Source organism: Musca domestica, unplaced genomic scaffold (genome assembly GCF_030504385.1).
Source record: "Musca domestica strain aabys unplaced genomic scaffold, Musca_domestica.polishedcontigs.V.1.1 222, whole genome shotgun sequence".
Lineage (NCBI taxonomy): Eukaryota > Metazoa > Arthropoda > Insecta > Diptera > Muscidae > Musca > Musca domestica.
The window spans coordinates 26,856-150,936 of record NW_026712264.1 but is presented as its reverse complement, the minus strand read 5'-3'; the positions used below and the strand labels follow the sequence as shown (position 1 = coordinate 150,936).

The 124,081-nt window shown below is 35.6% G+C and overlaps 3 protein-coding genes across 5 annotated transcripts; all 3 read left to right on the top strand.

The window, feature by feature from the left end:
* The first annotated feature begins 44,290 nt into the window (after positions 1 to 44,290).
* On the top strand, positions 44,291 to 49,411 carry LOC131802694 (uncharacterized). Its single transcript, XM_059123107.1, has 4 exons — positions 44,291 to 44,604; positions 44,664 to 44,856; positions 47,817 to 47,912; positions 48,427 to 49,411. Exons 1-4 carry the CDS (start codon positions 44,380 to 44,382, stop codon positions 49,128 to 49,130), a joined length of 1,218 nt encoding a protein of 405 aa, XP_058979090.1. The 5' UTR covers positions 44,291 to 44,379; the 3' UTR covers positions 49,131 to 49,411.
* Positions 49,412 to 49,579: 168 nt separating this feature from the next.
* On the top strand, positions 49,580 to 110,122 carry LOC101889471 (facilitated trehalose transporter Tret1). Of its 3 annotated transcripts, XM_059123106.1 has the most exons (9): positions 49,580 to 49,829; positions 49,889 to 50,102; positions 50,176 to 50,375; positions 99,960 to 100,074; positions 100,149 to 100,301; positions 107,417 to 107,473; positions 107,532 to 107,660; positions 107,722 to 107,966; positions 108,393 to 110,122. In XM_059123106.1, exons 4-9 carry the CDS (start codon positions 100,002 to 100,004, stop codon positions 109,161 to 109,163), a joined length of 1,428 nt encoding a protein of 475 aa, XP_058979089.1. In that variant the 5' UTR covers positions 49,580 to 49,829; positions 49,889 to 50,102; positions 50,176 to 50,375; positions 99,960 to 100,001; the 3' UTR covers positions 109,164 to 110,122. The 3 variants fall into 3 exon arrangements, with proteins under 3 accessions (XP_058979089.1, XP_058979088.1, XP_058979087.1); XM_059123105.1 differs by lacking the exons at positions 49,580 to 49,829; positions 49,889 to 50,102; positions 50,176 to 50,375 and adding an exon at positions 55,404 to 55,599; XM_059123104.1 differs by lacking the exons at positions 49,580 to 49,829; positions 49,889 to 50,102; positions 50,176 to 50,375 and adding an exon at positions 83,833 to 84,305.
* On the top strand, positions 49,669 to 50,346 carry LOC101890360 (uncharacterized). Its single transcript, XM_005180088.3, has 3 exons — positions 49,669 to 49,829; positions 49,889 to 50,102; positions 50,176 to 50,346. Exons 1-3 carry the CDS (start codon positions 49,669 to 49,671, stop codon positions 50,344 to 50,346), a joined length of 546 nt encoding a protein of 181 aa, XP_005180145.2.
* Positions 110,123 to 124,081: the final 13,959 nt, after the last annotated feature.

Genomic DNA, 124,081 nt, shown 5'->3' with positions numbered 1-124,081 from the left:
CCTTTATGTCTTCTCATCGTAGACCCTAATGTCTTCACTTAGATGGTAATAAGGCCTTATCATAGAAGACCATGAGATCTTTTCATAAATCCTGAGATCTTGTCATAGAAGACTCTAAGGTTTTCTTATAGAGGGCCCGGACGTCTTCTCAGAGAAGACTCGGAGCTCTTTTCACAGAAGACATGAATGTCTTCTCATAGAAAATTTGCAGGTCTTCTTCTTGAAGACCCAAAGGCCTTCTCCTTGAAGACCGTAAGCTATTCACATAGACCTTGCGATCTTCTTCAGAGGTCTTCTCATATAAAATCATGAGATCCGATTGAAGGAGCAAAAAGATCCAAGGTCTTCTTACAGAAGACCCGAAAGTCATAGAAGACCTGGAGGTCTTTTCATACAAAACCCGGATGACTTTTCTCATGGAAGAACCTGAGCTATTCGCCTTGAAGACCCTGAGCTATTCTGATAGACCCTACAGTCTTCTTCTGGGATATTCTCAAGAAGACCGTGAGATCCGACTAAGGACGTAAGATGTTCTCACAGAAGACCCTGGGGTCTTCGCCTACAAGACTCTGAGATCTTCTCATGGAAGACCCGAAGGTCATCTAATAGAAGAGCTTGAAATATTCTCATAGAAGACCCTAAGGTCTGCTTATAGAAGACCCTTAGATCGTTCTCATAGTAGAAGCTGAGGTCTTTACATTGGAAGGTTTCATATAAAAGACCCTGAAAAATCGTTATCTACTCCTGAAATCCCAACTTCTTTCATCCGTTTATTTTCCAACCTTCTTCTCGGAACGCAAACCAAGAAAATTCGACAGGCAACTGGGGCAGAATTAGGACACAATTAAACTGTCGTAACAAACCATTAAATTTAAATATTCGGAGACATCAAGAACAAAAAAATATTGACACTTTTAGGTTTCTTTGCTGCGCCGAAATAAGGAAAATTATTCAATTCCAGTTGTGTTCGAAATTTAAATTAGCCAAAAAAGAAACATGTTTGGAATCCAAAAAAAAAAAAAAAAAACACACCAGAGACCAACTCATCCAACATTATCGAAGAATGGGTCATTATCAGAGATGACCTCAATTAAAACAGGAAAATATCTACCAACCAATGTAAACGACAACGTCGACCAATAAAACACAAAAGAACACTCAATTCGGTTGCTGTTGTTGTATTACAACAAATTGAGTGGAAACAACTAAAAATCGAAGAAAATGTGGAAAAACAAAACAAAAAAAAAAAAAAAAACAAAACTGTCTTACAACATGCAGGCAAGCAGGCCTAGCGACCGACCAAACGACCTATGGACTGACAACAAACAGTTTGACGTGATGTATGGCTGGAATACGTGCAGTGCAGCAAATCATCACCACCATGTGGTTGCATCCGAGGCTGATGCGGTCGTGCTGGTTGTGGTGGCTATTGGAAAAACCAGACAAGAAATTTATAAAGAAACTGTAGGCGATACCCGAACGACAACGTCGTGTAAGTGTGACACCCCAGACTCAATACCAGCGCGTATACCTTTGACGCCCCAGTAGTCAGTTAGTCAGTCATCTGGTCAGACTGCCCAACAAAATACACACCTATTACGAAAATAAAAAAAAAAACAATGACCAAGCTAAGCTCGAATGTCGACAAAGGGAGAAACAAACGTAAAACGTAAAGGTAACTGAGGCACAGTGGGTTAGAAGTTCAAAGTAAACCACTCAAAGGCGCCAGAGAAAATAGGTCCATAAGGATGGCCCACATTCAGATGTGATTACCGTTTAGAAAACTTAATGTCGATCGTCGAGATAGGTTATTTGGCACCTGTAGAAGTGAGTATTTACAGAGGCCTAGGGAAAGGAAGTTTCTATAAGCTTTCAGATGTCCACAGATGGGAGTATGCATAAGCGTGCATAGAAGGAAGTACAGGGTGAGATAAAAAAAAACTGCAACAAAGTCAAACTCCATAATTTTTACATTTTTTTTTTAAATTTTATTGAATAAAAGCAAAAATATGTCGGAAACAGTATCAAATTGTAGAACAAGTTTAGATTTGTTCAAATTGGTCACCTTGGGCTCGAATTATGGCCTTCAAATGTTGCTCTGCGGTATTTTGGCCCATTCCCGGCGAAGCGCTTGCTTGAGGTGATCGACACTTTGGTATTTTTTAGTGCCAACCTTGCTTTCCAAAATACTCCAGACACAATAGTCCAAGGGATTGGTATCCAGAGATTTTGGTGGCCATTGAAGCGAGGAACCTCATTTTACAACCATTCTTGGGAGGCGCATGCTGAGTGCGATAGTGCTGAGTGCGATAGTGCTGAGTCCTTTAGGAATGTCCAAGGTCTGCGACCAAAATATTTCCGCGATAATATTCGGCATTTATTCTGATACCTCTGTCGATTAATACGAGCGGGGAGTTCTGGTTGCCAACCAAAGGTGCACATTTTCAGCTGACCTCTTTGGCAAGTAAACACGGTCATTTTGTTTGTTTGCAAACTGATGGACAGTAATGTTTTCTCATCGAAGAAAACCAAATTCGGCAGTTCACCACTCTCAGCCAAACGAAGAAACTCTTCAGCTCTTTTGGGTTTATTTTCTTTCTGTTGCGGTGTAAGTTCTTGCACTCTTTGGAATTTCAATGGCTTTACCCCGAACTCATTTTTCAATATTTGCCGAATGGAATATTGCGATATGTTCAGCTCACGAGACATTTTCTATAACAAATCTCACTATCACGCTTGAATTCCATCATGAATTTTTTTGTTCTTGAAAATTCTCACCAACTGGAATAATTTTAACAGCTGTCACACGAGTGGTTTAGACATGACAGCAGTCTGAAGTTGGATGCAGTTTTTTCATCTCGCCCTGTATATGTATAGGTATATCGGATAGAAGTTTCTTAGACGAACAGAAAAGAAAGTGCTTACATATAGACATTCTTTAGGTTATTGTTCCTCTATTCATGATCCACTGTGTTGAAGATTTTATGAAAAATAAAGTACCGTACAATAAGAATATGGGTATTTCTTTTAATTCACATTATTTACTACCACTGCAGCAAAGAAAAAAAAACACACAAACGATATGAAGAAGCAACGCCAACAATAACAGCATAGTTTCGAGCAACCACGATTGTCATCCCGCCGTCGCGTCGTCTTCTTCAGCGTTTTAAGATATTGAAATGGAAAAGAATCAAAGAAATTACACGACAAAAACAAACCAACCGCATAGAAATTTTGTTGAGATATAAACCGAAGGAGAAAACAAAAACAACAAACCAAACTATGAAAATAAAAACAACAATAAATGGTTTAAAAAAAAAGAAAATTAATGCATAAACCACAATGCAAATGTATAGTGTGGATATAGAGAAAAATACACGAAAAGGGGGACACACTCAAATATGAAATGCATTTCCGAAAGGGAGAGAGAGAGAGAGAGAGCGAGCGAGCTTAATGGGGGCTATGAGAACATATATCCAAAGAGAGGCTTATTATTTGCGTCGTATTTTTGTACGTGTGGTAGATTTCAACAATGAGTACTGCATTGTGTTGAAGAGAGAAAATGAAAGGTGGAGAGGGAGAGAGGTTTCTTTATCTAATGCTCTGGGGGGAAATTAAGACGAAATAAAAATTATGCGTAGTATTTTTTAATGACAATGCTAATACCAAGACACAAAGGCAACTGCGACGAAACATTTCAACTGCTGCTGCTGCTACTCGTGGTGATGATGAAATAAAAACTGCGCGTAGACAGAAGACAAACAAATGTCACTAAATCCACCACAACAACAATGTGACAGCATGTGACTCAATGAATTAATAACAACCACACAACCAATCCTACATGATAAAGAAAATCAACAGAACTTATCAGGAAATGAAAAAAAAAAACAGAAGAAGAAGAAGACGAGTGGAACAAAAACAAAACATATTTTAATAGATTTTGACTGATAGCAGCAACACCAACCATACATTGCTAGCTCGCTTGCCAAACAAATGACAATGAAAGAGGAGCAAACAAAGAAAACAAGAGCATCGCAATATCCAAACATCAACGAACTACTGTTGTCGCATCATAGACAAAGAAAGGAAGATACCTACCATAGATTGGTGGAAAAAATAACTAAGATGAAATAAAAAATGAAACATATTTCTCTTCAAAGGACATTTAACGTTTCATCACATAAGATTTATTATATTTTTCTGTTTTCTGACTTATTTACTCTGAATTGCCAAAGAATTATTTACTTCTGGCTGCAGCTCCAAATCAGTCATTGTTGTTGACACCGTCATTGCCTTCGCTGTCGTCGTACATTGACGTCGTCGTCGTCTTCTCTGATGGATGGCGAATGTAATCACCATTATTTATTATTAGCCATAAATTAAAAAGCAAACACAAAACAGAATCAAATACAAAAAAAAAATTAAAAATTAAAATTCCAAAGGTATAGCGACACATTAACAAAAGCAAAATGCGTTTCAAATTGAGTGCTGAATGAAGATTTGGGATTTAGTGCAATTTATAGATAAGTATTTGTTATTAGAACTAGCTCTAATCGGGTCTGAAATTTCCTAGAATTCTGGAAATTCAATAGAGACCAAACAATCAGATGACAGAAATGAGAGTCGTTAGAGATCACGAGCAGGGATTATTTGACTGTTTTTGGCAAGCACAAGTAAGGAGTCATCAAATATGGCATGAGAAATCTCAGGACCTAGCCGACCCAAAAAAGAAAATATAATGTAATTTTATAGTTGTCCAGGCAGTCAAGTCTTAAATGAAAAAGCTCTTAACGACATTCCGATAATTAGTTTATAAACGATTCTTTATGAAGAATCCTTTTGGCTATAGAACGCGTCCATATGTCTTGATAAAGGGCCATAGAAAGGATATAGAATCCAAAAATGTGATCTGGAATTTTAGAGATGATTTATACTGAGTCCACAAGAAATTATTAATGTATGGAAAACCATATACAGGGTGAGATGAAAAAATTGCAACCAACTGAGTCTCGTACCATCACTCGTTACCGTTCCTCGCTTTATTTCCAGCGCACAATGGCCATGAAAATTTCCGGATACCAAACCGTTGGACTATTGTGTCTGGAGTATTTTGGAAAGCAAGGTTAGCACTAAAAAATACCAAAGTGTCGATCAACTCAAGCAAGTGAGGCCAAAATATCGCAGATCAACATTCGGACAGCGCGTGATTGTTTCACTGGCCGTTTCAAGGCCGTAATTCGCGCCAAATGTGACCAATTCGAACAAATCTAAACTTATTCTAAAATTTTTGCTGTTTCCGACATTTTTTGCTTTCATTCAATAACATTAAAAAAAAACGTAAAAATTACGGCGTTGGATTTTGTTACAGTTTTTTATCTCACCCTGTATATGGTTCTTCAATAAAAACGTCCCAATTCCGCTCTTCCCTAGCACCGAGGTATTTGTGATAGGAATCGAGTCTCTGGTAGGAAATATTGTTTCGCATGAAGCAGCTACAATTGTTTCGGGTATCCGTAAAATTGTTTGATGGTATGCTACCTGGCGTTTATCCACTCGTCCGTCGCTTTGAGATTTGTGGCTGCAATGTACTTGTTAGACTTTCTGTAATATTTTAGTTTTACATATTTTATCCATGGCTGTCTACCGCACCACTGATGCGTAGGTTGGAACAGGTCTAATTACGTGTTTGAATAGCCAGCGTGTCATCTTTGGATTGTAACAACATTTTGAGCCCATATCCTTTTTTGCCCAGTATCTGTAAGCTTTATTACCTCATTCCTGGATGTGGTCTCTCGAAATAAGTTTATTATAGAATCACAACCAGACATTTAATCCTATTGGAGAAGTCAATTGTCCTGTTCAGGAAGACTAGTTCATCGAAGTACTCCAATTTTATTTTCCTAGTGATAAGACGTATTTCTGTTTTTAGTCTAGGTATGCTGTAAGTTTCAGAGCCGACTCGGTCCTTCTACACAACAAATTAGGGTTCTTTCCCCTCAGAAATTTATAACGTCTGCGTAGCAACAACAACAAGTCAATCCTTCGCGGGTTCAAGTCCTTAATAGCAATATTTTATGGCAATAACCCACATGATAGGTGATAAAACATTGATATTTCCTACAGGGCACCTATCCCTGGTATGCTGTCGCTTCTGAAATATCAACATCCTCCCCTTATTATGTTAGGGAAAATATTGAAACAATGTAAACAACATTTATGTTCAGTCAAAAGACATTGTTAATCGCGTTGTAGTACAGCATAAAATAATTGTACCCACATGAATACACAAACACACGTATCCCCCTACTACATACTAAAAACAACTACTACAATAGGCAGGGAGGGAGGTAAGGCAAACAAACAAAAAATAACGCGCCAGCCGAATTAAATGAACTGTCATTAACATTTGCTTTATATTTCTCAGTTTCTTTGCTGTTGTTGTGTCGTTGTCTTCTTCTTTTGCAATGCAGCGAAACGACGACGTAAAAATAATTTCTGTTGCGAAATGAAAAAAAAAAAATGAAATCAAATCAAAATCCCCCCTTTATTATTTTGTGAGCAGTGTGTAGCAACAGCAACAACAATGGCGGCAGCAGGTTTACTTTGCTTTGTTTGGCAGACTTTAAATGTTGAGGAAATAAATGGAATAAATGGTGATGTTGAAAAATATCCAAGGAGGGTTTTTTTTGGGGGGAAATGTCTACATAATTCACCACATATCAAACGTAGGGAGAGAGAGAGAGAGAGCAAGAGTTTTGGAGCTTATTTTGCCAACACAACGCAGGGAGAGCAACACTTCAATGTGAAATAAAAAATTGAAGAAGCAAATGAAAAACAAAATCGAAAGCAAACGAACAAAATACAAAATTTCATTAGAATGTTGACAATGAAATAAAAAACCAACAATGGATTGCTTTAACTTGCCAGAAAAATAAACATCTCTCAAATTAAAATGAAAAGACAAATTTACCTTTGTTCATAAAGAAATCAAAAACACGCATAGGAGGCTCCCCAAAAGCAAGGCAGCAATAACAGTTTTTCACTCAATGACTCTCTCTCTCTTTCTCTCGCCCAGAGAGTAGAGGTATTTCTGTACAATGAATAGCCCCAAACATCAAAAACACAAACCCATACACAGATAGATATCAACTTCAATCAACCAAAAAACGCCATATTTTCAAGTAAAACGCCAAACGAACATTAAACAAACAGACCAAGGAACGGACGTCGGACGAACATGCGATACAAAATAAAAAAAGAAGTGAAAAACAATAAATAAAACTCCAAAAATATATTGCAAGTGCCACCGAGCGGCAGTAGGAGCACTTTGTTTTGGCAGACCATATTTTTGTGTACTCCCATATGGTTACTGCGAAGCGCGTCGTATGCAACTTGAAGGAAAATAAAAAACAAAAAAAAAAAAAAAAAAAAAAAACAGCAACAAAAAGAAAAATTATATTATTTTGTTGTTTATACTCCTCACTAACACACAACATATGAAATATGCAACCTCACCTCTGTTCCCCACCAATCAGTCAGTCATCAGATGATAATATAAAGACGTAATCTGGCGAATTAGTTATGTGATATTACATACAGAGAAAAATGATGCGTTTATTTTGGTGTATGCAATAAGTAAAAACTAGCGTTCAATATTTAGTGTTGTCGTTTATTATTAGGTCCGAACATACCATAGGTGTTGAGTACGAAATAGGTACCAAAATGTAGAGCGATGCGACAAATTTTTAATGCAAGGACATTAAGATCGCAAATGGTGAGAACATGTTCCAAATTTAATATTTATAGCTATGTCCGCCACTCTGTCTGTCTGCTGGCTGGTGCTCGCGATGATTCTCGAAGGGAGTATCCGATATGGTCCACACTTGGTACATCGTAAAATTATTATCAAACTTAGATCGAGTTCGGAGATGGACAATATCGGTTCACTCCTTCCGGCACCTCCCCCTCAAAAGGTAAAAAAATTTCTAAAAAAGGATAATCGGATTTTGCCCCAACTTTGCAAATCCCAATTTTGGCATTAGTGCCAGATCAGGTGCGAAAAAAAGGGTCAACATTTTAAATAATTATAACTCTCTACACACATCACAATGTTTTTATAAACCCGAAGTCTGAAATGAAGATGTAATACAGGGTGAGATAAAAAAACTGCAAACGCCATAATTTTTACATTTTTTTAAATTTTATTGAATAAAAGCAAAAAATTGGGAAACAGCATCAAATTTTAGAATAAGTTTTGATTTGTTCGAATTGGTTACCTTTGACACGAATTATGGTCAATGGAACCGTCACACGCTGCCAGAATGTTGCTCTGCGGTATTTTGGCCCGTTCCCGGCGAAGCGTTTGCTTGAGTGATCGACACTTTGGTATTTTTTAGTGCCAACCTTGTTTTCCAAACTACTCCAGACACAATAGTCCAACGGATTGGTATCCGGAGATTTTGGTGGCCATTGTGCGCTGGAAATGAAGCGAGGAACCTCATTCTGTAACCATTCTTGGGTGGCGTGTGCAGAGTGCGATTGTGCTGTTGGAATGTCCAAGGTGGCCAAAATGTTTGCGTGCCCAAGGCTTTAATATACCCTCCAGAATATTTTCGCGATAATATTCGGCATGGTTGATGCCACGGTTGATTAATACGAGCGGAGAGTGACCATCGGCTCATCCCACAACATCACCATGGCCGGCGCTTGAGTTCTGGTGGCCAACCGAAGGTGCACATTTTCAGCTGACCTCTTTGGCAAGTAAACACGATAATTTTGTTTGTTTACAAACTGCTGGACAACGAATGTTTTCTCATCGAAGAAAACCAAATTCGGCAGTTCACCACTTTCGGCAAAGCGAAGCAACTCTTCACATTTATATGCTGAAGTGCTTTAACGATATCCACTTGTGGTTTTCCTATCAAATATAAAAAAATCAGACTATCACGCTTGAATTACATCACGAATAACTATTTTTCTGGAAAATTCTCATTAAAATGCTTTTGTACTCTCGTTAAAAAAATATAATGAACTGTCACTGGAATAATTTTAACAGCTGTCGGACGATTGGCTTAGAAATGATAACAGTCTGAAGTTGTTTGCAGTTTTTTCATCTCCCCCTGTATACCCTCTGTAGCCATATGGCTGAGGGTATAAAAAACGGCTACACCGAAAATTGGACATATTGAAAATTGTCTGCACGGAGGGCCTTTTTAACAATCAAATTAGGTACGTACGATAAATTTTCCAGTAAAAATTACCTAACAACTTGTACTTTATCTCTCAAAAAATATCTCAAATCTGCAAATAAATATTGAACAGCATTAAGTAAAATCTAGTGGGAAAGCAGGTTGAGGATATTGAATGATAGTTTTATAATACAATATTAAATGAAAATTATCTCAAAAGTTATAACTTTCCTCAATATGAGATTGTCCAAGCTTTTCATTCTAAAACGACAAAACTTAGAACCTTTAGGACACAATCATTATTGTCAGAGTTACAAGATAAGTTGGGCGCCACTTATTAAAAACGTACCTCTACCACCTATAACCAAACTATACTTTGGTCCAGAAAGTTCGTAATATGTATTTATTTCCTCGGTACAGTATCTGCTTTTTACCTTCCAATGACAATGCGAATAATTACAATAATCAAAACCACAAAAAAAAAAAAAAACAACAATAAAACGAGAAATCGTTACTAATGAATTGAACGAAATGCCAACAAATAAATAAATAAAAAACAAATATGAACAACAGCTACAATAATAAACTTTAGTTTAGTATTTTACGTAAAAATACGATCAATGTCGATGACGTTGTTGGCCAAGCTGACGACGACAACAACGGCTACGATCGTTTTCGTTCGTATTTGAGTTTGCATTTGTACGTACATACGTATATCGCGTGTGGCGTTTCGTATTTTGAGATTAAAACAAAAAAGCAAACAAACCAAAAAAAAAAACATAAATTTCAAAAATAAAAATCAACTTAAAATATATTTATTTTTATGTAGATACTGATATATTTTTATACATATCTACAAACACGACCACGATACCACATAGGTATCTACATACATATATGCTAACATATGTTCGAGTCTGTCTGTATGGATATACTCTCTATACGTTTAAAGTCACAAGGTCGTTATCTGTCGCTGCTGCTTTAGTAGGCACACGTATTTAGGTTTGTCTGTCTGTCTGTCGGAAATGTTGGGTTATGTTGTTTATATTTAGGTTCGATTCGTGGGACAAACAAAACGAATAAATGATAGCTAAAGTACGAAGAACCACAAAAAATAGCAACAATCAAAACAAAAAACCAAAAAGAGATACAGAATATGCCAACTAGACAGACAGACAGACAATCGAGAGTCCACTGAGAGTATTCATATATGAGTGACGGAGTCAGGCAGGGGTTTAACTTGACTGCAAAGATGTTTAATGCAATAAAATACAACGGCGTAAAATTTACGTAGAAATATCGGAACTATCGACTTTAATGGGTGATTGGATGTTTAAGGGAAATTTTACTGGTTTATTGTTCTTTGTTACTGCAACTGAATGAAGCGACGTCGGAAAGATAGTAACAGCGATTCGATATCAATAAAATACGTGGAAAGAATGAGTAAGAACTGGCTTAAGTTTGTCGAACCAGAACAAAAGTCATGCAACTATGGAAGACCAATATAACAGAGGACATTATCTTCAGAAGATCGACTCAAGAAGTGTTCTCATAGGAGAACGGCAGACCTTCTTGCTAAAACTAAAAGTTCTCTTGACGAAAGGCCAGGCTTCTCATGGAAGACCCAGAAGATATTCTTCTGATAGAAGACCAGGAGATCTTATTATACCCTCCACCATACATAGCATTGTTTTTTATTTATTTTTTTTTTTTAATTTAACTAATTCGTCCCAAATGGTGGTATTTAAAGTTCGACCCGGACGAACTTACTGCTTTTTTTACTTGTTTTTCATTTAAGACAAGAAGGTCAGGTCTTCTCCTCTCATTGACAACATGATGGTCTTCTCTTTAATTGAAGACAAGATTGAAGAGCAGAAGTTCTTCTTCTCATCGAAGCTTAAAGGTCATGTTCTTGTAGAAGAGCAAAAGGTCTTCTTCTCGTAGAAGAACAAAAGGTTTTCTTCTCATTAAAGAACAGAAGGTCTTCTTCTCATAGAAGACTAGACGCTCGCCTCATAGAAGACTACAAGGTCATCTCATAGAAGACCAGGAGGACTTCTTCTCTTAGAAGACTAGAAGATCTTCTTATCCTAGAAGACTAGAAGGTATTTTCATGGATAACCAGGAGGTATTCTTCGCATAAAAGACCAGATATTTCTCTCATAGAACCCCAAGGCAAGAAGGTTTTCTTACCAGAAGGTCTTCTTATAGAACAGACCAGAAGGTCTTCTCATCAAAGAAAATAAGGTCTTATTCTCATCGAAGACCAGAAGGTCTTCCTATAGAAGACCAGGGGGTCTTTCCTTAGAAGACCGGAGGCTCTTCTCATAGAAGACCAGAGTGTCTTCCGGAGGCTCTTCTCATAGAATACCAGAAGGCCTTATCATAGAAGACCAGAAGGCCTCATAGAACACTAGAAGGCCTTCTCATAGAACACCAGAAGGACTTCTCATGGAAGACTAGAAGGCCTTCTCATAGAAGACCAGAAGGACTTCTCATAGAAGAACAGAAGGCCTTCTCATAGAACATAAGAAGGCCTTCTCATATAAGACAAGAACGTATTCTTATAAAATATTAGGAGGTCTTCTCATAAAAGAGACCAGGAGGTCTTCATAAGAACAGATCAAAAACTATCCTCATAAAATACCACAAGGTCTTCTCATATCAGACCAGAATGTCATCTCACAGAAGAGCAGAGATTCGACCACAGAGTTTTCGCGTAAAAGACCGCAGGTTTTTCTTATTGAAGACTGCGGTGTCTTCTCCTGATCTTGCATAAAAATGTACGTTGGGTTATTTTCTTTAAAAAGATTCTGTATTTCGAGACCACAAAAGAAAACTTTCTACACACAGATTAATGTTTGCATTTTCCGCTTAAAATTATTTCATAGAACACTCAAAATTTATCGATTTTCAAATGACTTCAAACATAGCAACTTCCCCAAACCAGAATCATTTATTTATATCTGCCCGCATATCATTAAACCTTGTCTCGTATCGATTCGTCTGAATTTCCTATTAATGTAAATCACGTTTTCAAATTGCCTTCATTTTCTATGAACAATTACAATTGAAAATGTTTTATTCAAATCCATTTAAAAAGAAAACACCCGATTTGGAACGATCTGTGATCTGTTTCCCCCGATGAAATGCAGATGACGAGAACGATAAACTCGTTGGAATATTTATTTCGAAAGCATACGGGCGACACTTGGCGGCGATTGTCATGTAAGTCTCATGTCTGCGAAATCAAATGATGAATGATTTACAAATCTTGTGACCCCAATGGAATTAAGATCATTGAGCAAATGTCGGAAATCGAATAGATTGCGAGGGTAGCTATTTTTATTTCTATGGTTATTTCAAAGAGGAAAACTTCTTACATACAATGCAATGTGAGTTTTCGTTTCGAAATCCTTATCCATGGCTTTGCCTTATTGTTAATTGCCAAACCTCAATCAGTAATTAGATTTTTTTTAAAGAAAGTTATTTTCTTTGTTTCCCCTCCAATTGATAGCACCCTTAACCGCACATTTTATCTTTTTCCCGTGGAAGAGTTATGAAGAAACTTTTTCGTTTGATAATGGAATATCACTCAAGTGGTAATAAATACAAAAGTCCCCAAGCATATCAATCATAATTTCCGCGGAAAATGTTGCCACTAGATGTGATTTTTTGATATTTCATATACCCAAATTAGGGGAACTATCGGATTTGGAGACTGAAAACCATCGGCCCAGAAAAAATGTCATTAAAATTAATGGGTATATTAAAAATATATTATCATCAGTAGCAACTTGCAAAACTGCTTACTTATTACTTACTTATTTTCTAATGGACACGTCAAACTGCCAACAAGAGTCAATAAATTATTTTAAAAAATATTATTTCTACTTTTTAAAATACTGGGCATGATTTTGTACTCAAATTCACCACACTTTATTTTTTTATATTTGCTGAGGAAGGGATTGAACTTGCTATCTTTTGATACATATTTTAGCACCGAATACACTCAGTCACTGTTGCGGAAGACATTCCCAGGGGAAAGTGTGTCATCTCAAACGTCCAATGAAACCGTCACACGCTGCCCGAATGTTGCTCTGCGGTATTTTGGCCCACTCCCGGCGAAGCGCTTGCTTGAGGTGATCGACACTTTGGTATTTTTTAGTGTCAACCTGCTTTCCAAAATACTCCAGACACAATAGTCCAACGGATTGGTATCCGGAGATTTTGGTGGCCATTGTGCGCTGGAAATGAAGCGAGGAACCTCATTTTGTAACCATTCTTGGGTGGCGCGTGCTGAGTGCGATGGTGCTGAGTCCCGTTGGAATGTCCAAGGTCTGCGGCCAAAATGTTTGCGTGCCCAAGGTTTTAATACACCCTCCAGAATATTTTCGCGAAAATATTCGGCATTTATTCTGATGACACAGTCGATTAATACGAGCGGAGAACGATCTTCGGCTGTTATGGCCGCCCAAACACCATCACCATGGCCGGCGCTTGAGTTCTGGTGGACAACCGAAGGTGCATATTTTCAGCTGACCTCTTTGGCAAGTAAACACGATAATTTTACAAACTGCTGGACAACGAATGTTTTCTCAGCGGAGAAACGCAAATTCGGCAGTTCATCACTTTTGGCCAAGCGAAGTAACTCTTTAGATCTTTTGAGTCCATTTTCTTTCTGTTGCGGTGTAAGTTCTTGCATTTTTTATACCCTCCACCATATTATGGAGGGTATATTAATTTTGTTATTCCGTTTGTAACTCCTCGAAATACTCATGTCAGACCCAACAAAGTATATATATTCTTGATCAGCGTAAAATTCTAAGACGATTTAGCCACGTCTGTCTGTCTGTCCGTCTAAACGTCTGTCTGTTGTAATCACGCTATCTTTCGAACAAATTGAGATAGAAGGCTAAAATTTTGCACACATGTATATTTTGCCAGTAGGCAGGTTAAGTTCATAAATGGGCCATATAGGTCCAAGTTATCATATAGCCCCCATATAACGGTGCCTCCCGATATTCGGTATTTGGCTCATACCCCGAGCTCATTTTTCAAAATTTGCCGAATGGAATATTGCGATATGTTTAGCTCACGAAACATTTCTGCTGATGTTGGTGTTTTCTTCGGCCCACTTCCTTGACGTCGTGCTACGCTACCAGTATCACGATAACGAGCGATGGTACGAGACACAAAAGATTTATTCACATTTAAATGCTGGAGTGCTCTAACGATAGCCACTTGTGGTTTTCCAGCCAAATATGAAGAAATCACATTTTCACGCTCGAATTCTTTCACGAATAACTTTTTTTCTGGAAAGTTCTCACCAAAATGCTTTTGTACGCTTGTAAACATTATAATGAGCTGTCACTGGAATAATTTTAACACCTGTCAGACGAGTGGCTTAGAAATGACAGCAGTCTGAAGTTGTTTGCAGTTTTTTTACTTCACCCTGTATATAGATAATTTTCTATCTAAGAATAAAGTACCTATTATGAACACCAACTTCAAAACAATTCTGTTGAAAACTGTCGCTAAAGTTGCAGAATATAGGGAGGTACTCTTAAATGGGGGCTGCTTCATGCCTTCCCTTGTGTCGTAGAAGGAACCACACATTACGATCTCCAAGTAACAAATTTGAAGAAATTGATAATGTGGCTGAAAAGTCTTCAGCAGATAAAAAGATCTTCGACTTGGTTTTCTCACAATCTGGCAACTACCAAATACTTCTGAAAACAAAACATTTCTGACCGCACAAATAAGTCACAAATATGTGTAAATGTTTGAGTGTGTGTGCGTGAGTCCATTCTCATAGATATGCAGCAGACCAACGCATCAAACAATTTACCTTTGTTTTTATCGCTGACGAAGAAGAAGCTATAACATAACAAAGAACAACAAAGCGGACATATTTGACAGACAGTTATAACAAGGAACAGGACAAAAGAGCAAAGAACCTTGGACGACTGAATGGCACAAGAACCAAGGCAATTGGAATTGGAAATATCAAAACAAGAAAATGAGATTGCTGCCCAAATGGAAATCTCTGTGGAAAATGAAATGCATAGAACAACAAAAGGCAGCAAACAAAGAACGCCGTGGAGGAACAAAGAAAGGTACAAAAAGAACGGGAAATAGAGATAGAGTTAATGAACTTTAAAAAAAGAAGAACAAATTTGTACACTACCGAAAACAACAAAAACAAGAAAACGGAGATGACAGTCACCGAGTGGCAGCAGCATACGGATGGTTGGATGGATGGATAGGTGGATAATAAACAGTAAACAGCAGACAGCAACAAGAACAACAATGATACAGAGGTAAACTCGTAGTACAACTGCCAACCATCAGCAGAAGCAGCGATTTGGTAAACAGGAAAACGAATGCAAAATGTTAGCGAGAGAATAAACTGAAAAGGGCAATGGAATAATAGCGTTAACCACAAGGTTAAGTGCAAAAAATAACAACAACAGAACATATGTTAACTTTTTCAACAGAAACAACAGTCAAGTGTTTAATTATTATTATTTTTTTTTTTAATTTTCAACTTAAAATTTCCGGTATTTAATTTTGAATGGATTTTCATAGATCTTCTCTGAAAGCTTTTAACAAAATAAGGAAATGAAATGCTTGAATTGCACCTGTTTTTTTTTTAATATTTATTTTTTAAAGTGGAAATGACCAAGCCGTTTGTTTTTCTATTTCTATTCATAGACACAGGCGAAGCAGAAGCAGAAGAAATAAACAACAAACTGTTAAATCGAGAAAGCGGCATAAATCAAAAAGCAAGAAAACGAAAACAAATCAAATCAAATAACAAAAACATGTGTCTAGCTGCCGAGTATCGGCAAGTCCACACAAAAAAAAAGAGAAAAAAGGGAAGTGCCAAAATTTACAACAATTTACGAAATTTTTCATTACAACCAAACATGTTGAGCCTGAAGTCGATAGAAATCCCAACACGACGCATTCACCACACGATCAGCAAACCAAAACAACAACGAACCAACAAAGCCACAGAGCATAAACAAGTAGTACACACATATACTCTCCCCACACACCCATTGACAAACAAAGAGGAAAAGTGATTCTTGGCGTTTCAATGGAAAAATGAGGTTGAATTGCGAGGTGAACCAATTTAACGAACGAACGAGAAAACAGACAGACAGACAATCAACAACGACGCAAAAAAAAACTACACAAAATAAACGAGTCATTCGAATGAGATATCTACCAAATGTATCTCTATTAGTTTGTTTCAGTAATGCATGAAATTCACCACGGGTGAGTGGTGTTGAGTTTTAGCTGCACCCAAAAGTAGGAGAAACTATTCGTGTAGTTAGGGGAAAATAAGGGGTAGATTTTGTAAAAAAGAAAAACTCGACATTTGTTACAAAGCACAGTGGATTTAATTTCATATTCAGCTGCGGTAGAAAAATTAGCCCAAAACCTTGGGCGAAGACAACTCCTTGAAAATAGACAAATAGATGACAAAGAACTTTAAGCGAAAAGCTCAGAATTTTTTTTTAAGGAAAAATTTTAAGATTTTTTTGCTTACAACACTATGCGTTGGGGGTATTATAAGTTTGATTGGGCCAAAAATTATGTAACATCTTGAAATATTGGTTTCCCACATAGGAAAGTATACAGGGTGAGATGAAAAAAACTGTGACCAACTTCAGACTGCTGTCATTTCTAAGCCACTCCTCTGACAGCTGTTAAAGTTATTCCAGTGACAGCTCATTATATTGTTTACAAGCGTACAAAAGCATTTTGGTGAGAATTTTCCAGAAAAAAAGTTATTCGTGATGGAATTCAAGCGTGATAGTGCGATTTCTTTATATATTTGGCTGGAAAACCACAAGTGGCTATCGTTAGGCAACTCCAGCATTTAAATGTGAATAAATCTTTTGTGTCTCGTACCATCGCTCGTAACCGTGATACTGGAAGCGTAGCCCGACGTCAAGGAATTGGACGGGAGAAAACATCAACATCAGCAGAAATGCTTCGAAAAGTAAAGAAGCGACTTGATCGAAACCCGCGTCGCAGTGGCCGAAAAGTGGCTCTTGAGCTGAACATATCGCAATATTCCATTCGGCAAATATTGAAAAATGAGCTCGGGGTAAAGCCATTGCATTTCCAAAAAGTACAAGAACTTACACCGCAGCAGAAAGAAAATAGACTCAAAAGAGCTAAAGAGTTGCTTCGCTTGGCCGGAAATGGTGAACTACCGAATTTGGTTTTCTCCGATGAGAAAACATTCGTTGTCCAGCAGTTTGTAAACAAACAAAATGATCGTGATTTCTTGCCAAAGAGGTCAGCTGAAAATGTGCACCTTCGGTTGGCCACCAGAACTTAAGCGCCGGCCATGGTGATGGTGTGGGCCGCCATAACAGCCGATGGTCGCTCTCTGCTCATATAAATCGACCGTGGCATCAGAATAAATGCCGAATATTATCGCGAAAATATTCTGGTGGGTGTATTAAAGCCTTGGACACGCAAACATTTTGGCCGCACACCTTGGACATTCCAATAGGACTCAGTACCTTTGCACTCTGCAAGTGCCAACGTGCCTTGGACACGCAAACATTTTGGCCGCACACCTTGGACATTCCAATAGGACTCAGCACCTTTGCACTCTGCAAGTGTCAAGAATAAAAATTCTTCGCTTCATTTCCAGCGCAAAATGGCCACCAAAATCTCCGTATACCAATCCCTTGGACTATTGTGTCTGGAGTATTTTGGAAAGCAAGGTTGGTACTAAAAAATACCAAAGTGTTGATCACCTCAAGCAAGCGCTTCACCGGGAGTGGTCCAAAATACCGCAGAGCAACATTCGGGCAGCGTGTGACGGTTTCATTGGCCGTTTGAAGGCCATAATTTGTGACCAATTCGAACAAATCTAAACTTATTCGAAAATTTGATGCTATTTCCGACATTTGTTGCTTTCGTTTAATAAAATTAAAAAAAAATGTGAAAAATTATGGCGTTCGACTTTGTTGCAGTTTTTTTATACCACCCTGTATATGGGGACAATACCAATTTACGGCGAATTGGGTACAAAAACACCCAAAACCCTTAAATCGGGCGTTACTATTGTTTGGGGGCTATATTAAAACGTGGAACTACAAAAGATGTCGTCACAATTTTTTACAAATCAATCCACTGTGCATTACAAAATACGTGGAACTTTTTGGACCATTTTAATACCAAAATGATATCCAAAACCCTTAAATCTGGCGAAACTGTTATTTTGTGGCTATATCACAACGTGGAACTTTTTGGACGATTTTAAAACAAAAATGTTTGATTTTCAACGACTGATAGACAAACAAGGCTAAACATTGCTATGTTGATCAAGAATATATGACAAATGAATGACAAACATAATATACTCTCCAAACTACGATGTGGAGTTTAGAGGACCTCGAAGGGTTTTCTGTTCTCCAAAAATACAAAATATGCCGTAAAATTTTTTTACAAATCTATCCACTGTGCATTACAACATATCCTCAATGGTAGTTGAAATTGAGACAAACCACCGTTTCTCCTTCAGCAGTCATTGTAATCCCAACAAAAAAGGTGGTGTCAGAACATTTTCTCAAATAGCTACAGCAAAAATTGAGAGATTGAGTGAGCAATAAAAACTCAACAGGAAAAACGAAAAATAAATACAACGTAAAATAAGAAACTTGTTTCTTTGCTATGATTTCATTTCAAGCCATAAAAATAAGAAGAAAAACATATGAGAAAACGCACTACAAAATGCAACGTAAAAAATATAGTGCCACAAAAAAACGAGTGGAAACGTGAAGGAAAATGAGAAGAAAAAACAGCAGCCAAATGCAAGGTAAACTGGTTCATGTTGTTGCTGATAAACAAAAAACTGTAAAAATAACAATAAAACAACTGACAACAAAACTACACACAGCTGGAATATGGAACTATAAACCAAAAAAAATATATTTTTCCGATAACCGATTGGGGAGAGTGTATTTTATTGTATCGAAGAGAAGTTAGATTTGTTCGAATGGTTGCATGGTCTTCGTGCATCCGACACGTACACACATGTATTAAAATACTAGCCACGAAAATTAAAAGGAGATTTTTTTTTCGAAATAGGAAAACCAAACAAATTGACAACATATTGCTTGCTGTAGAGACGGCAGACCCACCGACCGACGGATTTCTTCCATCTCCAACGCCACAGTGCACCAACAATAACAACAACAACCAATAGATAACAAACACAAACAACATGTTGTAATGAGTTGAACGGTATTGGTGGTGTTTTTTTTTTTTGTTTCAATCGTAAAGATAAAAATAAACTTGTCCGACAAATAGACGAAACCGAAGAAGAGATCATAGACCACGAATAGCAAACAAAAACAACAAAAAATAAACAAATTTCAATTCATCAGACACAGTGACTCTCTTCACAGTTGCACGTTGCAGTTGTCCCCTATGCGTCGTGACACAAACCTACCAACGTTTGCTGGTTAGTGTCAGGTAGGTGGTACGTGCATCATTGGATGTAGTATTCTTTTAAACCCTCCACCATACTATGGAGGGTATATTAACTTTGTCATTCCGTTTGTAACTCCTCGAAATACTCCTGTCAGACCCAACAAAGTATATATGTATATTCTTGATCGGCGTACAATTCTAAGTCGATTTAGCCATGTCCGTATGTCTGTCTGTCTTTCTCTCTGTTGTAATAAAAGGCTAAAATTTTGCACACCTGTTTATTTTTCCAGAAGGCAGGTTAAGTTCGTCAATGGGCCATGTAGGTCCACGTTTTCATATAACCCCCATATAACGGTACCTCCCTATATTCGGTATTTTGACGATTTTAGCGACATTATTAACCGGAATTGTTTCAAATTTGGTGTTTAAAGTTCAAAATGGATACTACAGCCTAAGACAGAATATTGTCTGTGCAGGTCGACGTCTTCGTATAGCCCCCTTATAACGGTACCTCGCTTTATTCGGTATTTTGATGATTTTAGCGACATTATTCACCGGAATTGTTTCAAATGTCTATGCAGGTCCAGGTCTTCGTATAAGCCCCATATATCAGTACCTCCCTATATTCGGTATTTTGACGAGTTTAGGTACAATACCCACCGAAATTGTTTGAGATATCGTATTTGACGTTAGTAATGAATGCTATAGCCTGTGACAGGAAATTGTCTATGCTGATCCAGGTCTTCGCACAGCTCCGATATCATGGTACCTCCCTATATACGATATTTTGATGATTTTAGCTACATTATTCACCGTTTATTTTATGTTTCGAATTTGAATATGGTAATGGCTAATGGCAAACAATGTCTATGTAGGTCCACGTCGTATAGACCCAATATTCGGTATTTTTAAAATTTAACAGAATTTTTTAAGGAATTTATTTTTTTTAAATTTCCAAATTCGTTTCAAATGGTGGAGGGTATTCAAAATTCGGCCCGGCCGAACTTACTGCTTTTCAACTTGTTTTTATACGCTACCTCCCAATATTCGGTATTTTTACGATTTAAGCGTCATTATTCACCGGAGTAGTTTCAAATTACGTATTTGAGTTCGTAAAGGGAACTACAGTCTGTGACAGAAAATTGTCTATGCAGGTCCAGGCATTCGTGTAGCTCCGATATAACAATACCTCCCTATATACGCTATTTTGATGATTTTAGCTACATCATTTTATTTCAAGTTTCGAATTTGAATCTGGTAATGGCTTATAACAAACAATGCCTATGTAGGTCCACTTCGTATAGATCCCAAAATATCAGCTACATTCGGTATTTTTAAAATTTTAACAGAATTTTTTTACGGATTTTACTTTTTTGAAAATTTTCAAATTCGTTCCAAATGGTGGAGGGTTATGCTTCGAGTGAGTTTCTTTGAGTTGGCAGTTAGACATTACCGTCCAAAATAAATTTTAGGAAATTCTGCTTTTTCACCCAACTCAAGTACCGTTACAGTCATGACATTTGATTCAAAAGCTTCATAAACCTAGTTCAATGTTTTGTATGTAGATTTTGTCGAATGTAGGTCATAAGAATTGTCCACGGGATTTATCCTTTCAAATTTGTGAAAATAGATTCCCGTTATAGTAATGGACCCCACAAAGATTTTGATTTTGCAAAGTTTGAGAATAGTGGACCTTTTTACTTTGGATTTTGTTAGATATGAATATTGAATTTTACCCTGCAAAAAAATCTACGGGGAGGATTACATCTACAATGAACCTTGACAGGTATTCAACATTTAGAAGAAAGTTCAATTAGTGGAAATCAATGTGAATGATATACAGGGTGAGATGAAAAAACTGCAACCAACATCAGACTGCTGTCATTTCTAAGCCACTCGTCCGACAGCTGTTAAAATTATTCCAGTGACAGCTCATTATATTGTTTACAAGCGTACCTAATCATTTTAGTGAGAAAGTTATTCGTGTTGGAATTCAAGCGTGATAGTGTGATTTCTTTGTATTTGGCTGGAAAACCACAAGTGGCTATCCTTAGAGCACTCGAGCATTTAAATGTGAAAAAAACCTTGTAGCCGAAAAATGGCTCGTGAGCTGAACATATCGCCGTATTCCATTCGGCAAATATTGAAAAATGAGCTCGGAGTAAAGCCATTGAAATTTCAAAAAGTGCAAGATCTTACACCGCAACAACAACAGAAAGAAAATAGACTCAAAAGAGCTGAGGACTTGCATCGCTTGGCAGAAAGTGGTGAACTGCCGAATTTGGTTTTCTCTAATGCGAAAACATAAGTTGTCCAGCGTTTTGTAAACAAACAAAATGATCGTGTTTACTTGCCAAAGAGGTCAGCTGAAAATGTGCACCTTCGGTTGGCTACCAGAACTCAAGCGCCGGCCATGGTGATGGTGTGGGCCGCTATAACAGTTTATGGTCGCTCTCCGCTCGTCTTAATCGAACGTGGCATCAGAATAAATGCCGAATATTATCGCGAAAATATTCTGGAGGTTGTACTAATGCCTTGGGCACGCAAACATTTTGGCCGCAGACCTTGGCCATTGCAACAGGACTCAGCACCATCGCACTCAGAACGCGCCACCCAAGAATGGTTACAAAATGAGGTTCCTCGCTTCATTTCCAGCGCACAATGGCCACCAAAATCTCCGCATACCAATCCGTTGGACAATTGTGTCTGGAGTATTTTGGAAAGGAAGGGTGGCACTAAAAAATGCCAAAGTGTCGATCACCTCAAGCAAGCGCTTCGAGGGGAATAGGCCAAAATACCGCAGAGCAACATTTGGGCCAGCGTGTGACGGTTTCATTGGCCGTTTGAATGTCATAATTCGTGCCAAAGGTGACCAATTCGAACAAATCTAAACTTATTTTTAATTTTTATTTTATGCTATTCCCGACATTTATTGCCTTCGTTCAATAAAATTTAGAAACAAAACAAATAAAAATTTAGGCGTTTGATTTTGTTGCAGTTTTTTATCTTACCCTGTATATTGATTTAGTATGATCTCATTTAAATGGAGTGTCTAACCATTAATAAAAAAGTACGGAAAATACCTCTTTGTTGACCCACTCCAGGGTTAACATGGTCCACCAAAATAATCCTCGTCATATTGCCGACGGATTTGAAGGAATCTTAAATTTAAAAAAAATGTGGAAAAGTGTGGAACTTACCCTATCTATTTAGGTTGCTTTGCGATATGAACTTTCAAAACGCAAATGCACGTGCCATCTTTTTTAGCTCTAGTTTCATAATCTGCTGGATTTTTCCTATAATTACTTTTTTATGGTACAGTGTAATAATAACTAATAGTTTTTGTACTTGATCTATGTTCGATAGCTAAGACAACATCAGGCACTCCTTTCGCTTGTTTTGTGGTTAGATTTTTTTATTATATTTTCAAAATTAGGTCTGTTTGTATAGAAGGCATAAGAAAGATTGGACCGACATATCCCAGTTCTATACTGTATCCACTATTGATTTAAATATTAAGATGTACGAATTGTAACTTTTAGAATATAAAAAGCCAAATGCCTAATTGTATGCCAATATTCTAAACCATATTATTTAAATTAGAAGTTTTGTTCTGACAAATTACATTGTGCTATAAATCGTTCATTAAAATAATCTATTGGGAATTATTTTCTCCGTCGAATTTGGGATATTCATCCCTAGTTATGTCTCTCTATTGTTCCGTAAAAATATTACAACTGAATGCCACTTCAAATATCTTCGAGCGCACACACTCAGCTTGTATGAGACTTTTCTTCATATCCCAACCAGCTGCCTCTCCATGATGGGAATTATTACTCCGGAAAACCAAATGCATTAAATAAATACCAAATTGAAATCTTCGCTTGTGGTCCGTCCGACAAAATTTGTCGCCAGACCAGGGGTGGCTGAGAGAGGCACCCCCTACATGGATCATTTAGGCAAAGTAACCGACACTTGCTCATGCCATACCACCAGCAGAGAGTTTGGAATGATAGACACATATAAACGCCCTAATATTCTTCCGTCTATCAAATTTACACTCTATCACTCTGTGACACTTTGTTTTGTGCATTTCAAGAGGGATGGAAATTTGTTTAAACGATGTTAATTTACTCGAATATGTTCCAAAGAATCATGGAGCGATGTTTAGGTCTTTTTTTCTCTCCTTTAATTCTATTGACCGAATTGCAACAGAATCTTCAAGTGCAACAATATTTTTCATTAGATCTTGTTAAGCGTAAAAATGAAAAAAAAAAACACGTAAAAAAGCTGTAAGTTCGGCCGGGTCGAACTTTGAATACCCTCCACTATTTGGAACGAATTCTCAAAACAATAAAATTCTTTAAAAATTCTGTTAAAATCTTAAAAAATACCAAATGTAGTCTATACGACGACATGGGCCGGTATATATATTCAAATGCGAAACTTAAAAAAATCGGTGAGTAATGTAGCTAAAATCACCAAAATACCGAATATCGGGAGGTACCATTATATGGGGGCTATACGAAGACGTAGATCTGCACAGACAATTTACTGTCTTAGGTTGTAGTATACATTGCGAACTTCAACTACGAAATTTGAAACAATTCCGGTGAATAATGTCGCTAAAATCATCAAAATACCAAATATTGGGAGGTACCGTTTTATTTTCTGTCTTAGGCTATAGTATCCATTACGAACTTCAAATACCAAAAAAATCATTAAAATACCGAATATCGGGAGGTATCGCTATATGTGGCTATACGAAGACGTGGACCAGCACAGATAATTTTCTTTCTTAGGCTGTAGTATCCATTACGAACTTCAAATACTAAATTTGAAACAATTCCGGTGATTCATGTGGCAAAAATCATCAAAATACCGAATATCGGGAGGTAACGTTATATGAGGGCTATACGAAGACGTAGGCCTGCACAGACAATTTTCTGTCATAGGCCGTAGTGTTCATTACGAACTTCAAATACCAAATTTGAAACAATGCCGGTGAATAATGTCGCTAAAATCGTTAAAATACCGAATATCGGGAGGTAACGTTATATGAGGGCTATACGAAGACGTACCCCTGCAGAGACAATTTTCTGTGAGGTACATTATTACCCATTTTCAATACCAAAAGTCCTGCAGACATAAGTAAAATTGAGTTTTTTTTTTAATTTCGCTCGGAAGCTAGAGTGATTTCCACAGACGGACGACATATCGACATAGAATTTTATGCTGATCAAGAATATATTTGTTCTAAAATGTATATTTCGAGGTGTTGCAAACCGAATGACAAACTTAATATACACTCCATACTATGGTGTATCGGCCGTTTTGCCGACAGATGTATGCATGCATACATTTAGCCGATACCATTTTTATACCCTCAGCCATATTGCTAGAGAGAGTATATATCATTTGATACGGGCCTCTTTGGACAGAATCCGTTTCAGGACATTTGGAATCTGTCCATCTGTCTGTCTCAGCCATATGGCAAAAGAGGGTGAAACCAAAACGTGCCTCATCGAAATAACGGTGTTAGACCCTGGGTCTATTTGGAACAAATCCGTTTCTGAACATTTGGTGTCGATTTAGCGATGTCCGACCGTCCATCTATCTGTCTGGCTGGTGCGCATAATAAATCTCGAAGTAAGTATCCAATTTGGTCCAAACTTGGTACATTGTAATATTATTATCTAATTTAGATCGATGTTATAGAATCCTTTTGAGGACATTTCATGCCCCATCAATTATGTTAAAGAGTTCATCCGAATGTCTGAAACACGGCAAGTCTTAAAAAGAGTTTCCATTTTGGGCCACAATTACAATTTCTTAAACAAATTTTGTAATTAACAAGTAAGCAAAGGCTACAGTCGAGCGGGGCCGACCGTTGAATACCCTACAACACTATAATAAACCATACAGTTTATATAGGCGAAATACTCGACAGAATTCCACAAGATATTGTGACAAATAATAAAAGAAAACCATCAGGTTTCGTTCTCTAATTTTCGAATAATAGCAACTTAAACTAATTTGCTCATTTCCAATTTATTGGTAGATGTTGCACGTAAATGGTCTTCCTATATATGGAACCAATATTACCCAAAGACCTATAATATTTCAGAAGTGGCAAAAGATTAACATTTATTATTGGTTTTTGACTGAAACGCATCTATATGAGATACAGACATTTGACTATAATCTTCAACGAAATCAGCGTTAACGAAATAGTCAGAAGTGCGTCTTTTCTGTATTTGTGAATTCTCCAAAAAGTCACTGGAATGTACATTTTCGTATTTTGTCTACAAAAGTTGGCAAACTATTTCACACATTGAATATTTTTGGATGGCCATCCGAAACTGCTTGGCTTTTGCAATGTGCGGGAACCCCCATTCAAATGTGCGTGAGGATCGGGCGATAATTACGACCTACCGACAATTTTGCAGTTTTTTGGTCCATTTCAACCCCTAAATATATGGCGATCATCTCCAAAAAGAGTAGGCTTCTATTCTGACCCTCATCTTATCGCCATGCAAAATTTCGTAAGGATCGGGCCATAAATGCGATCTGTATATGATATGCTGATATCCTAACTACTTAGTTTTGTTAGCTGTAGAAATATTACCAAATGTTTAATTCAAAATGAAAATATGCCAAAAATATGACAAAATTGAAAAAAATATGAGCAAATGTTACAAAATCAATATTTTCATCTTTGGAGAGATATTTTTATGCGATTTTTTAGACGTTTTTTCTTTCCTGCCAAGAGGCCATTCTGAATTAATGAGAACTGTCGAAATCAGTTCAGCCGTTCTCGACATATAAGAGATCTTTTAAACATATCTTCTTTGATAGACATATATATCGCACCTATTTTGCTATATATCCGATTTGTTGGATGTTAAGATCAATGTAAAGATCAGAAGTAACCTTGTGATGGCTTTGTGATTTCGCCGGGATTTAAAATATTCACGGTTTAATGAAAAATTTTGAATTTTTTCAACACAAAAGATATGGCCTATTTTACCCGCTAAATACTATCCGATGACCACCCAAATTGGTAGGCTTCTTCCCCGCCCTAAACTCTAGCTACATGCGAAATTCCGCGTCGATTGATCTATAATTGCGACCTGTATAGCTACTGCAAAATCCGACATTTTTTCAGTATTTGGTCCATTTCAACCCCTAAACATTTGGCGATCATCTCCAAAAGAAATAGGCTTCTATTCTGACCCTAACCCCACCTTCGTCCAAAATTTCGTAAGGATCGAGCCATAATTGCGACCTGTAGCGTGATTACAAATTAACATGGATAGACGGACGGACGGACATACATAGCTAGATCGACTCAGCTCGGCGAGCTAGGAAGATCCATATATACTTTCCTATATGGGAAACCAATATTTCGAGGTGTTACATACATTCTGGCCCAATCAAACTTATAATACCCCCAACACATAGTGTTGTAGGGTAAAAAAATTCATGGAATTTTTAAAAAATTTCATTAATATAAAAACTCCCTAAAGACTTATTTATTATTTCCTTAACAAAAAAGAGTCCAAACCAATTTTTAACCTTAACACTGAACACATCCGGTTTTATTGCTGAGTGCATGTCGACCCACATCTCTGTATTTTATTTATGCCAACAGAAAAACAACAAGATTTGACAGGCGTAACAAACAATTTAGAATGAAAAAAAACACATTTTCATCCTTTCAAACAGATGTTATTTGAGCTCCCATTCTGGGGGATGGAAATTCAGGAAAATTCGGTTTCACATTAAAACAAGTTATCACACTTCATTGATCTCAATGGTCGAACGTTGTGGTGGTGAAAGGATCAAGTGATTTTTTTTTTAAAGGGAAATAGGAAGTATGTGTGTGTTTGGAATAATCTATTTTTAAGGGAGAATATTTACTGGGTTGATTTCCCGAAAATAAAAAAATTACCTTTCCTTCTTTTTTATTATTTTTCATGATTTTCAATGGTTAATCAGAGCATTTATTTATAATTGCTATTTTGATTGGCAGGAAAAAAAGAAGAAAGAATTTTGTAGTTTATTGGCTCTTTACATTGTTGCAGTAATGGTGTCAAAAGTAGTAGTGAATAGTCAACTCCTTTTCGGTATCATCCTGTTTGCAGGAGTTTTCGTGTTTCTTTTTCATTAGTTTTATGACCAATGTGAAAAGGTAGTAAAGGCGAATGTAAAATATAATGGCGGCTATAGAGCAATGAAAGCAAACTTTATTTATGGCTTTCTTTCCTTGTGTTTGTGGAACCAGAGGAATCGATAGAATGTGGCAATAATGTTGCACTTCTCCTTTAAATATGCAACTCCATACCAGAGACTGTGGAAATGAATCTATAAAATATTTTAAATCTTTTTTTTGTGAATGTAAACATTTGCTGCTGATCAGAAGAAACGAAAAGAGTCTTATGTTCAGCTAAGTTCATTCCTTCCCTCACAAAGGTATTTAACTGAATTGGGAATCTTGCAAATGGTTTGCTAATAGATAATTAGAAAACCACTAAATTGAAGATACAGCTAAATATTCATCATTTTACAGCTAAATATACATTAATCAGAGCTCAGAAATGCCCGTTTGAATTCGAGTGACATTGAAGCTGGCTCAAATTTGAGATGGTTCAATTCCAGCAAGAGGAAAAAATATATATTATTTATCATTCGATTCCACTCCTGGTGTAAATTCTTACTATATTTCTTATTTTCCAGTATATAGTGGAGAGTAAACTTTTAGAAAAACGTGTGCTCCTCGAGCACTCCCGTTCGCGAGATATTTTTACTCCAGTATCTTCTTACCAAACAGCCTTCTAAGTCTTTATCTTGATATTATATATAAAATGACACTGAAGGCCGTTATTGTTTATAGGTGCAGTGATGGTATAGAACCCATATAACGGTGATATTAGCCAAATTTTCACAGAATTATTCTGAAGTTGGTATTTAGAATTTACGATAGGTACCACAATATATGACAGATATTTTTTTTATAAAGGATCCGGTTTTCGTATAGCACCACAACACATTCGGTATTTTTATACCCTCCACCTTGGAAACGAGGGTATATTAACTTTGTCATTCCATTTGTAACATCCTTAAATATTCGTCGTAGACCCCATAAATTACATATATTCATAATCAGCATAAAATTCTAAGTCGATTTAACGATGTCCGTCTGTCTATCTGTCTGTCTGTCCGTCTGTCTGTCTGTCTCTTCGTCTGTCTGTTGAAATCACGATACAGCCCACATTATTTGACGTAGATCGCCAAATTTTAGCAGAGCTATTTGTAGTGTGTCTAGGATAGTTGGTATTGAAAATGAGATATATCGGTCCACGTTCTGGTACAGTCCCCATATAACGGTACCTCCCGATATTCGGTATTTTGATTATTTATGCCACATTTTTTCACGGATTTGTCTGAAAATTGGTACTTGTAGGTCATAATGGGTCCCTCTGCGTGTGGCAAAACATTGCATGTATGGGTCCACGTTTTGGTATAGCCACCATATAAAGGTACCTCCCGATATTCAGTACTTTATTTTTTTTTTTTTGACACATTTTTTCACGGATTTGTCTAAAAATCATGATTTGTTGGTCGTAATGGGTTCCAGCTCCGGTGGCAAAACATTGCAAGTATGGGTCCATGATTTGGTATAGCCCCCATATAACGGTACCTCCCAATATTTGGTATTTTGATGGTTTTTGCCACATTTTTTCACTGATTTGTCTAAAAATTGGTATTTGTGGGTCATAATGGGTTCTAGTTCGTGTGGCGGAATATTGCATGTATAGGTCCACGTTTTGGTATAGCCCCCATATAACGGTACCTCCCAATATTCGGTATTTTGATCATTTTTGACACATTTTTTCAAGAATTACTCTGAAAATAGGTAGTTGTAGATCATAATGGGTCCCAGTTCGTCATTGTAATTATAGGTCCACGTTTTGGTGTAGCCCCCATATAACGGTATCTCCCGACATTCGGTAATTTGATGATTTTTGCCACATGTTTTCACGGATTTGTCTGAAAATTGGTATTTGTAGTCATAATGGGTTCTATCTCCGTTGGCGAAACATTGTATGTATAGGTCCATGATTTGATATAGCCCCCATATAACGGTACCTCCCGATATTCGGTATTTTAATGGTTTTTGCCACAATTCTTCTAATGTTTCTTTTACCCTAAGGTGGAGGGTATTAAAAGTTTGGCCCGGCCGAACTTAATGTTTTTTTACTTGTTATATTTTTCATATTATTTTTTTTTTCAAGGAGTTTGAGAAAAAAAATTAAAAATTAGTCTTTCTATGGAAAAAGTTCTTCAGAAATATTTTAAACAAAAATAAAAAAATCCACACTTTAGTTTCTGATAGTCTTTTAGAATTAATATTTAAAAAAACCCGCGTTTGGGGCTCTGATAGTCCTTTAGATTTTATCTAATCCTCGATTGTGGCTCTGAGAGTATTTTAGAAAAATTCTTTAAATAATCTTATTTTGTGTATAAAAAATCCAAGTTTTTGGCTCTGATAATCTTTTAGAAAAATTATCCTAGATCGGACTCTGATAGTCCCTGTGAAAAATTCTGTAAAGAAATCCACGCTTATGTCTCTGATAGTCCATTAAAACATTTAGAAAAATTCTTTAAAAAAACACGTTTGTAGATCTGATAGACCTTTTAAAAATTTTGTAAAAAAATCTACGTTTGTGGTTCTGATAGTCATTTTAAAAATTCATTAAAAAATCCATGTTTGAGGGACTCTCCGAGCCACATACGTCGATTTTTTCAAGGATTTTTCAAAGGTCATTCGGAGCCTCAAACGCGGATTTTGTAAAAAAATTTGCTTTTTGCTCTGATAGTCTTTTAGAAAAATTTTCCTAAATGAGGCTCTGATAGTCCTTGTGAACACTTCTGTAAAGAAATCCACGCTTATGACCCTGATAGTCCAATAAAACATTTAGGAAAATTCTTTAAAACAACACGTTTGTGGATCTGATAGACTTTTTAAAAAATCTTTAAAAAATCTATGTTCGTGGTTCGGATAGTCCTTTTAAAAATTCTTTAAAAAAATCCACGTTAGTGGTTCTGATAGTCCTTTCGAAAATTCATTAAAAAATCCACGTTTGTAGTTCTAATAGTCCTTTAAAAATTCTTTAAAAAATCCAAGTTTGTGGTTCGGATAGTCCTTTTAAAAATGCTTTAAAAAATATTGTGGTTCGTTTTGTCCTATAAATTAAAATAAAATTGCTTTTAAAATCCATGTTTGTGCCACTGATAGTCCTTTCGAAAATTCACTTATAAACATATTTTCAAAAGTGCTAGTTTTCAAATAATGAAGAGTAAAAAAAGTTCCACCCGATCGAACTTTACAGATTTTTTGGATGTTTCTATCGCCGCAGAGGTCAAAATGCTGGCTATGCAAAATATCTAAAAGTTCAATATATCACGCCAACAATGACGAAATTTACATCACCAGAGAACGTGCCGTAAACAGCGACACGTGTATTTCTGTGACGTGACGGAATGAGACACCAATGAATGTCGAAGGTTTGCGTACGAAACTAATACGTTGACAAGTCTCTTTAGAGTGTGCCAAAGTCAAGAAAAAAGCGAAAAAATTGCAAGGTATTTAAACTAAAAGTGCATGCGTACAAAGTGACGTACACCAATGTGTCACTATTGATTTACTAATAATAAGAACTAACAGATCTACAACCCCTTTTGGGGGCCGTCAATAAGTATAAATATATGGAAAGCCTTTTAAAATATAGCTTTCTTAAGAGCTTCGATTGATAGAAGTCATTTGGGAGGTCTTCTATAGATATAAGTCTTTTTAGATTTTTAGATTATCAAACATTGTAGGTTTTCTAGGGATAAAAATCCCTATTAATTTCTGCTAAATATAGTGGACCACGTTCAGGGTTTCATTCCATTGGAGCCTTAATGCAGGCTTGTCTATGTTCAGAACACATTTTTCGGATATTCTATGAAACGAAGACCTCTTACTGGTCTTCTATAAAATAAGGCTTTTCAAGGTTTTAATTTTTTTAATATTAAAGTAATTTTAATATTTTAATATTTAATATATTTTTAATATTAAAGTATTATTTTTGGAGATCTTCTAGTAATAAACATAAGTACCGAATTGGTACTCTTCATAGTTCGCCTTCCGGATGGGTACCTTCCGAGATAATTATCAACAAAGCCAAGAGAGAAATCGATATCAAATGTATTGAAACCCCACATACACATGTGAACATATAAACAAACACACATTCTTGTCAAGTGTAAAATGTAAATGCCGTAGCGTTATAAAGTTTTATGCAATTTCAGCTGCACTCGACGTCGTCGCCATCATCGTCATCCGACAATGCGGCTATAGTTTAAGAGAAATTATGAATAATTGTAAATAACAATTAAAAATGGATAAATGAATAATCAGAAGAAAAAAAAAAAAACGAACAGAAACAAAGATACTTGAGAATCAGCAAACGGGAAGACACAATGAGCAACAAATTAAGAAAAGCAAGAATATGCATATTGTCAGCGTTCAATGCTCGGACATACATATGTGGGCGATAACCAGGCACAGTGGGAGTAGGGGTGAAAAAAGTACGTTTAAGGAAAAAAATAATAGTTCCTATGAAATGTGTAATAGGTATTGTTGATATGCAACTGTTTTCAATGTAAACTATTGAAGGAGACTGATTTCGATCTTGAAAATTATTATTTAAAAATTTTAGGTACCTAACTTTGTTAATTACCTTCCATCATCCGGTTTGAGATATAAAATGTACACATAATATGGGTACACAATATCTTGTTGAGGAACATTCTTTAATTGTAGCTCGCCAGATATAACAATTTTGGTTCTTGTTTGATGAATCCCTGAAATCCGACGGCTTGACAAACTAGTGTGATGAGCTTTATCGCTACGAATCCCGAAGACGCAATGGTCAGGGAACTTACTGTGAAAATCGAAAGGTTAGCAGCCAAAAATAAGCGATTCGAGGAGGTACGAGTGTATTTTTTACCTAGTCGTAAGGTGTGTCGGACGAAACGTGTCCCAGCCGAGAAGGCCGAAGATACAGACGTGGATTTTTAAAAGGACTAATAGAGCCACAGGCGTGGATTTTTTAAAGACTTTTTAAAGGATTATTACAGCCACAGACGTGAATTTTTTTTTAAATTTCTTTTAAAGGATTATTAGAGCCACAGACGTAGACTTGTTAAAGATTTTATTAACAGGGCTATTAGAGCCACAGGCGTGGATTTTTTAAAGATTTTATTAACAGGACTTTTAGAGCCATAGACGTGGATTTTTTAATGATATTATTAACAGGACTATTAAAGCCACAGGCGTGGATTTTTTAATGATATTATTAACAGGACTATTAAAGCCACAGGCGTGGATTTTTTAATGATATTATTAACAGGACTATTAGAGATACAGGCGTAGATTTTTTTAAAGAATTATAAGAGCCACAGACGTAAATTTTTTAAAGATTTTTTAAAAGGAACATTAGTGCTACAGGCGTGGATTTTTTAAAAGGAATATTAGAGCTACAGGTGTAGATTTTTTAAGAATTTCAAGAACCACCAGAGCCACAGACGTAAATTTTTTAAAGATTTTTTAAAAGGAACATTAGTGCTACAGGCTTGGATTTTTTAAAAGGAATATTAGAGCTACAGATGTAGATTTTTTAAGAATTTCAAGAACCATCAGAGCCACAGACGTAAATTTTTTAAAGATTTTTTAAAAGGAACATTAGTGCTACAGGCGTGGATTTTTTAAAAGGAATATTAGAGCTACAGATGTAGATTTTTTAAGAATTTCAAGAACCATCAGAGCCACAAAAGTGGACTTTTAAAAGAATTTTAGAACCACAAACTTGGAGTTTTTAAAGAATTTTTTAAAAGGACCGTCGGAGCCACAAACGTTCATTTAAAAATGTATAAGGATTATCGGAGCCACAAACATGGATTAAAAAAAATAAACTATCAGAGCCATAAACTTGGATTTATTAAAGAATTATTTAAAAAGACTATCAAAGCCTCAAACCTTGTGGATTTGTGAAGATTTTTTTAAAAGGACTATCTAAGCCACCAACGTGCATTTTAACAAATAAAAAGCTGTAAGTTCGGCCGGGCCGATCTTTGAATACTCTCCACAATTTGGAACGATTTTGGCAATTCTCAAAAACAATAAAATCCGTTAACAATTCTGTTAAAATTTTAAAAATACCGAATGTAGCTGTTATTTTAGGGTCTATATGACGACGTCGACCTGCATGAGCAACTTTTGTCATAAACCATTAGAAAATTCAAATGCGAAACTTGAGTGAAAAACATTCGGTGAATAATGTCGATAAAATCATCAAAATTCCGAATATAGGGAGGTACCGTTATATTGGTCGTGGACCTGCACAGACAATTTTCTGTCACGGGCTGTAGTATCCATTATGAATTTCAAACGGCAAATTTGAATCAATTCCGGTAAAAAATGTCGCCAAAATTAACAAAATACCGAATATCGGGAGGTACCGTTATATGTGAGCCATACTATGTTGGAGGGTATAAAAATAAAAGGACTATTTGAGCCTCACACGAGTATTTTTTAAAGGACTATCAGAACCACAAACATCCATTTTTAAAAGAATTTTAGAGCCACAAACTTGCAGTTTTTAAAGAATTTTTAAAAACGACTGTCAGAACCACAAGCTTGGATTTTTTAAGAACCTTTTAAAGAATAATAGAGCCACAAATTTGGATTTAAAAAAAAAAAAAAATAAAATAACTATCAAAGCTACAAGCCTATTTTTTTAAGAATTTTAAAGACATAAACGTGGATTTTTAAAATTTGGATTTTTAATTTTTTTAATAACTGTCAGAGCCATAGACCTGGATTTTTTAAATGATTTATTTAAAGGACTATCGGAGCCACAAATTTGGATTTTTAAAATAACTGTCAAAGCCACAACCCGGTTTTTTTAAAGACATAAACGTGGATTTTTAAATGATTTTTTTAAAGGACTTACAGAGCCACAAATTTGGATTTTTAAAATAACTGTCAAAGCCACAATCCCGGATTTTTTTTAAAGACATAAACGTGGATTTTTATACAATTTTTTTAAAGGACTATCAGAGACACAACCTCAAATTTTTTTAAGGAATTTTAGAGACAAAAACGTGGATATTTTAACAGTTTTCTTAAATGACTATCAGAGCCCAAACTCGGATTTAATAAATAAAAATAGCGACATAAGGGTGTATCTTTTAAATGATTTATCTAAAGGACTATCAGACCCAACATTTGTACCTTTTACAGAATCATCTAAAAGGCCTATTAGAGCCAAAAACGTGGATTTTTTAAGAATTGCAAAGCCACAAACGTTTTTTAGGCTTATGCGTGGATTACCGCGGATTCTAAAAACAAAAAAACAATCAACTACAGAGCCATTCATCATGATTTTTAGTTTTTTTGATAGGTCTATCAATGCCTAAAACGTAGATTTTTAGGAATTTTCCTGAGGTATAGCTAAAGAACAATATTTGGAATTTTGGAAAGCTGTAGACGGGAATACAATTTTTTATGATTTTTTTCCTAAAAAAAAAAGAGTTTTAAAATCTTTTTTCGGAAGGAAAATTTGGATCGAAATATTCGATTGTTTAAAGATTTGTTTGCTTTTTTTTTTTTTTTTTTTGAAAGAGAAAAAAGGCGAATTTGTTTGAAAAATTATTCGAGATCGAAATTCACAATGAGATACTTAATAATAAATATATTCATATTTTACATTTATTGTAAAAATTTAAATATCGGTCCATTTTTTCCTTATGCTTCTTCAAAAATGTCAAATGTTTAAAAAACAACTACATTAAATTAATATTTGTCTTTGGTTTTCCTTGCATGATTGCTTCTTCTTTCCTTATTGACTTCAAGTCAATAAAATTTCAATTAAATTGTCTTCCTCGTATCATCAATTCATTTAAATTTCCATTTAATTCTATTGTTTTACAAGTCCTACCAACGCGAACGCCTACAAAATATGAATCCTCATCAGTATACAGCTTCCTTGTGACGGTGACATGGTTGGTGGTAGCCTTCATCAGAGGGCGGCACTGATGAGTTTATGTTTGAATAGCTGCTGTTGTTACTGGTGATTGTCTGTCGTGTCTGACATGATGGCATATATTTTTTGTGTGTCATTCTTTCACTTGAAGGTGGGCATGGGAGGTAAAATAAAATTGGAGTAAGGTCATCTTATGTACTTCCTCAATGCATATACACACATACATATGTAACCCACACATTTGCTGTTTATTATGGAAATCCATGTATATAACAAGCACATATGACATGTTACTACAAAGGCTTGTGTTTGGGTAGGATGCACTGGTGTCGTTTTTTTCTGTCACTTATTTTGCGAGTATGTGTGTGTGTGTGAGAGAACGAGAGTACATCGACACATCTGACCTACTTTCGTTTGCATGCAGAGTATGTCAGTTGTTCAGAAATGTAGGTCATATTGATGTTTGCATCGAAATGCATTGTGTCTCCACTTCGTACTGCTCCAACAAAAGGACACAGTCCACACAGTGATGATACCTACCTACAATGGCAAATATTTGATTTGCTATTCTGTTTAGAAATATGAAAATACATACATACAGACATTTCAAGGAGGTAATTGAAATAAGTAGCGAGCGCATTGATGGAATTATAAATTAAAAGATATTGAGAGGTAATGGCAATTATAATGTAAATTTATTTAAGGTACACAATTGAACATTTTTCAGATTTTTTTAACAAAAGGCTTAATTTTCATCGGCATAGAATTACATACATACGTAAATGAAGAGACAATTGGTCCCAAAAGGCATTAGAGGAAGTAATCATTGGTTTTTATACCCTCCACCATTCTACGGAGGGTATATTAACTTTGTCATTCTGTTTGTAACTCCTCGAAATATTCATGTCAGACCAAACAAAGTATATATATTCTTGATCATCGTAAAATTCTTAGTCGATTTAGCGATGTCCGTCTTTCGAACGAATTGAGATAGAAGGCTAAAATTTTACACACATGTTTATTTTGCCAGTAGGCAGGTTAAGTCGTAAATGGGTCATGTAGATCCACGTTTTCATATAGTACCCATATAACAGTACCTCCCGATATTCGGTATTTTCATGATTTTAGCGACATTATTCACCGGGATTGTATCAAATTTGGTATTTGAAGTTCGAAACCTAGGACAGAAAATTGTATGTGCAAGTCCACGTCTTCGTATAGCCCCCATATAACGGCACATCCCTATATTCGGTATTTTGATGATTTTAGCGACATTATTCATCGGAATTGTTTCAAATTTGGCATTTCAAGTTCATAATGGGAACTATAATCGGTGACAGAAATAATTTTCTGTCATAGGCTGTAGTATCCATTTTGAATTTCAAATACCAAATTTGAAACAATTCCGGTGAATAATGTTGTTAAAATCATCAAAATACCGAATATAGGGAGATGCCATGAGGGCTATACAAAAACGTGGACCTGCACAGACAATCTTCTGTCATAGGCTATAGTATCCATTACGAACTTCAAATACCAAATTTGAAATAATTTCGGTGATTAATGTCGCTTAAATCACCAAAATACCCAATATCGGGAGGTGCCGTTATATGGGGCTATACGAAGGCGTTGATCTGCACGGACAATTTTCTTTCATAGACTGTAATATCCATTACAAACTTTAAATATCAAATTTGAAACAATTCCAGTGAATAAAGTCTCTAAAATCATCAAAATACCCAATATCGGGAGGTGCCGTTATATGGGGGCTATACGAAGGCGTGGATCTGCATGGACAATTTTCTGTCATATGCTGTAGTATCTATTTTGAACTTCAAATACGAAATTTGAAATAATTCCTGCTAAATGTCGCTAAAATCATTAAAATATCGAATATCGGGAGGTACCGTTATATGAGGGCTATACGAAGACGTGGACCTGCATACAAAAATGTTTGTCATAGACTGTAGTACCCATTACGAACTTTAAATATGAAATGTGAAATAATTCCGGTAAATACTGTCTCTAAAATCATGAAAATACCGAATATCGGGATGTACCATTATATGGGGGCTAAACGAAAACTGGGACCGACAAGGCCCATTTACGAACTTAACCTACTGGTAAACAATGCATCTATGCAAAATTTTAGCCTTCTATCTCAACTATCAAATGATTACAACATACAGACCAGAATATACCCTCCATAGAATGGTGGAGGGTATAAAAATCGTTGAAAATGTGGTTAAAATCATAAGAATACCAGATATAGGGAGGTACTGTTCCATAGGGGCCCAGAGGAAAACTTTATGCTATATAAACACTTTTCTATCACCGATTTTTAAACAAATCAGAACACAATCAATAGTCGAAAGACGAATATCAGGAGTTATACAAAAACATGGACGAACACGAGTGCAACGCAATGGAAAAGTATTCAGACGTGTTAGAATGTCAAATGAACTTCAACAGAGTACCTACTCATAACTCCCGTGGACCATTTTATGCTGAACAGAGCACCCTAACCAGGCGTGTCAGAAAGGACCTGTATGATCTAGAGGGAGAGAAACGTCTGCCCGGCGAGTAATACAGACCCTCTTTAATTGGTCTTTCAAACCTACCATACTGACTAAAGTAGGCCTCTGGTTACAGCCCTTAAAAATAACCGAATTTTTAAACCTGCGACCAAAGGTATTGTACTGTCTACTCATCCTTTTTGCTGTTTATGTTACATTTTAGAACATCAGTTTTACGGGAATCACTCTATTTCTAACGACTTATTGAAAACAATATTAAAAACAAAAAAAAACAAAATAAAACTGTCATCTAAAAAAAATTAGAAATTGCATTCTTTGAACTGCATTTCAAAATTTCGCTACACAACGTCATTGTATATACGATATGCGATAACGTCATTTCGTTCAATATTGTAAACATTTTTAAATGAATTTGAAGACAATGAACTGCAATTCGTTTTTTTACGTATTGCTTTGTACGTGTTTTTTAAGTTTTTTTACGTTTCTTTTTGTTTATCAAAATTTATATGTTTATTTAACTTTTCAACGTTTGTTGCTTTTTTTTTATTTTCAAAGTATAAAAACGCGAAAAGAGCTCAATTAGCATGGGATATGAAAACGCAAAAGAAGAAAACAAAAATAATCACTTAAAAAAGTTAATTATATTATAATTGGCAAAAATAGCAAATTGCAATTATTTTGTTTGCTTGCACTGTTTATTTGAGTGGATGCATAAAATATTTACGAACACATGTGAAGTTTGCAATTGTTATACATCTTTCTAGAATCAACCATCGACCGTCCAGGATGCGGTACAGGTGCGTACACAAAAGATACATGCTAAATCTCACAGCTCAATCCTGAAAATAATGGTAACATCCTATGGAAGCAGGCGATTTTAAAACATGGGAGCCAAACTCAGTTTTGCCCAAAAAGAAAATTCCTCAACATAAGCTGCTAACAAAACTAAGCTCACGACCCTTGTAATGCTCTTCTAGGACATAAAGTGAGTTTAAAGTAAACGTGATTATTTTATCTTTTATTCCTCATGAAATGTATTTTATTCGTTCCTTGTTTGGTGTTCAACGCCTGTACTGCCTCTTTTCTTTATATCTATAAAAGCCCCGCTGAAGGAAGTAGCAGTAACTGCCTCTAAATGGAACCTGCACAACATATCTAAATAAGAAATAGCTCATTTTTAATTGCAACGCAATTATATATCTTAAAAAATATACAGGGTGAGATGAAAAAACAGCAACCAAGTTCAGACAGCTGTCATTTCTAAGCCACTCCTCCGACAGCTGTTAAAGTTATTCCAGTGACAGCTCATTGCATTGTTTACATGCGTACAAAAGCATTTCGGTGAGAATTTTCCAGAAAAAAGTTATTCGTGATGTTATTCAAGCGTGATCGTGTCAATTCTTTATATTTGGCTGGAGAACCACAGGTGGCATTAGAGCACTCCAGCATTTAAATGTGAAAAAATCTTTTGTGTCTCGTACCATCGCTCGTTACCGTGATACTGGTAATGTAGCCCGACGTCAAGGAAGTGGATGGAAGAAAACAGCAACATCAGCAGAAAACATGGTTCGAAAGCAAAGTAAAGAAGCGACTTGATCGAAACCCGCGTCGCAGTGGTCGAAAAATGGCTCGTGAGCTGAACATATCGCAATATTCCATTCGGCAAATATTAAAAAATGTGGTCGGGGTAAAGCCATTGAAATTCCAAAAAGTGCAAGAACTTTCACCGCAACAGAAAGAAAATAGACTCAAAAGAGCTAAAGAGTTTTTTCGCTTGACCGAAAGTGGTGAACAGTCGAATTTGGGTTTCTCCGATGAGAGAACATTTGTTGTCCAGCAGTTTGTATATAAACAAATTGATCGTGTTTACTTGCCACCAGAACTCAAGCGCCGGCCATGGTGATGGTGTGGGCCGCCATAACAGCCGATGGTCGTTCTTAGCTCGTCTTAATCGACCGTGGCATCCGAATAAATGCCGAATATTATCGCGAAAATATTCTGGAGGGTATATTAAAGCCTTGGGTACGCAAACATTTTGGCCGCAGACCTTGGACATTCCAACAGGACTCAACACCACCGCACGCAGCACGCGCCACCCAAGAATGGTTATAAAATGAGGTTCCTCGCTTCATTTCCAGCGCACAATGGCCACCAAAATCTTCGGATACCAATCCGTTGGACTACTGTGTCTAGAGAATTTTGGAAAGCAAGTCTGGCACTAAAAAATACCAAATTGTCGATCACCTCAAGCAAGTGCTTGGCCGAGAATGGGCCAAAATAACGCAGTGCAACATACGGGCAGCGTGCGACGCTTTTATTGGCCGTCTAAAGGTAATAGTTCGTGCAAAAGTGACTAATTCGAACAAATCTAAACTTATTCTAAGATTTGATGCTATTTCCGATATTTTTTGCTTCCATTCAATAAAATTAAAATTATGTTGTGTCGACTTTGTTGCAGTTTTTTATCTTACCCTGTATTTAATTCGTTCCTTGTTTAAAGTTCAAGGCCCGCTGAAGGAAGTAGAAGAAAAAAACCTCATTTTTTATTGCAACGCAATTTAAATGTATATCTTAAATAATATGTATCAGTTTTTACATTTAAAATATTATAATTTTTATCTTATTTCTTCTAATATTAAAAACTCTTCGTAAAATAATATTTCCTTAAACATTCAGCCATGACTTTTTTTCAAGTACATTGGCCCTCATCATTGGCGGTTAATCTTATTATCGCCATAAGAAGCTTCGATCAAAAAATGGGTCATTGACTGGCCTGCTTCCATTCACGATGAAAAACACACAACATTTTCGTATGGACGATTTTTTTAACAAACCCTCAAACACACACACACAAACTCTCTGTTTACAAAAAATTAATAAAAAAACATTGTTCAAGCAATATACTCATCATCATCATCGTCAATGTCCGCCGCGGCAACAGAATCTCAGGTAGCAGCAAAAATAAATAAATTTTGGTCATTCACCTGCCGTTTTGGCAATTGAAAATAAAATAAAAGCACAATTTACAGATTTGGCTCTTTTCGTTTTGCCGTGTGCGACGTTAAATGGAAATTAAATTTATTTTGGATACTCTCCTGCCATTCAATAGTCTAAATGGACGTTGTTCTGCTGCCGCCAAGCGTTGCCTGTATTTGGTGTTGTGGTGCTATAAATCATTAACCTTTTGCTGTTATCCATGGCTAGTCGATCGTTGTTGATATTCTAAAATTTCAATTATTTTGTTAACGTATGCGTTACTTCGTTGTTGTTTTTGGTAATAAGCTCAATAATAACTTAATTATTTTATCGTACTTCGTTTTTTGTGTTGTTGGCATTACCTTCAAATTAATACGTTTAAGCGTTTCACTGCTTTGTCTGTTACGCCAAGCTTTTGTATGTTTTTGTTGGCGGTATTGTTCTTTTTAATAAACCCTGTATGGGTATGGAAAAAAGTTCAAGGTCATTTGTTATATTTTTTTGGGTAGTTACATTTTTGTGGTGGTCGTTTTTGAGACGTTTCATAATATTTATTTGTGTATTTTACTAGAAAATTACTTGCAGGGTGTAGTGAATGGATATTAATGGAATTATTGCTATCCGACATACCTTTTTTAATGTGTCCAACATCATAGGAACTGTGTCGTTTCTTTTTGTCAGAAAACTGATTTCCGATAGTCCAGCGTTGGTGATTGGGTGTTGGGCTGAAAATAGGATATTTATTTTACACCATGTAATGAACATTTAATACACAAATATTGCTATTTTCTTATTAAATATCACCAACTTATTTTTTCCTTACTTTACAAAAGACCAAAAACTCTACTTTTGTGCTATCAAGGAGTATTATATCAAAGAGGGTATACAAGCGCCATAATTTTTTAATTTTATTGAATGAAAGCAAAAATCGTCGGAAATAGCTTCAAATGTTAGAATAAGTTTAGATTGGTTTGAATTGGTCACCTTTGACACGAATCATGGCCTTTAATCGTGAGTGAAACTTTCAAACTTTGCCCAAATGTTGCTCTGTGGTATTTTAGCCCATTCCTGGCGAAGGGCTTCTAAGTCTGCACATATCCTAAGAATGAAATTTTAACCTAATCTTTTGCACAACACATTCACCCAACCATTGGCGCGGCATTTGGTTTGATATCTTCACCAAACCTTTGGGATGTAATTTTTACAGGACTCGTATCAATGTGACCAAATATTTGGCGAGACAAATCATTTTTTCGGTATTTAAAGATGTCGTTTTTCATATTGTCTTCAAACTCATTTTACAAGACAAAGGAAACAAGCTGCTCGGATCCAAAAAATAAATTCCTTTTCTTTAATGCTAACACGCATTAGTTAGCATTCAATGAATTGGTTTAAATCTAAAAGAAAAGATTTGAAGTTTCATGACTTCATCAGAACCAAGGCAAACGATCTAAATACATTGAACCACTTTCTTTAAATTATGCTGGGCTAATAACATTGGCTTAACTCTATTTTAGTAAAAACTCTTCATTTTTTTTTAATTTTTTCCAGAGGTAGGTATTTTTACCCTAATCCCGGGAAACAAGAAAAAAAAATAGGTTCCCGGGATCAGGGTAAAAATAACTACCTCTGGGACATTTTTCGAAAACATCGAAGAGTTTTTACTAAACCAGAGTTCTTTCATAATATTTTTACTACTCCCAAAAACATAAAACTATAAAGATTGGCCAAAATGCATATTGTTGTTAAATGTTTCGATCAGGCAATAGATTGCCGAAGACATGACGAAAATACATAAGAAACGTTACAGAAAATATTCTGATATCACCAATAAATGGCTAAAACTCACAATAAAAACCATCGGAATATATAGATTCCAGACCATTTCCCTGTGGACCAGATTACAACATAATGATATGTTTTTCTATCAACGCCGTCTATTGGTTCAAACATCAATCTTTTTAATATTATATGTCTTTGCTGTTCCCCTTCTGGTAAAAATTACCAACATTTTAAAAATTAAATAACTCCGACAACTTCAAACTTTACCTCTCTATGTATGTCAATGTTCCAAAAGCGGGTCAAAGTAAAGTAAAAACTTTGCAAAAAACCTTTGCGCATAGAATTTGTTTTCCATTTATTCAAAATGTGTGGTCTGTTCCACAACTGTCTTATTAACTTTCACAGATTGTCGACATCTTCCTTTTCTTTTCACTTTGTTCTTTTATTAAATATATATTATCCATGTTCTTTATTTAAATAAATTAAACTAAATAACAGCACGAAATTTCACCATATTGGGGTGAATTATTGGTAACGGAACGATAACAAAGCGGAAATCGATTACAAACAGCTGTACCCACTTGTTGATAATTTCAACCCACAAAAATTGCGTGCTGATTTAGGAATATGCGCAATTTCAGAACTGCAAGAATTGCTCAATTCCAAGGCTGCAAGAATGAAAAACATTTTTCAATCAAAATGCAAGCAAGAGTGTGCACTTTTCATTAAACTGTAACACTCAATTTTAGCTCATTCAAAGGAGTGCTTTTTTGTAAAATGAAAGCAAGCAAATTACTCGATACCATGGTAGAAGAATACAGGTAGATGCAACAACGCTTGGGAACATTAATTAATCAAAATTTATTTTTTTCAAAAGTAAATAGATTTTTATAAGTTTTCTTAAGCGACGCCAATCGGAGGTTGTTATTGTATGCATTTTCAAGAATTTGAATATTTTTTCATTCAAAGTTGGTTTGACAGTTCATTGTAACAGCAGCAGTGTCAATGAGACTACCTGTATTCTTCTACAATGTTTGATACTCCCTGGGTATGTTGTTTTTCGGGTAAAAATATACATGTTAAATGGTTCAATGTTCGTATACTGATTAGTCCTTCATTAATTTATAATCGGTAGTGAAATCAAAATGTTATCTGTTCCTCTACTTTCCACACTAATAAACCAACATCAAATATCTAATGGATCAGAATTCGAGTAAAAGGTAACTACAGTTGAATGTTCATGCACGTACATGAACAGAGCTTCTATTTTCAGCTATATTATCGATAGCAAACAAACTCATCGATACTGAGACAAAACACCTACCGATTATGCCATCGATAGTTCGTCATATCAATGACCGCCTCAAACGTTTCTGTTTGGTATGGCACAGCACCATTTGTTTGCCATTTTTGCCATTGCTTTTTTATAACTGTAAAATTGCTTCCAAGTTACATCAAGCAAAAAAGAAGAAACAATACATCTGGAAGAGCAAACATCGAGACGCAGACATGTCGTTGACAGAAAAACACAGCAATTCTCCGGCACCAACAACTGTAAGTGTAACAAATATCAATTATTCTGATCCTATTGTCCATGTCTTTTTTGCATTTAGGGTTCGGTCGATGATTTGCTGAGCAATGTAACCAGTTTTATTGACAGTGTCCTGAGTTCTTTGTCTCCTGAACTTCCTGTCAGGAATGACACAACATCATCCATATCGCCAACAACTCCTACGTCACCCACACCTTTTGCTCGAAGGAATGGACGGCAGACGCGTCGTAACATAGATGAGGATATTGAAAGAAGTAAGTTGGTAAAATACAATTTTCAGATATATTTCTAAATCACGATGTTTTTAATGTACCTTAAGTGATTTTAGTCATTGAGCTGTTCCTTGCACCGATTTTGTATTAGATTTCGTGTTTAGTAAAAAAGGGATGAAAGTGATTTATATCAAGAGGAAATGCCGATACACATTAAAATGGAGCCAGTGAACGTGTTGCAGAAGTGTTTCAATTGCAAGCCGATGTTTAGCTTTTTTGTTTCCTACGATCAAACTACTCATTTGGTACCCATTATATTGTATACTTGCATATATTTTATATAGCGACGTATAAAACCTGCTACTTCATATAGAAACAAAGAGAAGAAAGCATAAATTTATCGTCCTAGAAAAGGATGATAGATTACAGGATAGACCAATTTCGCCATATTTGATATCCACATGGGCCTGGTAACGGGGGTGGTGCGTATAACTAGAGCTTTAGTCAGATACTCATACATCAAGATACTATTTTCTTTATAATCTATACTGCAATACTATATACTGTCTAGATAGGTATCCTCCATGAAATTCAAAGCTGTTTGACATTTTAAATCAGCCGTGCCATATTTTTTTGCGAGTCGCGACATTGCAATAATATGGCTAAAAAGACATCAGTGGTCTCAACTCGCCAAGAATTCGAGATTTCTACCGAGAAAAAGCTACGAAGATTTTGGGCGAAGAATCTACTTGCATTGAATCCTCACTTTCCTTAAGAAAAAAATCGAGTTAAAAACTGCTGTAGGGGTGTTACTGGCCATCGATCGATGTGGCTTGAAACTGGCAAGAAGAAGATAATTATTGTTGTAGGTTGTGGAGATTGTGGAATATGTTTAAAAGCCTTAAGAGCCTGGACTGTTTTTTTTTTTTCTAATTATTTTGTCAGGATGAAGACAATGAACAGATAACGTCTCGACTATAATCCAACCATTTCTTTTCAACGTGATTATTTAAGGCTTTACTCTTCACATTATAAATTCATTATGAAATGAGAGGCCTCTGATCGTTGAAGCACACTTGTTTCGGATATCAGAACGCTCATTATATATTAAATAACCGGTCGCGGACAGCTCAGCGGTATCCAGGGAGGGGTTCTGGGACCAAGTGGCCGTAATCCTTGGTCTTGACGAGGCGAATTTATTAGCGACCTTAAAATGCCTGCAATAGGTATAAGTCTACCACCTCAAAAGACTGAGGTGTCGATTTGCAGATTCGCCTCTCCCCACATTCTTTGCAGAGACGCAAGTGGTTTCATCAATCTAAAGAGAGTATAAATTAATATATTTACCAGTCCCGTCTCAGAAAACGAATAGGTTTATTATCCCGATTAAAATGTACCTGAAAGGAAAAAAAAATCCGGCAGGTGGAAAGACAGAGTCAACTGTCACAATAACTGCGGAATCAAGCATTGTCCACGCGGAGATTATAACTCTGGCCAAAAAAGCAGAAGGCGCGAGACGAAGAAAACGGACTCGGAGATGATCACTGCATCGGCTGTTCCAGAGTAGCTTGTATCCTCTTCATCACGTGCAACAATAAAGAAGAGCAAGAAGAGTGAAACCAGACTGTAACCCCAACGAAATATATGATTTATTAGTTGCAACAAAATGCTCACAATATTGATCTATACGTGGTAATACTCCCACCACAATTTTTGATAATGAAGTTATAACCCTTAAATTAAATAGAATGTGTAAAATGAATAGAATTGGGTACCGTAGACTAATGGTATATACTGGGTGAGATGAAAAAACTGCAACGAAGTCAAACGCCAAAATTTTTACATTTTTTTAAATTTTATTGAAAGAAAGTCGGAAATAGTATTTGTTCGAATTGGTCATCTTTGGCACGAATTATGGCCTTCAAACGGCCAATGAAACCGTGACCGTGCTCGAATGTTGCTCTGCGGTTTTTTGGCCCATTCCCGGCGAAGCGCTTGCTGGGGTGATCAACACTTTGGGGTATTTTTTGGTGCCAACCTTGCTTTCCAAAATACTCCAGACACAATAGTCCAACGGATTGGTATCCATTGTACGCTGGAAATGAAGCGGGAAACCTCATTTTGTAACGATTCTTGGTTGGCGCTTGCTGAGTGCAATGGTTCTGAGTCCCGTTGGAATGGCCAAGGTCTGCGGCCAAAATGTTTGCGTGCCCAAGGCTTTAATACATTCTCCAGAATATTTTCGCGATAATATTCGTCATTTATTCTGATGTCACGGTCGATTAATACGAGCGGAGAGTGACCATCGGTTGTTATGGCGGTGCACACCATCACCATGCCCAGCGCTTGAGTTTTTTGGCCAACCGAAGGTGCACATTTTCAGCTGACCTCTTTGGCAAGTAAACACGATCATTTTGGTTGTTTACAAACTACTTGACAACGAATGTTTTCTCATCGGAGAAAACCAAATTCGGGAGTTCACCACTTTCGGCCAAGCGAAGCAACTCTTTAGCTTTTTTGAGTCTATTTTCTTTCTTCAATGGCCTTACCCCGAGCTCATTTTTTATTATTTGCCGAATGGAATATTGCGATATGTTCAGCTCACGAGCCATTTTTTGGCCACTGCGACGCGGGTTTCGATCAAGTCGCTTCTTTACTTTTCGAACCATTTCTGGTGATGTTGGTGTTTTCTTTCGTCCACTTCCTTGATGTCGGGCTACGCTACCAGTATCACGGTAACGAGCGATGGCACGAGACACAAACGAGTGCTCTAGCGATGCACAAATAACTTTTTTATGGAAAATTCTCACCAAAATGTTTTGTACGCTTGTAAACAATATAATGAGCTGTCACTGGAATGATTTTATCAGCTGTCGGACGAGTGGCTTAGAGATGACAGCAGTCTGAAGTTGGTTGAACTCTCACCCTGTACTTATTCTATTTATTACAAAAAATAATTAAAAGCGTTTTATTATTAATAGTATTTTTCTCTCTTCTTACAGTTAATAGAATATGTGATACCGTTGATCGGGATTTGCGTTCGGTAAACATTTTCATTAATCCAGAAACAGATACTCGTCAACGTAACACAGTCAGAGGTAAGACTTTAAATACAATTTATATTTTGCGCATATTTTTTCCCCTTTTCCAATACAAATATTTAATTTTTGTTTACTTTGAGTTTGAAGGTAATAGTAACTGGCTTTATATTAATAGAAAGATTCTAAAGCATTTGCAATAAAATGTTTAATTTCATTTACATTGTTGTGCTTCAACCCTAAAGAACTCCATCTATTACAAATTTTTCTCCGTCCATCAAATTCCATCAGTTGAACCAAACCTGCAGATTGAAAAGCTACATGTGATTTGATTAATTGCATTTTTTTTAAATATTTTGAAAATGATATATAACCTCTTTAGTCATATGGCTGAAGGTATTACAATTTCGATAATAATACCAGTAAGATTAGAAATCACTCATAATTTTTTGGTGGGAATAATACAAAATTATATGCAATGGTGGCTATTTAGTAGTCAATTGATGGAACGTGTTATCTAATAAAATAGTTATATTGTACTAATTGAAAACATCTTATTTGTTTCCTTTCATAGCCATTTCCAATTCAAGCACAACTACAGATAATAATGAAGCTTCTCGAGGTGGATTGAATCCTAGACGTCGCCGATGTTCCAACCGTAGATCCGCAACACCGACAGATTTAAATGAGGCACTCATTGACACCACCTATGACGATCCGCCACCATCTGTTATACCAATTGATGATGAACCCGTTAGTAATCACCAGTTTTCTACACCTACCTCCACCGGCACCAGGACTGAGGAAATTGTGCTAGCCGACGATGATGACGAAGTGGTTGTTGTATCATCAAATTTACCAACCGTTATAGATTTATGTACACCCAACAATGATGTGCCAATTGTTCGAAATACAACTATAAATCGAAATGAATTGACACGTAGAAATTTAGAACGCCATCATGCGTTAGAAGATGTTAATGAAGTTTCGGTGCCACCAGTTCGCAGACGACGTGTCAGTAGTGGCCTATCGAAACAAAAGGATAAACAATCCCCAAATAAGGGCACAACACCTGACAACGAATCTGAATCCTCAAATCACACACCATTCATGTGTCCTGTTTGTATGGAATCGTGTTTGAAACGCCGTCCTACCTCTACAAAATGTGGTCATGTCTTTTGTGAAGAATGTATTAAAATGTCCATACGTCTGACCCACAAATGTCCCATGTGTAAAACCAGAATCAATTGTTCACAACTTATACGAATATATGTGTGATTTTTTTTAAAGAAAGACTTAAGTATTTGTTAAATTGCATTGTGATAGGCATAGTTTTTTTATACCTTATTATTATTAATACATACGGAATATTCAATTTTTTGTTAAGTAAATTATTTTGTTGCTGATGTTTCCAAATCCTTTTCAACAAATTTAAATAGGTTTGGCACATTTCCTCCTCATCCTTTTGATTTATAAGTAATTACCATTTTATTGTTTGAATCCTTTTCTGTTTTCGTCTTAGTTTATACTAATAAATATTTCATCTGAACAAAAACAAAGTGGTGATTTTTATTATAAATTGTTGAAGGAGAAATGTATTCTCAATGAAGATCCTAATTCGTAGTTCTCAAGAATGCAAAACAAGAAATTACCAACTACTTAATCAAAAAGTATTATTTTAATCGAGAAGTACTATTTTTCTTTTCAAACATAGTTGCAAGGGACACTCTTCATATGTGTAGTTTGATTCAATATAACTTTTGGCCATTTTTAAAATTTGTTTTTACAAAATTCGCTTTGCCGTAAAAAATCCCTCATGTCTTTTCACATTCTGTATCCAAAACCACTGCCGCCGCGGGACAATCAATCACTGCCAAATGAAAATGGTTTTACTGCCACAGAAATTGCATCCTTGCGCAATGGATGGCGTCATTTTAAACGTCGCTTTGGCTATCATTCTAAACAAATATTCATGAAGTATGTTTTAATTGTCAGGAAATTTTCTTTAAAAATTAATGTTTCATATATTTGCATAGATTTTATCAAGAACATGAACAAATGTTGGAGAAATTTCGCAATCGAATGGGCAAATTCAATATGCAACAGCTGCATCGACATCCACAAGAACTATTGCAAGTCTATGGTAATCTGATAGAACAAGGACTGGATAATATGACTTATATGCATGTTTTAATGACCGCAATAAGTCAACGGCATAGAATGTTCGGTGTTACAGGTTATGAAATAAAGGTAAGTCAATTTTTTCATATACCTTGCTGCATTGTGTGGAGTGTTGTCAATTTATTAATGTCTTCCACTGCAGCTACAAACCGACCACATAACTCTCTACATACTTGCCTTATTGGAGAAAATAATTTCGCCCACATTTGTTTCGGGACTGGAAAAACTAAGACGCTTGATAAACGCATATCATTGTGAAGATGCATGCGACGAGCTGTTGGAAGAGAGCTCAAATGAGGCATTACATAATTAAGAAAATAAAACTGTAATTAAGAGTAAAAGGTAATTTAACTTAATTTTTTTCTACAGTGCGCAGAGTTAGAGTTTTCTCAAAATGTTCTAAACTCAGAAGAAGAGAAGAAATATTAAAGCCGTAGTAGAATTTTCGAGATGTGTCTACATAATAGTTTGGCGGAAAGCTTTATTCGATTAGTTAAAGATAGACATAATGACTTGAGTATACCATGAGGTTTCTGATGTTAGCTACAATAACAATGCCGATAGGTTAGTACCCTGAGCCTATTACATATGGGGCCAAAAGTTTTGATTTCTTATTTCCAATATTAAAAAATCAAGGCTAATGCATCAATACACTACCAAATGATAGCACTTCTTCAATTCTAGACTTCGAAAGTTCATTTAAATTCGTACCAAATTGAAGACTTATATGTATTATACGAGATTCAGGATTTTTAAAATTCAAAGATGTAAATGTTTATAAGTGCGGTTGTAAGATTTATTTTTATTTATTTATTTTATTTATTTTCAATTTGTATACATGACTACTCTAAATTAATTATAATATCCTTAATTCTAAAAGAATTACTTAAAATTAAACACTAAAACAAATTAACAAAAAATGAATAAAATTAACAATTGATTGATGGTTCCAAGAACTCCTATACATGACTACTCAAAATTTAAAAGATTTTCCAAAATAATTTTAGTTTTATTTAATTCTTTGGGTCCTATTCTATTGAGCTTATGATCTCGTCACTTGGGCAAAAAATGTTTTTTGTCATAGAAGTTATTTTTAAAGTAACTTCTGGGAAGAATATCCCAGACAAAAACAAGGGAACTGTGAGGATTGGCAGCTCTTTCCGCCTTTCCTGCCTTACCCCCGTAAACATTGCCATCGTTCTCCACTAATAAGCAAACGTTGTTTTTTTTTTATAAAAACAACAATAAAGAGATTAAGCCTGACCATTTTGCAACAACAAAATTGTAGTGAGTGTAGAAACGGAAACGCTCCTGTGTTTCCTATTGGGACACCTGACCTAAATTGTATTCAAATCGGCTCAGTTGGCTCTCTTTTTTTCTATTCTTTTGTTGGGAAACGCAGTAGATGATATGATATACAGGGTGAGATGAAACAACTTCAACCAACTTCAGACTGCTGTCATTTCTTAGCCACTCGTCCGACAGGTCTTAAAATTATTCCAGTGACAACTCATTATGTTGTTTGGAAATCAAGCGTGATTGTGTGATTTCTTTATGTTTGGCTGGAAAACCACAAGTCGCTTTCGTTAGAGCACTCCAGCATTTATCATCGCTCGTTACCGTGATACTGGTAGCATGGCCCAACGAGGAAGTGAAAACAGCAACATCAGCAGAAATTGTTCGAAAAGTAAAGAAGCGACTTGATTGAAACCCGCGTCGTAGTGGCTGAATAATGGCTCGTGAGCTGAACATATCGCAATATTCTATTCGGCAAATATTGAGTAATGAGCTCGGGGTAAAGCCATTGAAATTCCAAAAAGTGCAAGAACTTACACCGCAACGGAGAGAAAATAGACTCAAAAAAGCTAAAGAAAATCTCCGGATACCAATCAGTTGGACTATTGTGTTTAGAGTATTTTGGAAAGCAAGATTGGCTCTAAAAAAAACTAAAGTGTCGATCACCTCAAGCAAGCGCTTCACCGGAAAGGGACCAAAATACCTCAGAGCAATATTCGGGCAGCTTGTGACCGTTTGAAGGCCATAATTCGTGCCAAAGTTGATAAATTCGAACAAATCTAAACATATTCTAAAAGTTGATGCTATTTCCGACATTATTTGTTTTCATTCAATAAAATTAAAAAAAAATGTAAAAATTATGGCGTTTGACTATGTTGCAGTTTTTTAATCTCACCCTGTATAGGCAATGTATCCTTAAAGATCTCAGGTCATGAACTATTAATTAAATATTTATTCTGAACTGTTATTAAAAATTATTCCAAACTAATGAAATTATTATTATGCTCATCCACCACAAACCTTCTACGACAAGTTGGTAGTGTGCGAGTAAGCGGCCAATTAAGCCTGTGAGAGGGAGAGCCAATAGATCGCCTCATGTACTCATCATCAATTGCAATTGGAGAAATTCGTCGTCCAAGACAATTCAGAATAGTACGGACCCATCTACGTTCAGGATTGGGCAGTCGTCTTAATACGCCCTTGCATTGGCTTTGTGAGCAGAACAAACGCGTCAAAATAAGCTGTTTCAACAAAAACCACAAACTTTCCTGAGCCACTCAATTTTAATGTCTTTAAAATTGCTGGGATTTCCGCTTGGAAGACGCCATATTCCAGATTCAACAAATATGAGTGCTAGCCATTCATCTCCCTACAAATATAACCGGGATTCAATTCCATCATCCCTATTTGATCCATCTGTGTTAAATTTTGTGGAAACAGTTTCCATAGGAAACCTTCTATATCGGATGCAGATCTTAGTCGTTCTGAAGTTGAGCATTGGTGAGAAGTAGTCACTGTTCACCAGAGTGGTCTGACAACCTTTCTTTGTGAATGATCAGACAGAGTCCTTTCTTGAATGCAACCAAAGCAATGATTATGTTCTAATAGCAACCCAACTGTTGCACAGAATGTTTTGTGGTTTTGGGATTGGGCCATTCCATTGTGGGAACGAGTAATGTTTACTATCACTACCCCTTCCCCCCAACCTCTGCATTTTTTTTTGTAAATAAATGACGACATTCGTTCTTTGTTCTTTATATGTCTCACGAACACGAACCCATCTGGAATTTGGCATGCTAACATGATGACCGGTTGGTTATCTTCAAAATTGCTAAGTGTGATTATATTTTAACTTGATTTCGTTTTTCCTAATAGAGTGCGCTAATCTTTGAGATGTCTAAAATATTTTTTAATATATGGATACTTAAGGTACGAATAACGTCTCCCCATACACACAGCGTTCACGTGAAAATTAAGAAATTTTCTTAACATTTCTCAATATTTTAAGAGGGCCACCCTTAAAAAAGCTTTGTGTCATGAAATTTATGGTCTCGTTCCTAAGCAATAAAAACGATAAGCTATAATTTCATTAACGATTGCTGTTAGCTTATCAGTAAAGCAGGCTTCTCGGGGGAAATCTATGTTAAACAATTAAGATTAAGCTACCACATATTACATAGATTTCCGAATATTAATCGATTTGGTTTTGGTTTTATCGCTGATATGCTAACGATAGTAGGCCATTAAAAATAAATGTGTCAGTCTGGCCGGAGTGAAAATCTTAATTGAGTGAAAAATATTTTAGATATGTTTTAGAAGACCAGATGGCCGTATAAATGACCATATACGGCCATCTGGTATGCTAAGTTTTTGCATAACTCAACTACAGGGTGAGATGAAAAAAACTGCAACCAACTTCAGACTGTTGTCATTTCTAAGCCACTCGTCCGACAGCTGTTGAAATTGTTTCTGTGATTGCTCATTATATTGCTTACAAGCGTACAAAAGCATTTTGGTGAGAATTTTCCAAAAAAAGGTTATTCGTAATGGAGACCAAGCGTGATAGTGTGATTTCTTTATATTTGGCTAGAAAACGACAAGTGGCTATCGTTAGAGCACTCCAGCATTTAAATGCGAATAAATCGTTTGTGTCTCGTACCATCGCTCGTTACCGTGATACTGGCAGAGTAGCCCAACGTCAATGGTTCGAAAAGTAAAAAAGGCAACTTTATCTAAACCCGCGTCGCAATGGCCGAAAAATGGCTCGTGAGCAGAACATATCGCAATATTCCATTCGGCAAATATTGAAAAATGAGCTCAGGGTAAACCATTGAAATTCCAAAAAGTACAAGAATTTATACCGTAACAGAAAGAAAATAGACTCAAAAGAGGTAAAGAGTTTCTCCACTAGGCCGAAAGAGGTGAACTGCCGAATTTGGTTTTCTCCGATCAGAAAACATTCGTTGTCCAGCAGTTTGTAAACAAACAAAATAATCGTGTTTACTTGTCAAAGAGGTCAGCTAAGAATGTGCACCTTCGGTTGGCCACCAGAACTCAAGCGGCGATGGTGATGGTGTGGGCCGCCATAACAGCCGATGGTCGCTCTCGGCTTATATTAATGCCAAATATTATCGCGAAAATATTCTGAAGGGTGTATTAAAGCCTTGGGTAAGCAAACATTTTGGCCGCAGACCTTGGACAACAGGACTCAGCACCATCGCACTCAGCACGCGCCACCCAAGAATGATTACAAAATGAGGTTCCTCGCTTCATTTCCAGCACACAATGGCCACCAAAATCTCCGGATACCAATCCGTTGGACGATTGTGTCTGCAGTATTTTGGAAAGGAAGGGTGGCACTAAAAAATACCAAAGTGTTGATCACCTCAAGCAAGCGCTTCACCGGGAATGGGCCAAAATACCGCAGAGCAACATTTGGATCAGCGTGTGACGGTTTCATTGGCCGTTTGAAGGCCATAATTCGTGCCAAAGGCGACCAATTCGAACAAATCTAAACTTATTCTAAAATTAGATTCTATTTCCGACATTTTTTGCCTTCAATCAATAAAATTTAAAAAAAAAATGTTAAAATTATGGCGTTTGACTTTGTTGCTGTTTTTTATCTCACCCTGTATATTAAAATAAACTTTTACGGGTCTCATGTAAATAGAAGGGATATTAAAAATTCAAAGTACCTTTCAGAACTAATTCAGTGACCTGTTGCTGTAAAGAACTGTTCAAGCTACATATCTCTTTTTGATAATCGCCACGTATCTACTTGACTGCAACTGCTAACTCAGTCAGTCAGCCAGCCAGCCAGTTAGTTTTGTTGTTGCCAATGACATTACCATACGGTGGGGATACTGCTACTAAATCCAACTTTCAAGTATAATTGTGTGCGTAGCGTGGCTCTGGTGTGTGAGCTACTATGGTGCCTGGTCGTTTAGCCTGTATTGGTCGCATGCTCGTGTTAGCCGTTGTTTCATATCTTCTCACTTTATCCCAAATGGATGGAAGCAAGTAACTGCTGTTGACTTTAGCCGGCATTTTTGAGACAATTTCCTTAAGAAGTGTTTTAGTTGTGTTGTGACTATCGTCTTGAACGCAGTGGATTAAGAAAACAATTCAAAATAATAATTAGAACATATTGAACTGAAATTGGTGCATGTGCGCTGAATGGACTATTTAGAAAATTATTTTGATTTTTGATCGGTGAACTAGACGGAAAGAATACTTTTGAATAATGGTGGCTGTTACTGACCCAGAAAAGGTACACAAATGGACAAATTAAAGAAAAATAAATGAAAACTTTGTTCAATGTGGAATTTAAATTCTGAGTAAATAAACAAAATTACAAGAATATCTATTAACCTGATATGTGCACATAAAGCCTAAATTCGTTTAACAACAATAAACCAATATGATAAAAATATCACCCAAAATCGAAGATTGTCAACGACTATCTGTGAAGATTTTTTCACTGGTAATTCTGAAATATAATTATTGCAGTCGCTAAGAGGCAATGTTATGGGTTATTATAATTTAAATAATTAGATTTTGTAAGTAGCGTTCTTAAAGATCATCGCAAATGAGCGTATATGGGGAAGATAATCTTTTACCTCTTCCTCATTTTCTTGAAATATGTGGATCCAGATTTCTTGGCATTTTTATACCCTCCACCTTGGAAATATTATTTGTCATTCCGTTTTTAACATCCCTAAATATTCGTCGTAGACCCCATAAAGTATATATATTCATAAATTCTAAGACGATTTAACGATGTCCGTCTGTCTGTCCGTCTGCCTGTCTGTTGAAATCACCATACAGCCCACATTATTTGACGTAGATCTCCAAAATTTAGCAGAACAATTTGTATTGTGTCTTGGATGGATGGCATCGAAAGTGAGATAGGTAGATCGGCCCACGTTTTGGTAGCCCCAATATAACGGTACCTACCGATATTGGGTATTTTCATAGTTTTAGCCACATATTTCCGGTTTGTCTAAAAATTGGTATTTGTTGATTATAATGGGTTCTAGCTCATGTGGCGGAACATTGTATATGTAGGTTCACGTTCTGGTATAGCCCCCATATAACGGTACCTCCCGATATTCGGTATTTTGATGGTTTTTGTCACATTTTTTCACGGATTTGTCTAAAAATTGTTATTTGGAGGTAATAATGGGTTTTAGCACATTTGGCGGAACATTATTCATTATATTATGTTTTCGTATAGCCCCCATATAACGGTACCTCCCGATATACGATATTTTGATGGTTTTTGCCACATTTTTTTTTCACGGATTCGTCTAAAAATTGGTATTTGTAGGGTATAGTGGGTTCTAGATAGTGTGGCGAAACATTCTATATATAGGTCTACGTTGTGGTATAGCCCCCATATAACGGTACCTCTCGATATTCGGATGTATTGATTTGTGTGAAATTTGGTATTTGTACTTTATAATGGCTTCTACAACTGGCGTCCAAATATTTTCCACATTGGTCTTAGTCATCCTAGTCACATTTACCCACGAAATTAGGTAAAATTTGGTATTAAAACTCGCAATAGATTACAATCGTTGTGATATAAAATTGTCAGTATAGGCTCCCGTTTTAGAATGGCCCCATATAACGGCTCCAACTACTACTACTTTTTACTCGGTAAGTATTATTTTGGTCAACAATTCTAGCCCTCAAGCGATTCACCAAAAAGGTCTTTTTGATCTTTTGATTTTGAAAATATGGTTAGGAACTCACTTTAAACTGGATCTTAGCAAGTCAAAATATTCTTCAAAATTATTTGTCATAAAATTCTACTCTAGTTCCCAGAATACAACAAAACTATGAAGGTATGAGTACATAAAAAGTATGGCCTATTTGCCTCAAATCCTGCCGTCTTTCCCCTTATAATTTGACACCGTCTCCTTAAATGTTTTCTAAACGCCTGGAAATATTAAAAACTATATTAAATGTTGAGAAACACATTTCAAAATATAGGGGTCTTTCTGTATATGGTGACGACTATATAAGGCTTTATAAGGTTTGGCCTGAGAATCCGTTATTCTTTTGGTATTTTGATCTACAAGTCGAGTACTATCACATCTATTTGGTAGGTACAAGCTTGTCATTGTACAAGAAGAGCATTAGCTTTAAAATTTGGCATAATAAGCTTGATAATTCTGAAGTTTGAAATTCCAAAATTTCATATATACCAAAGAATTTTTGGAATTTCATAATTTATGACCCGAAAAATACTAAATGGAGCAGTATATCAGAAAATTTATGAAAAAATTAAATTACTTTTTTGCATCTGAAAAGTACCGAAAGATACACAATTGTATAACTTTTTTTATTGAGCTTATAAATCTGTATAGGAGCCACTTTTGTTAAGTTAAGATAAGGCGTTTATTTTGAAAATTCGAACTTTAAGATAGTGTGAAAATATGAAAATTTGTTCTATCGTTGGGGTATGAAAAGTTCTAAAAGGTATACAATTGTACAACATTGCAATGATGTGATCGATAAGAACTAGACTTTTGAATAGGTACTTCAAACGTACGAAAAACGCTAAAAGGTACAACCTAGCCGTGAGTGATCAAGAAGAGCCATAACCATCCATTTGCAAGAGAAATGTCTAGAATTGTACATGTTAGAATTTTGAAAATAAATATTTGCATTGAAGTCCCTCATAAAAAGACGTGATTTTTGGAAACTCTGACGTTAGTTGTATGAAAAGTATTCATAGATAAAAAATGGTATCACATTATGATTAAGTTCATCCACTCCACCTTTGGTGTACAGCCTTAATATAATGCCGAGTTTAAAAAAAAAAATCGTAATTCAAGGTAGTCTCAATATTATTTAGTTTTATGACGTATAAACGCAACAATTTATATACATATGTATATATATGTGTGTGGGCAATTGTGTAAAATTATTTATTATTTGCAAACAATATTATCAGGGAGCAGTGTACTGACCGGTGTTGACTTTTCTTCCTAATTAGGTGAAATTCACAATTCAGGCAGATGACTGATGCGGTGACAATAATTGATCACATTTGTTTTGCTTTGATTCGTTTGTTTACTATTTTACGAAGCTTGTGATATTTTTAGTTGGATTATTGCAACGAGTTTACCCAAGCAATTGTGGGATGGAGTGTTAGAAAATTTTTAAGTCAGATTTAACCGGTAGCTTACTATAAATGGAAATCTTGAATAGATTCACGTGAATGCTAATTTCATAGTTATAATCTACACATCACACAATGTTCGAGCTTGTTTAAAGACAAGTGAAAACTAAACCAAGTAAGCAAATGCTACAGTCGAGCGGGGCCGACCGTTGAATACCCTACAACACTATAATAAACTATACAGATTATATAGGCGGAATACTCGAAAGAATTCCACAAGATATTGTGACAAATAATAAAAGAAAACCATCAGGTTTCAAATAATAGCAACTTAAACTAATTTGCTCATTTCCAATTTATTGGTAGATCTTGCACGTAAATAGTCTTCCTAGATCTGAAACCAATATTTCCCAAAGACCTATAATCTCTCAGAAGTGGCAAAAGATTAACATTTATTATTGGTTTTTGACTGAAACGCATCTATATGAGATACAGACATTTGACAATATTCTTCAACGAAATAGTCAGAAGTGCGTCTTTCCTGTATTTGTGAATTCTCTAAAAAGTCACTGGAATGGACATTTTCGTATTTTGTCTACAAAAGTTGGCAAACTATTTCACACATTGAATAATTTTGGATGGCCATCCAAAAATGCTTGGCTTTTGCATTGTCCGGTAACCTCCATTCAAATGTGCGTGAGGATCGGGCGATAATTACGACCTGCCGACAATTTTGCAGTTTTTTGGTCCATTTCAACCCCTAAATATATTGCGATCATCTCCAAAAAGAGTAGGCTTCTATTCTGACCCTCATCTTATACCCATGCAAAATTTCGTAAGGATCGGGCCATAAATGAGATCTGTATATGATATCCTCATATCCTAACTACTTAGTTTTGTTAGCTGTAGAAATATTACCAAATGTTTAATTCAAAATGAAAATATGCCAAAAATGTGACAAAATTGAAAAAAATATGAGAAAATTTTACAAAATCAAAATTTTCATCTTTAGAGAGATATTTTTAGGCGAATTTTTAGACGTTTTTTCTTTCCTGCCAAGAGACCATTCTGAATTAATGAGAACTGTCGAAATCAGTTCAGCCGTTCTCGACATATAAGAGATCTTTCAAGCATATCTTCTTTGATAGACATATATATCGCACATATTTTGCTATATATCCGATTTGTTGAATGTTAACATCAATGTAAAGGTCAGAGGTAACATTGTCATGGCTTTGTGAGTTCGCCGGGATGTAAAATATTCGCGGTTTAATGAAAAATTTTGCATTTTTTCAACAAAAAATATAAGGTCTATTTTACCCGCTAAATATTATCCGATGACCACCCCGCCCTAAACTCTACCTACATGCGAAGTTCCGCGTCGATTGGTCTATAATTGCGACCTGTATAGCTACTGCAAAATCCGACATTTTTCAGATTTTGGTCCATTTCGACCCCTAAATATTATACGATCATCTTCAAAAGAAATGGGGTTCTATTCTGACCCTAGCCCCACCTCCATTCTAAATTTCGTGAAGATCGGGCCATAATTGCGACCTGTAGAGTGATTACAAATTAACATGGACAGACGGACGGACATAAATAGCTAGATCGACTCAACTCGGCGAGATAGGAAGATCCATATATACTTCCCTATGTGGGAAATCAATATTTCGAGGTGTTACATAATTTTTGGCCCAATCAAGCTTATAATACCCCCAACACATATTGTTGTAGGGTATAAATATCGAAATTGAAAACAACATGCAGTACATGCTATTCAAAATACAAATAAATGGTAAACAAAACAATAATAAATTGATATATATCTTTACAATAAAATATTGCAAGGATGTTGTTAGATTTTTACTTTACTTACTTGATTTGAAAAACATATTTTATTAATTGTTCATTTACTCAAAATGTTTATAACTTTGATTGGGCCAGAAAGCTTGTAACACATCTAATTGTTGTTGTATAACATAGAATGTTATAAATGGATCTTCCTATCACGCCGAGCTATGAGTGTCCTTTTTATTATACCCTTCGTCATTCTATGGAGGGTATATTAACTTTATCATTCCTTTTGTAACTCCTCGAAATATATGCATAATAGACCCTACAAAGTATATATATTTGGATCAGCGTAAAATTCTAAGATGATCTAGCGATGTCTGGCTGTTGTAATCACGCTATTGAGTTAAAAGACTAAAATTTTGCATACATATATAGTTTAACTGTAGGCAGGTTAAGTTCGTAAATTTGCCATATTTGTCCACGTTTTCATATAGCCCCATGTAACGGTACCTCACGATATTCGGTATTTTCATGATTTTAGCGACATTATTTACCGTAATAGTTTCAAATTTGGTATTTGAAGTTCGTAACGGGTACCACAGCCTATGACAAAAAATGTTGTATGCAGGCCCAAGTTTTCGTCTATCCCCCATATAACGGTAGCTCCCGATATTCGGTATTTTGATGATTTCAGCGACATTATTCACCGTCATGGTTTCAAATTCCGTACTAGAAGATACCAATGGGTACTACAGCCTATGGCAAACATTTTTGTATGCAGGTTCAGATCTTCGTATAGCCCTTATATAACGGTACCTCCCGATATTCGGTATTTTCATGATTTTAGCGACATTATTTACCGGAATTATTTTGAATTTCGTATTTGAAGTTCGTAACGGGTACTACAGCCTATGACAATAATTTTTATATGCAGGTTCACGTCTTCGTATAGCTCCCATATAACGGTACCTCCCGATAGTCGGTATTTTGGCGATTTCAGCAACATTCTTCACCGGAATCGTTTCAAATTTCGTACTGGAAGATCCTAATGGGTACTACAACCTATGGCAAAAAATTTCGTATGCAGATCCACGTCTTCGTATAGCCTCCATATGACGGTTTTCATTTAAGTGGTAGTTTTCGGTTTTTTTTTAATTCTTCAAGTTCCTTCGAAATGGTGGAGGGTATTAAAAGTTTGACCCGGCCGAACTTATCGGCTTTTTACTTGTTTTTTATACCCTACACCACAAGGTGGTCAGGGTATTATGTCTTTGTGCATTTGCTTGTAACAGGCAAAAGAAAACGAGATAGACCCATAGTTCCTTTCTGAGTCGATTTATGCATGTCCGTCCGTCCGTCTGTCCGTCTGTCCATGTATTTTTGTAAACAAAGTACAGATCGCATTTATTGCCCTATCCAGATGAAATTTTGCACAAATCATTTGTTTGGCCCAAGGACGAACCCTATTGATATTGGAGATAATCGGTCAAAATTTAGATATAGCTCCCATATATATCTTCGTCCGATTTGCTTTTTATTGTGCACCAAACGTGTAATATCAGTCCGAATAGTATGGAATTTTGCACGTACGATCAGATTGGACCTGAAAATAAGTTTGCCAAACTTGATCGAAATCGGTTCAGATATAGCAATAGCTCTCACATATATATTTTTCATCCGATTTGTTATTTTTGTCCTTCGCAGCCGTAATATGCACTCTGTAACAACGATATTTGAGGAAATATATCAAATACAGCTCAGAAATACATTTGCTAAATTTTATCGAGATCGGTTCAGATTTGGATATAGCTCCCATATATAACTTCGTCCGATTTACCTTTGATTGTGCACCAAACGTCTAATATTTGCCCAAATTGAATGAAATTTGGCACTTAAGACCGAATTACGACTAGAAGCTAGTATGTCAAATTTGGTGAAGATCGGTTCAGATATAGCTATAGCACCCATATATACTGTTCATCCGATTTGTCATATTTGTTACCCACAGCCGTAATATGCACTCCAACGAGTGCATACCCACGATATTCAGGGGAAATTTATCAAATGCAGCTCAGAAATATCTTTGCCAAATTTTATCGAGATCGGTTCCGATTTGGATATAGCTCCCATATATATTTTTATCCGATTTTAAATTAATTGTGCACCAAATGGGCAATACAAATGCTTCGGTATATTTAGTTCTTTGAACTTTAAATTATAATTATAATCATAGGGTGTATGATTGAATTCTCCCATAAAAACTTTTAATTGTTATGCGCAGCTCTACTAAATTTGGAAAGTGGTGTCGGCCCCGGCCGACTTTAAGACTTTCTTTACTGGTTTTTATTTAAGTTGTAGTTTTAGATTTTTTTTAAATTCTTCAAATTCCTTCGAAATGGTGGAGGGTATTAAAAGTTTGACCCGGCCGAACTTATTTGCTTTTACTTGTTTTTTTTTCTTAATTTAGTGATGCTAAATTCATCCCAAATTCAGCTTGAGCAATTATGTACACCAAAGAATTCTAAACCTAAGTTTAATATTACCAGATATGAACCACATCACGTCTTCTTCTTCTTTTTTAGTTATGACATTATTTCATTACAACTTTAAAATGCGATTTCTGCAAAATAAAGTTTTGTTTTTGAATTATTTAACTTTTTGAGCAAAATAGGCTGAGATGAAATTAATAAGTACACCGTGACGTATAAAAACTATTTACACTCCCATCAATCATACGCAATGCTGTTTTGTGTTGTGAAATTAATTTTTAATTCATTCATTTATCAGAGAACATTGTTTTAAAGGCGTGTTTCATTATCAGCAAAACAATGAAACGTGAGCCCAATTTCTAAACCAGAAAGTATTTTAAACGGGTGTCAATATTATTTTTATCGAGTTGTGTTTTCTTGTTGTTTGGTCTTGTCTAAACGCCAGCACTTAGCCTTACGATTGCCTTCAGCATATCTGATAGAATAAAATGCAAATGGGCTCGAAGATGAGAAAGTGACAGCATTATTAATATTAATCAGTTGCTTTGGAGACGATTTAAGAATTTCCTTGTCTATGTGTAATGATGTAATAATAATGGAGAAAATTAAAATAGAATTATTTTGCATATGAATTTGATGAATTTTTAAAACGATTTAAGAACTTTTTTTTTTTGAAAAATTACAATAACAAAAGAAAATTAAATTTTCAAACTGAGACATTAAAAAAGGAGAAAATGAATGGATATTTGTTATCGGAGTATAAAAAATTAGGAAGTTTTTATGTCAAAATTTAAGAGTTATAAAGAAATTCTATCTTAGTCATATGTATACCGGAGCGGATTCACCGAATTTCGTATTTACTTCCAGGATAAATTCAATTGAATGTGCAAAAACTCCATCCGATTTGGGGTGAATATATGCATGGAAGCTATATCGAAATCTGAACCGATATTGATAAAATTTGGCAGAGACAGAGCTGTATCTGATGTCTGGTACCAATTATTTTTGTAGAGTGCATATTACGTGAGGGTTTAAGTCCCTCAAATCGGATGAAACATATATATGGTAGCTTTATCAATATCTAAACCGATTTTCACCAACTTTGAAATATTTGATTCTACGCGGAATTCGGTCGTATGTGCAAACATCCACTCAATTTGGGCTAATAATAACAATTTGGTGGACAGTAACGTCAAATCTGATAAATATACATATGGAAGCTATATTCAAATCTGAACCGATCTTGATGAAATTTGGCAGAGGAATATCTGGCGTGATTTTAAAATCGGGTTCAAAATATCAATACGATTGTAAGCGACTTAAACCTTAAATCGAATATAGCATATATATGGGTCTATTTCTGAATCGATTTTCACCAAACTTTGAGTAATTAATTCTGGACTAAATCTGCGAAATCCATCCCATTTGGAGGAATATTACAAATATGACGCACAATTAAATTGAAATTGAACGAAAATATAAAGGGTGTCCCAAATAAACGCAATTTTTAAATTTGGCGCCATTAGAAATGTCATTGATTGACATTTGAATAGTTATTACTGTTTGTTAGTAGAAGGTATGAGGTTAGTTACTCGAATGAATGAGTTCGTTTATTGGATATTGGAGAGACAGCATGAGAATGCTGATTTTGAATTTCGGAATTTTCAAATTTCACATTTTGGGGTGAGGAAAATTCTCGAACGATGTGGTTTTTTGGGTTGGAGGAGTCATTGGACCTTTTTTATGAAAATGAGGCAGGTCAAGCGCAAACAGTCGTGATAGCCAGTTTTTTCTTGTCTAGAATTGAAGAAATGAATGTGGAGCGAATGGAATTTCAATAAGACGGCGCTACATGTCATATATCCGGAGAAACAATTAAATTTCTGCAGCAGTCATTTCCGGTCGTGTTATTTCTCGTTTTGAAGACCAGCATTGGCCGCCTAGAACCTATGATTTAACACCTTTTGATATTTATATAGGGCATATTCCGTTTGTAACACCTCGACATTTAAAACCCCACAAAGTGTATAAATTTTTTGTTCAGCATACAATTCTATGTTGATTTATTTATATAGGGCATATTCCGTTTGTAACACCTCCGCATTTTGGACCCCACAAAGTGTATAAATTTTTTGTTCAGCATACAATTCTATGTTGACCATCCGTCTGTCTTTCCATCTGTTCGTCCGTTCGTCCTTCTGTGGAAATCACTCTAGCTTCCGTAGGAATTGAAGAAGATTGATAAAATTTTACTCAATTGTGTTTTTGCTCTGCAGGACTTTTGGTATGGAAAATGGGATCCACGTTTAGGTATAGTTCCCATATAACTGTACCTCCCTATATTCGATATTTTGATGATTTAAGCGATATTGTTCACTGGAATTGTTTCAAATTTCGTTATGATTGTTCGTAATGGGTACTACAGCCTGTGACAGAAAATTGGCTATGTAGGTCCACGTCTTCGTATAGTTCCCATATAACTGTACCTCCCTATATTCGATATTTTGATGATTTTAGCGACATTTTTTACCCGAATTGTTCTATATTTCGTGTTTGAATTTCCTAATAGGTAAAATAGTCTATGACAGAAAATACAAGTCTTAAAAGATTAAATTGTACACTGAATTAATGAAATGCAGCATTAAACGGCCATCAACATTTCATTAGAAGATCGTGTGTTCGTCAGCTAAGCCGCGCGGCCATCTGCACGAAATCTTCTTCCATACATAACCTCACTCTGTCTACTTTACAATATAATAAAGTTTCACTATTTTTATACCCTACACCACAAGGTGGTCAGGGTATTATGTCTTTGTGCATTTGTTTGTAACAGGCAAAAGGAAACGAGATAGACCCATAGTTCGCTTTGATGATCTGCATAGAATCACATTCTGAGTCGATTTATCCATGTCCGTCTGTCCATGTATTTTTGTAAACAAAATACAGTTCGCATTTATTGCCCTATACATATGAAATTTTGCACAAATCATTTGTTTGGCCCAAGGACGAACCCTATTGAAATTGGATAATCGGTCAAATTTTAGATATAGCTCCCATATATATCTTAGTCCGATTTGCCTTTTATTGTGAACCAAACGTGTAATATCACTCCGAATAGTATGGAATTTTGCACGTACGATCAGATTGGACCTGAAAATAAGTATGAAAGTTTTGATCGAAATCGGTTCAGATATAGCTATAGCTCCCATATATATTGTTCATCCGATTTGTTATTTTTGTCCTCCGTAGCTGTAATATGCACTCTGTAACAACAATATTTGGGGAAATATATCAAGTACAGCTCAGAAATACATTTGCTAAATTTTACCGAGATCGTTTCAGGTGTGGATATAGCTCCCATATATAACTTCGTCCGATTTACCTTTGATTGTGCACCAAACGTCTAATATCAGCCCAAATGGGATGAAATTTGGCAATTACGACCGAATTGAGTCTAGAAGCTAGTATGTCAAATTTGGTGAAGATATTCAGGGAAATATATCAAATACAGCTCAGAAATATCTTTGCCAAATTTTATCGAGGTCGGTTCCAATTTGGATATAGCTCCCATATATATTTTTATCCGATTTCAAATTAATTGTGCACCAAATGGGCAATACAAGTCCGAATTTAAAAGATACAAATGCTTCGGCATATTTAGTCCTTTGAACTTTAAATTATAATTATAATCATGGCGTGTATGATTGAATTCTCCCATTAAAACGTTTAATTGTTATGCGGAGTTCTACTAAATTAGCAAAGTGGTGTAGGGTATCATAAAGTCGGCCCACCCGACTTTAAGGCTGCAAATACATAAAGAGCATATTTGGCTGACTTAAGTCATCGGCTTGCTTCTTCGTAGATGAACAAAGTAGTTTTAGGTTGACATAGTTCGATTTTGGCCCTAGGCTCCTTTGTTCCAGTCAGATAAGCGCTTTATGTATTTCCACCCTAAGACTTTCTTTACTGGTTTTAAATATCCGTGTTTTATTTAAAATTTAAAAATTGCATTCTAGTTGGGACACCCTTTATATGGAAGGTTTATCTAAATCTGAACCGATATTCAGAAAAATTGCCAGTCATAATCTTGATCATGTGTGCTAAAATTTCTTTGATTCGGACTGATACTTCGAATTTGGTGCGAATACTTATGAAATCATTATCACCGAACATATAATTTGTGGAAATTTTCTCTTAATCGGACAAGACATACAAAAATCGACATAGAATGTGATGAAGCTCCACAAAAAGCAAACAAATGCACAACTACATAATATCCTGTACCACAGTGTGGCGTAGGGTATAAAATATGGTTTCTGATAAAAAAAATGGAAAAATCTTTCATCTAAATTTTTAACTAATCAAACATTTTTTGATCAATAAAAATGACGTCACTAGAACTGCTTATCGGAATTTCAAATAACTCTCTTTCTTTTACTATCAAATAAGCTGAAGCTAAGTGAAATTCAATAAACGTAATTAAGCCATCCGCATGAATTTGATTGATGTTCAACTGTGTGGCCGATACAAAGGAGTGCTTCCACAACAACAAATATAACCCCACAACGATGTTCAACAAGCGACATTCATTGCCTGTTGCGGACGGGTTGCGGACGGCAGTTAATTCTGAATGGCACGCGACAGACTTTAGTTGAATATTTCCTTATTTTCTGTTTTCATTGGATGAAAAACTATAACGTGGTTGATAGTGATGATGAGTTTTCATTGCACACGTCGACATAATAACGATAAAAACCCTTTGACGTCGAATTACATTGAACAAAATGGTGGTTATAAAATGTTACAGTTATTTTCAACAATTATTATTAATTTTTTAATTTGATAGTGGAATGACAAAATGAAAAAAAAAATTACTTATATCTAGAGCGATGATGTTATCTTACACATATTATATTTATACCCTCAGCCATATGGCTACAGAGGTTATATATCATTTGATACGTGCCTAGTCGAAATAACGGTTTTAGACCCTAGGTCTCTTTGGATCAAATCCGTTTCAGAACATTTGGAGTCGATCTAGCGGTGTCCGTCCGTCCGTCTGTCTGTCTGGCTGGTGCGCACGATAACTCTCGAAGGTAGTTTCCGGTTTGGTCCAAACTGGGTATATCGTAATATTTTTGTCAAACTTAGATCGAGTTCGAAGATGGGCGATGTTGGTCCACTCCTTCTGGTACCTTCCCCACAAAAGGTCAAAATTTTCAAAAAATATATTTTTTGCAAGGAAAGCGAAAGGTTAATCCGATTCTGCTCCAACTTTGCAAATACTAATATTTGCGTCAGTGCTAGGTCAGGTTTGAAAATGGGCAACATAGGTCCACCACATCAAGTACCTCCCCCACAAATAGTCAAAATTTTGAATAATTACAAATCTCATAAAATGTGATGTAAGAGTCCGAATGTCTTCAAATTTCACACATTCTAATATATATATTAACCCAAGGTCTGGTGTTAAGATGGGCAATATCGGTCCACTCCTTCTGGTACCTACCCCACAAAAGGTAAAAATTTTCAAAAAATATATTTTCTGCAAGGAAAGCGAAAGGTTAATCCGATTCTGCTCCAACTTTGCAAATACTAATATTTGCGTCAGTGCTAGGTCAGGTTTGAAAATGGGCAACATAGGTCCACCACATCAAGTACCTCCCCCACAAATAGTCAAAATTTTGAATAATTACAAATCTCATAAAATGTGATGTCTTCAAATTTCACACATTTCAATATTTATATTAACCCAAGGTCTGGTCCTAAGATGGGCAATACGGTCCACTCCTTCTGGTACCTACCCCACAAAAGGTCGAAATTTGCAAAAAATATATTTTTTGGGCAGAAAGAGAAAGGATAATACGATTTTGCTCCAACTTTGCAAATCCTAATATTTACGCCAGTACTAAGTCAGGTGTGAAAATGGATGATATCGGTCCACTCCATCAAGTACCTCCCCCACAAATGGTCGAAATTTTGAATAATTACAACCCTCATAAAATGCGATGTAAAAGTCCGATTGACTTACAATTTCACACATCCCAATATTTATGTTAACCTAAGGTCTGATGTTAAGATGAAGTATATTTGTCCACTCATTTTGGTACCTCCCCCACAAATGGTAGAAATTTTCACAAAATATATATTTTCTACACAGAAAGAGGTACGATAATCCGATTTTGCACCAACTTTGCAAAGACTAATATTTGCGTCAGTGCTAGGTCAGGTGCAAAAATGGGCAATATCGGTCCACTCTATCAAGTACCTCCCCCACAAAAGGTCAAAATTTTGAATAATTACAATTCTCATAAAATATGATGTGAGAGCCCGATTGTCTTCAAAGTTCACAAATCCTAATATTTTTATTAAGCCAAGTTCTGGTACCAATGTGGAATACATCGGTCCACTCCTTTTGTGTACATCCCCCACACAAGATCGAAATTAAAAAAAAAACAACCAAAAAATATTTTCTGCAAAGAGAGACAACCCATAATGTCGCTTCAACTTTGCAAATACTTATATTTGCGTCAGTTCTAGGTCAGGTGCAAAAATGGATAATATCGGTCAACTCCATCAAGTGCCTTCCCCACAAAGGGTAAACATTTTGGAATAATTATAACCCTTATCAAATGTGATGTAAGAATCCGATTGTCTTAAAATGTCACACATATATTAAAATATTTTTATAAACCCAAGATCTGGTATTAAGAAGAAATATATCGGTCTACTCCTTCTGATACCTCCCCTACAAAAGGTCAAAATTTTCAATATTCATTAAGGTCATAAAAAGCGAAATTACCATCCGATTCCATTTAGACTTGGCACATCTGAATATTTCCTTCAACCCAAGATGTGTTTTAATGATGGTAGAGATCGGAATACCTCTTTCTGGCACTTCCCCCACAAAGGGTTAAAGTTTTGAATAACTAAAACGATGATAAAATCCGAAAAAAGCATCAAGTTCTCTTCAAATTAGACATACCACTATATTTTTATTAGCCCACGGTCTGGCGTGAAGATGATATATATTGGTCTACTCCTTCTGGTACCTCCCCCACAAAGGGTTCAAAACACGAAATGAACATCTGATTCCATTCAGACATGGTACATCTCAATATTTCCATCAACACAAGATATATTAAAACCAGTAAAGAAAGTCCTAAGTCCTACACCACTTAGCTAATTTAGTAGAGCTGCGCATAACAATTAAAAGTTTTGATGGGAGAATTCAATCATACACGCTATGATTATAATTATAATTTAAAGTTCAAAGGACTAAATATGCCGAAGCATTTGTATCTTTTAAATTCGGAATTGTATTGCCCATTTGGTGCACAATTAATTTGAAATCGGATAAAAATATATATGGGAGCTATATCCAAATCGGAATCGATCTCGATAAAATTTGGCAAAGATATTTCTGATCTCAATTCGGTTGTAAGTGGCAAATTTCATCCAATTTGGGTAAATATTAGACGTTTGGTGCACAATCAAAGGTAAATCGGACGAAGTTATATATGGGAGCTATATCCAAATCTGAACCAATCTCGACAAAACTTAGCAAAGGTAATCCTGAGCTGTATTTGATATATTTCCCCAAATATTGTTGTTACAGAGTGCATATTACGGCTGCGGAGGACAAAAATAACAAATCGGATGAACAATATATATGGGAGCTATAGCTATATCTGAACCGATTTCGATAAAATTTGACATACTTATTGTCAGGTCCAATGTGATCATACGTGCAAAATTCCATACTATTCGGACTGATATTATATGTTTAGTTCACAATAAAAGGCAAATCGGACGAATATATAAATGGGAGCTATATCTAAATTTTGACCGATTATCTCCAATTTCAATAGGGTTCGTCCTTGGGCCAAACAAATGATTTGCGCAAAATTTCATCTGGATAGGGCAATAAATGCGAACTGTACTTTGTTTACAAAAATACATGGACAGACGGACAAACGGACGGACGGACAGACGGACGGACGGACAGTCGGACGGACAGACGTACGGACGGACATGCATAAATCGACTCAGAATGTGATTCTATGCAGATCATCAAAAGGAACTATGGGTCTATCTCGTTTCCTTTTGCCTGTTACAAACAAATGCACAAAGACATAATACCCTGACCACCTTGTGGTGTAGGGTATAAGGTAGAAATCCATTTCTTCTGGTAGAAATCGATTTCCCCCACGTATTCAATATTTTGAAATTTTTACACATACAAACATTTTTTTAACAAAAGATCTGTTGTGAAAATGACATATATCTGCGAACCCCTTCTGGCGGCACGTCGGTATATTGATATCATATATGTTTAGGTCTGATACAAAATGAACAATATTGGCCCATTACTTCAGAACCTACTGCATATGAGGTTAACAATTTCAATAATCATAACACAAGCCAAAATATATTTTAATAATCGACCATTGGCTGAGGGTATACATCTGTCGGCTAAACCGAGAGATACTTTTTAATTAGTCTTTAAAGGAAATGTACCCAAAAATTTTTAATATTTAGAAGACTCCAATCCAGTGGGATCTGACGATTTGGTGTAGATAGGTCAGGTATTTTCAAATGCTTATGTCATATTTACAACTAAACAATGGATAAGTGAATAAATGTCGTATACGCAACATAATAGTCCATATTATTCATGCGTGATGGTGTCAACACAAAAGTCCATGGTGAAATCAGCATTCAGTTTGTGTATTTTTGTTTTTGAAAAGAAAAATCTGAGCCTTTTTCTGCGTGTATATCGTAGTAATGAATGTGCAACGTAAACAAACCATCAAATGTAACCACAACCATGGCTGTAGAGAACATACCCACCAGAATGGCATGTGTGTCTTGTTGGCGACGACGATGTTTGCGGCTTTGCCCACTTTTCTAAATTCTGCAACCCCACTACCTTCGTTGCACTGACATCTACACAAAAAGTGGGTGTGTAACGGTCATGTGACTGCCAGACATATATTGCATTGTTGTTGTTGTTATATTCGATAGAAAGGTACAAAAGGAGAAGAAAAGAGGAATAGAAACATATTTATAGATTTAAATTGAAAGAAAACAGCAAAAGACCACCAGGAGAGAGAGGACAATTTAGCACCGTGGCAAAGATCAACTCTTGCCTTGTTTTTTTTTTTTTGTTTTACACTGGCAGCGCTAATATCTGCTCTTCTTTAGTTGTTGATAACCTTCTTCCTTGTCTTTAATTCTTGTTTATGCATGTTTATTTATCATTGCATTTTTCTTTCTTTCATTTTTTTTTTGTTTTGTTTATATGCCTCGCTGACGTTTGTTTGACCGTAATTCAGTTGTCTTTAATTGAAATATTTTGTAAATAAATAATTGAAAATGCAAATAAACTGAACTGAACCGAACCAAACCAAACTGAATGGCATGACTTTGAATGGTGGGTTGTTGGTCAAGGCATAGCCATTCAAACATTTATGGTTTATTTATTTAAATTCTAAGGAAAATAACTACTAGATTGTAAATCTTAGTTGGGGTAGGAGAATAGGGTTTAGTTTATGTACCCTACCTCCATGAATATGGGAAGGATTGGAATGGGCAATTAATTATTCTTCGAAGTGGAATTTGGTTTAGAAATCAGTTTTTATACCCTACAACACTATGTGTTGGATCATCCTATCTCGCCGAGCTGAGTCGATCTAGCTATGTATGTCTGTCCGTCTGTCCATGTTAATTTGTAATCACTCTACAGGTTGCAATTATGGCCCGATCTTCACGAAATTTGGAATGTACGTCGGGGTCGGGAATAGAACCCTATTTCTTTTTGAGATGATCGCAAAATGTTTAGGGTAGTAGTTGAAATGGACCAAATACTGAAAAAATTTCGGATTTTGCAGTAGCTATACAGGTCGCAATTATAAACCAATCGACGCGGAATTTCGCATGTAGCTAGAGTTTAGGATGGGGAAGAAGCCTACCAATTTGGGTGGTCATCGGATATTATTTAGCGGGTAAAATAGACCATATATTTTGTGTTGAAAAAATTCAAAATTTTTCATTAAACCGCGAATATTTTAAATCCCGGCGAAATCACAAAGCCATGACAAGGTTACTTCTGACCTTTACATTGATGTTAACATCCAACAAATCGGATATATAGCAAAATATGTGCGATATATATGTCTATCAAAGAAGATATGCTTGAAAGATCTCTTATATGTCGAGAACGGCTGAACTGATTTCGACAGTTCTCATTAATTCAGAATGGCCTCTTGGCAGGAAAGAAAAAACGTCTAAAAAAATCGCATAAAAATATCTCTCTAAAGATGAAAATATTGATTTTGTAAGATTTTCTCATATTTTTTCAATTTTGTCAAATTTTTGGCATATTTTCATTTTGAATTAAACATTTGGTAATATTTCTACAGCTAACAAAACTAAGTACTTAGGATATCAGGATATCATATACAGATCGCATTGATGGCACGATTCTTACGAAATTTTGTATGGGGATAAGATGAGGGTCAGAATAGAAGCTTACTCTTTTTGGAGATGATCGCCATATATTTAGGGGTTAAAATGGACCAAAAAAGTGGAAAATTGTCGGAAGGTCGTAATTATTGCCCGATCCTCACGCACATTTGAATGGGGGTTACCGGACATTGCAAAAGCCAAGCAGTTTTGGATGGCCATCCAAAAATATTCAATGTGTGAAATAGTTTGCCAACTTTTGTAGACAAAATACGAAAATGTCCACTACAGTGACTTTTTGGAGAATTCACAAATACTGGAAAGACGCACTTCTGACTATTTCGTTAACGAATATATTCAAATGTCAGTATCTCATATAGATGCGTTTCAGTCAAAAACCAATAATAAATGTTAATCTTTTGCCACTTCTGAGAGATTATAGGTCTTTGGGAAATATTGGTTCCAGATCTAGGAAGACCATTTACGTGCAACATCTACCAATAAATTGGAAATGAGCAAATTAGTTTAAGTTGCTATTATTCGAAAATTAGAAAACGGAACCTGATGGTTTTCTTTTATTATTTGTCACAATATCTTGTGGAATTCTTTCGAGTATCTCGCCTAAATTAACTGTATCGTTTATTATAGTGTTGTAGGGTATTCAACGGTCGGCCCCGCTCGACTGTAGCCTTTGCTTACTTGTTAAATTTGTATGTGTAGAAATTCATATGTTTGTCTCAGAAAAAATCACGAAATATCATAGGTTATCTTATTCGGTGCCCGTAAACTATACAGTGTATGTCGATCAAAGCATCAATTTCTTACCTCTTGAAGAGAGTATCCGATCTAATACTAATTTACGTACTGTAATCTTGTCAAATTTAAATTTAGTTGTTGGTCCATTTGAACCCCTAAATATATTACGGACATATTTAGGCCTTCCCTCCTGAGCCTAACCCTACCCTTATGCAAGTTTTCTTGAGGATCAGACGATAATTGCAATCTATATAATAATATACCCAACCTGTGTTGTGAGCTGAAAAAATATTACAAAATATACACTTCAATATTATAAGTCAAATTGAAAAAATTGAAAATTGAAAAAATCGCATGCGATAAAAAATGTGAAAAAATAAAAAATGCCACAAGATACTACAAAATCTATATTAACCTCATTACTGTCATCTTTTTATGCGATTTTTATTTTTTAGATTTTATACTTTTATGCCAAGAGGGCATTCTGAATTGACAAAATTTGTCAAATCGGTCCAGCCATTCTTCAGATATAAGCATTTTAGCTAACATCCCCTTCCTTTGTATATATGTATTGTACATATTTTCGATATATTTATCCGATATATTTATTTACTATCGGCATCTACGTAACGGTCGGGATTGACCTGTTCGTCTATATGTGATTTCGCCGTATTAAAAATATTCTCGGTTTAATGGAAAAATAGACTTTTATTTAACACAAATATTATGGCCTATTTCACCCACTAAATATTACACCCAGTCCTAAGCTCTAGAAACGTGCCAATTTCCGCTTCGATTGGTCCATAATTACGACCTGTAGAGCAGCTGCAAAATCAGGAATTTTTTCAGTTTTTGGTCCATTTAAACCCCTAGATATTATGCGATCATCTCCAAAAAAATATGGTTCTATTCTGATTTAGTGAATATCGGGCCATAATTGCGACCTGTAGAGTGATTAAAAATTAACATGGACATACGGACGGACGGACATACATAGCTAGATCGACTCAGATCGGCGAGATAGGAAGACCCATATATACCTTCCTATGTGGGAAACCAATATTTCGAGGTGTTACATAATTTTTGGCCCAATCAAACTTATAATATCCCCAGCACACAGTGTTGTGGGGTATAAAAATAATAATAACAAATAAAAAAGCAGTAATTTCGGCAGGGCCGAATTTTAAATACCCTCCACCATTTGGAACGAATTTGGAAATTTGGAAAAAAAACCGTTAAAAATTCTGTTCAAATCTTAAATCTATCGAATATAGGAAGAACGAAGACGTGGACTTGCATAGGCAATTTTTGTCATAGACCATTACAATATTCAAATATGAAACTTGAAAAAATTCCGGAGAATAATGTCGCCAAAATCTTCAAAATACGGAATAGAGGGAAGTACCCTTATATGAGGGCTATGCGAAGACCTGTACCTGCATAAACAATTTTATGTCACAGGCTGTAGTACCTATTAAGAGCTTTAAACATGAAATTTGAAATATTTCGGTGAATATTGTGAGGTACCGATATGTAGGGGCTATGCGAAGACGTGCACTTATATAGACAAATTTTCTGTCACAGGCTGTAGTGCCCATTAGGAACTTCAAATATGAAATTTGAAACAATTCCGGTTAATAATGTCGCCAAAATCATAATACGGACCTGCATTTTCTGTCATAGACTGTAGTACCTATAACGAACTTCAAATACAATATTTTATATTGTGGGGAATAATGTCGCAAAAATCATCAAAGTCAAATGCCATAATTTTTACAGTTTTTTTTTTTTTTAAATTTTATTGAATGAAAGCAAAAAATGTCGAAATAAGTTTGGATTTGTTAGAATTTTTCACCTTTGGCACGAATTATTACCTTCTAACGGCCAATGAAACCGTCATACGCTGCCCGAATGTTGCTCTGTGGTATTATGGCCCATTCCCGGCGAAGCGCTTGCTTGCGGTTATCGACACTGTAGTATTTTATAGTGCCAAACTTGCTTTTCAAAATACTTCAGACACAATAGTCCATCGGATTGGTATCCGGAGATTTGGGGGCCATTGTGCGCTGGAAATGAAGCCAGGAACCTCACTTTTGTCATTTTTCTGCCACTGTGACGCGGGTTTCGATCAAGTCGCTTCTTTACTTTTTGAACCATTCCTGCTGATGTTGCTGTTTTCTTCCGCCCACTTCCTTGGCGTCGGGCTAGGCTCGGTAACGAGACACAAAAGATCTGTTCACATTTACATGCTGGAATGCTCTAACGATAGTCACTTGTAATTTTTAAGCCAAATATAAAGAAATCACACTATCACGCTTGAATTCTATCAAGAATAATTTTTTTTCTGGAAAATTCTCACCAAACAATATCATGAGCTGTCACTGGAATAATTTTAACAGCTGTCGGACGAGTGGCTTAGAAATGACAGAAGTCTGCAATTGTTTGCATTTTTTTCATCTCACCCTGTATGTATGATGGAGGGTATAATCAAAATCTAATTTTAAGCGATGGCACTTCTCAACAAAATCCTCGTGCATCCACGCAAAAATTCGGTCTACTTTGGATATTCTAACGGCATGATGTAGCGTGAATCAAGTAATAACTTTGTGTTTATTCTTCTGACGTCCATATTTCCCCTTGATCTTCGTTGACTTACGAAAAACAACAGTGGCCGTTGGATACAAAATACAAATGTGAAAATGTTTGTTCATTACAAGAATGATTGTGTAAACGTTTGTGTTCTGCACGTGATACGAAATTAATTGAAGACTTGTTATGCGAGAAAATATTTTGGCACTTTTGGCACAGATATCTGTCTAAGAGATTGAAATCTTTCATCAGATGCTATAAATAAATCGATACAAATAATAATGAAATGAAAATTAGTGAAGCGAATAATCGAATACCGATTTGTAATATTCACGAAACGAAATTAAATAGAATCGTTGCTTTCTGATTCATTATGGTTGGTTGGATTACGCGATGGTCATAGGCTCGTTATAACCACAATTAGTAAGTTGAATATCACTGGTAAAATGGCTGATATGTTTGAGCTTATATTGATGCTCATATAATGAGATATTCCTACGTCCGATACATCAGTTGGGTAAAGTACGTTGCAGTTGCTAATATATTTTTAATTATGTTGTATGCCAGGAAAGACGGATAGAATGCAATTTATATAAAATAAAATAAAAATACAAAAAAAAAAAAAAAAACAAGTAAGCAAAGGCTACAGTCGAGCGGGGCCGACCGTTGAATACCCTACAACACTATAATAAACTATACAGTTTATATAGGCGAGATACTCGAAAGAATTCCACAAGATATTGTGACAAATAATAAAAGAAAACCATCAGGTTCCGTTCTCTAATTTTCGAATAATAGCAACTTAAATTAATTTGCTCATTTCCAATTTATTTGTAGATGTTGCACGTAAATGGTCTTCATAGATCTGGAACCAATATTTCCCAAAGACCTATAATCTCTCAGAAGTGGCAAAAGATTAACATTTATTATTGGTTTTGGACTGAAACGTATCTATATGAGATACAGACATTTTTCTTCAACGAAATCAGCGTTAACAAAATAGTCAGAAGTGCGTCTTTCATGTATTTGTGAATTCTCCAAAAAGTCATTGGAATGGACATTTTCGTATTTTGTTTACAAAAGTTGGCAAAATATTTTACACATTGAATATTTTTGGATGGCCATCCAAAACTGCTTGGCTTTTGCAATGCCCAGTAACCCCCATTCAAATGTGCGTGAGGATCGGGCAATAATTACGACCTGCTGACAATTTTTCAGTTTTTTGGTCCATTTCAACCCCTAAATATATGGCGATCATCTCCAAAAAGAGTAGGCTTCTTTTCTGACCCTCATCTTATCTCCATGCTAAATTTCGTAAGGATCGGGCCATAAATGCGATCTGTATATGATATCCTGATATCCTAACTACTTAGTTTTGTTAGCTGTAGAAATATTACCAAATGTTTAATTCAAAATGAAAATATGCCAAAAATATGACAAAATTGAAAAAATATGAGAAAATTTTACAAAATCAATATTTTCATCTTTAGAGAGATATTTTTATGCGATTTTTTAGACGTTTTTTCTTTCCTGCCAATAGGCCATTCTGAATTAATGAGAACTGTCGAAATCAGTTCAGCCGTTCTCGACATATAAGAGATTTTTCAAGCATATCTTCTTTGATATTTTATATTTTGCAATATATCTGTTTTGTTGGATGTTAACATCAATGTAAAGATCAGGAGTAACCTTGTCATGGCTTTGTGATTTCGCTAGGATTTAAAATAATCGCGGTTTAATGGAAAATTTTGTTTTTTTTCAACACAAAAGATATGGTATATTTTACCCGCTAAATATTATCCGATGACCACCCAAATTGGTAGGCTTCTTCCCCGCCCTAAACTCTAGCTACATGCGAAATTCCGCGTCGATTGGTCTATAATTGCGACCTGTATAGCTACTGCAAAATCAGACATTTTTTCAGTATTTGGTCCATTTCAACCCCTAAATATCGTGCGATCATCTCCAAAAACAATAGGGTTCTATTCTGACCCTAACCCCACCTCCATTTTCAATTTCGTGAGGATCGGTTCATAATTGCGACCTGTAGCTTGATTACAAATTAACATGGACAGACGGACAGACGGACAGACGGACGGACGGACATACATAGCTAGATCGACTCAGCTCGGCGAGCTAGGAAGACCCATATATACTTTCCTATGTGGGAAACCAATATTTCGAGGTGTTACATAATTTTTGGCCCAATCAAACTTATAATACCCCCAACACATAGTGTTGTAGGGTATAAAAAACAGTAAAGAAAGTCCTAAAGTCGGGCAGGGCTGATTTTATGATACCCTATACCACTTTGCTAATTTAGTTGAGCTTCACATAACAATTAGAAGTTTGTATGGGAGAATTCAATCATACTCCCTATGATTATAACTATAATTTAAAATTCAAAGGAATAAATATGCCGAACAAATTGTATCTTTTAAATTCGGACTTGTATTGCCCATTTGGTGCAAAATTAATTTGAAATCAGATAAAGATATATATGGGAGATATATCCAAATCTGAACCGATCTCGATAAAATTTAGTAAAGATATTTCTGAGCTGTATTTGATTTATTTCCCTGAATATCGTTGTTACGGAGTGCATATTACGGCTGTGGGTAACAAATACAACAAATCGGATGAACAATATATATGGGAGCTATATCTGAACCGATCTTCACCAAATTTGGCATACTACCTTCTAGACTCAATTCCGTCGTATGTGCCAAATTCCATCGCATTTGGGCAAATATTAGACGTTTGGTGCACAATAAAAGGTAAATCGGACGAAGTTATATATGGGAGCTATATCCAAATCTGAACCGATCTCGATAAAATTTATTGAGCTGCATTTGATATATTTCCCCAAATATTGTTGTTACCGAGTGCATATTACGGCTGCGGAGGACAAAAATAACAAATCGGATGAACAATATATATGGGAGCTATAGCTATATCTGAACCAATTTCGATCAAATTTGGCATACTTATTTTTAGGCCCAATTTGGTTGTATGTGCAAAATTTCATACTATTCGGACTGATATTACACGTTTGGTGCACAATAAAAGGCAAATCGGACGAAGATATATATGGGAGCTATATCTAAATTTTTACGGATTATCTCCAATTTCAATAGGGTTCGTCCTTGGGCCAAACAAATGTTGTTTGGAAAATTTCATCTCAATCGGATAATAAATGCAACCTGCATTTTGTTCACAAGAATACATGCACAGACGGACGGACAGACGGACTGACATGCATAAATCAACTCAGAAAGTGATTCTATGCAGATCATCAAAAGGAACTATGGGCCTATCTCGTTTCCTTTTGACTGTTACAAACAAATGCACAAAGACATAATACCCTTATCACTATGTGGTGTAGGGTATAAAAACTGAAATGTTTACCTTTTACCCCGGATAATTTTATCAAATACAGCTTAGAAATACCGATTTACTTTTTATTGTGCACCAAACGTCTAATATTTGCCCAAATGGCATGAAATTTGGGACATACGACCGAATTGAGTCTAGAAGGTAGATGCCAAATTTGGTGAAGATCGGTTCAGATATAGCTATAGCTCCCATATATATTGTTCATCCGATTTGTAGTATTTCTTACCCACAGCCGTAATATGCACGCCGTAACAACGATATTCAGGGAAATGTATCAAATACAGCTCAGAAATATCTTTGCCAAATTTTATCGAGATCGGTTCAGATTTGGATACAGCTTCCATATATATCTTGGTCACCTGTTTTCCCACAGTTCACAACAACATTAAACCTGTTTGCTTTTATACATACGCAAATCAGCAAAGTCAATTGTTTTCTCTCCATTTCACGAAGCATATCTTGATTTCTAAGACTGACTTCGTATAAAACTCCAACTCTTCGAGCAATCCCGCTCGCAACAGCTTTCACTTCCGAATGAAATTGAGCAAATCTGTGCTCTGGAATGAAGAAATATTAGGTCTTTCTGGTTATCAAAAAATTTATAACAATTGTTACACATTTTTACTGGAAGCCGGCACTATTTTGGAAAGAGAATTTTAAATGAGATTGCAATTTTTTTGCCTGCGTAGTTTATTTTACAATCACCAGCGAATTTTTTATATACCATTCACCGTACATAGCATGGATGATATATTAAGTTTGTCATTCCGTTTGTTATTCTTGATCAGCGTAAAGTGCTAAGACGATTCATAGTTGTCCGTCTGTTGTAATCACGCTACAGTAAAACCGAATTAAGAAAGGAAGCAAAAATTTTGCACAGACATGTTTTTTGTCTGCAGACATGTCATGTTCGAAGATGGGATTGGGTGATTTAGTCACATTTTTCAATGGAATTATCTGAGAGTCTACACAAGGAGTCTTTACCCTCTGATATCTACCCCTTTTATCCACGTTATCGTATATATATATATATATATATATATATATATATATATATATATATATATATATATATATATATATATATATATATATATATATATATATATATATATATAACACCTTCGGTATTTTGATGATTTTAGCCAGTATTTTGATGATTTATTCACCGGAATTGTTTCAAATTTGGTATTTGAAGTTCGTAATGTATACTGCAAAATGTCTATGCAGGTCCACGTCTTCGTATAGCCCCCATATAACAGTACCACCCGATATTCGGTTTTTGATGATTTCAGCAACATTATTCACCGGAATCATTAAAAAAGATTTCATATGCAGGTCCACGTCCACCACCAATAATTCCACCGGTCCACCGGAATTATTTCAAGTTTCTAAGGGGTACTACAGCCTATGACAAAAATTTTTGTATACAGGTCCACGTCTTCGTATAGCCCCCATACTCGGTATTTTCATGTTTGTTACGACATTTTTCACCGTAATTGTAAAAAATTTCGTATTTTAAGTTCGTAATGGGTACTACAGCAATGAGAAAAAATTTCGTATGCAGGTCCACGTATTCGTCTCCATATAACAGTTTTTATTTAAGTAGTAGTTTTCCTTCCAAATGGTGCATGGCATTAAAAGTTGGGCCCGGCCGCACTTAGCTGCTTTTTTACTTGTTTGACTTGTTTTTGTAGAAATATTGAGATGAGCAAAGATAAGAGAAAGGTGGGGGGGGGGGGATTTTGCGTTTTATAAGAATTATGATTTGACAAAATTATGTTACTTAATTGAACATCTCGAGCATAAATAGTTCGATTCTAAGAGTAACTATACCTCAACTATATAGGATGGATGAGGAATTTTGAAATTTTATTTGCTGTCTACAAAAATAAGAGAGGACATATTTTTTACTTTACAAAAGCTGACGGATCAGCCAATCTAATTTTTTATAATTTTTTATATATATATATATATATATATATATATATATATATATATATATATATATATATATATATATATATATATATATATATATATATATATATATATATATATATATATAACACCTTCGGTATTTTGATGATTTTAGCCAGTATTTTGATGATTTATTCACCGGAATTGTTTCAAATTTGGTATTTGAAGTTCGTAATGTATACTGCAAAATGTCTATGCAGGTCCACGTCTTCGTATAGCCCCCATATAACAGTACCACCCGATATTCGGTTTTTGATGATTTCAGCAACATTATTCACCGGAATCATTAAAAAAGATTTCATATGCAGGTCCACGTCCACCACCAATAATTCCACCGGTCCACCGGAATTATTTCAAGTTTCTAAGGGGTACTACAGCCTATGACAAAAATTTTTGTATACAGGTCCACGTCTTCGTATAGCCCCCATACTCGGTATTTTCATGTTTGTTACGACATTTTTCACCGTAATTGTAAAAAATTTCGTATTTTAAGTTCGTAATGGGTACTACAGCAATGAGAAAAAATTTCGTATGCAGGTCCACGTATTCGTCTCCATATAACAGTTTTTATTTAAGTAGTAGTTTTCCTTCCAAATGGTGCATGGCATTAAAAGTTGGGCCCGGCCGCACTTAGCTGCTTTTTTACTTGTTTGACTTGTTTTTGTAGAAATATTGAGATGAGCAAAGATAAGAGAAAGGTGGGGGGGGGGGGGGATTTTGCGTTTTATAAGAATTATGATTTGACAAAATTATGTTACTTAATTGAACATCTCGAGCATAAATAGTTCGATTCTAAGAGTAACTATACCTCAACTATATAGGATGGATGAGGAATTTTGAAATTTTATTTGCTGTCTACAAAAATAAGAGAGGACATATTTTTTACTTTACAAAAGCTGACGGATCAGCCAATCTAATTTTTTATTTTGTTTTTAAACTATGCATCTACTGCCAAATTTTCGCAAATGAATCGCCAAAATTTGGCACAAATTTCGTATAGTCCTTAAATATATGTCCTGCTAAGGGTCTTTTCTAAGTTGAATGACTTTTATTTATGTTAAGAGCTTTTGCTTTGGACTTGTGTTGGACTTGTATTAATTAAAGTTTTGGTTTTTAACCAAATTACAGGATCAAACCTCTTTACAAACAGCTTGTATTATTTTCCAGGATTACTTTCCGAAACCTATGTTGAATGCAATTTTTTTATTTTATACAAAGTTTAGTTTTGTCATAGATTCTTTTTGAGATTCGTGTAGCTTCTACATCAATGCTGACTATCAACATTTCCTTAAAAACTACGTCAGTTTTTCTCTCAAAAAATTTCCACAACTAACTATTATCCAACGATGGTGGCTGGTAATTTTCCTTCAAGGGCTGCGGGCCATGAATCACTGGGAATAACGAGAACATAATAAACAAATGAATTAACAATTAACGTCAACAACAATTAAAATTTAATTTGTTTATGATGCATTTCATTGATTCTTATTGCAACTAAAACTAAAAAAAGGGAAGGTGGGGGAACGGTTGATGTTCTACACTAAATTAAAATACTATTGAATTAAAATCTCTACAAAATCGCGTAGATTTCATTTAAGTTTTTTCTCTTTTTTTTTTTGTCTTGCAATGGGTCGGTCCCTCGGGTTGGCTAGCTAACTGACTGTCTGTCTGTCTCTCGTTGTTGTTTTGCATCATTAATTGTAAAACAATAACAACAAGCATATTGAAGGAAGAAGAAACTGAAAGATATGCAATAGAAGAAGATACGTAAAAGACTAACCGACTGTGGGGAAAGAACAAGATCTTAGAGAAAAAGAAAAGTTCGAAAATTCATTGTAAACATTTTTTACACCAAAACTGTTCGAAAAGATTTTCAGTCTTCTCTGAGTTATCGAGGCATCAACACGAAATTTAAAAAAAAAAGGGAATAGAAAAGAAACTATAGCATCAATTTGCATTCAAAGACGGAAAATGGACAACAAATTAAAATAAAAAAAAACGAATTGAATGTTATGTTGAATACAAAGTGCAAAGCAATGAACTTGAAATAAAATTGAACGGTTTTTGTGTTTGAAATAATTCTAAATCTATAGAAAGTGATTTTCAAATTGTGAAGAATTTTAAAGGAAATTGTAAAAAATTAATTTCGTGATATCGGTCTTTACGAAAATTAACTAATTTTTACATAACTCGACTTTGCGGGTTTTTTTCACCAACAACTTTTATTGAATTTGTCCCCTGATAGCGTATAATTCATTTTAAAGTTATATAACCGTCCACATTTTCTCCACGTATAAACTACTTAGGGTCCATCAAGGACTGACAATGGATTCGGATAAAGTAGTGCGCGCCATGGCGCGTTGGTGGCAGGTAAATTTAGAATTTATTTTTCATTTTTGTTATTTTCATAAATTTCTTCTTCTTCTTCTTCGCGTTAACGCTTGAGTGGTCGCATTGACGCGATTCTTTGGTCCACCACTCATCTAGCCAGCCCCCCAAAAACACTCCTACATCGCGACATGGCTGGCAAACACACCCCCTTTTCTTTTATAATTTATGAATAGTTGTCGTCGTTATTGTTGTCGTTTTTATATAATTTTTGTTTATTTGCAAGATTCTCTTTGCAATATTGAAAATAATTTCGAAAATTACCTATCAACAGCTGTGCGGATATATTCGCTATACAATATGAAAAAGTTTGTGTTTGCGTTTACTCGTTTTGACGAAAACATTATGTTTTTCAAGTGTTGACTGAATTTTTGTGGTTGGTCAACGGATTTTATTTTAATATTTTTGCAGAAAAATTACACTGTTCTGAAATATTTCAGAGAATTTTTCCAAAATACAGAATCTAAATGAAATGTTACATTTAAGAGATATGTGAAATATAGATCTCATTGTTTGGGTGCTAAAGAATTGGAAATGAACAAAGTTGCAAAGAATGAAGAACCGGGAAGGACGGATTACTTTCAAATCAAACTTCTATGATTTTTTCTAATCTCCACCATAGTATGGAGGGTATATAAGGTTTGTCATTCCGTTTGTAATACCTCGAAGTATATATTTTATACCCCACAAAGTATATATATTCTGGATCAGCATAAAATTCTATGTCGATTTATCGATGTCCGTCCGTCTATCCGTCTGTGGAAATCACTCTAGCTTCCGAACGACATGAAGTTGGTTGATACAATTTTACTCAAATGTATATTATTTCTGCAGGACTTTTGGTATTGAAAATGATCCATGTAGGTCCACGTTTTGTTAAAGTACCCCTAATAATGATACCTCCCTATTTTCAGAATTTTGAAGATTTTGGCGACATTATTCACCGGAATTGTTTTAAATTTGGTAATTGAAGTTCGTAATGGATACTACAACCTAAGACAGAAAATTGTCTGTGCAGGTCCACGTCTTTGTATAACCTCCATATAACGGCTCCTTCCGATATTCGGTATTTTGTTCAAATTTCGCATTTGAATATTGTAATGGCTTATGACAAAAGTGGCCTATGCAAGTCCACGTCGTCGTATAGACGCTAAAATAACGGCTACATTCGGAATTTTTAAGATTTTTAAAGAATTTTTAACGAATTTTTTTTTGAAAATTGTCAAATTCGTCCAAATGGAGGAGGGTTCGGCCCGGCCGAACTTACAACTTCTGCCTCACTAAATTTCATTTTTAGTGTTCGAACACATTATGCAGTTTCAGCAAGAGACGTACGTTTTTACAAAAATTTAACTTATGAAGGCATATTCTTTTTGAATCCTAATTGAAATGACAAAATCCTTTTCAGGATATTTTTATTTAAATTAGCGATGTCCGTTCTTGCTTTTCACTCTCTGGTGTTTAGAATAACTTTGGAAGGAGTATTAAATTTTTACCAAAATTAGATCAAGTTAGAAGTTGGGCAATCAACGCCCAGGCAACACGACTGAAGCTAGATTCTTGAAATTTTGCATGTAGGTCAATGGTGGTTGATAGGGGTGAGGTAAGGCTAGGATTTTGGAAATTCGTATTAAATTCGTACTCAATGTACTTAAAGTTGTTATAAATTGAATACATTGCATTGGTTAAACGGATAGAGCTAGAGTTATGAAATTTGTAATGAGGATTTCTGATGGTGTGGAAATTCGAAAAAATCTAAAAAGCACTAAATTCGGTAGCATTTTATATAATATGAATGGGTAGTACTAAAATCTTGACATTTGGTAAAAGAATTAAGTTGGGGTAGCAGGAATGTTTTGAAAATTGATTTAAATATAAGAACTGCACTAAATGGTACTAAATTTGGCACAATTTGGGCTTTGAGGAAGTGGATGGGGCTGGAAACATGAAATCTTGGTCATTGCTGGTGGGTAGGGTAAAAAAAGAGGGTTGGGTTTAAAAATGCATACTACAAGTATACGAAAAGGTATTTCTGGTTTATATTTGAGATATATTTCCAGTAATATCGTTGTTACAGAGTGCATATTACAGCTATGGAGGTCAAAAATAACAAATCGGATGAAAAATATATATATGCGAGCTATAGCTATACCTGAAGCGATTTTCCCCAAATTTGACATAATTGCTTCTGGCTCAATTTGGTCGTATGTACCAAATTCCATCCGGCTTGGACTACATTGGAAAATCGGACGAAGATATATATGGGAACTATATCAAAATTTCGACCGATTATCTCAAATTTCAATTCTTTTAAAATCTTATATTAGGGTCTATACGACAACGTGGACGTTCATAGGCAAGGTTTGTCATAAGCCATTACAGAACTCAAATTGCGAAACTTAAAAAAAAAATCAGTGAATAATTTAGTTAAAATCATCAAAATACCGAATATAGGGAGGTACTATTATATGGGGACTATACCAAAACGTGGGCCTGCACGAACAATTTTCTGTCATAGGCTGTAGTATTCATTACAAACTTCAAATACTAAATTTGAAAAAATTCCGGTAAATAATGTCGCTAAAATCATCAAAATACCGAATATCGGGGGGTACCGTTGTATAGGGGCTATACGAAGACGTGGACAGACAATTTTCTGTCATAGGCTAAAGGACCCATCACAAACTTTGAATATCAAATTTAAAACAATTCGGGTAATTAATGTCGCTAAAATCATCGAAATATCGAATATCGGGAGGCACCGTTCGTTATATGGGGACTATACGAGGACGTGGACCTGCATACGAAATTTTTGGCCAGATGTTGTAGTATCCATTAAAATATTCCAATATTTAATTTGAAACGATTCCGTTGAATAATGTTGCTGAAATCATCAAAATACCGAATATAGGGAGGGACCGTTATATGGGGGCTATACGAAGACGTGGACTTGCATACAAAAATTTTTGTCATAGGCTGTAGTACCCATTACGAACTTTAAATATGAAAGTGAGTGTTCAAATAAAATTAAATTTTAAATTAATTTAAATTAAATTTAATTTTAATTCCGGTAAATAATGTCGCAAAAATCATGATAATGCCCAATATCGGGAGGTACCGTTATATGGGGGCTATACGTAAACGTGGACTGACATGGCCAATTTACGAACTTAACCTGCCTACTGGTAAACTATGCGTGTATGCAAAATTTTAGCCTTCTATCTCAATTTGTTTGAAAGATGGTGATGATTACAATAGACAGACAGATTGACATCGTTAGATCGTCTTAATACGCTGATCCAGAATATATATACTTTGTTGGGTCTATTATGAATATTTCGAGTAGTTACAATCGGAATGACCATCCATAAAATAGAGGAGGGTATAAAAACAAGTAAAAAAGCAGCTAAGTCTGGCCAGGCCGAACTTTTTATACCCTCCACCATTTGTAAGAATTTTTTAGATTATGCAGAATTGCTACTATCCAGTTTAAAGAGTGTGTTTAATTTAGAATTGTATTAAATATTGCTTTTTATTGACCCCTGGTTTGGTCCTTAATAATTCGTTAAAATGTACGCGCTACGGTTTATTGCAACCTTGTGCTAGCGCCTTTGACATTTTAACGAGTAATTAGTTGTCATTTGTTTTGCCGCCTCCTTTAGACATCAAGTAGTATTTCGCTGTCTTTCGGACAGACAACACCCACAATATCGTTTGCAAGCACATATCGGTGTGCATAGAAGGGCATATTGTTGCCACAGGTAATATTGTTACCCACTAACCAAACTAAGAATAAATAGTTACATATATTAAGAAAAACCCCTTGTGTTTTATTTCTTTTTATATTACCCCCCCTACGGTCCATTGCTCGACGCATTCGGCGTTTTACTCCCATCGGCGGAGCCCCTCTGAGCTAAACATTGGTCAATTCGAGCCAGATTTGGATCATCGCTTGCGTATGGATACTTGGATCCTCCATAAATATACAGTCCATTACTCCTGCATTACAAGGTACGTATAGTGCAGTGTTGTTTTTAAGTGAGCTCGCGTTATTAAATTACCGCGACACCAACAAAACAATCGGTTTTGTTTGGGTACAAAGGTCGTTTTTCAACGTTACCTCTTTCCCTTTTGTTTTGTTTCCCGCCAATCGTCGGCTTCTAATTTGGATGCTTGTGTTCGGCAGCATCAAAATCAAAACAAAACTCAAAAGTAGAACTGTTGCAAAAATCGTTCGCTAATTTTCTTTTTGTTTTGGTTCGTTTCAAACAACAAAACATTCAATATTTCTTTCGTTGATACCAACAAAAACGTCGTCGTTGTTATTTCTTAGTTTGGTGTGCTTTACTACGTAAAGCAAAGACCGCAATATTATTCTTTTTGTTTGGTCTGTCCGCTGTAATATTGCAAATTGTTGTTGTTACATTTATTCTTTTCTCTTGTTGTAACAACAATCACATTTCAAATCGCAAACAACAACAACACTGCTTAAACCCCCACCGCTGTTTGCTTGCTTTGTCGTCGTTCTCTGATCAGCACTTGTTGTTTGTGCTTTGTTAGATCAGTAAACGAACATAACAAACGAAAGAAGAATATTTTTGTTGATTCCTCTTTCTGTCGTGTCCGTTTAGGTTGAGTAGCTACACTACGTTGGTCGGTCACTTTGGTTTGTTATATTAGTTGGCATTGGGTGTAAAATTAATGTTATTATTAAAGTTAGATTAATATAAATACTATAGTGTATTTAATTTTTGTTGTTGTTTGCGATCTTTTAAAAATTAACACACCCTATAGGCGGTCATTTTGACAAGTTAAATAAATAAATATAAAATTGTTATTTTATTTATTTTTCTATTTTTCCCCAAATTGGTTCGGTGTTTCTTGCTATAGTTATGGCCTTCGCTCCTCTGCAAAATTTCATAAGAGACTCAGACGCTCTGATAGAATTTGGTGCACAAATCGGTGCAGTAGAAGATGATGGTATAGATATTAGTTTTTTAGAGGAAAGGAAGAGCAAGTTAGAAAAACTATGGCAATCGGTAAATAAATCGTTGCGTCTTTTAGAAAATTCGGAAAATGTAACAAAAGAACATCTGCATTTGGCAGAAAATAAACACAACGCTTCTTTAAACATTTACTCAAGCACTATGGCCACAATTAATAGAAAAATTATAAAAACTCGTTGTGTATTAAAAAATTTGATCAAAAACGCGGATAAAAATCAAGAGCAATCGGCTCAATCTCTTTTGATTCCTGAATCGCAGGAAAATATGACCGCAAATATTTCTTCTGGTTGTGATATCGTTCACAATATGGCACTGCCCCCTATTGATATTGATATTTTTGAGGGAGATTTTTCTTCTTGGCCTTCCTTTCGGGATTTGTTTAGTGCCGTATATATAAATAATACCAGGTTAAGTGATGTCGAACGCATGTTCTATTTGCTTAATAAAACTGCTGGAGAAGCTCGGAAAATCGTTTCGCAGTTTCCTCTAACTAACCGCGGTTTCGCTTTCGCATGGAAAGCATTAAATGATGAATACAACAATATTCGAATATTGGTTCATCATCAACTAAAGTCGTTGTATAGTCTTCCAAGTCTTCTAAAAGAAACTGCATCGGGTCTAAAAGAGATCCGACGGGGAATAAACAGTTGCATATTTTCAATGTCGACCTACAACGTTCCCACAGATCAATGGGATCCGATACTGGTGTTTCTCTGCCTTCAACGTTTGCCAAAAGAAACGCTTGTACTATGGGAACAAGGTATTAAAAACAAATCGGCCCTTTCTTCGTGGAAAGATTTAGACACCTTTCTTTCGGAAAGGATTAACACGCTCGTGTGTTTAGAAGGTTATAGAGAGAAATCCATTCCTTTGCAGAATTCAAATTCGGTTAATACTGCTAGGAATTCTCATTCCAAATGTTCATCTTCCCCTTCAATTGGAAAATCGTGTCGTCTTTGTCATGAGAAAATCCATCGCCTTCATTTTTGCTCAAAATTTAAGGAATTATCTCCCGCAAAAAGGTTTGCATTCGTCAAGCGCCACGAACATTGTATAAATTGTTTGGCAAAGGGACATAAACTAGTAAATTGTACTAGTAAAAATAGTTGTTGGAAATGTGGTCAACGTCATCACACGTTACTACATCGCGAGTCATTAAAACCGAATAGTTCGTTTCCGGTTCTGACTCCAAAAGCTCAGGCAAGCTCGTCAAAATCGTTGTTGTCAGCTGCAGCCCCAGTTTTTCGTCCCTCAAAATATACATCCTCCACATCGGTTGGAGTCGAAAATCCTAAATCTAATTTTGTTCGTTCGAAATCGCTGTACAAAATGTCCAAAAGGAACCTTATTAAGTTTATAAAAATGAAATTATCGGAAGGTAATCAGTCAACAAAACGTAAATTTGTAAGCAATGTTGTAAAGCGACCTTCACATAAAATCGGTCTTGCGACAGCTGGCAATGTATATACCGACATTGGCACAGGGTCTCAATTGGAACCCCCCTCGAATATCGTTTCGGGAAACACGTAGCTCGATTGAAGTCCGAATCTGTAACTGCAGGTTCATCTGCAGCTTCAAAATATTACATTTCGTGTAATAATATGCTTGATTGAAGTCCGAATCTGTTACTGCAGATTCATCTGCGGCTTCATATTATCGTTGTAGCGGAGATGGATCCCGAATCTGTTACTGCCGATTCATTTGCGTTTCCATTCCCTACATTTTGTTCGAAAAAAAGCTCACACTGCACTATACAACCCGTACCTACTGTTGGAACTAATTTAGATTAAGATTATTTGTGTTGAAACATGCTTTGATGTTTCAAGGGGGTCGGCATGTTTAATTTAGAATTGTATTAAATATTGCTTTTTATTGACCCCTGGTTTGGTCCTTAATAATTCGTTAAAATGTACGCGCTACGGTTTATTGCAACCTTGTGCTAGCGCCTTTGACATTTTAACGAGTAATTAGTTGTCATTTGTTTTGCCGCCTCCTTTAGACATCAAGTAGTATTTCGCTGTCTTTCGGACAGACAACACCCACAATATCGTTTGCAAGCACATATCGGTGTGCATAGAAGGGCATATTGTTGCCACAGGTAATATTGTTACCCACTAACCAAACTAAGAATAAATAGTTACATATATTAAGAAAAACCCCTTGTGTTTTATTTCTTTTTATATTACCCCCCCTACGGTCCATTGCTCGACGCATTCGGCGTTTTACTCCCATCGGCGGAGCCCCTCTGAGCTAAACATTGGTCAATTCGAGCCAGATTTGGATCATCGCTTGCGTATGGATACTTGGATCCTCCATAAATATACAGTCCATTACTCCTGCATTACAAGGTACGTATAGTGCAGTGTTGTTTTTAAGTGAGCTCGCGTTATTAAATTACCGCGACACCAACAAAACAATCGGTTTTGTTTGGGTACAAAGGTCGTTTTTCAACGTTACCTCTTTCCCTTTTGTTTTGTTTCCCGCCAATCGTCGGCTTCTAATTTGGATGCTTGTGTTCGGCAGCATCAAAATCAAAACAAAACTCAAAAGTAGAACTGTTGCAAAAATCGTTCGCTAATTTTCTTTTTGTTTTGGTTCGTTTCAAACAACAAAACATTCAATATTTCTTTCGTTGATACCAACAAAAACGTCGTCGTTGTTATTTCTTAGTTTGGTGTGCTTTACTACGTAAAGCAAAGACCGCAATATTATTCTTTTTGTTTGGTCTGTCCGCTGTAATATTGCAAATTGTTGTTGTTACATTTATTCTTTTCTCTTGTTGTAACAACAATCACATTTCAAATCGCAAACAACAACAACACTGCTTAAACCCCCACCGCTGTTTGCTTGCTTTGTCGTCGTTCTCTGATCAGCACTTGTTGTTTGTGCTTTGTTAGATCAGTAAACGAACATAACAAACGAAAGAAGAATATTTTTGTTGATTCCTCTTTCTGTCGTGTCCGTTTAGGTTGAGTAGCTACACTACGTTGGTCGGTCACTTTGGTTTGTTATATTAGTTGGCATTGGGTGTAAAATTAATGTTATTATTAAAGTTAGATTAATATAAATACTATAGTGTATTTAATTTTTGTTGTTGTTTGCGATCTTTTAAAAATTAACACACCCTATAGGCGGTCATTTTGACAAGTTAAATAAATAAATATAAAATTGTTATTTTATTTATTTTTCTATTTTTCCCCAAATTGGTTCGGTGTTTCTTGCTATAGTTATGGCCTTCGCTCCTCTGCAAAATTTCATAAGAGACTCAGACGCTCTGATAGAATTTGGTGCACAAATCGGTGCAGTAGAAGATGATGGTATAGATATTAGTTTTTTAGAGGAAAGGAAGAGCAAGTTAGAAAAACTATGGCAATCGGTAAATAAATCGTTGCGTCTTTTAGAAAATTCGGAAAATGTAACAAAAGAACATCTGCATTTGGCAGAAAATAAACACAACGCTTCTTTAAACATTTACTCAAGCACTATGGCCACAATTAATAGAAAAATTATAAAAACTCGTTGTGTATTAAAAAATTTGATCAAAAACGCGGATAAAAATCAAGAGCAATCGGCTCAATCTCTTTTGATTCCTGAATCGCAGGAAAATATGACCGCAAATATTTCTTCTGGTTGTGATATCGTTCACAATATGGCACTGCCCCCTATTGATATTGATATTTTTGAGGGAGATTTTTCTTCTTGGCCTTCCTTTCGGGATTTGTTTAGTGCCGTATATATAAATAATACCAGGTTAAGTGATGTCGAACGCATGTTCTATTTGCTTAATAAAACTGCTGGAGAAGCTCGGAAAATCGTTTCGCAGTTTCCTCTAACTAACCGCGGTTTCGCTTTCGCATGGAAAGCATTAAATGATGAATACAACAATATTCGAATATTGGTTCATCATCAACTAAAGTCGTTGTATAGTCTTCCAAGTCTTCTAAAAGAAACTGCATCGGGTCTAAAAGAGATCCGACGGGGAATAAACAGTTGCATATTTTCAATGTCGACCTACAACGTTCCCACAGATCAATGGGATCCGATACTGGTGTTTCTCTGCCTTCAACGTTTGCCAAAAGAAACGCTTGTACTATGGGAACAAGGTATTAAAAACAAATCGGCCCTTTCTTCGTGGAAAGATTTAGACACCTTTCTTTCGGAAAGGATTAACACGCTCGTGTGTTTAGAAGGTTATAGAGAGAAATCCATTCCTTTGCAGAATTCAAATTCGGTTAATACTGCTAGGAATTCTCATTCCAAATGTTCATCTTCCCCTTCAATTGGAAAATCGTGTCGTCTTTGTCATGAGAAAATCCATCGCCTTCATTTTTGCTCAAAATTTAAGGAATTATCTCCCGCAAAAAGGTTTGCATTCGTCAAGCGCCACGAACATTGTATAAATTGTTTGGCAAAGGGACATAAACTAGTAAATTGTACTAGTAAAAATAGTTGTTGGAAATGTGGTCAACGTCATCACACGTTACTACATCGCGAGTCATTAAAACCGAATAGTTCGTTTCCGGTTCTGACTCCAAAAGCTCAGGCAAGCTCGTCAAAATCGTTGTTGTCAGCTGCAGCCCCAGTTTTTCGTCCCTCAAAATATACATCCTCCACATCGGTTGGAGTCGAAAATCCTAAATCTAATTTTGTTCGTTCGAAATCGCTGTACAAAATGTCCAAAAGGAACCTTATTAAGTTTATAAAAATGAAATTATCGGAAGGTAATCAGTCAACAAAACGTAAATTTGTAAGCAATGTTGTAAAGCGACCTTCACATAAAATCGGTCTTGCGACAGCTGGCAATGTATATACCGACATTGGCACAGGGTCTCAATTGGAACCCCCCTCGAATATCGTTTCGGGAAACACGTAGCTCGATTGAAGTCCGAATCTGTAACTGCAGGTTCATCTGCAGCTTCAAAATATTACATTTCGTGTAATAATATGCTTGATTGAAGTCCGAATCTGTTACTGCAGATTCATCTGCGGCTTCATATTATCGTTGTAGCGGAGATGGATCCCGAATCTGTTACTGCCGATTCATTTGCGTTTCCATTCCCTACATTTTGTTCGAAAAAAAGCTCACACTGCACTATACAACCCGTACCTACTGTTGGAACTAATTTAGATTAAGATTATTTGTGTTGAAACATGCTTTGATGTTTCAAGGGGGTCGGCATGTTTAATTTAGAATTGTATTAAATATTGCTTTTTATTGACCCCTGGTTTGGTCCTTAATAATTCGTTAAAATGTACGCGCTACGGTTTATTGCAACCTTGTGCTAGCGCCTTTGACATTTTAACGAGTAATTAGTTGTCATTTGTTTTGCCGCCTCCTTTAGACATCAAGTAGTATTTCGCTGTCTTTCGGACAGACAACACCCACAATATCGTTTGCAAGCACATATCGGTGTGCATAGAAGGGCATATTGTTGCCACAGGTAATATTGTTACCCACTAACCAAACTAAGAATAAATAGTTACATATATTAAGAAAAACCCTTGTGTTTTATTTCTTTTTATATTTCCCCCCTACGGTCCACTGCTCGACGCATTCGGCGTATTCACTCCCATCGGCGGAGCCCCTCTGAGCTAAACAGAGTGTTAAAACCATTTATATAAGACCAAAAAGACGCTTTTCGTCACTCGATTGAGGGTTGATATTTTCGACAATCAAATCTTAATTTCGAAAAAGGGGGAACTTAAACCCTACCTCTTTTTAAGGTTACTTTGCGATGCAAAAAATTTGGTTAATGGTTCTGATAGCGACGTACCCAAATTTTAGAGCAACTCGGATATTCAACGAATAATGTCCGATGTTGTTTTTTTTTTCATAATATTTTATGCATTGCTTGACTCAGAATCTGTTGCATTGTGTAATTTACATCAAAACTGCCATTAAACACCATAATTTTGAGTTGTTTTGCAGTGAAATTGCGTATATGGACGGGAGCCAAATTATTATAAAAATAAAATCTTAAGATATGGCCGATTTAAGACAAATATGCTTCGCAGATTGCCATGCAGGTGATTTTGAAAAAATTAAAAAAATTTAATTAGATATAATATTAAATAAAACAAAAAAAAAAAAAAACGTTTCTACTTCAAACAAATAAGAACTGAAAATATTTCCCAGAGGAGCAAAAATCTAAAAATTAAAAGTTAAAGGAAGATTTGACATTTTTACCCCTTTTCCCCCTCTAAATCATCCAACGCGACAAACCCACATTGGCGCCGTTTAGTCATAGCTACGTAGCACGTGCGGTATGCCAAAATGTGGCTAAATTTGGACGAGTTGTTATGTTGTTGCTTTTGCTGTTGTCTTTATTTTGTACATTTCTTTTAATGTAAATTGGTAAAATTTTTTAAATGTTTATTTTTTTGTTCCGTTTGCTTCGTTTCTTAGTTGGCTAGAGTGCATTGTTGAGATTTTTTCTAAATTGTATTCTTTTTTTATTTTGTAATTTCGATTTTGTTGTAGTTGTGGCTTTTGATTAGTACTTTTTTTTACTAAACTTGAACTTTAGAATCGATTGGCATGCTTTGGGGAGGTCCAAAGTCCAAATGAAATAGTTTTAAATGAAAATTTGGGGGAAAAATGCCACCGCCAACTAGAGTTATTTTTTCGAATAACAAACGGAAGTGATTTTTCTCTTGACGTTAAGTAATTGAGAATGAGGTATTTGATGAACAATCGTTGATGAGACATTATTTTCAAGGATGGAAATTTTCTATTTGGAGTAAAAAATTATTTGTATATTTGATACGGAAAACCGAAAAGAATTTAAAACATTTCGGAAAAAGACTTAACGGTCCTAAATCTAGTTTTTTTTTATTCTTTAATCCTTTGGTTGACACTGTGCAATACACAAATGTTGAACCCACTTGCATCGACATTTTGAATGTTTAAATAGCAAAGTAACCTTGATAGAGGGAACAAGTTCCCCCTCGGCCGGCTTAAGTTCGGCCGGGTCGAACTTTTAATACCCTCCACAATTTGGAAGAAACTTAAAAATTTCCAAAAAAAAAAAAACTACAACTTAAATGAAACCCGTTATATGGGGGATATACGAAGACGTGCATACAAAGAGGTTTGTCATAGACTGTAGTACCCATTACGAACTTCAAATACGAAAGTTGAAATAATTCCGATAAATAATTTCGCTAAGATCATGAAAATATCGAATATCGGGAGGTACCGTCACATGGGGGCTATATGAAGACGTGAACCTACATGGCTCATTTTTTGACTTAGGATGTAGCATCTATTACGAACTTCAAATACCAAATTTGGAACGATTCCGTTAAATTATGTCGCTAAAATCATCAAAGTACCGAATATCGGGGGTACCGTTATATGGGGACTATACGAAGACGTGAACCTGCACAAATAATTTTCTGTCTTAGGCTGTAGTATCCATTACGAACTTCAAATACCAAATTTGAAACAATTCCGGTGAATAATGACGCTAAAATCATCAAAATACCGAATATAGGGAGGTACTTTTATATGGGGCTACTGGCAAAGTATAGTACATGTGTGCAAAATTTTTGCCTTCTATCTCTATCATATGGGGGCTATACGAAGACGTGCTGAGTACGATGGTGCTGAGTCCTGTTAGAATGTTCAAGGTCTGCGTCGAAAATGTTTACGTGGCCAAGGCTTTAATACACCCTCCAGAATATTTTCGCGATAATATTCGGCAATTATTCTAATGCCACATTCGATTAATACGAACGGAGAACGACCATCGGCTGTTATGGCGGCCCACACCATCACCATGGCCAGCGCTTGAGTTGAGTTGAGCACATTTTCAGCTGAGCACATTTTCAGCTGACCTTTTTGGCAAGTAAGCACGATCATTTTGTTTGTTTACAAACTGGTGGACAACGAATGTTTTCTCATCGGAGAAAATCAAATTCGGCAGTTCACCACTTTCGGCCAAGCGAAGCAACTCTTTAGCTCTTTTGATTCTATTTTCTTTCTATTGGTGTTGCGGTGTAACTTCTTGCACTTTTTGGAATTTCAATGGCTTTACCCCGAGCTCAATTTTTAATATTTACCGAATGGAATATTGCGATATGTTCAGCTCACGAGCCATTTTTCGGCCACTGCGACGCGGGTTTCGATCAAATCGCTTCTTTACTTCTCGAAGCATTTCTGCTGATGTTGCTGTTTTCTTCTGTCCAATTTCTTGACGTCGGGCTACGTTACCAGTATCAAGGTAAAAAGTGATGGCACATTTAAATGTTTGGTTTTCCAGCCAAATATAAAGAAATCACACTATCACCCTTAAATTCCATCACGAATAACTTTTTATCTGGAAAATTCTCACCAAATTGCTGTTGTACGCTTGTAAACAATATAATGAGCTATCACTGGAAAAAAATTAACATCTTTTGGACGAGTGGCTTAGAAATGACAGCAGTCTGAATTTGGTTGTAGTTCTTTTCATCTCACCCTGTAGATGAATTCCTGATTTTTAGGGAAGATTTAGACCAGTAACGCCTTCTGGGACCTATAGTAGAATTTTATGACAAATAATTTTTTTAGAGTATTCTGACTTGCTACGATCCCTTTTAATCATTTTTTAAAAAAGTACCAAAAATACCCATTTGTTGACTGACTTGAGGGTTAGAAATTTCTTCCGAAATATTTATCGAATTTGTATTTGCAATATTGTCGAAGATACTGTATACATAAAATACATGAATTCCGAAGAATCTTAATCCGAAAATGTCTAAAAGTTTGGAAGAGGGTGGATCTTGTCCTCTCTATTTAGGCGACTTTAAAAACGCCCATAGACGTGCCTTCTTTTTTTAGCTCTACTCTGGATTTTCTCCGCAATTATGGAAAAAACATTAAATTTTTTATTGTGTTATAAATTTTAACCCTTTTTGAGTTATGTACAAGAAATTCTATATTGTCCAATTTCGCACCTGATACAAATATTGGGATTTCCAAAGATGTAGAAAAGTCGTATGAGCCATTTTCTTTCTAGATGTAAATTTTTTTCTTTGAAATTGTTGGTATTTTGTGGGGGAGGTACCGGAATGAGTGGACCGACTTTCCCTATCTCCCATCAAAGGTTAAAAAATAATATAGCCATAATCTGTACGAAAGTCGTTGTGCGCACCATCAAGCCAGCCAGCCAGGACTTCAAACGTCCTGAAACGAAATTCGGAAAAATCCTCTAGGGATCTAAAAAAAAAAAATTAAGTAAAATTCATACCTTTCGGTTAATGGGGACGTAGGGACGTACGGTGGGAGGGTGGAAATACTGAATGGCTGGTCCCCTTCGAAATGGTTACTATTATGCAATGCTATGCGCTTTTGTATGACAAAATTTAGTTTTTACTAGTAGCCCCCACTCCGGAAATATTTGGAAAGGTGCACGTCCCTGATATATCATATAGTACGGTGGAGAGTATAGGAATGGAATAAAACTTTTAAAATACCCCCAATCCTATGTTGGAGAATATCAATTTTATTTATCATGTTTTGGTAGATCTATGCTGAGCCTCCTTGAATTTAAACGGAGTGGATTGCCAAGTATTTAGATGAGATTTTGAGATTTTTTACCAGTTTTTTTTCTATACTCATTATTTTTATACCCTTCACCATACTATGGAGGGTATATTAATTCCGTTTGTAACTCATCGAAATACTCATGTCAGACACAACAAAGTATATATATTCTTGATCAGCGTAAAATTCTGTCTGTCCGTCTGTCTGTCTGTTGTAACCACGCTATCTTTCGAACAAATTGAGATAGAAGGCTTAAATTTTGCACACATGTATATTTTGCCAGTAGGCAGGTTAAGTTCGTAAATGGGCCATGTAGGTCTAAGTTATCATATAGCCCCCATATAATGGTACCTCCCGATATTCGGTATTTTGATGATTTTAGCGACATTATTCACCGGAATTGTTTCAAATTTGGCATTTGAAGTTCGTAATGGATACTACAGCCTAAGACAGAAAATAATCTGTGTAGGTCCACGTCTTCGTATAGCCCCTTTATAACGGTACCCCCCGATATTCGGTATTTTGATGATTTTAGCGACATTATTTAACGAAATCGTTCCAAATTTGGTATTTGAAGTTCATACTGCAGCATAAAACAGAAAATGGGTCATGTAGGTCCACGTCTTCGTATAGCCCCCATATACCGTACCCCCCTAAATTCGGTATTTTGATAATTTTAGCGACATTTTTTAACGGGATTGTTTCAAATTTCGCATGTGAAGTTCGTAATGGATACTTCAACCCATCCCAGAAAATTGTTTGTGCAGGTCCACGTCTTCGTATAGTCCCCATATAACGATACCCCCTATATTCGGTGTTTTGATGATTTTAGCTACATTATAAACAGATTTTTCTTCAAGTTTCGCATTAAAATATTGTAATAACTTATGACAAAAGTTGCCTATGTAGGTCCACGTCGTCGTATAGGCATTCGGTATATTTAAGATTTTAACAGAATTTTTAACGGATTTTTTTTTTTTGGAAATTGTCAAATTTGTACCAAATGGTGGAGGGTATTAAAAGTTCGGCCCGGCCGAACTTCCAGCTTTTTTATTTGTTTTCCTTTCTTTGAAGAAATAACATTTTTTCATTTATTTTTAGACTGTCAGTCAAGAAGACAATGACCCCAGCTCACGGAATCCTATGCTGTATGACCCCCTGCAAGATGGGGTGGTCAAGACATCAAAGAAAATGCAGTATTTTGCAGCCATGGTTGGTAAGTAGTAATGCATTTACCATCCCCCATGACATTCTCTTAATTATTATATTCTCCTTTCCCCTTCCCCATAGTGTGTTTGGGCGCCGTTTCGGCAGGTACTGCACTAGCTTGGACATCCCCCGTACTGCCACAGATTAGTGAGGATCCAAATGCTAATACCACTGCAAACAATGCTACCGCTGATGGCTCGTCGTCGTCACAGCTGCAATTGACACTAAGTCAGCGTAAGTAATGACATAAACCCTACCCGACACCCATTTTAAGTGGCTGATTGTTGGGGGGGCTTAATAATACATTAAAATTTCATAAAAATATTAAAGGTTTACCATGTGCAATCGAATTTCCATGAAATAAGTATGATTAATAAAATTGTCCACCTCAACGCCAGGCATTTACGTTTCAAGTGGTTCTCCCCTAATGCCGCTTGATTAGTTGGCAATCAGTGCAACTGTTGACAATAAATCACAACAATTCAAACATTGACGGTCAATTCAATTACGATAGTTGACGCCAGTTTCAAGTGTCGTATTTACTTTGGAACTATTGCAAACACACACACACACACATACACACACAATTGCATACATATACTTATGGATATTCTGACATTGTTGGTGTTTCCACTTCTTTTGCTTTCGGAAGGGGTGGTGATGACAACCCTTAATTTGCTAAAGGCATATAATAGTGTTACGATTTTGGTTTCGCCTTCCTGACCAACTGAACCTGAACTAATCTTTTTATTAGTGTGGTCTGTCATTGCCATTGCCATTGGCAGTCATTTCCATTACCGTTTGCACTCTTGAGACTATTGCGAAACGTTTCATTCGTTGCCTTCAATTGCGCGATGAGTGATAGCCACTGAAGTGCAATCTAGCAGTGATGAGTTGTATGATTAGAACGTTTGAAGTTGATTGTTTAGATGTGTGTGTGTGTGTGTGTGCAACAAGCAAGTGGTCACTTGGAGAAACCTTATGGCTATTATCGTTTTGTACCATAGATGAAAAAGTAGCGCGTGTAGAATATTTATCCTCAGTTTCCACCATTCGAGGGAAGGATTGCTTCTAGGAGTTGTGTATGTGAATTGGATGTTAAATTTTCCCTATAATACTGTGCAACAAAATTACAAAAAAAAAAAAAAATCAGTAGATTATGAAAGCCGAGCCTAATCAGCGATATGAAAGTTTACATAGAAAACAAGTTAGCAAAGGCTATAGTCGTGCGGGGTCGACCATGTGCTACCCTACAACACTATTATATGTTGAAAGCCTCATAGATTCAAATCCATTTTGGTTGTTTTGGTTTTTGAAATAATGCCGTACCGCCCTGCGTAAATGTTACGTTTGTTTTTGACCGGGTGCACTTGCACTATACTTACCCTCTCTGCCGTGCTGATAGATATTCAAAACCATTTCAAACGAAATTTGTGGTATATTATCCATTAAATATAATCCGTTGATCGTTTTTTTATACCCTCTACCTTGGAAAGGAGGGTATATTAACTTTGTTATTCCGTTTGTAACATCCTTAAATATTCGTCTTAGACCCCATAAAGTGTATATATTTATAATCAGCATAAAATTCTAAGTCGATTAACTATGTCCGTCTGTCTGTCTGTTGAAATCACGATACAGCCCACATTATTTGAGGTAGAGCGCCAAAATTTAGCAGAGCTATTTGCATTGTGTCTAGGATGGTTGGTATTGAAAATGAGACATATCGGCCCACGTTCTGGTACAGTCCCCATATAACGGTACCTTCCGATATTCGGTATTTTGATGATTTATGCCACATTTTTTTACGGATTTGTCTGAAAATTGGTATTTGTAGGTCATAACGGGTCCCTAAGCGTGTGGCAAAACATTGCATGTATAGGTCCACGTTGTGGTATAGCCCCCATATAAAGGTACCTCCCGATATTCGGTATTTTAGTTTTTTTTTTGCCACATTTTTTCACGGATTTGTCTGAAAATTGGTATTTGTTGGTCATAATGGGTTCCAGCTCCGGTGGCGAAACATTGCATGTATGGGTTCATGATTTGGTATAGCCCCCATATAACGGTACCTCCCGATATTCGGTATTTTCATGGTTTTTGCCACATTTTTTCACTGATTTGTCTAAAAATTGGTATTTGTGGGTCATAGTAGGTCCTAGTTCGTATGGCGAAACATTGCATGTGTAGGTCCACGTTTTGGTGTAGCCCCCATATAACGGTACCTCCCGATATTCGGCATTTTAATGGTTTTTGCCACATTTCTTCTAATGTTTCTTTTACCCTAAGGTGGAGGGTATTAAAAGTTTGGCCCGGCCGAACTTAATGTTTTTTTACTTGTTTTACATAAAATTTATGGTCTATTCTATCCGCTTAATATTGTCCGATAACCATCCAAATTGTCAAATATGCTTCTGTCTGGCACTAAACTTTAATTGCAAGCAAAAAAACGTACCTAGTCGACATAACGGTTTTAGACACTAGGTCTCTTTGGACAAAATCCGTCTCAGGACATTTGAAGTTGATCTAGCGATGTCCGTCCGTCCGTCTATCTGTCTGGCTGGTGCGCACGATAACTCTATAAGGGAGTAACCGATTTGTTTTCAACTTTTTCCATCGTAATATTTTTGTCAAACTTAAATCGAGTTCGGAGATGGGCAGCATCGGTACACCCCTTCTGGTACCACCCCCCCACAAAAGGTCGAAATTTTCAAAAAATATATTTTCTGCACACAAAGAGGAACGATAATCCGATTTTGCTCTGACTTTGCAAATCCTAATATTTGCGGCAGTGCTAGGTCAGGTGCGAAAGTGGACAATATCGGTTCACTCCATCAAGTACCTCCCTCACAAAGGGTCAAAATTGTCTTCAAATTTCTCACATCCCAATATTTTTATAAGCTCAAGATCTGGTGTTAAGATATAATATATCGGTCCACTCCTTCTGGTACCTCCCCCAAAATGGCTCACAATTTTGAATATACATGACGCTCTTAAAAACGTGAAATTAACATCCGGTTCCATTCAGACTTAGTACATTTCAATATTTCCATTAGCAGCAACATGCTTCCCCGTAATAATCTTAGCAATGGAAAGGTGTTGGGGTCAATAAAACCATATTCCAATCTAAACAGATTTCAATAAAATTTAAAAAAAATTAATTTTACACCAAATTCCGTCACACCTTGCATATTTAATTGAAATTGGAGGTACATACCGTCTTCGGTGCATCAAATATGTAAATTGGCCGAGAATATATTTGGGAGCTATATCCAAATCATAACCAATTTCTTATTAATTTGTCAAATTTATTATTGTAACCAAATTCCGCCACACATTCTAAATTTCATATGTCCGAACATATCGTGTTTGGTACGTAACATACATGTTTTCGGCCGAAACATATATGTTGGAGCTATGCCAAACCTAAACCGATTTCAATATAATTTGGCAAATTTTGTTTTGGTACCAAATTTCGTGTCTCTTTCTGAATCTCATTGGAATCGGACAATCATATCGAGTGGCGTGCATCAAATATTACCCATATTCGACGGACCTTTGGGTCCATTCCAATCGACGAGGCTTGTCCGCAGGCAACATTCTTTGCGTCAATTGAATTTTGTACGGGAACGAATGCGAATCAATGCGAATAATCCGTTGTAAAGTGGACCGAACCATGCCCAACTGCTGACAACGGCGTTTTTGGGATGTTCTTGGGGACCTCTCAACACTGGCTCGTACGGCAGCGATATTCTCGGCCGATCGCCTTGGTCGACTTTTATATGGCCTCTTCGGATTAGAAAGAGCCTTACCAGTCGAAAATTTTTTATATAAACCCTTAATGGTGTTCTTAGAAGGCGCACTTCTCACATTTTTTAATGTTTTAAAAGCACGTTGAGTTTTCAAAATTGACTTCTTCTGTTGAATGTAAATTTCAGAGCGCTCGCGTGGCGTGTATTGGTTCATGATAAAAATCTGCTTGGACTGACGCTTCAAACGCGGTATGTCATTAAGCGATGTGACATCTCTGTCAAAAATTATGGCGTTGCCAGATGGGTCCGTCGAATATGGGCAATCCTGTACGTAAAATTGGCCGAAAATATATATGGGAGCTATATCCAAATCTGAACCGATTTCAATATAATTTCATTGCCAAATTTCATTGGAATCGAGCATGTATAACGTGCTTTTTGCATCAAACAAACGAAATCGGTCGAAAATATAAATTTCATTGGAATCGGACATACGTATCGTGTTTGGTGCATCAAATAAACGAAATCGGCCGAAAATATATGTGGGAGCTATATCCAAATCTGAACCGATTTCAATATAATTTGGCACAATTACTTTTGTTCCAAATTCCGTTACCCATTCCAAATTTGGAGACTGTATCTGTAATCGATCAATAGATATGTGCATATAAAATTTAAATTTTTGGGAGGTACCTCCGATTCTGATGCCATATTTCCAGTTCCAAGTGGAATTTCAAAAATTTTTATAGCCTATGTTTCAGGCGATGTTCTAGTATACTTGGAAATATTCAGGAAAATCTGTTCAGCGGTTTTCGAGTCCATAAATTACAAACAAACATACAAACATTTTCCTCTTTTATAGATATTGATTCTAAGAAGAGTAAAAATGGGTCGAAGAAAGGTAAACACGACATAGTCAATATAAACTATCTTGTGACGTTAATAATATATAACTTTTGGAGTAGTTGATATTTGACTTGCACTCGAATGCGTAAATGTGTTGGGATATAGCCATCAAAGAAAATATATGAATTAATTTTTAAAGTTATCAATACATTGTGGTCAAGAGGAATACTCAAAAAACAATAATTATCAAGTAAAAAAGCACCACTTGGAAGGAATTTGGCAATTTTCAAAAAAAAAAAAAAATAAATAAATAAATAAATAAAAAAAAAGATAATAAAAAAATAAATAAATAAATAAATAAATAGCAATAATAAATAGCAATAATAATAATAATAATAATAATAATAATAATAATAATAATAATAATAATAATAATAATAATAATAATAATAATAATAATAATAATAATAATAATAATAATAATAATAATAATAATAATAATAATAATAATAATAATAATAATAATAATAATAATAATAATAATAATAATAATAATAATAATAATAATAATAATAATAATAATAATAATAATAATAATAATAATAATAATAATAATAACTTGAAATACCAAATTTAAAACAATTTCGGTGAATAATGTCGCTCAAATCATGAAAATATCGAATATATGGGGGCTATACGAAGACGTCGACCTACATGGCCCATTTTTAAAACCAAAAGTCCTGCAAACATAATACACATTTGAGTAAAATTTTATTAACCTTCTTAATTTCGTTCGGAAGCTAGAGTGATTTCCACAGATGAACAAACGGACGGACATCGCTTAATCGACATAGAATTTTATGCTGATAAATATATACTTCGAGGAGTTACAAAATGAATGACAAACTTTATATACCCTCCATGCTATGGTGGAGGGTATAAAAAAGTTTTTTCTTGAAATGCGCCCAGAAGCCAAGACTATTCCTTACCTATCTATATTAAAACAAGTAAAAAAACATTAAGTTCGGCCGGGCCAAACTTTTAATACCCTCCACCTTAGGGTAAAAGAAACAGAAGAAATGTGGCAAAAACCATTTAAATGCCGAATATCGGGAGGTACTGTTATATGGGGGCTACACTAAAACGTAGACCTATAATTACAATGTTTCGCCACACGAACTAGGACCCATTATGACCCACAAATACCAATTTTTAGACAAATCAGTGAAAAATGTGGCAAAAACCCTCAAAATACCGAATATCGGAAGGTACCGTTATATGGGGACTATACCAGAACGTGGACCGATCTCATCTCACCAATCTCATTTTCAATACCAACCATCCTAGACACAATGCAAATTGCTCTGATAAATTTTGGCGCTCTGCGTCAAAAAATGTGGGCTGTATCGTGATTTCAACAGACAGACGGACGCTCTACGTCAAATAATGTGGGCTGTATCGTGATTTCAACAGACAGACAGACAGACGGACATCGTTAAATCGACTTAGAATTTTATGCTGATTATAAATATATATACTTTATGGGGTCTAAGACGAATATTTAAGGATGTTACAAACGGAATGATAAAGTTAATATACCCTCCTTTCCAAGGTGGAGGGTATAAAAAGAGTAAAGTAAGCGACTGACTGTCGTACTAAAAAGATGTGAAAAGTACTAAAATATACTAAAAATTGAATACTTTGTATCGGACAAACGGAATGAGGCATAATTCTGAAATTTGGAATTAGATTCTTTAAAGGGCTAAGTACATAAGAAGCTTGAAGTCATGGCTAGGCATATTAATGTCAAATTATAATGGAAAAACGACGGCTGGATTTTAGTGCGGCTCTGTAATTCCTTTGTGAAATGTCACAAAATACGCCAAGCCATGACTTCAAGCTTCTTATGTACTTAGCCCTTAATGGAGTGCAAGATAGGTGTACCGAAGGGTTTTTGAAAATTCGAACTTTAAGGTTATGAAAAGTTCTAAAATGGTACCATTTGGTATTATGCGAAGAGCTAAAAATGGGTATATGGCATAAGAATTGAGGTAGGAAACTACTTTTTTATGTATGAATGTGGTTTTGTAAATGGGTACTAAGTTTGTGAACTGTACTTAATGGCACTAAATTTGAAATAGCTTGGTTTAGAACGAACGGATGAAGCTGGAATTTAGAAATTTAGTATTGGGGTCACTATTGGTGGTAGGTTTGTGATAAAGTGGTGGTTCTAGAATGGTGTATTACAAGTGCACGAAAAGTAAATGAAGTGTGAGTGAAGGGATAGTGCTGAAATCCTCACATTTGATGTAACAGGGATTGAGATATGGAGGTGGTTTTGGAAATGGGTACTATAATTGTTTGAAAAGTGCCAAGTGGTACTAAATTGGGTATTGGGTGAAGGGATAGTGATGGAATCCTGACTTTTGATATTGAGGTCTCTGTTGGTATCTGGGATTGAGATATGGATGTCGTTTTGGAAATGTGTACTATACTTGTACGAAAAAAAATTATTGTACTAAATTTGGTATTTGATGAAATTATAGAGATAGAATTCTGAAACTTTAAGAAATCTGAAATTTAAGTCTAAAAATGTTGAGACGTATTGATTTAAAAATTTTGTTAAAATAAACAAACTATGTAATTTAACAGCGAATTTTTGGAATGAATCTAAAATTTTAAGGAGGACTTTTCCGGCTCTCGCTTGTACTATATGTTTTTATTATTTCTTTTTTTATTATTTATTTGCAGAGACCTGGGTTAGTTCCTTATTGGCTATTGGTGCGTTTCTGGGAGCTTTACCCACAGGTAAGATAAAACTTATTTTCCGAATTTTATACCAGAAATTAAAAGATGTTTGCTCTAGGTTATATTGCTGACTACATTGGACGTCGTTACACCGCATTGGTAATGGATATCCCATTTATTGTGGCCTGGACGGCAACTATTTTTGCCAACTCCGCGACGGTCCTATATTTTGCTCGTTTTACAATTGGTAGGATTTTCGAAATATAAATAAGTTATTCACTTATAAATAAATCCTTTTGATGTTCCAGGCTTGGCTACTGGCAGTTTTTGTGTTGTTGCTCCCATGTATATATCGGAAATTGCTGAAAGTAGTATAAGAGGCACATTGGGTACTCTGTTCCAGCTGACACTGTCCATTGGAATTCTATTGGTTTACATTATTGGTGCTATGGTCACATGGACAACATTAAGTGTTCTGTGTCTTTTGGTACCGGTGGCTTTGTTCATTGGAATGTTGTTCTTGCCAGAGACACCAACATATCTATTGAAGAAGGTAAGAAGATATTTAAATTGTATTTTTATACGATTATGACCGAATTTTGCCATGAAATACTTCACTTGAAACTGTTATATAACCAGACCTCCGAAAAACTCACTCGACTTCGACCGATTGGGTTCCAGAGAGCAGATTGGAAATCGAGCAAACTTAATTTTTGATTTTTGCTCGAATATGAGTGAGCATTTTTTCTTTGTTTTTGAGTGGGAGCAAAATTCGTTCAAAATCGAGCAGGTGCTACTCTTGCCAAGCGCTATTTAAAGGGTTTGCCGAACATTCTTTAGTATTTCTTCTAATTTACACTCTTAGAACAGCCTCTTGAATGAAGAGTAGACTCCGTAAAAAACTCTCACTCTTCGAGCAAGTTTCGCTCCCGAGTGAGAATGAGAGCAAATAATACCCTGTCTCCTCTTCTACTTTCAGGGTCGCCGTGGTGACGCCGCTCTCTCATTGAAATGGCTTTGGGGTCGTTATTGTGATTCACGCACAGCCATCCAACAGATACAAAGTGAATTGGATCAAGCCGGCGGAAATGCTTCATTCTCCGATGTCTTCCGTATACGGGCGGCTCGCAATGGTTTAATTATTTCCATGCTCTTGATGTTCTTCCAACAATTCTCCGGAGTGAATGCTGTCATTTTCTACACCGTGCCAATTTTCAAATCTGCCGGCAGTACATTGGATCCTTCGATATGTTCCATCATTGTGGGCTTTGTACAAGTTGTGATGACATTCACCTCTTCGCTGATGATTGAGAAAGCTGGACGCAAGTCACTGCTGATATTTAGTAGTACCATCATGACGATTTGTTTGGCAATTTTGGGTGCCTATTTCGATATGAAAGACGATGGCAAAGACGTCTCCTCCATTGGATGGCTACCTTTGCTGTGTGTGGTATTGTATATGATTACATTTTCAGTGGGCTATGGTCCCATACCCTGGCTGATGATGGGTGAACTTTTTCTGCCCGATGTCAAGGCTACGGCAGTGGCCTTGACGGTAATGTCAAATTGGTTTTCGGTATTTTTGGTAACGAAGACATTCGGTTCCATGATCACAGCCTGGGGTTCGGATATGACATTTTGGTTCTTTGCCTTTTGTATGTTTGTGGCCACAATGTATGTGGCCTTTATGGTGCTGGAGACAAAGGGCAAGAGTTCATCACAAATTCAATCATGGTTGGATAATAAATAAGGGAGTGTTGGAAACTGTGAAAAATTGGGGTTATTGTTATTTTTTTAATATTTTAGAGATTAGTTGTAAATGAAAAAGAATTTATTTTTTTATAATGTTATTTTTTGTTAGAGATTTTATTCTGTAGCTTGTAAATAAACAGCTCGATGCCAAAAAAGAACATGTATATGTTATGATTTGAGAAATTTGAAAATTGTAATTATATAAAATATGTTAAAGATTATATATATTTAATTTATTTACGTAAATAGTTGTAGATATGTGAGGGTGGAGGGTTCTATTCATGAAGATGGGCATATATGTCGTAACATACTTGGATTTTTATACAAACGCAGTAATGAAAAATTTTGAAGCTATTTTTGAAAATTTTCTAAAAGAATTTTTTTGAGAGTACGAAGAAGATGATCAAAAGCATTTTAAAATTTTATTAAAGTAAAAACGCGGAATACGAACGAAGAAAAAATGGTACTTTCTTTGTGTACCTCTCCTTTTTCCCCGAAACTATATTTTTCTTTTACACAATTTAAAAAAAAATATTTGATTATTGATATTCTTACTGTTATGGAAACAATTGGGCGCCAATCTTCATAACCCTCCATCCTCATTAGTTTTTGTTTTATTTTTTTAGTTGTAGTACGAATATTAGAAAATTGAATATGAGACACAAGGAAACTTTTTGGTTAAAATAAATACATCTCGAATGGTTCTGCTTGTTTTATCGGCTCAGGGATTTTTCTCTTTTCCTTAACTGAATTCTCACGCATCCAAACCGCATAGAAAATGTTTCCTTGTGGACTCATTTCATAGAGTAGTTATTAATGTAATTATTGTTATTATTTTTATTTTTTTTTGTTTGTTTTATTAATTTTAAGTTATTTATTTTATACAGGGTGTCCCAAAAGACATGAATGAAAATAAAATAAATGATAAATAAATAACCAATTGGCGTTAAACTTGAATTTTATGAAGTCGTTATTTTCTGGAAGAAAGCGAGGTATGTATATACTGCAAAAATGTATGTTAAAAAGTTTGGCCAACTCTTAGGCCTAAAAATCTAAAATAAAAAGTTTCCACAAATATTTACCACCACCGCAAGATAGAGGGTATTTTTTCCAAAAGAAGATCTTATATTTTTAATAAAAAATTTTGAAAATACACGATTACGATTTTTTGTCAAAATTATCCTAAAAAAGATTTCATATTAATTTTTCTTTTTAAATCGCTATTTATGAAGCTTCGAAAAATATTTTTAAATCAACCCACAATTTATTAATAGTCATTAAAAATATTGAAAAATCTATGAAAAAACAAGTGAGCAAAGGCTATAGTCGTGCAGGGCCGACCATGACCAACACTACAATATGTTAGAAGCCCCTCTTATGTACACATCCATTTTGGAAGATTTCGCTTTTAAAATTATGTCACGAACGCTGCCCAGATATTGCCTTAGCATTTTAACCAAAGACAATCAGTCGTGCTGTTAGTTGTTGTGGTCCATTTTACAACTTAATATAATCCAATGGTCATCCAAAATGCCAGAATTTTTCCCTGTCTTTAACTCACTTCTCAGGCATGTCAATTGGCTTCAATTGTGTGATCATTTTTTTCACACAAAAGTGGTCCATTTCAACCCCCAAATATATAGCGGACATCTTTGAAAGCAATAGGCCTAGCCCTTCTGAGCCCAACCCCAAAAAATAAGAAAAAATATTACAAAATATAGACTTCAATATTATAAGTCAAAATAAAAAATCGCATGCGATAAAAAATATAAAAAAAAAAAATAAAAAAAATGTCACAAAATAGTACAAAATCTATATTAACGTTATTATTGGCATAATTTTATGCGACCTTTTAAGATTTTGATCCTTTATGCCAAGAGGGCATTCTGAATTGAAAAAAAATGTCAAAATCGGTCCAGCCGTTCTTGAGATATAAGGATTCTAGCTAACATCCCCTTCCGTTGTATATATACATTGCATATATTTCGCTATATATATCCGATATATTTACTATCGAAATCTATGTAACGGTCAGAATTGACCTGTTCGTCTATTTGCGACTTCGCCGGGATTAAAAATATTTGCGGTTTAATGGAAAATTTGACTTTTATTTAACAGAAATGTTATGATCTATTTCACCCACTAAATATTATCCGATGAACATTAAAATTGGAAGGCTTCTACCCAGCCCTAATCTCTAGCGCCATGCTAACTTCCGGGTCGATGGGTTTATAATTGCGACCTGTAGAGCAACTGTAAAATCAGGAAAATTCAAATTTTTTGGTCCATTTCAAACCCTAAACATTGTGCGATCATCTCCAAAAGAAATAGGGTTCTATTCTGGCTCTAGCCTCACCTCCATTTTAAATTTCGTGAAGATCGGGCCATAATTGCGACCTGTAGAGTGATTACAAATTAACATGGACAGACGGACGGACGGACATACATAGCTAGATCGACTCAGCTCGGCGAGATAGGAAGATCCATATATACTTTCCTATGTGGGAAATCAACGTTTCGAGGTGTTACATAATTTGTGGCGCAATCAAACTTATAATACCCCCAACACATAGTGTTGTAGGGTATAAATATTGAAAAAGCCTTTAGAAATATTTTTTACAAATCTACAAAAAACAATTTTGAAAAAACCCAAGATATTAAGCTTTAAAAATATTTTTTACAAATCCACACATTTTTTTAAATAAACTGATGCCATGTTTACGTTAGAAATTTTAGCAGGGTTAACCTAATTAAAGAGGATTTATTTGAATAAATGCCGAATATTATCGCGAAAATATTCTGGAGGTTGTATTAAAGCCTTGGACACGCAAACATTTTGGCCGCAGACCTTGGACATTCCAAAATGAGGTTCCTCGCTTCATTTCCAGCACACAATGGCCACCAAAATCTCCGGATACCTATCCGTTGGACTATTGTGTCTGGAGTATTTTGGAAAGCAAGGTTGGCACTAAAAAATACCAAAGTGTCGGGCAAATTGGGGCAGCATGTGACGGTTTTATTGGAAGTTTGAAGGCCACAGTTTATGCCAAAGGTGACCAATTCGAACAAATCTAAACTTATTCTAAAATTTGATGCTATTTCCGACATTTTTTGCTTTCTTTCAATAAAATTAAAAAAAAATTATATATATAAAAACAATGGCGTTTAACTTTGTTGCAGTTTTTTTATCTCACCCTGTATATATAGTTTGATACGGCCAAAACGTACAAACGGAATGACGAACTTAATATACCCTCCATACCATGTATTTTGGAGGATATAAAAATAGAACAGTGTTGGCTTGTTTGTTCGGGATACCGTAGTATTTTGTTGTTGCAAAATGGTCAGGCTTTATCCCTTTATTATTGTTTTTATAAAAACAACGTTTGTTTATTAGTGGAGAACGATGGTAATGTTTACCAGGGGTAAAGGCAGGGAATACCTAGGTTTCGGAAAGAGCCACCAACCCTCATCAGTTCCCTTTTTTTGTCTGGGATATTCTCCCCAGAAAAATAACTTCTATGACAAAAAACATTTTTTACCCAAGTGACGAGATCGTAAGCTCAATAGAAGAGGAACCAAAAAATTAAATATACTAAAATTCGTTTGGAAAGTCTTTACCATTTTAATACCATCGTTCTCCACTAATAAACAAACGTTGTTTTTATAAAAACAATAATAAAGGGATAAAGCCTGACCATTTTGCAACAACAGGATATAAAAATATATAGTTCCCTAGTATTTTTTTTACTTGTTTATTATCTCAACTTTTATTGTAATTTTAAGTTTTGGATACTTTAGTACGATTTTTCAAAAATATCGTTCCCCACTCTAGCAGATTTTTCGTCATCTTCTCTCAACTAATCCATTATGTTTACCATGGAAGGTGGCATTAAATAAGTAGCTTGTCCCAAATAATTCGACAAATAAGTAAAAAATATTCGCTCTATTGTATTCCATGTTTTGAACACTTTATGTCGACGTTACACATTACTTGGTAATGAGTAAAATAAGTTAATTGTAAGGAATAACCCAATAATTATTCGGCTTATATATCTTCCAAGTTTTTTGCAAAGATATATATGGACTAAAAGAGAGAACTTGTTTCAAAAGTTGTTGTAGAACTACTTCAAAAATAATTCCACTATTGAGTCCCAATTTCCCTTCTGAACACCCTGCAGAAATAATAATTCCTCTCTCATTTCATGATTGCATACCGGTTTATTTGATTTATTTTATGTTTAATTTTCAATTCATCAGTACAACTATCAGTTAATTATCAATTTTATAGATTTTTATTGCAAAATTAATTACTGTTCTTATCAAATGACATTATAGAAATAAACTACAATTGTAATTGCAAAAATAAAATAAATTAAATTTCAAAATTCATCTCAAAATTCATTTACTCAATTTTTGTTCATTGGCCTTTAAGCGTCGTCAGCGTTTACATTGACATAGTTATATGGAGGGGAAGCGATAAAAATATTGAATTTTTTATGTTTATTTTTTTTTTGAATTATAGAGTTATTTAGGCTTTCATGATGTATCACCATGTTATCGCTAGTATGTTGCACTAACTTTAGTTGGTTCAGGAAATATTAAACACTGTTCGAAAAATGATAAAAACAAATTTGGTATTGAAGTATTTTATTTCCTATAAAACTACTGGAATATTTATTGAGAGTTTTTTATGCTTCTGTTGTACGCATTTTTGCAATTGATTGATAACTTATATGAAATACGATTTTTATATAAAGTAAACTCCGAGCTATTTTATGTCAAAGTCATGTTTAAATATTGGAGAAATTAGTGCTAGTTTTAATATAGGCCTAAAATCTAATAGCATACAATTCTATGCCGATTAAGCCATGTCCGTCCATCTATCCGTCTGTGGAAATCACCTTAGCTTTTGAACGAAATGAAGTAGGTTGACAAATTTTACTCATATATATAATAGGTCTGCAGGACTTTTGGTATTGAAAATGGGTTATGTAGGTCCACGTTTTGGTATAGCCCCATATAATGGTACCTCGCTTTTTTCGGCATTTGTGTGATTTAAGCGACATTATTCACCAGAATTGCTTCAAATTTGGTATTTAAAGTTCGAAATGGATACTAAAGTCTTAAAGAGAAAATTGTGTGTGCAGATCCACGTCTTCGTAAAATCCCCATGTAACGGAACCCCCCGATATTCTGTATTTTGATAATTTAGCGACATTCGGCCGGACCGAAATTTTAATATTCTCCACCATTTTCATTTCACTGAATCAAGGAAGAATTTTAGTTATATTAATGAACAATTTCGTTAATTTTACATTAATGAAACTCAATGAAACTTTTTTCATTTATTCAATGAACCTCTACGTTGGTTCAAAATCAATAACAAATTTCATTGACGGAACGTAGGATTTCATTTATGGTATGAAGCTTTTTCTTTCCGTGTATACACCGGAATTGTTTCAAATGTTGTATTTGAATTTCATAATGGATTCCACTGCCTATGACAGAAAATTGTCTGTGCAAGCCTACGTCTTCGTATAGTCCCCATATAACGGTACCTCCCAATATTCGGTATTTTCATGATTTTAGCGACATTATTCACCGGAATTGTTTTAAATTTGGTATTTAAAGTTCGTCATGAATACTACAGCCTATGACAGAAAATTGTCTGAGCAGGTCCAAGTTTTGGTATGGCTCCATATAACGGTACCTCCCGGTATTCAGTATTTTGACGATTTTAATGATATTATTCACCGGAATGGTTTCAAATTTGGTATTTGAAGTTCGTAATGGATTCTACAGCCTATGACAGAAAATTGTCTGAGCAGGGCCAAGTTTTGGTATGGCCCCCATATAACGGTACCTCCCGGTATTCGGTATTTTGATGATTTTAGCGACATTATTCACCGTTTTTTTTTCAAGTTTCGGATTTGAATATTGTAATTGTTTATGACAAAACTTGCTGTGCAGGTCCACGTCATCGTATAGACCCAAATTTAACGACTACATTCGGTATTTTAAAGATTTTATGGGAATTTTTAGCTGCTTTTATTCTTTTCAAAATGGTCAAATTCGTTCCAAATGCCTACCTATCTACAGCCTATGACAGAAAATTGTCTGAGCAGGGCCAAGTTTTGGTATGGCCCCCATATAACGGTACCTCCCGGTATTCGGTATTTTGATGATTTTAGCGACATTATTCACCGTTTTTTTTTTTCAAGTTTCGGATTTGAATATTGTAATTGTTTATGACAAAACTTGCTGTGCAGGTCCACGTCATCGTATAGACCCCAATTTAACGACTACATTCGGTATTTTAAAGATTTTATGGGAATTTTTAGCTGCTTTTATTCTTTTCAAAATGGTCAAATTCGTTCCAAATGGTGGAGGGTATACATAGTTCAGCCCGGCTTTTTAATTGTTTTTTTAATTAAGTTTTATGTGTAACCTTTGACATTTAATGTGGTGAAACTCCCCCACACCTTACAAAGTGATAAAACTAAAAATCCTTTTAACATTCCCTCGAAGGTCTCTTATTATGGTCCTTATCAAATACATTGGACTTTTGATTGCAACTGTCACATTTTTTTATTTATATTTCTCCCGAGATTGACACATAAATTTCTTTTTGAGGGGCGTTTTCCATAGGAATTGCAACAATATGCAATTTTTTTGCTCTGATAACAAGGGAGGTGTCATTCGCGCATTGTTGTTGGCTATTGTTGGTTGGTCATCGAGGGTTATCATGCTGAATAAAAGAATTTCATTCCAATGATTATTTTTTTACAAATGATTGATTGATAGACGCTAGATTTTTATAAAAATGTTCCATTGGGGTATTGTACAAATTGATAAGTTGTTCTATTTTGGAGGAAATGGCGCAGTTTAGGTCAACTATTATTGCAACTGGAAATAAGTGGATTTTGTGAGTCCCATCTGTATAGTAGTTTACAAATTCAAAATCTTCTCTCTTGAGTAGATCTCTTAAAAGTAGGCGTGTTAGTTCTGGGTCAATAGCTGTAATTAAAATGTATCCCTGGAGGAGGAGCAATTGTATACACTCTATTTTGAAATACTGACGAGAAAGAAACCAGTTATACTCCGTTATTTATTTTGGGAAGTATAACAGTTGGGCGCCATGGAACTATAGAAAACTTTGAAGGTTTTTACACACGTTTTAATAATTAAAATTATTGATACATTTAATTTTTATTAGATTAGGGCTCATACATCCGTCGGCAAAAAAAATCATTAACTTAGCTTTCTTCATTGCAATCAATAAAATACATCAATATCCTTTCGAATACAATTACTTAAGACTTAAGACGGAATATCTATTTTTGGCAATGAAAACAGAAGATAAATTTCGCTCTTGAACTTTATTACAGTACAATTGTTTGCAGCAGATTTTTGGACAGGTGAAGTGTTGAGTGTTGGGGGGGTTTCCCCCATTCAAAATTTTATAGAATAAAAGCAAAAAGTGTCCGATATAGCATCAAATTTTAGAATAAGTTTAGATTTGTTCGAATTGGTCACCTCTGATACGAATTGTGGCCTTCAAACGGCCAATGAAACCATCATACGCTGCCCAAATGTTGCTCTGCGGTATTTTGGCCCATTTCCGGTGAAGCGCTTGCTTGAGGTGATCGACACTTTGGCAATTTTTAGTGAAAACCTTGCTTTCCAAAATACTCCAGGTATGCTTAAAAAGTGGTCACAAATAATATCTAAAAACGCCGAAAACTCAATATTTAAGGAGTTTTGGCCATTTTAATGCTTTCGATAATTCATGCTCAAAAAACTGATCACAAAAAATAGCTAAGAACGCCGAAAACTTAATATTTAAGGAGTTATTGCCATTTTAAAGTTTTCAAAAGCACAATGGATTGGAATCCGGAGATTTTGGTGGCCACTGTGCACTAGAAATGAAGCGAGGAACCTAATTTTGTAACCATTCTTGGGTGGCGTGTACTGAGTCCTGTTGCAATGTTCAAGGTCTGTGGCCAAAATCGGAGAAAACCAAATTCGGCAGTTCACGACTTTCGGCCAAGCGAAGCAACTCTTTACCTCTTTTGAGTCTATTTTCTCTCTGTTGCGGCTTTACCCCAAGCTCATTTTTCAATATTTGCTGAACGTAATATTGCGATATGTTCAGTTCACGTGCCATTTTTCGGCCACTGCAACGCGGGTTTCGATCAAATTGCTTCTTTATTTTTCGAACCATTTCTGCTGATGTTACTGTTTTCTTCAGTCCACTTCCTTGACTTCGGGCTACGCTACCAGTATCACGGTAACGAGCGATGGTACGGGACACAAAAGATGTATTCACATTTAAATGCTGAAGTGCTCTAAGTGGTTTTCCAGCCAAATATAAATAAATCACACTATCACGCTTGAATTCCATCACGAATAACTTTTTTTCTGGAAAATTCTCACCACAATGCTTTTGTGCGTTTGTAAACAATATAATGAGCTGTCACTGGAAAAATTTTAACAGTTGTCGGACGAGTGGTTTGGAAATGACAGCAGTCTAAAGTTGTTTGCAGTTTTTTCCTCCCACCCTGTATAAAGACAACTCTATATTGGAAGGATTGTTATCTATTGCGAGTCTTAAATTCCAAATTTGAAAAAAAATCGTGGATAAATGTGACTAGGATTATCAAAATACCGCATATCGGTCGGTTACGTTATATGGCGGCTATAGAAAACATGGACCTAGATATTCAGTGTTCTGCCACAGGAGCGAGATTTCATTAAGAACTACAAATACCAATTTTTAGACAAATCCATAAAAATATGCGCCAAAAATATCAAAATACCGAATATTGGGAGGTACCTTTATATGGGAGATATGGGAGGTACCTTTATATGGGAGCTATACAAAAACCTTGACCTGTACATACAATGTTTCGCCACCGGAGCTAGAATCCATTATAAACTACGAAAACCATTTTTAGACAAATCCGTGGAAAAAGGTGATAAAAACTATCAAAATACCGAATATCGGGAGGCAACGTTATGTAGGGGGTCTTACGAAAACGTAGACTTATACATACAATGTTTCGCCACCACAGCTAGAACTCATTATAACCTAAAAATGCCAATTTTTAGAAAAATCCGTGAAAAAATGTGGCGAAAATCAATCAAGCGGATAACTGTAGGAACCGTCATTTTCAATACCAACCATCCTAGACACAATAAATTTGTTCTTCTAAATTTTGAAGCTCTACGTCAAATAATGTAAGCTGTATCGTGATTTCAACAGACAGACGGACAGACACATGGACATCCTTAAATCGACTTAGAATTTTATGCTGATTAGGAATATACATTCTTTTTTGGGGTCTACGACGAATATTTAGGGATGTTACAAACGGAATGACAATATTTGGTCCTAGAGACCTTTTATTAAAATATCCACGATATTAAAACAAGTTAAAAAGCAGTAAGTTCGGCCGGGCCGAACTTTTAATACCCTCCACCATTTGCAACGAATTTGGAAATTTTCAAAAAAATAAAATCCTTAAAAAATTCTGTTAAAATTTTAAAAATACCGAATATAGCCGTTGTTTTGGGGTCTATACGACGTGGACATACATAGGCATTGTTGGTCATAAGCCATTACCATATTCAAATTCGAAACTTGAAATAAACGGTGAACAATGTAGCTAAAATCATCAAAATACCGAATATAGGGAGGTACCGTTATATGGGGGCTATACGAAGACCTGGACCCGCACAGACAATTTTCTGTCACAGACTGTAGTTCCCATAACGAACTTCAAATACCAATTTTAAAACAATTCCGGTGAATAATGTCGCTAAAATCATCAAAATACCGAATATAGGGAGGTACCGTTATATGGGGGCTATACGAAGACGTGGACCTGCACGGATAATTTTCCGCCTAAGGGTGTAGTATCCATTTTGAATTTCAAATACCAAATTTGAAACAATTCCCGTGAATAATGTCGCTAAAATAATCAAAATACCACATATCGGGAGGTACCGTTATATGGGGGCTATATGAAAACGTGGACCTACATGGCACAGACAGACAGACGGACAGACAGACAGACGGACATCGCTAAATCGACTTAGAATTTTACGCTGATCAAGAATATATATACTTTGTTGGGTCTGATATGAGTATTTCGAGGAGTTACAAACGGAATGACAAAGTTAATATACCCTCCATAGTATGGTGGAGGGTATAAAAATGTTCTAGGCACGCTTTCCTTTAAAAAGGAAGTCATTGGAAAAAAAATCCACTATTTTTGGTTGGGAGGTCCATGATTTTTTTTCTAAAATCCACAATATTTGGTACTAATGTCCTTGAAAGAAACGTTCTTAATAATCTACAAATTTCGTCTTGAAAATTTTGGATTATAAAAGCCAAGATTCTTTGTTCAAAGTTCCTTGAAACATTTTTTTTTTTTAATTTACATTTCCCTGTTAAAAGTTCCTTGACAACATTTTGTTCAAAATATCCACGATATTCGGACCGGATGTTCTTGAGATAATTTCTTTCAAATCCAGGATTTTCAGTTTAAATTGTAAAAAAATTTGGCGAATTTAAATTTTTCGTTAGGGAGTACTAGAAATAAAAAAAATTTTATATCCACGATTTTCTGCTAAGAGTTACGTGATTTTTGTTGTTGAAATGTTTAAATATAGATATGAATATGCTTTAACCTAATTGGAACCTCAGTTACACCAAGGTGCATGTCCTCAAAATACGTATGGTGGCTTGGTTACCATATAACCGGCCCTGCCCTAAATAAAAATACCTAAAGCCAAAATCCTAAATTTGTCACCTTGTATGCAATGCATTTTTCGTCTACCGAAATAGGAAAATGATTGATAATACGATTGCGTTTTTTTATGGCAATTTTGCGTAAACTTAACTTTGGCTCAATAACAATTTGTTTGCGCGCGTTGTCTGGTGCGCTTTGTTGATCGGCCATTTTCATGAGTCGTCAATATTTATGAGCTGCATACTAATTAGTTTTGTGCGCCGCGACACACGTTTAGTGTTTGCCCATGACCTTGGTAATGAAATGATGAGTTGTCCGAAACAGGGGAAGTAAATTACAACGACAACAAGTTGTCTAAATCTTTTGAATGGAGGGCATTAAACCTAAATAGATTTATTTGTTTAATATAACACCATTTTATTAATTCTAAAACAGTTATGTATTTTATATATAAATTATGAGATGAAGAAACTGAAACCGACTTCATACATAAAATTATTCCAGTTCAAGCTCATTATATTGTTTACAAGGTACAAAAGCATTTTGGTAAGATTTTTTCCAGAAAAAAAATATTAGAGTTTTGCCTGGCTAAGCAAACCGCGGACCTCGGTGTGCAGCCAACTAGAATTTGCCGTCTCTACGTCTTCCTAAAGCAGCACTAAAACAAGTATATGCATTGGAAGCAATGTAGTTGTTGTGGACAAAAATCCATCACTACAAAAACAAAAAACTTTGCTGTGAAAAAGACCTGCCAATAGAACTTGAGTCGAACCTGGAGAGTTTCTAGTGTATAATTCGCATATGCTAATTCGCAATAAGTTCGAAATATATACTACTTTCCAGGGAACGGCCCTTGTAAGCCATCATCCACACCAAATATACCTGATGAGCCGCTTAACCAACGGCGAAACGCGTTGCATAGTGGTGAGTGTGTGATAGTGTCTATCTGGCTTTCCTTTTCACTGCAAATTTCAGATCATTAAGCTCGTCTCGAAAGAGAAAACAAGCACATAAAAAATATTATTCGTGATGGAATTCAAGCGTGATAGTGTGATTTCTTTATATTTGGCTGGGAAACCACAACTGCCTATCGTTAGAGCACTCCAGCATTTAAATGTGAATAAATCTTTTGTGTCTCGTAACATTGCTCATTACCGTCATACTGGTAGAGTAGCCCGAAGTCAAGTGGAAGTGGACGGAAGAAAACAGCAACATCAGCAGAAATGGTTCGAAAAGTAATGAAGCGACTTGATCGAAACCCGCGTCGCAGTGGCCGAAAAATGACTCATGAGCTGAACATATCGCAATATTCCATTCGGCAAATATTGAAAAATGAGCTCGGGGTAAAGCCATTAAAATTCCTAAGAGTGCAAAAACTTACACCTCGACAACAACAGAAAGAAAATAGACTTAAAAGAGTTAAAGAGTTGCTTCGCTTGGCCGAAAGTGGTGAACTGCTGAATTTGGTTTTCTCCGATGAGAAAACATTCGCTGTCCAGCAGTTTGTAAACAAACAAAATGATCGTGTTTACTTGCCAAAGAGGTCAGCTGAAAATGTGCACTTTCGGTTGGCCACCAGAACTCAAGACTCGGTCATGGTGATGATGTGGGCCGCCATAACAGCAGATGGCCGCTCTCCGCTCGTATTAGTCGACCATGGCATCAGAATAAATGCCGAATATTATCGCAAAAATATCCTGGAGGGTGTATTAAAGCCTTGTGCACGCAAACTTTTTAGCTGCAGACCTTGGACATTCCAACAGAACTCAGTACCATCGCACTCAGTACGCGCCACAAAATGAGGTTACTCGCTTCATTTCCAGCGCACAATGGTCACCAAAATCTCCGGATACCAATGCGTTGGACTATTGTGTCTGGAGTATTTTGGAAAGCAAGGTTGGCAACAAAAAATACCAAAGTGTCGATCACCTCAAGCAAGCCCTTCGCCGGGAAATGTTCCAAAATACTACAGACCAACATTAGTGCAGCGTGTGACGGTTTCATTGGCCGTTTGAAGGTCATAATCCGTGCCAAATTTGACCAATTCGAACAAATCTAAACTTATTCTAAAATTTGATACTATTTCCGACATTTCTTCCTTTCATTCAATAACATTTAAAAAAAAAGTAAAAATTATGGCGTTTGATTTTGTTGCAGTTTTTTTTTTTTATCTCACCCTGTACAGGGTTGCCCATATTCGACGGACCCATCTGGCAACGCCATAACTTTTGACAGAGATGTCACATCGTTTAATGACATACCGCGTTTGAAGCGTCAGTCCAAGCAGATTTTTACCATGAACCAATACACGCCACGCGAGCGCTCAGAAATAGTTGAAATTTACATTCAACAGAAGAAGTCAATTGTGAAAACTCAACGTGCTTTTAAAGAATTAAAAAATGTGAGAGGTGCGCCTTCTAAGAACATCATTAAGCGTTTCGACTGGTAAGGCTCTTTCAAATCCGAAGAGGCCATATACAAGTCGACCAAGGCGATCGGCAGAGAATATCGCTGTCGTAAGAGCCAGTGTTGAGAGGTACCCAAGAACATCCCAAAAACGACGTTCTCAGCACTTTACAACGGATTATTCGCATTGATTTGCATTTGTTCCCATAGAAAAATTTGTCAATTTCTAATTATTGAAGATTTTTATACCGTACGCCACAAGATGGTCAGGGTATTATGTCTTTGTGCATTTGTTTGTAACAGGCAAAAGGAAACGAGATGGACCCATAGTTCCTTTTGGTAATCTGCATAGAATCACATTCTGAGTCGATTCATGCATGCCCGTCCGTTCATCCATGTATTTTTGTCGCATTTATTGCCCGATCCAGATGAAAATTTGAACAAATCATTTTTTGGCCCAGGGACGAACCCTATTTGAATAGGGGATAATCGATCAAAATTTAGATATAGCTCCCATATAATCTTTGTGCGATTTGCCTTTTTTGTGAAGCAAACGTGTAATATCAGACGAAATAGTATGGAATTTTGCACATACGACCAAATTAGGCCTGAAAATATGTATGCCAAATTTGATCGAAATCGGTTCAGATATAGCTTCCATATATATAGTTCATCCGATTTTGAATTGAATAGTTAGTATGATTCAATTTTCAGAAATTTTTCACAAAACTTTTATTAGCTATGTGAAGCTCTACTAAATATGTAAAGTCGGCTCCGCCCGATTTTTTTCATATGTAAATTATATTATTTAAGATAAAACTGTATATTTTTATTTATTTGTTTCACAAAAATCAGCACAGATCCAGTGCAATATTCCAAGAGCATATATTATCGCGCTTTGAATGGTTATTCGCTTAACAATGTTTTATATAAATCCTGGCACTCCAAGCACTAAAAATGTGGTCGATACTGAAATTATTTTCGGTAAAAAAAATCAAAAATTAGGACCTATCTCCTCTTCTTCTTCTTCTATATCTATAAAAGAGGAAAATGTTTGTATGTTTGTTTGTTTGTAATTTATGGACTCGAAAACCTCTGAACAGATTTTTCTGAAATTTGCATGTATACTGCAACATCGCCTGAAAGTAACATAGGCTAATGCATTTTTGAAATTCCACTTGGAAGTGGAGATATAGCATCAGAATCGGAGGTACCTTCCAAAAATTTAGATTTTGAATGCACATATCTATTGATCGATTACAGATACAGTCTCCATATTTGGAATGCGTAACGGAATTTGGAACAAAAATAAATTTGCCAAATTATATTGAAATCGGTTCAGATTTGGATATAGCTCCCATATAGAATTTCGGCCGATTTCAAGCATTTGATGCACCAAACACGCTATGTATCCCAAATCTCAATGAAATTTGAAGCGTGTGATGGATTTTATCTAAAAAATTGATTTCCCAAATTATATTGAAATCGGTTCAGATTTGGATATACCTCCCATATACATTTTCGGCCGATTTCATGTATTTGGTGCACCAAACACGATATGTATGTCCAATTTTAATGAAATTTAAAATAAGTAACGAAATTGGGAGCAAAAATGATTTTGTCAAATTATATTGGAATCGGTTCATATTTGGATATAGCTCCTATATATATTTTCGACCGATTTCATGTATTTGTTGCACCAAACACGCTATGTATCTCTAATTTCAATGAAATTTGGAATGTGTAGTGG

What these genes read in the sequence shown, in the direction of transcription:
- LOC101890360 (XM_005180088.3), top strand. Translation starts at nt 49,669, where the DNA reads ATGTCTTTTCACATTCTGTATCCAAAACCACTGCCGCCGCGGGACAAT. An exon ending in TCTAAACAAATATTCATGAA is followed by an intron (nt 49,830 to 49,888) that starts GTATGTTTTAAT and finishes ATATTTGCATAG; the next exon opens with ATTTTATCAAGAACATGAAC. An exon ending in TTACAGGTTATGAAATAAAG is followed by an intron (nt 50,103 to 50,175) that starts GTAAGTCAATTT and finishes CTTCCACTGCAG; the next exon opens with CTACAAACCGACCACATAAC.
- LOC101889471 (XM_059123104.1), top strand. Translation starts at nt 84,261, where the DNA reads ATGGATTCGGATAAAGTAGTGCGCGCCATGGCGCGTTGGTGGCAG. An exon ending in CCATGGCGCGTTGGTGGCAG is followed by an intron (nt 84,306 to 99,959) that starts GTAAATTTAGAA and finishes ATTTATTTTTAG; the next exon opens with ACTGTCAGTCAAGAAGACAA. An exon ending in TTTTGCTCGTTTTACAATTG is followed by an intron (nt 107,661 to 107,721) that starts GTAGGATTTTCG and finishes TTGATGTTCCAG; the next exon opens with GCTTGGCTACTGGCAGTTTT.
- LOC131802694 (XM_059123107.1), top strand. Translation starts at nt 44,380, where the DNA reads ATGCCATCGATAGTTCGTCATATCAATGACCGCCTCAAACGTTTCTGT. An exon ending in AGATGAGGATATTGAAAGAA is followed by an intron (nt 44,857 to 47,816) that starts GTAAGTTGGTAA and finishes CTCTTCTTACAG; the next exon opens with TTAATAGAATATGTGATACC. An exon ending in TCAACGTAACACAGTCAGAG is followed by an intron (nt 47,913 to 48,426) that starts GTAAGACTTTAA and finishes TTCCTTTCATAG; the next exon opens with CCATTTCCAATTCAAGCACA.